Here is a 144,179-nt window from a genome sequence, read left to right as displayed (position 1 = left end):
ATAATGCAGGAAATAGGAGACTGTTGGGTATTGGATGAATCTTCACGTCTCTCATATTGAAGCCAATGGAGGGGGGGGGGGGGGGATACTCTAGAAGGCAAGGATGCAGGCCTTGGCTGAATTAAGGAGATGTTTTAGGATTTATTTCCAAAAAATGTTGATGGATATAGTGTTAAAAATGGGTAAAAGAAAATAAGATGTGTCTACAGGGATAGGTCGCTGAAATCTTCCTGAAAACTGAGAGTTTCGGGCGGTCCCAGAAGATGTGGATTAGAGTTGTCCTGTCCTCTTGAAATCTTTAACATGGATCTGGCAGGGAGGACGTGAACTTGTGAATCTGGGATGGGGTTCTGTGCCACTTCATGATAACACTATCATTTTTGTATTCTGGTACAGATTACAGTTACAGTTTATAAAAAAACAATTTTTCAATTTACTGAGTTTTACAAAATAGAAGACCTAAAGAAGCAATCCAGGTCACAAAACAAACAATAGACAAACAAACTGCACTCCACCCCCTCTTGCACCACTATCAGTATTGTCTGATAATTGTAAAAAGTGTCTGTAGGGGATGTTATGTGTGTTATCATAAGCCAGCTTGAGCCCATATTAGATAGGGGGTGCAATAGATGTCTACTTCCTTACGTTTCAGAAGATGGGGGTCTGTCATCCTGGGGGGGGGTATGGGTTCTCCATGATGGTGGAGAGCAGAGGAGACAGGTATGGTGCAAGATTATAGTTCATGAAAGCTCCCTAACTAGTGTGCAGAGTGGGGTAGATAAGAGGATGTGAGCTCTGGTCCATCGGGATAGAATATATGTCCCATAGTAAACTGTTCAGTGGGACACTTGACTGAACTTGCTTAGGGTGTACCCAGGTTTTGTTTTGGCCGAGCCTATTCCAGTTGATCAACTGCACAAGGTGACACGCTGTGTGATAAAGAGCAAGGCCTGGCACACTCATGCACATCACTGGATCGCAGGTGAGTATTGGGGGGGGGGGGGGAGGGGGCGCTGCACACAAAGTTTTTTTACCTTCATTCATAGAATGTATGAAGGTAAAAAAGCCTTTACAACCATTTTATCATATTGCCACCCAAATCAACGTAACAAAAGTGTTGCTATAAAGATTCAGTAAATGCGGTCAAGTGATTTTTCTGAGACACATGGAGTGGAGGCAGATTCTGTCAGGTGCACAAAATTCAGCATTTTCAGAATATTGTCTCCATGGTCCTGTGTCAACCTGAATCCTACCTGATCTAATTGATTATATTAGGTATATGAGGAAGTAATTGGTTGGCCTAAATTTTTGGAAACAATTTGAGATCTACGTTCAAGAGAGATATGGGATGGTAACTAGAGCACAGGGACAGCTTTTTACTTTATTTATCTAACATAGTGATGTGGGTTTGTAGGGAATCTTGGGAATTTAGTCCCTGTTGTCAAAGAATTATAGGCTGCTAAGAAGTAGGAGCCTGTGGTAAAAAGGTTTGCAATACAATAGCACAAAGCCATCAGAGCCAGAAGATTTTCCTGTATTGGTGGACTTGATTGCTTTTGTTAATTCTTACATTAAAATTTGGTCTTCTAATATCTTAGTGATGTGAGGATTAAGTGTGGGTAACTTGGATAACTCCATGGGGTTCACTTAATTTTTTCTTCAATGACGTTAATAGGTGTGTTCAGAATTGTTTGTGTGTTATCAGCTTAAGCACATTGTATTTGTGTATTGTGAGTTAGATGAGGAAAACCAGTTAATTCCAGGGGATTCACATACTTTTCCTTGCCACTGTATTTGGGTATACCTAAATGGCCATTGTTTTTTAACCGCATGCCGACCGCCGCAAGTACATATACTGCGGTGGTCAGCCCCGTGCAGGCAAAGTGACGTAAAAGAAGCAGGTGTGAGCATCCCTTATTGCAGCCGTTCTTAGGGGCTGGTCTATGGCCCCTCCCTTCCTTTTTATACTAGTACAATTTAGGCTGCGGTGGCTCCCTACTCATTAATAGAGACCATAAGACAATACTAATGGGTCTCCTGACGGTCTGTGCATAGCCAATTTGCTAGTCACATAAGTCTCTGACATAGGTGCTTCTCTTTTTGTTTGCCCAAAGTGACGTATGGGTACATCACTCGCCTGCGAGCCAATAGGGGGCGAGTGCGCCCTGCCGGAGGCGCGCTCCCGCCCCCGCTCGCTCACTGTGATCCCCGCACATGTGACCGGCGGCCCCGATGTCCACCGGTCATTTGTGATCGTCCGTTACAGAGGGAGAAAGGCAGGCAGCTAATGTAAACAAAGCCGCCTGTCACTCTCCCTTGTGTAAGTGCAGAGATCATACGGTCCTGCTATGCAGGATCGTATATCTCTGTAGTTACACAAACAGCCACATCCCATAACAGTTAGAAGCACGCCCCTAGGGACACACTTAATCCTTCTCCAATAAAGTTAACCCCTTCCCTGCCAGTGTCATTTTTACAGTAACAGTGCATATGTATAGCACTGAATACTGTAGTAATGTCACTGGTACCCCCAAAAGTGTCAAAAATGTCAGTCAAGGGTCCGATCTGTCCGCAGCAATGTCGCAGTCCCGCAAAAAAAAAATTGCAGATCGCCGCCATTACTCGTTAAAAAAAAAAAAAAACAATAAAAATGACAAAAATCTTTCCCTTAGTAAACGTAATACATTTTTGCGCAAACCAATCAAAATACGCTTATTGCAATTTTTTTACCAAACATATGTAGCAGAAAAAAAATTGGCCTAAATTATTTTTACATTTTTTTTTTGGGGAATTTCATATAAAAAAAATGTGAAAAATATTGTTATTTTTGCAAAATTGACGCTCTTTTTTTGTTTATAGCGCATGATCAAAAAATTGCACAGGTGATCAAATACCACCAAAAGAAAGTTCTGTTTGTGGGGAAAAAAAGGACGTCAATTTCATTTGGGTACAGCGTCGCACGACCGCGCAGTGCCGAATCGCAATATACCCCCTGGTCAGGAAGGGGGTAAAATCTCCTGGGGCTTAAGTGGTTAATAGGTATCTGGTAGGCACTTGATAGGTTAATATTTAAGTGGATTAGGTGGTTATCCATTTACTGGTTATCCATTTACAGTATTTAAGTAAACATTTTAAACTGATGTAACTCATATTCTTAAAAAGCAGGCCTAGACTCGTGTAAATACAATATCTAAATGAATGCAAAGAATTCTCCTTAGCAAATATGCGTGTATAAATGTTCAGAGATTAAGAGACTGTAGTCATGGATAAGGAATTAGAGAGATACATGGGATACTATGTCTGCTACCTCTGTTCTGCAACCAGTGCTTTGTCCTATTAATACAAAGCAGAGGATGCTTGGCAAGCTACAGTGCTGGAAATTTCCACTGTTACCAGTCCTGGAAATTTCCACCAGCATCTTCCATCCAGCTTCTCATTAGCAATTCTGACAGCTTCCATAACAACAGTATCACAGCTGTCAAGAATCTAACTCAATCTTCCCTGAGAGATAGAAATGGTACTTTTAAATCTAAATGCATTTATTTGTTAAGCATCATGCTGGAGTCTAAAGACAAGATTATTTCCATAAATAGGCATGTATTACTAACCTGTTTTAACTAAACTGTTTTTTTTTTTTTTTATGTAATTATTCTAAATACATTTAAAAGATGAATTTATTAAAATATCATTGAAACATGCAAAAAGCTCAGAGGCATTGAAACTTTAGGCCTTGGGGAATAACATAAAAAACTAGATCTTTCATAGCAGGGATAGTTTCCTGAGAGCTAAAGATAGTGCACCACAGTGTCACAGCAATGGTGGTCATGGTGAAGGATGGGCTTTTTATTTAAAAGACAGTATCATTTGTGGCACATCTTTTTTTCAGATATCTACAAAGCTGTAACAAATATTCCCAAAAAGCATCAGTCACTATCCCACCTCTATATAGACCTTCTCACAGCCTGCTTTCAATGTACCTAAGGGCTCTTTCACACGGGCGATCCGATTGTCAGTTTTTTAGGCGGATCTGATCGGATCCTCCATGCAGCTCTATGGGGCAGCGGGTGTCAGCAGAGACACCTCCGCTGACACCCGCTGCCATCCGCATCCGATCCTGTGCTTGAAATCTGGACGGATGGAAACCCTATTTTTCCATCCGTTCAGTAATCGGAGCGGATCAGATCTGATGAGAGCGGACAAGCGGTCCGCTCTCCTCCGATCCCCCATAGAGGGCAGCGGGGGCTGAGACACCTCCCTCTCCGCTCTGCAAGCGGAGACGGAGCTGTCATCCGCCCGGCTCATAGAGGATCGCGGATCGATCCCTGCTGAGCAACACGGATCCGCCTACGGAGCAGACCGTGTGAAAGAGCCCTAATATACACATTCTTTTAGCTACAGGTATTGCTACTTTGATTCATCTTTTGTGTATGTATCATATTTAGAGTGACAAAGGAGACAGTCCGCCTCTGAAATGTTTTACAATTTCTGTAATTTACCTTATTTTGTAAGACTGTGGTTCATTAAATAAGGTTTAAGTCTTTTTTTTTGGGTAATAATGTTTGTTAGCTGTCTTTTTACTCCAGCTGGTCTGTGCTATGGTAATTGACTCATATCAGTGCTTTTCTCTGCATTTTGAGAACAGCCCAACACTGGTGGACGACGAAACATGAAGAAGACCCAGTGCATTATGAGATCAGCCTGGAAAAAAAAATGGTATTTAAAAAAAAAAATCAGACTGGAAAAAGGCATTGTCCATCAAGTCCAACCAAAACAAAAGTCCTAAGCCACTTGTTGATCAAGAGAAAGGAGAAAGTACTTATAAGACATGATCTAATTTTCTTCAACAGGTGAGAAAAACATGATTTTTGCACTCACCATAAAATCCTTTTCTTGTAGTTCTTTAAGGCTGGCCATACATGGGTCGAATTTCTAAAGAACATCTAGAGAGTGACATTTTTGCACATTCTTCCTTGAAAAAAGCTCAAGCTCTGTCAGATTGTATGGAGAGAGTTTGTGAACAGTAATTTTCAAGTTTTGCCACAGATTCTCAATTGGATTTAGGTCTGGACCTTGACCGCGCCATTCTTACACATGAATATGCTTTGATCTAAACGATTCCATTGTGGCTCTGGCTGTATGTTTAGGGTTGTTGTCCTACTGGAAGTTGAACCTCCACCCCCAGTCTCAAGTCTTTTGCAGACTCTAACAGGTTATCTTCTAAAATTGCCCCGTATTTGGCTTCATCCATCTTCCTATCAACTCTGACCAGCTTACCTGTCCCTGCTGAAGAAAAGCCTCCCCAAAACATGATGCTGCCACCACCATGTTTCACGGTGGGGATGGTGTGTTCAGGGTTATGTGCAGTGTTCGTTTTCTGCCACACATAACATTTTGCTTTTAGGCAAAAAAGTTCAATTTTGGTCTCATCTGACCAGAGCATCTTCTTCCACATGTTTGCTGTGTTCCCTACATGGCTTCTCGCAAACTTCAAATGGGACTTCTTATGGCTTTCGTTCAACAATGGCTTTCTTCTTGCCACTCTGCCATGGCCAGATTTGTGGAGTGCACGACTAACAGTTGTCCTGTGGAAAGATTTTGCCACCTGAGCTGTGGATCTCTGCAGCTCCTCCAGAGTTACCATGGGTCTTTTGGCTGCTTCTCTTATTAATGCTCTTCTTGCCCGGCCTGTCAGTTTAGGTGGACGGCCATGTCTTAGTAGGTTTGCAGTTGTGCCATACTCTTTCCATTTTCAGATGATGGATTGAACAGTGCTCCATGAGATGTTCAAAGCCGAACTTCTCCACAACTTTCTTCCTGACCTATCTGATGTATTCCCTGGCCTTCGTGATTCTGTTTGTTCACTAAGGATCTCTAATAAACCTCTGAGGGCTTGACAGAACAGCTGTATTTATACTGAGATTAAATTACACACCGGTGGACTCTATTTACTAATTAGGTGACTTCTGAAGGTAATTGGTTCCACTAGATTTTAGCTAGGGGTATCAGAGTAAAGGGGGCTGAATACAAATGCATGCCACACTTTTCAGATATTTATGTAGCACTACTCCCATGGGAGCTGCTTAAAGCGGATTCCCTTGGGTTACCCATGACAACGACTTGTAAATTCTTAGTACTCTAGATTCTTGGCTCAGTCAGTAAACAGTCCAGGGGATTTTGTTTTTGTTTTTATTTTATGATGGGATGGGAGAAGGGATGAGTGGGATACTCCAACTTAACAAACTATGCACATTCTTGAGGACCTCTATCTATGTTGAATGTGGCAAGGCCGCTGCTTCACCCTGCCACTGAAGAATTTGAAAGGCGAACTACTTGGTAAATTACTCTTCAGGGTTCTACTTGGCACCCCCTTTCTCACTGACTGTGTGCGCTGACCTTCTGTCCACTGACCTCACTGGAGTGGTCCCCTTCCTGGGCAGACCCCTTGGCAAGCCCCCTGGTACTCACTGACACTGTTTTTTCCAGGTAGCTTTGCCTTCAGCTCTACTGTCAGTTTCTCCAGGACCTTTCTGTCTCCGCTCCACACCTGGCTCAGCTCCACACCTGGCTCACCAGGCCAACTGCCTGTGACCACTTTCCTCAGCATACAGAAGGAGAGAAAGCCGTCACCCTCCTCCTGGGACTCTGCTTCCCGCCAAAGACATCCTGCCTCATGTGCTCTCGGCTTTTAAGGTCAATCCCAGGATGCACTGTGGTGGTGCCCTCCCACTGGGACTCCCCCAAAAGCCTGTGCATCATTGGCCAGGTTTCCTCCACTGTCCAATTAGATGCAGTGGGGACACTCCCTCAGACCAAAGGAATGCACACTGAGCACAGAGAGCAGGCCTACCTGAAAGATCAGGCTCCCCTGATAAGCAGACAGAGCAAAACAAATGCTTTACATAGCACCTGTCTACGAGGGTGCTACATTTATTTATAAAAAGCATTTATCATTTTCCTTCCACTTCACAACTATGTGCCACTTTGTGTTGGTCTATCACATAAAATCCCAATAAAATACATTTATGTTTTTGGTTGACAAAATGTGGAAAGTTTCAAGGGGTATAAATACTTTTTCAAGGCACTCTAGTTAGTCTGTTATTATTATACAGGATTTATATAGCGCTAACAGTTTGCGCAGCGCTTTACAATGTGAGCGAAGACAATACAGTTACAATACAGTTCAATACAGGAGGAACTAGAGGGCCCTGCTCGTTAGAGCTTACAATCTAGAAGGGAGGGTCAAGTGAAACAAAAGGCAATAACTGTGGTGGATGGGATGATGGAGAAAATGGAAGTGTAGTTGTTAGGTGTGGGTAGGATAGGCTTCTCTGAAAAGGAGGGTTTTCAGGGATCGTCTAAAAGCTAATAGAGTAGAAGATAATCAGACAGATTGGGGTAAGGATTTCCGTAGGATTGGAGAGGCTCTGGAAAAGTGCTGGAAGCGGGCATGGGAGGAGGTGACGAGGTAGCCAGAGAGCAGGAGGTTTTGAGAGGAATGAAGAGAGCGTTTAGGTTGATATTTTGAGACTAGGCTAGTGATGTAGCTGGGGGCTAAACTGTGGATGACTTTGTAAGTTGTTGTTAGTATTTTGAATTTAATTTGTTGGGTGAGTGGAAGCCAGTGGAGGGCTTGACAGAGAGGAGTAGCGGACACTGAGAGATTGGTAAGGTGGATGAGTCTGGCAGCAGCGTTCATGATGGATTGAAGGGGGGATAGCCTGTGTAGAGGTAAGCCAATGAGAAGGGAATTTCAGTATTGAGATGACCAGGGAGTGAACTAGGGTTTTTTTAGTGTCATTGGTTAGAAAGGGGCATATTTTGGAGATGTTTGGATGTGGGGCTTGAAGGAGAGTTCAGAGTCCAAGACAACACCTAGAACCTTGGCATGCAGGGATGGGCTAATAGTTGTGCCATCAATATTGACAGAGAGATCGGGGGAAGGGGCACGTGGTGGAGGAAAAATTATAAGTTTGGTTTTGGATAGATTGAGTTTGAGGAAGTGGTGTGACATTCAGACTGATATATCTCATAGTAAATTAGTGATACGTGAGGAGACTGAGGGAGAGAGCTGCTAATCTATCTAGTTCAACCAATAGAAGTACACATATGGTCACTGTGTTCTGAGGCCACTGTTGAGGCAGTGATTTTTGTCATCAATTCCTTCAAAGCTGAAGAAAACACTGCGGCCAAAGAAAAAGAGGAAGCAACATCTGAGGGTGCTAGGAAAGACTTTGAATAGCACGAGGCAGGGAACAGCTATCCAAGCTATCTGTGTCAGGTCCTCTGGGAGAAACACTGCAGAGGCACCTGGGATACTCACAACACCCTATGGATGCAGCAGAGGTTATATGGATGGAGGTGAGTGTGTCACTGATGTAAATGGGTGTACGTTTGTTTACATCCAGTCATTAACATACGTATGTAACGCTTACCCCCTGAGGAGCCACTTGGATTGATGGGTCCTCAGTTTAACCACAACTCCTTTGGCCCCTCCCACACAACACAAGTTTGAAAAGAGGGAGGGAACAGCAGCAGGCCCCTGATGATGTCACAGTCTCCAAACTTTTTAACAAGGAGAGAAGTTTTACATGAAAATTAATTATATCATAGTGATCAGAAAGGTAAGGGGGGTATGGGGAATGTGTTGTGTTTTTTTTTTTTTAAATCAGATTACACTTCATCTTAGTCAAGAAGGTTATTATTAAGGGCCAGTGGAAGTTTTACCTTGCTTGTAACTGTGATGCAGGGTCAAGTAAAACATCAGGTACATGGTGTGGAATGGTAACACTTCTAAGATACAATACATGTAGCATGGAAGTTTATTATCCAGGCCTTTAGGGTGCAATGCATTTTGTGAACATTTAGACAAAGGTTCTAGGGATGCAGATAAAAGATATTTTCAGCTCCATACACACTATATCAGAAGAAAAATTCTGTACAAGGCACGATAGTTTGATTTTCGTATAGTGCGTACACAACTTTTGACATCCGATTCCGACTTTGCAAACAAAAATTCTGAGAGGGCAAACTCCAAATTTTTTTTGCTCGTAAGTGAACAGAAGGAACAATTTTCGTTTCATGTGTACTGTTTTCGTACGAGAAATTTTAGATACGAAAGACGGCGCATGATCAGAAACAGCAAATAACAAAAAAAAAGCCTTTGTCATATGAGAAATTTTTGTACATTATTTCTATCCTTGGTCCCTACTTGCTGTCAAACATCAAGGAAAAGCGGCCTATCGTTTGCAAAATTTATTTTTAGTGTGTACCCCACTTTAGACTGTGAGGGCTGCTAGAGCAAGGAAATCATATGTGTTCTACAAAGGCTGTCTTGTGAGATAGCTGTAAAGCATTTTAAACACAGATAACTCCTCAGTAAAACCAATACATTGCATGTGAGTTTTTTTTTAAAACTCCTGATGTTTACAGGAGATACACTATATTAACAAAAGTATTGGGACATCTGCCTTTACACGCACATAAAATTTAATGTCATCCCAGTCTTAGTCTGTAGGGTTCAACATTGAGTTGGCTCACCCTGTGCAACTATAATAGCATTAATTCTTCTGGGAAGGCTGTCCACAAGGTTTAGGAGTGTGTCTATGGGAAAGTTTGACCATTCTTCCAGAAGCACAATTGTGAGGTCAGGCACTGATGTTGGATGAGAAGACCTGGCTCGCAATCTCCGCTTTAATTCATTGCAAAGGTGTACTATCTGGTTTAGGCAGGCCAGTCAAGTTCCTCCACCCCAAACTCGCTCATCCATGTCTTTATGGGCTTTCCTTGCTTTGTGCATTGGCGCACAGTCAGGTTGGAACAGGATAGGGGCCATCCCCAAACTGTTCCCACAAAGTTGGGAGCATGAAATTGTCCAAAATGTCTTGGTATGCTCATCCTTTATAAATTCCCTTCACTGGAACTAAGGGGCCAAACTCAACACATGAAAAAACCCCACACCATAATCCCCCTCCAACAAATGATTTGGACCAGTGCACAAAGAAAGGTTCATAAAGTCCTGACCTCAACACCTTTTGGATGAATTCGAGCGGAGACTGCAATCCAGGCGTTTTCAAACAACATCAGTGCCTGACCTCACAAATGTGCTTCTGGAAGAATAGTCAAACAATCTCATAGACACACTCCTAAACCTTGTGGACAGTCTTTCCAGAAGAGTTGAAGTTGTTATAGCTGCAAAATATGGGCCAACTCAATATTGAACCCTACGGACTAAGAGTGGGATGCCATTAAAGTTCATGTGTGTGTAAAGGCAGTCATCTCAATACTTTTGGTTATATAGTGTATATCACCCAGAATTCTCCCATGCCAATGTCATGACAAGTTAGTAAAAGAACCAACTGGCCTACTCCTACTTCAGCAGCACATTCTGGAACCAAAGAACTTATTAACAAAAGACAAGATAATGGTAAAATATGTACCACATTCTCATCATGGACTTTCAGCACATGCTAGGTTCCAAGGTGTCTTGGTTCCAAATCCAAGCACAAAGGCCATGCTGAAGCTCTGGTTTGTGAAGTAGCCAGCCAATGCCTCTGCAGCATATTCACTATTTGTTTGTGTAGTACCCTCCTAGGTAGGTTGTCGGATGGTATGTAAATGTTGTTTTTTGGCCTCTCTGTAATCATTGGAGCAGCTATTGATTTCTCTGGACTCATCTAGATCTCACAGGCTGCAGATTTGATTGCTTACCCCTGCAATCTGGTGGCTACCAGAGCATAGAGGGCTGGGAGAGTCAAATAAGCAGCTTGAATACTTATTGTGTGGCAGTCAATCCCTGTGGAGGTGTGCCTAGCAGGTGGCTGGGGGAACATAAATATTTAGGGGTCTAGAACAGCCATGTTCTTGTCCTGCCAGAGATGTTCCCTGGCTCTGAGGGGGCTGCTGCCCCTTTGAGTCAGTTTTTCTTGAGTCTGCAGATGTTCATCGAGGTCCCAGCTACAGAATAGCTGAAGTTTCTATTACGAATTACTCCTGCAGTTAAGGAATTGATATGGAGGGCCAATGGAAGAGTGAAATGAAAGGTAAGACCCCAAAGGTAATGAGGTCTACTAAAGCGCTTGCTAGGATTGAACCAGGGTTGGACAATGGCTTGTCGGTATCCAAGGTTAGGAAATGGTAGGCGTATGAATAAAGTGCTGAGTGCTACTGTGTGAAAAATCAGAAAATGTGGAATCCAATAAATAAATATATAGTGTAAATGGATGACACAGTAGAATCAATGCGGTGAGAGGACGGTAATGATATATACATATAAATAGATAAGAAAATCACAATAAATATGAATATATTAACATATAAATGTGCCTTTAGTGCAAAATTGTGCAAATTAAAGTCCAAGTAAAAAGTTCATATGTGACTTGGGTGAAAATACAAATAAATCTTGAGTGCCAATAAAGGAAAGTGCAGGTGCTCTGTGCTGAATCCTCCAATGATTCAATGCTGGTACTTGTGTTGTCACAAGTACCTGCACACGTCACGGGTGCCTGAGTGGAATGCAAGCTGGTACTCACCGCTCTCCACTCACAGGCACCATTTTTTGGCTGACGATTCTCCCGTTTTTTATGTACTGTGAACTTGCTTATTACATTAAAGATTATTTTAAACGGTACTGCACTATCTGGAGCTTTTTTGCCTTTTTACCCTGATCGGACCCTGAGGATCCAGGCCATCCAGGAGAGGGATTCCGGATTGCCACGGTACTACAAAGCCCAGCAGTGACCTCTCTGGCCCAGGTGGCCATAAAGGTTTATATACGTCTTAATACCGTACGGTATCTAAGACCCACTACTTCTGGTGAGTGCATCCCCCTATTATTCCTCACGGTGACACCACAAGTACCAGCATTGGATCATTGGAGGATTCAGCACAGAGCACCTGCACTTTCCTTTATTGGCACTCAAGATTTATTTGTACTTTCACCCAAGTCACATATGAACTTTTTACTTGGACTTTAATTTGCACAATTCTGCACTAAAGGCACATTTATATCTTAATATATTCATATTTATTGTGATTTTCTTATCTATTTATATGTATATATCATTACCTTCCTCTCACCCATAGCATTGATTCTACTGTGTCATCCATTTATACTATATATTTATTCATTTATTTATTGGATTCCACGTTTTCTGATTTTTCACACAGTAGCACTCATCACTTTATTCATACGCCTACAATTTCCTAACCTTGGATACTGACAAGCCATTGTCCATCCCTGGTTCAATCCTAGCAAGCGCTTTAGTAGACCTCATTACCTTTGGGGTCTTACCTTTCATTTATCTCTTGTCTTATAGCAGCTGCTTTTAACCTCCCCCTTTTGTATATTAATATCCAAATATTCTTTATATTTTATAATTTTATTATCCATTTATTAGAATATTCATAGGCGCGAGGGATATACATACCAATATAATTTTGGAGTATATCTAACCTTCCCAATAGAAGAGTGCTTGATGGGAGCTGGGAGCTTTGCAACCGCCATGGGAAATTTTGAGTACTGATACAAGTTCAAGAATTCAGTGACTGTGTGCATTTCTACTTTGGGGTCCAGCAGTAGCTCTTTCCCTGAGACTGCTCCTACAGCCAGTTTTGGCTTTCCCTGGGTTACTGGTTTAAAGACTGCTCAAAGAAGTTGCAACTACTGAGTGTGTCCTCCTGTTACAAGTCAGCATTTCTGAGGTATCCCATACTACCCCAACCCCTCCTGTTACAAGTTGTACAAGCAAAAAATCATAAAAAGACATCCCTTAGACTGGAGCCAGAGTGAATGGACTGTTGCCTGTGTAAATGGTGGCCTCTGCACTGTTTTAGTAAAGAACCAGTTATTCCAGCAGCCCCTTTCGGGGGTAGTGCTACATTTCGAAAGCAAAACAAGTAACAATTCATAACAAAAATTCCTAACCATGCTGAATCATGTTGGAACATTATCATAGAGCCTACTAAATTAGGACTATGGGCTTAAGCTCAATTGAGTTATATATACTGTCCACAGTGAAATCATTTAGGGCACATTCACACTTTTGTTGTGTGTTGCATTTTTCAGAAAGTAAGCCCATTCAAATTAATAGCCTGTCAATGCAATACAGAGTTCGATATTTTACTGGAGAGACTTGAAGGTGCTACTCGTATTGATGCCCTTGATCTTCCTGGCTGGATGGACCCCTGGCGATAAAAATTTCTAGAGGTTCATAAATTTTCATGTCATAGTTATTGTATGTTGTCTAGAACTGATGTGTCTAGTCTCTCCAGAGGTTCTTCCACATGTACACACCTACCTAGGACAATTATGGGTCTTTCTCCACTCTTATTAGCTCAAACCCATTAAACATAGCAATTATAGATTATAATGCCTGAGCCCATTGTGGGTTGCAAATCAACCGGTGACAAACCAATGTATTACTGAAATTCAGGCAGGATAATGCAGAAGTTTCCACTGTTCCCTGCAAATGGGATACACTTAAAGCTACCATGTGTGGGACTTTTGCTCATGCCATTTAAAGCTTTGTGGAAGCCAAACTAACTGCTACAGAATCTAAACACTAAAGCCCCATACACACACGCAGATCGTCGTCATACAAATGTTCGTCTTTTCTCCCCGGGATGTCGGTGTCTGTTGAAAAGTGCAAAGACAGCACAAGGACAGCACAAGAATTTTGTCCGCAGACTTCAGCTGACTGCAGAAGTGATGTCATGTAATGGTTAACTTTCCCTGTGTTTTTTATTTTCTGAGCATGCCCAGTCTTGCAAATCTGCGGTCTGTCGGCTGATTTCTGTACTGACAGGCAAACAATTGTCCGTTCTGGTGTCTGCAGACAAAAATTTTCATGTTTGCAAGAAAGACTCTTGTCCGCAGATTGTGTGCAGACATCTGTCGGAGGCACCATACTAACACGCATACAATCGGCAGATCTTTCGTCCGCCGACGTTTGTATGACGACGATCTGCGTGTGTGTACGGGCCTTTACTGAGGCACAATATTCTTCTCTCCCCCCGCCATACTTATAAGGTGTGGAAAGATAGTGCTTGGAAAAAAGATTTTAAGTGGTTCTAAAAACTTTTTTTTTATCCTAGTGCTTTCCCTGCATTAAGGTAAAAAATGTTTTACCACTTGTGCCCCACCAAAACACTTATCTGAGTCCTCCCTCTCAATCCAGCTCTGTGTCCAGTTTCAGTTCTTCTCTCCTCTATTCCTAGTCTCACAGGACTGTAAGGAGGGAGCTGGACTCCAGAAAAGATGTTAAGGGGCCACTCATAGAGCAGGTAAGTATAATCCTCTTTTTTTATTTTAACTAAAAAAGGGGATTTATAATCACTTCAATTCTTCTAAAACACACTCAGAAGAAAAAACTTAGACCTACCGGTAACTCATTTTCTCAGAGTCTTCCAGGACAGCTCACGAGACATAGTGCTCCTCCTATCAGGACAGGAAACACGTTAACCTCACCAGATAAAAGGCGGTCCTCTACGCTGCCCCTTCAGTATTCTCGAGAAACGTAGGATGTTCCTGCAAAACATATGCACAATACACATAATACAAGACTTAACCGGGTTGGAATCTGGCTGTCCTAGAAGACTCTCAGAAAAGGAGTTACTGGTAGGCCTAACTCAGCTTTTCTCAAGTCATCTTCCAGGGCAGCCCATGACACAATGAGCCAGAACTTATCAAGACCACTGCCTGGAGGACCTTTCGATCAAGCACCTGCCCCTGGGAAGAGAGGAGGTCCAGGCGATAACGTTTAACAAATGTCCAAAAATTGGACCAGGTAGCCACTTTACTTATTTGTTCAAGTAAGGCTCCAGCCCTTTTCAGCCCAGGACGCGGACAAGGCTGTTGTTGAATGCGCATTGACAAATGGCGGGTAAACCTTTATAACGCTATAGGATTCAGCAATTGCCTGTTTTATCTACCTGGCATGGTGGCCTTAGAGGCTCCGTTACCTTTGTGGGCCCCAGAAAGTACAAATAAGGCATTTGATTTCCTAAAGCATTTGGTAACCTCTAGGTTGACGAGAATAATGTTTCTAAAGTTTTTCTCTTTCCCATTATTAGGTGAATTGCAAAAAGTAGCACAATATCCTGGGATCTATAACAGAAGTGGCTACCTTTGGTAAAAGTCCAGGGTCTGTTTTTAACACCAATCTGTCATCAAAAATCAAGCAGAGTTGAAGGCAGAGCAACCCAGGGCAAAACAGTGTCTGTGAGTACCGGGAAGCTTTCCAGGTATCTGCCCAGGAAGGGGACCACTCCAGGGAGAGTCAGTGGACAGGAGCTAACACACACAGCAAGTAAGAAAGGGGGTGCCAAGCTAGGACCCTGAAGAGAAACTAAATCAGGATCATATTCTTTATCTTCACTTCAGTGGCGAGGTGAAGCAGAGGCCTTGCCGCATACACTACAGCTAGTTGTCCTCAAGTTGTGCATAGCTCATAGGAGTATCCCACTCATCCCTTCTCCCATCCAAGTTCTAAATAAAATACAAAAACAACATCCCCGGGACTGTTCATTGTCTGAGCCACGGATTTAAAGTGATAAGTTCCATAGACTGTTGCTTCAGGTAATCCAGGGGAATCCAGAAAGTAAAATTCTCAGCAGCTCTCTAGGGGACAGTGCTACCCACGAATAGCCGCAGCCTGAAATTTTAATGTACTAAGGGATAGACCCTTGTCAGCACTCTCTTGAAAAAATTCCAGAATAGATGGAAAATTGGGTGAAAATCTCTTCCTTTCAGCCAACTAAGAGTTTGGCCTTGCACCTTGGAGTATTTAGCTCTTGTAACTGGTTTCCGGCAAGTAACCAGGGTTTTGACAACTTTGTTTTAGAATCCCTGGGAGCTTAAAATCTTCTCTTCAGATATCAAGCCGTTAAGTTCAATGATTCCACCTGAGGGTGCGACACCACACCCTGAGACAACAATTCCTGTCTCATAGGGAAAACGACTGGAGGCTCTGTGGCTAGGGCCTGCAGGAGTGAAAGCCATGGCCTCTTTGACCAAAAGGGGGGCTATTAAGATCAGATTTGTTCTTTCTGAAAGAAACTTGCATAGTACTTCTGGGATTAGCCTGATAGGAGGGAAGGCGTAGCAGTGGCTGAATGCCCAAAGATTCCCAAGAGCATCGATCCCCAGAGACTGATCAAGATTCAGGGAAAAGAATCCTTCCGTCTTGTGGTTTATTTGGGTTGCAAAAAGATCCACCTCTGGTGATTTCCACCTGCTGCCAATTTCTGCAAAAATCTCTGTGTTGACAGACCAATTGTCCCGACATACCTGGTGGCAGCTGAGGTAATCTGTCAATCCATTCTGAGCCCCTTTTAGGTGTACTGCTGAGATGGAGGGATTCACCTCAGCCCGTGACAATATTTTCTGGGCTATGAGTTGAAGAGTCCGACTTCTAGTATCCCCTTTCTTGTTGAGGTACACTACAGTTGCAATGTTGTCTAATCGAATCTGCAGATGGTGACCACTGACCTCTGCATTAAAAGCTTCTAATGCCCTCTGTACAGCCATAAGCTCCCTCTGATTTGATGAAGCCCTTGCTTCCACAGGGGACTACCTTCCTGGCATTATCTCATTGTGTAGATGGGCTCCCCATACATAGGAGCTTGCATCCATCGTGATTCTCTGAGATACTGGAATAAACCATTCCAGGCCCCTGGTCATGTGAAGCGGTCACCTCTACCACCACAGGGTTCTCTTTATCCTGGAGGGTATCTGTACCCTCACATCCAAAGAACCTGTGGATTCGTCCCAGTTCCTTAGCAGGAACAACCGAAGTGGACGTTGGTGAAACCTCGCCCATGGTACGTCTGGAAAGCAAGAGGTCATAAGGCCTACTGCCCTTGAGATATCTCTGAGCAAAACCCACTGGTTGTTTTGCAAGGATGCAATCATATGAGTCACTTTTGAAATCTTTTCCTCTGGAAGGAAAATCTTTTGATCCACCGGGGAAATCTCATACCCAAGATGTGTCACTCTCTGGGCAGGAATCAGAGAAGGCTTCTCCTTGTTGATTAGCCAGCCTAGCTACTGGAGAAACTCTTGAACAGTCTAGAGATCCTTCTCAAGTTTCTGATGTGATTTTGCCACAACTAGGAGGTCATCCAGGTAGGGGATGATCGTAATTAATTTTAATTCTAATGGGGCCAATGCTTTCCCTAGAAACTTCATAAAGATTTGTGGGGCCGATAACAACCCGAGGGGCAGTGCCCGGAACTGAAAATGATAGATCTCCCATCCCATTTTTACTGCTAGTTCCAAAAATTTTTGGTATGCTGGATGAATATGAATGTGCAAGTAAGGCATCCTTTAAGTTCAGCATTGCCATAAAGTAGTTTGGGTAAAGCAGATTCCTGACCGAAAAAGCTGACTCCATGCGAAAATGCTGGTATCTGATCGAAGGATTTAGAGAGCGAAGGTTCAAAATTAGACAATACTTCTCCGAGAGCTTTCACAAACATATGGGCGTAAAAGCCCTTGCCCTGATCTGTCTGGGGAACCGGGATAAGGACATCCTGATCTACCAAGTCTCAAATCTGGAGGCACAAGGCAGTCGCTTTTACTCGATTGCGAGGCAGGTTGGTTACTAACAACCTCTCTGGTGGCTGGGAATCGTATTCCAGCCTGTGCCCATTGGTCACCATATCCAAAATGAACTGGATTGAGGTGACTGCTGCCCTGTCCAATGTTTATTGGGCTTGCCCTCCTTTTCTCATGGACCTTACTGTCTGCCCCCCTGACATCGAAAACATTTTCGGGCAGTGTTTATTTTCATTTTCTGGAAACAATTTCTCGTGCGGTCCAGCGCTTTTTGTAAGCCAGGACCAAATAGATGGTCGTCTGACAGGGGGAGACCACACAGGCGCAATTTAGAAGAGGAGTAATCTGACCAGGTCTTGTGCCAGAGGCTCCTTCTGGCCGAACTGATCAAGGCAGAGGTCCTAGCTGCCATCCTAACTGACATGGTGGAGGAATCGGACAAAAAAACCTACTGCCTGAAACAGGAGTGAGATCTCTTGCAGTTCCCGCAGGGAGGGGAGTCTGGATTTGTGATAACCATAGCTCAAGGTTTCTGCTTACACATGTAGATGCTAAGGCTGATTTCAGACTGACAATCGATGAATCCCAGGTCCTGCGTAAAAGGATATCACCTCTCTTATCCATGGGATACCTAAGCCTGCCCAGGTCATCAAACGCCAGGTCTGTATTCTTGGAAATTTTTAAAGGAGACGTGTCCAACTTGGGGTATTTGTTCCAAGGTTGTGCCGCATCTTCATCAAAAGGAGCGTGTAGGGAAGTGGAGGAGGAATGGCCACAGTGGGGATGAGAGGAGCATGTAGGGTAGTGGAGGATGGCCACAGTGGGGAAGAGAGGAGCATGTAGGGAAGTGGAGGAGGATGGTCAAAGTGGGGAAGAGAGGCGCATGTAGGGAAGTAGAGGGAGATGGCCACAGTGGGAGGAGAGGAACATGTATAGAATTGAGGAGGAATGGCCAAAGCGGGGAGAAGAGGAGCATGTATAGAAGTGAGGGGGAGGGCTGGCCACACTGAGGAAAAAAAGGTGGACACTATGGAAGTGAAGGAGGATGGTCACAGTGGGGAGGAGAGGTACATGTATAGAAGTGAGGAGGAATGGCCACAGAGGGGAGGAGAGGAGCATGTATGGAATTAAGGAGGGAGGTCACAGAGGAGAGGACCAGGTATGTAAATGGTAGAGGATGGTCACAGTGAGGAAGAGAGCAGCATGTAGGGAAGTGGAGGAGGATGGCCACAGTGGGTAAGAGAGGAGCATGTAGGCTCTCAGTCCCCACTCTAACTCATCCCAAAGGTGTTCTATCGGGTTGAGGTCAGGACTCCGTGCAAGCCAGTCAAGTTCCTCCACTCCAAACTCGCTCATCCATGTGTTTATGGACCTTGCTTTGTGTACTGGTGCGTAATAATCTTGGAACAGGAAGGAGCCAACCCCAAACTGTTCCCAAAAAGTAGGTGTCAGCGTCACCTGGGTAACCAAGTGACAGGGAGTGCACCACGGAGGTTGTGAACTCAACGGCTGACTGCTGAGGGTCGCAGCCACAGTCCTGGACAGGAAGCTACAACATAAGATTCCCCAGGGCACCGAGTCTAAGAGCCAGAAGGGTTTTTACCAGAGTCTCAGATGGTGAGGATGGACTTGGCTGCAACTGACTCCGGGTCCCGGTCCCCAGGGTCTCCCAGTTTACGCTCACGGCTGGCTCTGATGGATGGAGAGGAAGCAGCAGTACATGGACACAAGGGATAGACAGGAGAACAAGCCAAAGGTCGAGGCAACAAGCAGACGGGAATGGTCAGAAGGACAAGCCAAAGGTTGGGGCAAGAGGCAGATAAGGATGGTTGGGTGAACAAGCTAAAGTTGGTACACAGAGAATAGGCATAGTGCACACGGCAAGAAACACTCAGGGAAGCCTTCACACAATTGTTGCTCAGGAAAAGATGGCTTGCAGTGCGTGGTTAATACAATGATTCCTGTTAAAGGCTGGGGTGAAGCCATGCTGAGAGAAGATTACTCAAACACACATGTGTGAGAGCACGGTCCCCAAAGCTGATACACAGACCAGAGAGGAAAACAGACAGTCAGGGCATGAAACATTACTGCAGATTCATGACAGTACCCCCACCCCCCCCCTCTTACAAGGTCTCCCCCCCTCCCTCACTTGGGCCCAGGCTTGGAGGGGAACCTCAAATAAAATCTCCTCAAATAACGAGGCGCAAAGACATCAGATTCAGGGATCCAAGACCTCTCCTCAGGACCAAAACCTTTCCAATGCACGAAGTACTGAAGAATGGCTTTACAGAGCTTTACAGAGCTGGGAATCCAGAATTTGTCTAACCTCGTACTACTGATTATCCTCAGAGACCATGGTAGGGAGAGGACAAGAGAACTTATTGAGGACTAAATGCTTTAGAAGGGAAACATGAAAGAAGTTTGATATCTTGAGGCTTTTGGGGATCTGAAGTTTAAAACAAACCGGATTTCGCTTAGAAATGATAGTGTATAGGCCAATGAATCTTAGGGCACATTTCAGAGAAGGAACCTGGACCTTGATGTTCCTGGTGGAAAGCCAGACTTGGTCTCCTGGCTGTAGAGAAGGTGGCTTAAACCTGCGACGGTCGGCAAAACCTTTGAATTTGTCGGCAGATGCCCAGAGGGAATCATGAACGTCGCCCCAAATAGAATTGAATGATTCTTGAACCATAGCCAAAGTTGGAATGTCCAGAGAACAGGTCATAGGAAGGGGGAACCGAGGGTGTCTTCCATAAACTGTTAGAAAGGGTGTCTTCTAAGAACTGATGTTACCATGATTATTGTGAGAGAAATCTGCCCACTGGAGTAGAGAATCATCATGATGAGCAGAGAATAAAAAGCAGAGAAAGACCTCTAACTCCTGATTAACCCTCTCAGTCTGTCCATTGGTTTGAGGGTAGTGAAAAGAGGAAAAATCCAAGATAATATTGAGGGATTTGCAAAAGGCTCTCCAAAAGCGAGATGTGAATTGAACACCCCTGTCAAAAAGAATATGGGTAGGAACCCCATGGAGGCGGAAGATTTTTCAAACAAAAATGGGAACCAGAGCAGGAGCAGAAGGGACACCAGGAAGAGGAACAAAATGAGCCATCTTGGAGAACTGATCGATTACCACCCAAATTATCATATTATTCTCAGACAGTGGAAGATCGGTGATAAAGTCCATGCCAATGTGAGACCAGGGCTCCTTCGGAATGGGCAAGGGCATGAGAAGACCAGCAAAAGCTTGCATGGAGGATTAATAGATTCACACCGAATCTTACGATTGAGCAGTTCTTTGCCATTAAACACAAAGACACTAATAACAAAGATTGTCAGGTACCTCTATGGAGCACCAATTTGGTCTTCAGGCCATCTTACATTACCTAGTGGTGGGCGAGAATCTTCATCATGAGCAAGCTTGCTTCATTTTTGATATTGTTGAATGTATACTCACTCACAATTACTTCTCCTTTTTGGGTCATTATTACAGGCAGGTGAAGGGCACCACTATGGGGGCCAGGTTTGCTCCGAGTTATGCCAATCTCTTCATAGGTTTTTTGGGAATCTCAGTTCATCTGAGCCAATAACCCATTTGGAGCAAACCTGTCCTATATGCTCGGTATATAGATGACATGATTATCTGGAAAGGGACTGATAAAGAATTAGAAGGGTTTCTGACGCATTGCTCTGCAAACCCGTACGGTATTATGTTCACGCACATGGTTGATGACATATGCCTCGTGTTTCTGGATTTGGAATTGTGGGTTGGGAATAAAGGGTGTATCATCTCTAGGACCTATTTTAAGCCATGTGCGGGGAACTCTTTTCTGTATGCACAGAGTCACCATCACCCTAGATGGATTAGAAATGTCCCTTTCTGTCAATTCTGTAGGTTGAAACAGACATGTACCCAGAGAGAGATTATGAAGAACAGAGCAAGTATCTTATAAACAAGTTTGGGGAAAAGGAGTATGAAGAGAGCCACCCTGAGCAAGCATTCCTCAAATATTGGTCTCTATATGGAGAGAGTTCCCCCACAAATACAACTAAACACACCCTGGTGGATAATTAGATAAGTAAAGTGAGATTCTGTACCAGATATAATAACAAAGCACCTCTGATCAAGAAGATTTTGAAGAAACGTTGGAATATACTTAGGCAGAGACTGCGAGCCGGGCCTTCTCATCCAACATCAGCGCCTGACCTCACAGATGCGCTTCTGGAAGAATGGTCAAACATTCCTAAAAACACACTTCTAAACCTTGTGGACAACCTTCCCAGAAGAGTTGAATCCCTCTGTCATCCCTATTGCTTACACTAGCTATAAAGTAACTTTCAGAACTCTTAAGATTTGACGGAGACTAACTTTTATTGGGTTGTAAGAAAAAAATTTCCCTCTGTGCTGATTATATGTAAAGTTATGGGAGGAGCATATATTGAAGTGGAGAAGCATGGTAGGAAAAGGGGAGCATGTCTTGAAGTGGAGAATAGCCACAGTGGGAAGAGTGCAGATCCTATGGAACAGGGCTCGACATACCCCAGGCACCAGGTCGCGTTGGCAACTAGAATTAGCGGCCTGGCGCCTGGGTTACACTGCGGCAGGTGTCTTGTTGCCAGACATCCTAAGTCTCCTGCTTCATTTCTTGGAGTCTCCCGCATGCGGGCTGCGGCTCCCTGACACCCGCAAGTGCCGCACTCGCATGCGGGAGACTCCCGCACCTCGCAGGAGATTTGGGATGTCTGGCGAAAGAACGGTGCTGATGCTTCCTGTATAATTATGGCTCTGTCCTGTGACAGGCGGAGTGATATCAAATGCACTCCGCCTGTGACAGGAGAGATACAGGAAGCATTGGCTCTGCATGCTTCCTACTGCCCCGCTCCGTGATCTCTGCCAGCAGTACCAGTCAGCAGTACCCGCAAGGAGTACCCCACAGCAGTACCCGCAAGGAGAACTCACAGCAGTACCAGCCATCAGTATCCACAGCAGTACCAGCCAGCAGTACCCACAGCAGTACCAGCCAGCAGCATGCATGGAAGTGAAGGAGGATGGTCACAGACGGGAGAAGAAAAGCAAGTATAGAACTAGAGGAGGATGGCAACAGAGAGGAGGAGAGAAGCATGTATGTAAGTGGAGGACAAAGGCCGCAGATTGCAGGAAATGTATGGAAGTGGAGGAGGATGGCCACAGTGAGGAGGAGAGGAGCATGTATAGAAGTGAAGGAAGATGGCCACAGTGAGGAGGAGAGGAGCATGTACGGATGAGGAGGAGGATGGCCACAGTGGGGAGGAGAGGAGCATGTATAGAAGTGGAGGAGGATGGTCACAGTCAGGACGAGAGGAGCAGGTATAGAAGTAGAGGACGATGGCCACAGTGGGGAGGGGAGGAGCATGTATGCAAATTGAGGAGGATGTATAGCATCAGAGGAGGGTGGCCACAGTGGGGAGAAGTAGAGCATGTGAAGAAGCAGAGGAGGGTGGCCACAGTGGGGAGGAGAGAAGCATGTAAAGAAGCAGAGGAGGGTGGCCACGGTGGGGAGGAGAGGAGCATGTATAGAAGCAGAAGAGGGTGGCAACAGTGCTGAGGAGAGGAGCATGTATAAAGGTGGAGGAGGGTGGGGAGAAGGTGACCATGTATAGAAGAGGAGGAGGGTGGCCACAGTGGGGAGGAAAGGAGCATGTATAGAAGCAGAGGAGGGTGGTCACAGTGGGGAGGAGAGGAGCATGTATAGAAGCAGAGGAGGGTGGCCACAGTGGGGAGGAGAGGAGCATGCATAGAGGCGGAGGGTGGGGAGAAGAGGACCATGAATAGAAGTGGAGGAGGGTGGACACAGTGGGGGAAAGGAGCATGTATAGAAGCAGAGGAGGGTGGCCACAGTGGGGAGGAGAGGAGCATGCATAGAGGCGGAGGGTGGGGAGAAGAAGACCATGTATAGAAGTGGAGGAGGGTGGACACAGTGGGGGAAAGGAGCATGTATAGAAGCAGAGGAGGGTGGTCACAGTGGGGAGGAGAGGAGCATGTATAGAAGCAGAAGAGGGTAGCCAAAGTGGGGAGGAGAGGAGCATGCATAGAGGCAGAGGGTGGGGAGAAGAGGACCATGTATAGAAGTGGAGGAGGGTGGACACAGTGGGGGAAAGGAGCATGTATAGAAGCAGAGGAGGGTGGCCACAGTGGGGAGGAGAAGAGCATGTATAAAGGTGGAGGAGGGTGGGGAGAAGAGGACCATGTATAGAAGTGGAGGAGGGTGGCCACAGTGGGGAGTAAAGGAGCATGTATAGAAGTAGAGGAGGGTGGCCACTGTAGGGAGGAGAGGAGCATGTAAAGAAGCAGAGGAGGGTGGGGGGAGAGGAGCATGTATTGAAGCGGGGGAGGGTGGGGAGGAGAGGAGCATGTATAAAAGTGGGGGGGGGGAGGAGAAGAGCATGTATAGAAGCAGGGGAGGGTGGGGAGGAGAGGAGCATGTATAGAAGTAGAGGAGGGTGGGGAGGAGAGGAGCATGTATAGAAGTAGAGGAGGGTGGGGAGGAGAGGAGCATGTATAGAATCGGAGGAGGGTGGGGAGGTGAGGAGCATGTATAGAATCGGAGGAGGGTGGGGAGGAGAGGAGTATGTATGGAAGTGGAGGAGGGTGGGGAGGAGAGGAGCATGTATAGAAGTGGAGGAGGGTGAGGAGGAGAGGAGCATGTATAGAATCGGAGGAGGGTGGGGAGGTGAGGAGCATGTATAGAAGAGGAGGAGGGTGGGGAGGAGAGGAGTATGTATAGAAGTGGAGGCGGGTGGGGAGGAGAGGAGCATGTATAGAAGTGGAGGAGGGTGGGGAGGAGAGGAGCATGTATAGAATCGGAGGAGGGTGGGGAGGAGAGGGGCATGTATAGAATCGGAGGAGGGTGGGGAGGAGAGGAGCATGTATAGAATCGGAGGAGGGTGGGGAGGAGAGGAGCATGTATAGAATCGGAGGAGGGTGGGGAGGAGAGGAGCATGTATAGAAGCGGAGGAGGGTGGGGAGGAGAGGAGCATGTATAGAAGCGGGGGAGGGTGGGGAGGAGAGGAGTATGTATAGAAGCGGAGGAGGGTGGGGAGGAGAGGATCATGTATAGAAGTGGAGGAGGGTGGGGAGGTGAGGAGCAAGTATAGAAGTGGGGGAGGGTGGTCACAGTGGGGAGGAGAGGAGCATGTATAGAATCAGAGGAAGGTGGGGAGGAGAGGAGCATGTATAGAAGTGGAGGGTGTGGAGGAGAGGAGCATGTATAGACTGATCGAATGAGGACCCAGCACCTGGGGACAGCTCACTTGCCCAGTCACTGCTGTCCCATCAGGCAGGATCTCTCTGAGCACAGGAAGCTGGGCGGAGCTGGCATTTATACCCCCTGGGCGTGTCCTGGAACTCAGGGGATGTTGGGAGCCCAGAGGATTGTGGGGAATCGAGTTAAAGGGACTTGCACCTACATCTGGATAAAGGGGCACACCACTACACTCCACCCCACTTGAACTTGCGATCCCAGGCGAGTTCACAGACCATACAAAGTCCTCTTGTGCAAAGCGTTCAGGTAGTTTCCCAAAGTTGTGCCTCTGAGAACATCTCAAGGGTTGAGGTTTAGGCTCTTCTCCAGGAGCAGGCAAAGGTGCATCCTCACTTTCAGGCTTCTCAGTAGACAGGGGGTCAGAGGGCTCCACAGCAGGAGTAGTAACCTGAGCTGGGCAATCATTGGGCTGTACGGCATCGTCTGTACCCGTGATCTCTCCTGAGAGACTTGGATTTAGCAGTGGGGGAACAGGGAGTAGCCAACGCTGATTCTCTGTTGGGGCTGCTACTGGTGGCTCTGAACTCTGTTCTTCTGGCTCTCTAGTTGAACTCCCAGGAATCTCCCTGTGGCTTCTAAAAGGTTTAAGGAACCTGCGGTGTAGCCGTCTCGGCCTGTCTTGAGTACTTTCCTTCTGGATGTCATAGACTGGCACTCCTGGAATGGGTTGCTGTAACACAACTCCAGGCACTTCCTCCCATGGAGTTGGTAGCTTACCCTGCTGATGTGTACCTTTGCGCCAGGTCAGGACCCTGTCTCCAGTTTTTGGGTCATAGACCTCCATCCCTGACTCCTCTTGTTCCACCCAGGTTTGATCCTTTACGAACTGTTGGACTTCTGACAGGCGTCGCCTCCACTCTTGAATCCAGGACGCTGGAGTATACTCCAGTTCTTCAGTGGGGACAACACCCCATAGATCTGTGGGTCCCCCAAGAGTAAGGCCGAACATCACATGGTAAGGAGAGCGACCTGTCGCTGAGTGCACAGTATGGTTATACTTCCAAACCACTTCAGCCAAGTAATGGGTCCATCTGGTTTGTTTCTCATGGGCCAGTCCTCTCAACAGTTGTATCAGGGTATGATTAAACCTCTCACATGCTCCGTTACCCTGTGGGTGGTATGGGGTCGTATGTGTCTTTTTGACACCTAAGGAGCGACACCATTCCTGGAAGAACTCACTTTCAAAGCAGGGCCCTTGGTCTGAATGTGTCTTCTGAGGGCAGCCATAAGGGAGACAGAAGTGCTTCCACACTGCTTGGGCTGCAGTCTTTGCAGTCTGGTAATGAGTTGGCACGGTTACTGCAAACTTAGTAAAGTGATCCAAAAGTGATCCACCATAACAAGGACATAGCGATGTCCATCTTCTGACATGTCAAGGGTGAGAAAATAAACTGTCAGTACTTCCAATGGGGCAGACGTGTTCCAAGTCATGGGAGGCACCTGGGCCTCAGCCCCTTTTGTCACGGAACATACCGCGCAGTGCTGAGATATCTGATTGATCAACTGGAACAGCCCCACACACATGGCTTGCCTTTTGAACCAGGCAAATGTCTTGTGGACACCCCAATGTCCTCTTTCCACATGAATTCTTTCTGCCACTTGTCTAGCTCTGGCCCGTGACAATACGACCTGCCAGGTTATCGAAGAGTCATGGTGGAACATTATTCAGCGATACAATATGCCATCTCTCAAGAGGAAACGTGACCATTCACCCAACAGTTTTTGTGTCTCTGGCAGCAGTCGCGATCTTTCTTTTTTACTGGGCCACCGCTGTAACTGCATCGCCTCTGTTACTGGGGCAATCACAGGATCATTCTTCTGTATTTCCGCCCAGTTGTACTCTTCCAATACATGGATGAGGTCCACCCGTGGTTGACTCTTAGGTCTAGCCCTCATTATGGGTGGAATTTCTTCTTCTTTAGCTTTTTCATCCACATCTTGCTGTGGTTGTACTGAGGGGTACCGTGATAGGGCATTGGCCACGTGTTTGTCCTTTAGTGCTGCCAAGGAAAGAAGCAGATTTCTAACTTCTTTAGGTGGTCCCAGGTGGGTAGGACATCGTTTCAACAGCTCGGGCTTCAGCCCCTGGATGATATTCATGCCCAATATCACCTGCGGCTGTCCTTTTCTGGATACACGTGTAACCACCACACCTTTTTGGCCAAGGTCCTGTCCCCACAGTTTTACCTTCATCCAGGTAATCCCAACCACTTCTATAGGAAGTTCGTTGGCAGCTGTCAGTGAGGACCATGGGGTATCCTGACTCATTTTCTTCTTTGGGAAGTATCGCTGGAACAAAGGTTCTGGTAGAATAGTGACTTGGGAGCCAGTGTCGAAGAGACACTCGATCTCTTGGCCATTGATGTACCCATGTACCACAGAGCAATCGACCCCCACGTCTTCCGTGTGTGACTGGGGAGTCGTTTTGCTGGACCGCCCCACTGCTTGACTCCTAGCGGCAGGGCGCTCTGGGTTTAATGGCCCCCTTGGTATTTGATCAGGACAGTCCCTCAAGCAATGTCCCTTTTGTTGACAGCCCCAACATGGGGAGGGTGACCTCTCCCTTCTTGGTCGCCGGCGGGGCGGTGATCGGTTTCTCCATGAAGGGATGTTCTCCCTTGGATTATCTCGCTCGCGCCTCAGCGTGGCAAGTTCTGTCTGGAGCTGGGCCATTCCTTCTGTCAGCCTGTGGATGGCCACCTCCCATGGAGCTATTTGTTCAGTTTGTGGTGGTTTACATGGTTTAATCCCTGTGCTGGCCATGAGAACATCCGCACTAGCACGTCTGGGCTCTGAATACAGGATAGCTGCTTCTAAATTTTTGTGGAATTTTAAGTTTGGGTTACTTCTGTCCTTTTCTTGTAGCTTTTCCCTGACTTTGTCAGACAGAAGCCCATCCAAAAACTGATTCTTCAGCCACCCGTCTGTATCACTCCAGCCAGCATGTCCTGCTCGCCTCCTCTCATTGCGTCGGATCTCGGCTGCTATATCCTTCAGTTCCAAAGTGTACTGCGGAATGGATTCACCCACTCTCTGCCTTCTACTGATAAATCGAGCCCTAAGATCCCCTAATGCAACCGGTTGGGTGTACACTGCTTCCAAGCGGCTGATTATCTTGTCTAGGGAATCCTGGTCCTCTGCTGGAAGGTGCAAAATTAACTTCCTTGCTTCCCCTTCAAGGGCATTAATGGCCAGATATGCCTGCTGTGTGGGTGGGACCCCATATGACCGGATCAAGCCCCGAAATCTCCTAATCCAGTCATCCAAGTCCTGATCTGGTCCTGTGTACTTAGGCAGTTGTTGTGGTAGCAATCCTGCCAGCAAAAGGGAAGCTATGGCAGACTGTTTGACACCTTCAGTGCTGCTTTCCTCACCACTGACTGACATGGCTGATCCTGTTCGTGACGCCAAGTGTTATTGTTAGCTCAATCTTGTCAGGAGGCAATTACAAGATGATATACAGCCCTTCAGTCCCAACTCCCCCTGTATAGTGAATTCTCCGTCTGCTGGCCAGGAGATGCGACGACACATAGCAACTTAAGCATAGCGTAGACAGATCTAGTTTATTTCAAGTTTTGCTCACACATTTAAAGGAAATTTGGGCAGCAAAACCCTGTTTAAACCAGTTACAATTCATTGGTCAACTTATCAATAGAACAGATCTCACAGAAACAATACATGAAAAGGCCCTTGTGTTCCCATACATCTCTGTCAAAATTGTGTTTTGTGGGAAAGCCGCTCCGTCTGTGTTCAGCTGTCTGATGTGTTAATGTAAGCAATTGTCAATTGTGTTCAAGTGTTGTCTGTCGTCTATATGCAAAATATCCAACTGCCAAGTGTCCAGGGTGTGTGAATGAGGTGTGTTGGTCTGACTCGTTAATCTGTAATTGCAAGGGACCACATTCCATTGGAAAGTGGGCATGAGCTGAAATGTATTATGAAATATAATATTTCAGTAAGGCACGTTGATACACTCTTTCAACCCAACCTTTGATTCATAAGGGTGGGGTCACCTAGAGTCTGTGAATAGCACTATGTGCCCTCCTGGGATATATATCCAACTATGAGTCCCATATGATAGTAACCATCCCTTAATGAGCTGGACATTCTTGACATACCTGAATTGTGTTATTGTGCATGTCATATTATTGGTAACTGACTTGCACAAACAGGTGACATTATGTTCTAAGGTGTATGTAGGCTGGCGGCTTGGTTGTGTGCACATAGGGATATAACTTCTTAGAATTCTATCACATCAAAAACAGACATGTTCAATGGGGAGAGCCATAGCTTGCAAGAACCTATGGCCTGAAAAATCTGAACTCCATATTATGGCAATAAAGTCACTACAAAGAGACCATGGCAGCACATACCACCTGTTGACTATAGCATGTGAATCTTCAACATCTCCTAAAGCCTTTGCCAGGAAAGGGCAAAAATAAACCCCCCGTTCAATGGGGGGAAAAATTCCCTTTCGACCCTCGTATCGTCAGAGCGGTCAGACTAAATCCCTGTCGGCTACAACGTTAAACAATGTCCTTTGTGTCCAATAGGCTTAATTTCAACTGTAAAGTGGAGACATGAATGTCTTGTGTCTCTCTCCTTTCCTGGGGTGAGGAAGGGCAAAATGAGGAGAGGTTCTCCGGGTGGTGAGCACATGTTGCAAGTAACCAGACAGTGGCTACTAGTGTTAAGCTTGCTACAAAGAGTACCACTGCTGCACAAATGGGAAGTCTTCCAGGAGTAGGGGTGTCCATTGGCATTGTACCAATGCGTCTGTCTGGATCCAACTGGAATTCGTCTGGTGCTCATCACAATCTCCGGTCCGCAGTCGTGGGGTCCAGAGGTGGGGCTTCCTTCAGTTGCGATGCGTGTATCCAAACCGGGGAGTCGTCTGTCAATACCGCTGTTCTGGTCACTACTTGAACTGTCGCAGGAGGTCCGTAGGGTGGGTCTAGCGATGTCAGCTTATGGGGGCCTTCACCAGGACTCTGTCTTCAGGCTTGAATGGGTGGGTTGGTGCACCTGTTGGCACAGGAAACAAGAGCGAAATATCACCATAATCACTGTTTAATTTTTCAATTAATTCTGCCACATATTCCTCTTGCATCTGCTGCAAATCTCTAGATATGAGAATTAATGGATTCATAGGGTTGGGAAGGGTCTCCCCATCAAAATTTCAAAGGGAGATAGCTTGGTTTGTGGGTCTGGAGTCATTCTGACTTCAGCAAGAATAGCAGATAAGTACAGAGACAAGAATACAAGTTTTACAAGAATGGCAGGAGTATGTTGCGGCACTGGGCTTCTGGTCTTACAGGCAGGCAGCAAAATAAATGCTAGTAAGAACCATTTGCAGTACTGGGGTTTAGGGCCTACAGGAAGGCAGGTAACCCTAAGACAGGAAGGATACCTAATTGCACTGTCTTGGGAGAACACAGCATGTCCACACATGCAACAATGGTGAGGGCCCTTGGAGGGGTTGAACTGCCTTGTATTCTCCGAAGGTGGAGATGGGTTAACTTGCAGTCCTCTTACTCACCCAAGCAGGCAGCTACCTAGAACTAAAGGCCAATAGACAACTGAGAATCCCTTGCATGGCTAAGATGCTGTGATCACTGAACAATAGGGAGTAAAATTCAAGCTGTCTTGTGTACATGGACACACAGAGACACACAAAACAGCTAGAAGTGAGTACCCATGCAACCATAAATTTATAAGGGATTGCAGTTTCCCAGTGACAACAAGCAGGAAATTGAAACCAAATAGCCTTGGAGACACAGGGTTTGACTTCAAGGACCATTTATATGCAAAGCCTAGGGCAATGAGTCACCTTAGAATGAAAAGAGATGGCTTGGCTGGCCATGCAACTAATTGAATTCACAACAGGAGGTTACCTTGTCTTAAAGTTTAAATCTTACAATACCAAAATAATCTTAAAAAACAATGTAGTAACACTGACATAACTTTGTTGTAATTCTTAGCACACTATAGGTGTAATAATAGAGCAACAATTTATCCAATTCTTCCATCTCACAATATAATAATAAACTCTATAAGACAAGAGATGCTTAATTATCTAAGACATAGAACCTCATTAATGCCAGAGCTCATATATGTGTCAAATTAGAACACATCAAATATCCGACACCCAATAAATAAGAACTTTCTAACACAGTCTAAAAACAGTCTAATCAATCAGAAAAAAAAACAATTTGTAAACAATACTCCCATTGGTGAGTTGTCGTTGAAGACTGTGATCGTCCTTCGTTCTGAAAGTCTCAAATCAGATTTATCTGAGAAATAAGCATCAAGAAAAATTTAGTAACAAAACATTTTACTTTTCCTCCTAAAAATAAACCAACGGTTAAAGGAATTTAGCATACAGTAAGCATATCAAACATTTTCCTTCCTAACAGTGCACTTCTCTAATACCAAAAATTGTTGACGTCAAATTAATTATTACCACGTGGATTTCTATTTTTTTTTTTGTTGTTATGGTATACCATAAATTTTAAGAAAAAATTATTATTGTTCACCATGGTTAAAAAATGAGCAGCTCGAAAATAAACATTAGTAATTTCCCATTTGGCTACAATACATTATACGTCACCATTTTTCACCCATTTGGAACATTCTTCAAAACTGTTTTTTTTTCTACAAAAGCAAAAACTGATAGTTAATATACATTTGCATATACAATTAACAGATTCTTAGATTCTTTTGTACTTTCCTCTTCAAGTTTACTCAGCTCAGTCAATTGGCATGACAATACAGCTGTTTACACTCCCTAGCTTTTGCAATCACTGACGGGAGAAGGGGGGGGGGGGGGGTTTGTGCTAAAAAAAAGGCACCAAATTTTTTTGTTTTAAAAAGTCAGTGATAAAGATAAAAAGTCAGTGACAAAAACCTCAATGATAAAGTTCAAAATTGCTCACGATTTTAAGGATAGAAATACAATTTTAGTCCTCAAGGTCACACTTTACACACCAAATATATTTTCTTGCTTCTAAAAGCTGCCATGACCAGCATAGCATGGATTTGTTACCATTTTGTTGTACTCGTGGCAAAATCACATCACTTTAAAACATAAGTAATCATTATGCAACCGGTATTCATTCGGTGTTATGAAATGCTTTGCTGATACAGCACTTTTAGGAACATTATTAAAACTAACACAACATAACGATCCATGGATCTTACACACCTCTAAAGTTGCCCATACACGATACAATTTTCATACAATTTTCCTAAACGTAAATTTCATTATTTTTTTTTTCTTGGGATTCTCCTTACCTTAAGAATTGCCCATTACCTTAAGCTCAGAATATAAAGTGAGATTAGCTGAGTTTGAAGGTTTTTATATATATATATATATATATATATATATATATATATATATATATATAGGGATGGTGAGGTCAGTATTTAGACTTTATTGGAAGACCTAGTTTCCAATTTATGTGGTTTCCTGCACCTTTATAATCAGATTTATATACACCCAATTTATGGTTTGCTGTTAACTATCCTTGGTGGGCAAGTTTATACCTTCAAGCTCAGCTTAATATCACATACAATCTCCACATACATCTATACAATGGCATGCAATCTTATATAAGGACTAAAAATACACTTAAATGTCTATACAGCAAATATACAAGGTTTAGAGGGAGAATTCACTATCACACACAGTACTGCTTTGTAACCGGGTTTCAGACCCTGAGGTATCAGACCCCCTCTTATCTTTGGGGCATCAGACCCCTATTTTCTTTAGGAATATCAGATTCCTGGGAGGCGCTGAAAATAGCGCTAACTGGGTACCGTTTATCTGCTCTGACAGTATAGGGTGGCAATAAATAAAAAATAGAATTACTCACCCAATACTGTGTTATGGCAGATCCCAACTTCTTGACACCAAACTGTTAGCTCAATCTTGTCAGGAGGCAATTACAAGATGATATACGGCCCTTCAGTCCCAACTCCCCCTGTATAGTGAATTCTCCGTCTGCTGGCCAGGAGATGCGATAGCAACTTAAGCATAGCGTAGACAGATCTACTTTATTTCAAGTTTTGCTTACACATTTAAAGCGGTAGTATCCCGCTTTTTGACACTTTTACCTACAGGTAAGCCTATAATAAGGCTTACCTGTAGGTACAAATAATATCTCCTAAACCGTCATGGTTTAGGAGATATTTACAGTGCATGCAGCCGCTCGCGCGAGCGGCGCATGCGCTCTGAAGGTCCGGGGGGACCTTCAATTATCTTGCCGGGAGCTTGCCGGAAAAATCACTCCCGGCCAATCACCGCGCCGGAGCCGCCGAACCCGGAAGAGACGGCGAGGGATCATGGCAGCGCCCGCAGCGATGTCTGGGGGTCCGTGTCGGGGCTTCGTTCTAAGGTAAGTTACACATAATGGGCTAGTATGCGATGCATACTAGCCCATTATGCCTTTGTCTTGCAGGTTTTTTTTTTTTTTGTTTCTAGGGTTTACAACCGCTTTAAAGGAAATTTGGGCGGCAAAACCCCATTTAAACCAGTTACAATTCATGGGTCAACTTAATAATAGAACATATCTCACAGAAACAATACATGAAAAGGCCCTTGTGTTCCCATACATCTCTGTCAAAATTGTGTTTTGTGGGAAAGCCGCTCCGTCTGTGTTCAGCTGTCTGATGTGTTAATTGTAAGCAATTGTCAATTGTGTTCAGGTGTTGTCTGTCGTCTATATGCAAAATGTTCAACTGCCAAGTGTCCAGGGTGTGTGAATGAGGTGTGTTGGTCTGACTCGTTAATATGTAATTGCAAGGGACCACATGCCATTGGAAAGTGGGCATGAGCTGAAATGTATTATGAAATATAATATTTCAGTAAGGCACGTTGATACACTCTTTCAGTTATGTAACGGTATCAGCCAAATGATCAGACCAGTGGTGATGTGCAATTTCTACTTTACTTAACAATGTGCAACGTAGATTACACAGGAGATCATGTGAACAGGGGTTTGCAGTACAAAACAGCAATATGAGGAAGGGAGAAACATTCATAAAACATGTGAAAACAATTCTATTGCAGTTCTAGTAATGGCCACTAGATGGCAGCAGAGTGTTCTGAGTTCAGTTTACTGATAGGATAAAGATCTGAAGATTCTCACGTGTTCCAAGAGATTGATCTTTCATTCAGCAGACTGTGAGCTGAGGGGATTTCCTGCTGGCACAGACTTCACACAGGCGCTGCTTATGCTGACTTTGGTCAGGAGGCTCTGGGGGCTGTAGATAGGATCAACCCACTGCTTGGACAGCTTCTCCACATGGACTGTAACAGAGTCCTCTCCAGTGACTGGGGCTTGGATAGATGCTGTGTGCTCTTGTGCTCACTGCTGGTGGCCCACACACCAGACTGATCGAATGAGGACCCAGCACCTGGGGACAGCTCACTTGCCCAGTCACTGCTGTCCCATCAGGCAGGATCTCTCTGAGCACAGGAAGCTGGGCGGAGCTGCCATTTATATCCCCTGGGCGTGTCCTGGAACTCAGGGGATGCTGGGAGCCCAGAGGATTGTGGGGAATCGAGTTAAAGGGACTTGCACCTACATCTGGATAAAGGGGCACACCATTACAGGAGCATGTATAGAAGCGGAGGAGGGTGGGGAGGAGAGGAACATGTATAGAATCGGAGGAGGGTGGGGAGGAGAGGAGCATGTATAGAAGCGGGGGAGGGTGGGGAGGAGAGGAGTTAGTATAGAAGCGGAGGAGGGTGGGGAGGAGAGGAGCATGTATAGAAGTGGAGGAGGGTGGGGAGGAGAGGAGTATGTATAGAAATAGAGGAGGGTGGGGAGGAGAGGAGCATGTATAGGAATAGAGGAGGGTGGGGAGGAGAGGAGCTGTATAGAAGCAGAGGAGGGTGGGGAGGAGAGGAGCATGTATTGAAGTGGAGGGGGGTGGGGAGAGGAGTATATATAGAAGCGGGGGAAGGTGGGGAGGAGAGGAGCATGTATAGAAGCGGGGGAGGGTGTGGAGGAGAGGAGCATGTATAGTAATAGAGGAGGGTGGGGAGGAGAGGTGCATGTATAGAAGTGGGGGAGGGCGGGGAGGAGAGGAGTATGTATAGAAGCGGGGGAGGGTGGGGAGGAGAGGGGCATGTATAGAAGCAGAAAAGGGTGGGGAGGAGAGGAGCATGTATAGAAGCGGAGGAGGGTGGGGAGGAGAGGAGCATGTATAGAAGCGGAGGAGGGTGGGGAGGAGAGGAGCATGTATTGAAGTGGAGGGGGGTGGGGATAGGAGTATATATAGAAGCGGGGGAAGGTGGGGAGGAGAGGAGCATGTATAGAAGCGGGGGAGGGTGGGGAGGAGAGGAGCATGTATAGAAGTAGAGGAGGGTGGGGAGGAGAGGAGCATGTATAGAAGTGGGGGAGGGCGGGGAGGAGAGGAGTATGTATAGAAGCGGGGGAGGATGGGGAGGAGAGGAGCATGTATAGAAGCGGAGGAGGGTGGGGAGGAGAGGAGCATATATAGAAGCGGAGGAGGGTGGGGAGGAGAGGAGCATGTATAGAAGCGGGGGAGGGTGGGGAGGAGAGGAGCATGTATAGAAGTGGGGGAGGGTGGGGAGGAGCATGTATAGAAGCGGGGGAGGGTGGTCACAGTGGGGAGGAGAGGAGCATGTATAGAAGCGGGGGAGGGTGGGGAGGAGAGGAGCATGTATAGAAGCGGGGGAGGGTGGGGAGGAGAGGAGCATGTATAGAAGTGGGGGAGGGTGGGGAAAAGAGGAGCATGTATAGAAATAGAGGAGGGCAGGGAGAAAGGGAGTATGTATAGAAGCGGCGGAGGGTGGGGGGAGGAGCATGTATAGAAATAGAGGAGGGTGGGGAGGAGAGGAGCTGTATAGAAGCAGAGGAGGGTGGGGAGGAGAGGAGCATGTATAGAAGCGGGGGAAGGTGGTCACAGTGGGGAGGAGAGGAGCATGTATAGAAGCGGGGGAGGGTGGGGAAGAGAGGAGCATGTATAGAAGCGGGGGATGGTGGGGAGGAGAGGAGCATGTATAGAAGGGGGGAGGGCGGGGAGAAGAGGAGCATGTATAGAAATAGAGGAGGGCGGGGAGGAGAGGAGTATGTATAGAAGCGGAGGAGGGTGGGGGGAGGAGCATGTATAGAAATAGAGGAGGGTGGGGAGGAGAGGAGCTGTATAGAAGCAGAGGAGGGTGGGGAGGAGAGGAGTATGTATAGAAGCAGAGGAGGGTGGGGAGGAGAGGAGTATGTATAGAAGCAGAAGAGAGTGGGGAGGAGAGGAGCATGTATAGAAGCGGAGGAGGGTGGGGAGGAGAGGAGTATGTATAGAAGCGGAGGAGGGTGGGGAGAGGAGTATGTATAGAAATGGAGGAAGGTGACCACATTGGGGACGGGAAGAAGATGTATGGAAGTGATGTATACTATAATGCTGTGGAACAGTGGCGTACCAATTGGGGGGGCGGGGGTGCGGACCGCCCCGGGTGCCACGCACGGGGGGGGTGTGTCGGGCCGGCACGCACCTCCCTGTGAAGGCAGCTGCATAACAGCTCCTTCAGTCAGTGGCGCGCTGCTCACAGGAGGCGGGAAGAAAGAAGGTAAGTGCTGTGTGCTCACTGTGCTGGATAGGAGAAGCGGCTGGGACAGCTGCATAAAGAGGAACTGATCTTTTCATATATCTCCTGCATCCGTTGAATGACTGATTCTCCTCCTCTCCCCCTCCTGCAGGCATTCAACAGATGCAGGAGATATATGGAAAGATCAATTCCTCTTTATGCAGCTGTCCCACCGCCCCTAATATACAAATTCCTTTGCTGGCCCCCCAGTGCTATCCAGCCCCCCCCACCCCAGTGCTCTTCAACCCCCCCTCTCCAGCCCCCCCCCAGTGCTCTTTAGCCCCCCTCATCCCAGTTCTCTTCAGCTCCCCACAGTGCTTTGCAGCTCCCCCAATGCTCCCTGGCTCCCCCAGTGCTGTCCACTCCCCTGTGCACCCTGCCCCCCCTCAGTGATCTCCAGTTCCCCCAATGCTCTCTAGCCCCCTGTGCACCCTGGCCCCCCCCCCTCAGTGATCTCCAGTTCCCCCAGTGCTCTCTACCCCCCCTGTGTACCCTGGCTCCCCCCTCAGTGATCTCCAGTTCCCCCCAGTGCTCTCCACCCCCCTGTGCACCCTGCCCCCTCTTTAGTGATCTCGTTCCCCCCCCAGGGCTCTCCCCCCCTGTGCACCCTGCCCCCCTTTAGTGATCTCCAGTTTCCCCCCAGTGCTCTCCAGCCCCCTGTGCACACTGCCCCCTCTTTAGTGATCTCCAGTACCCCCCCCAGTGCTCTCCACCCCCCTGTGCACCCTGCCCCCTCTTTAGTGATCTCCAGTTCCCCGCCCCCCAGTGCTCTCCACCCCCCTGTGCCCCCTGCCCCCCTTTAGTGATCTCCAGTTCCCCCCCAGTGCTCCCTGGCTCCCCCCCTCAATGATCTCAAGTTCCCCCCAGTGCTCTCCACCCTCCTGTGCACCCTGCCCCCCCATAAGTGATCTCCAGTCCCCCCCCAGTGCTCCCCCCTCAGTGATCTCCAGTCCCCCCCAGTGCTCTCCACCCCCTGTGCACCCTGGCTCCCCCCCTCAGTGATCTCCAGTTCTCCCCAGTGCTCTCCACCCCCCCTGTGCTCCCCCCTCAGTGATCTCCAGTTCCCTCCCCCAGTGCTCGCCACCCCCTGTGCATCCTGGCTCCCCCCTCAGTGATCTCCAGCCCCCCCCAGTTCTCTCCACCCCCTGTGCATCCTGGCACTCCCCCCTCAGTGATCTACAGTCCCCCCCCAGTGCTCTCCATCCCCCTGTGCACCATGGCTCCCCCCTCAGTGATCTCCAGTCCCCCCCAGTGCTCTCCACCCCCCTGTGCACCCTGCCCCCCCTCAGTGATCTCTCCAGTCCCCCCCCTCCCAATGCTCTCCACCCCCCTGTGCACCCTGGCTCCCCCCTCAGTGATGTCCAGTTCCCCCCCCCAGTGCTCTCCAGTCCCCCCCATGCTCTCCAGCACCCCCCCAGTGCTCTCCACCCCTCACACTTTCCAACCCCCCTGCAATGCTTTCCACCCCCCCTTAATTCTCTCCAGTGCTCTGCTTCCTCTGTGCTCTCCGGCCCCCCTAGTGCTCTTCTATCATGTCCTCAGTCTCTGACCACCTCTTGTATCATGTCTGCAGTCTCTGACCATCTCTTGTATCATGTCTGCAGTCTCTGACCATCTCTTGTATCATGTCTGCAGTCTGACCATCTCTGGTATCATGTCTGCATTCTGACACTGAAGTCAAGCCATCAGACAGTTCCAAATTAGTGGTCATGCTATCAGACAAGTTTTTTTTGTGTTGGAAATTGTAGACAGAAACATTATTTGACACAATACACAGCAGATTGTAACCTACAAAATAATTATTACACAAATGTGTCATACACACCCCCCTCTACCATATCTTACTATATGGGGGGATTTTACTGTGGAAATTTAAAGATACAGAGCCCCAAATATTACCCCTTAAGCTACAAATTGACATTTTTTCAAAAATGTTAAATGGGAGAAAAATAAAATCTCCCATTGGACCAATACGTTTACAATGCAGATGTGTCATACACACCCCCCTCTACCATATCTTACAATACGGTGGGATTTTACTGTGGAGATTTAAAGATACAGACACCCAAATATCAATCCATTGACTACAAACTGACATTTTCGCAATATTTCAAAATGGATCAGACATAAAATCTCCCATTGGACCAATACGTTTACAATGCAGATGTGTCATACACATCCCCCTCTACCATATCTTACAATACGGTGGGATTTTACTGTGGAAATTTAAAGATACAGAGCCCCAAATATTACCCCTGACATAAAAATGTCAATTTGTAGCCTAAGGGGTGATATTTGGGGCTCTGTATTTTTAAACTTCCACAGTAAAATCCCACCGTATTGTAAGATATGGTAGAGGGGGATGTGTATGACACATCTGCATTGTAAACGTATTGGTCCAATGGGAGATTTTATGTCTGATCCATTTTGAAGTATTGCGAAAATGTCAGTTTGTAGTCAATGGATTGATGTTTGGGTGTCTGTATCTTTAAATCTCCACAGTAAAATCCCCCCATATTGTAAGATATGGTAGAGGGGGGTGTGTATGACACATCTGCATTGTAAACTTATTGGTCCAATGGGAGATTTTATTTTTCTCCCATTTAACATTTTTGAAAAAATGTCAATTTGTAGCTTAAGGGGTAATATTTGGGGCTCTGTATCTTTAAATTTCCACAGTAAAATCCCCCCATATAGTAAGATATGGTAGAGGGGGGTGTGTATGACACATTTGTGTAATAATTATTTTGTAGGTTACAATCTGCTGTGTATTGTGTCAAATAATGTTTCTGTCTACAATTTCCAACACAATAAAAACTTGTCTGATAGCATGACCACTAATTTGGAACTGTCTGACGTCTTGACTGCAGTCATTCTGACCATCTCTGGTATCATGTCTGCAGTCTGACCATCTCTTGTATCCTGTCTGCAGTCTCTGACCATCTCTGGTATCATGTCTGCAGTCTGACCATCTCTTGTATCATGTCTGTAGTCTCTAACCATCTCTTGTATCATGTCTGTAGTCTCTGACCACCTCTTGTATCATGTCCGCAGTCTCTGACCATCTCTCTTGTATCATGTCTGTAGTCTCTGACCACCTCTTGTATCATGTCCGCAGTCTCTGACCATCTCTCTTGTATCATGTCTGCAGTCTCTGACCATCTCTCTTGTATCATGTCTGCAGTCTCTGACCATCTCTCTTGTATCATGTCTGCAGTCTCTAACCATCTCTTGTATCATGTCTGCAGTCTCTGACCATCTCTCTGGTATCATGTCTGCAGTCTCTGACCATCTCTCTGGTATCATGTCTGTAGTCTCTAACCATCTCTCTTGTATCATGTCTGTAGTCTCTAACCACCTCTTGTATCATGTCTGCAGTCTCTGACCATCTCTTGTATCATATCTGTAGTCTCTAACCATCTCTTGTATCATGTCTGCAGTCTCTAACCATCTCTTGTATCATGTCTGCAGTCTCTAACCATCTCTGGTATCATGTCTGTAGTCTCTGACAATCTCTTGTATCATGTCTGTAGTCTGACCATCTCTTGTATCATGTCTGCAGTCTCTAACCATCTCTTGTATCATGTCTGCAGTCTCTAACCATCTCTGGTATCATGTCTGTAGTCTCTGACAATCTCTTGTATCATGTCTGTAGTCTCTGACAATCTCTTGTATCATGTCTGTAGTCTGACCATCTCTTGTATCATGTCTGCGGTCTGACCATCTCTGGTATCATGTCTGTAGTCTCTAACCATCTCTTGTATCATGTCTGCAGGGAGGGGGAGGGGGCAGACTGCAAGGGGCACTGTGATGGGGGCTGTGAAATATGTGCAATATATACTCTTGAAAACATTACAAATTTTTGTGGGTGTTTTTACATTTTAAAGGGGGGGTGCCAGATATAGGATCCGCCCCGGGTGCCAAATGCTCTAGGTACGCCACTGCTGTGGAAAACAATGGAGTATACAGCAGACACGGACAGGGGGGCAGAATACCTATGGGGGTGGCCAGGGAAATGATTATACAAGTACAGACAATGAAACATGACATAAGTACAGGTACAGGACATGGTCCATAGAAGGCAATGTAACATTGGAACAACACACAGCACGTGTCTCCAATGAACCCGTTGTGTAGAGCTGGTGTGAGGCGATGAATGGGATTAGCGGCTATCTGGCTGCCAGGAAGTACCTTTGCCCCACATCCATCCTCTAGCCATCATCAGGTGACACGTTTCTCTGTCAGCGGATTGCACGTGTACTTCCCTAGCAGCTTTGTATAAGAGAGGGCGGGAAGGGGCGTGGCCAGAGAGTGGAGCGATAAGTTGGGCGGGGAATAGGAAGCTGTTATGAAGCTGTAACGGCGGAGATCTCCTTACAAGACAGAGCAGAGACTGTACCGGCATCTTCCTGTGCACATATCTCCTGTAAGGACTGGTAAGTGAGGAGCGCCTCTGTGTACAGGGTATGTATTGCAGCAAATAGTGGAAGCCTATACAGAAATGTATTCTTCTGGCTGGGAAACCCTGGGTGGGTGCTACGTCATCATTTCTTAGTATGACGTAGGAAGAGGGCTGTGAACCCCTAGAAGCCCATAGCTGAGTGCAGTCCATGCTAGTTTTTAGTTGCATTCTTTAGACAAGCTGTCCTCTCTTCTCAGGACAAGCAGTATTGTGTTGTTGCCATCAATGAATGGAGTTCTAGTGAGCACATGGTGTTCTGGTTACTGGCCATTCATTTCATATGTGATGTGTCAGAGCCCTTCCCCAGGCTTAGCCACCTCCTTCTGTCATCATGGATCTCTCTCTCTCTCTTCTCCCATTGGTCACTTCCACATACATGTCATCAGGTATCTCCTATACGCAGGGATATGCAAACTGTGGCCCTCCAGCTGTTGCAAAACTACAGGTCCCATCATGCCTCTGGGTTTCATGCTTGTGGCTGTCTGAATCTTGCTATGACTCATGGGACTTGTAGTTCTGCAACATCTGGAGGGCCACAGTTTGCATATCCTTGTCCTATAGACAGGCTCTAACAATCCACATTTATTATTACACCTCTGACTGTAACTCTGTTAGGAATATTGGTGACTGCCATAAATGGTTGATTTCTTTTCCCAATTTATTGATCATATGACACACAGAGACAAGTGGATTTTGCACTATAGTTGGAGGATAAATCATTGATTGCATCTCTGTTTTCAGCATGCAATCTAATAATTTGATCAATGGAAAAACAATCAAATTCACGACCGCAGCAGCTCACTTCTGTCAATTAATACAAAGCCGTTAATGATTTTTTCATCCTGGACAATTGACTCGGTTTGATAGAATCCGATTGAAGTCCGGTCTGCGGCAATCACAAGGGAAGTTACGGCTGTTTTGTTTTGAGTTGCATATCAATCAGATAGTAAAATGAAAGTAGTTGTAAAGTATTAAAAAAAAAAAAATAGCAAACATATAAGACCCCGTTCAGACTGCGGCGACACGACTTGCTGGGGCGACCTGTGAAGTGCACCGCGACCTCGGCGCGACTTGCACTGACTTCATATAATAGAAGTCAATGCAGTTCACCCCAAAGTAGTGCAGGACCCTTTTTCTAAGTCGGAGCGACTTGTGTCGCTCCTATTAGAACAGTCCTGTACTATTCAATGGCGGGCGACCGACCGCGACTTGTCAGGCGACCAAGTCGCGCTAGTGTGAATGGAGTCTTATACTTACTTGCTCTGTGCAGTTGATTTTGCACAGATCAGCCCAGATCCTCCACTTCTGGGGTCCCTTTTTGCTGCTCCTGGCCCCTCCCTCCTGTCGAGTGCCCCCACAGCAAGCAGATTGCTATGGGGGCACCCAAGCTGAGCTGCAGCTCCATGTGTCCACTCAGACGCAGAACTGCGGTTAGACCTCACCCCCTCTCTCTCCTGATTAACTAACTGAATTTGATTGACAGCCGCAGGAGCCAATGGCAGGAGAGTCCCAGATGGCAGAGGGACTCGTGGATATCTCTGGACAGAGATGGGGCTCAGGTAAGTATTAGGGGGTGCTGGGGAGGCTGCTTCAGACAGAAGGTTTTTTTTATCTTAAAGAGGTTGTAAACCAATTAAAAAAAATTTTTTTTTCAACCTGAAAGAGAAACACATAATGAGCTAGTATGCATCGCATACTAGCTCATTATGAAATACTTACCTTAGAACGAGCCCCCGCCATGCCGCCCGCTTACCTGTATGACGGGCGACATGTTCAGTCGCCTGTCTTCCGGGATCGCGGCATCCGGCCATCTGTTTGGCCGGAGCCGCGGTGACGTCACTCCCGCGCATGCGCGCGGGAGCCGACGGTCATGGCACGGGGATCTGAAGGAACGGCACCAGCGGCCGTTCCTTCAAAGCGCATGCGCCAGTGACATCACTGGCTGCATGTAAGGTAAATATCTCCTAAACGGTACATGTTTAGGAGATATTTACAGTACCTATAGGTAAGCCTCATCATAGGCTTACCTATAGGTAAAAGTGTCAGAGGAGGGTTTACTTCCTCTTTAATGCCTAGAATGCATTAAGATAAAAAACCTTTTGACTTTACAACTCCTTTAAAGCTTGTATGGCCACCATGATAATTTACTGAGGTTTAAGCGATCTTAAAGTGTGTTTAAACCCACGTTTTTAACTTTTCTCTATAGGTAAGCCTTTAATAAAGCTTACCTATAGGTACTGTAAATATCTCCTAAACTTGCACCGTTTAGGAGATATTTACATTGCATGCAGCCGATGACGTCATCTGCGCATGTGCTCTGAAGAAACAGCCACCCATGCCATGATCAGCGGCTCATGCGCAATAGTGACGTCACGCAGCTCCCGGCCAGTACCATAGCCAGAGTCCGCAGACCAGGAAGGAAGATGGGTGAAAATGGATGTGGCCTCCATCGGGGACGACGAGGGCTTCGTTTGGTGGTAAGTGTCACATAATATGCTAGTATGCCGTGCATACTAGCACATTATTTACTTTTCAGGGGGGGAAAAAAACAAAAATAACAAGCATGTTAAAACTGCCTGCTCTGTGCAATGGTTTTGCACAGAGCACCCCAGATCCTCTTATTCTCGGGTCCCTCGCTGGCATTCCTTGCCCCACCACCCTGCCCAGTGCCCCCATAGCAAACAGCTTGCTACAGGGGTACCCGAGCGGAGCTGCTGTTCTGTGACCATTCAGACATGGAGACATTGCTTGACCCTGCCCCCTCTCTGTCCTCATTGGCTCACATTGACAGCAGCAGGAACGAATGGCTCCCGCTGCTGTTTTAGCCAATGAGGAGGCTCTCGTGCTATATCGAGATAGAGCTCAGGTAAGTATTAAGGGGGATGCTGCACACAGAAGGTTTTTTTTTTTAATCCTAAAGCGAAGTTCTAGCCTTTCCTGTGTTTATTAAAAGAAAGTGTAGCTGCTGACTTTTAATAAACACACTCACCTGTCCCACGATCCAGTGATGTGACCGTCCGAAGCCTCACTTCTCTCCAACTCCTCTCGGCAGCACCGGCATCACTAGTGTGGGCACCCTGCTGTTGCAGCTTGCGGCTTCACAGCCTGGTACGCACTGAGCATGCGCAAGTTGCGCTGCACGTTCTGAATGGCCAGGCAATCTTCTGGGACCTCTGACATGTCTCTGAAGATTGCAGGGAGGGAGGGGGAGAGAACTTCTCTTCTCTTGAGCCGTTGAGCATAAGTGGGAGCGGGTACCTGTCAAAACTAGGTATCCGATCCCCCCCCCCCAAATAATGACATGCTAAATGTGGCATGTCAGGGGGTCAGGAAGTTCCGCTTCCACCACTTTAATGCATAGTATGAATGAAGATAAAAAAACTTTCTGCCTTTAGAACCACTTTAAGGCTGCTTTCACACTGATCAGTTTTTCTTCCGTTTTTGCGCTTAAAAATGCGTAAGAAATTTATTTATTTTTTGGATTTATATTTTCATATTTATATTACAAAACTATATATATGATGTATGGATGCTTTATTATGCATTGTATGTTTTGTACCGAAATACTTTCAATAAACGTTTTTAGACAAAAAAAAAAAAGAAAAACGCATGTCCATTAAATCCTATAAAACTCTTCATTTTTCTCTGCGTTTTTCAAAGTCCTGGAAGTTGCATTTTTTCCCTCAAATCTTCAACTGTCTCCGGAGCGTTTGCGGGATCTGCACCTGGCGGTGGTTCGGTGCCTCATCGGGACAGATTTCGGGGGTTCTATTCCAATCTGTTCACCGTGCCCAGGAAGGAGGGCAAGGTTCGTCCAATTCTGGACTTAAAGGCTCTGAACCGCTTTGTGCGGGTTCGCAAGTTCCGCATGGAATCCCTGCGGTCGGTGGTGGCTGCCCTGGTCCTGGGGGAATTCATGGCTTCCATCGACTTGAAGGATGCGTACCTTCACATCCCGATTTTCGGGGGTCACCAGAGGTACCTCCGATTCGCCATTGCGGAGGATCACTACCAATTTGTGGCGTTACCTTTTGGTCTCGCTTCGGCTCCACGGGTTTTCACCAAGGTGCTTGCACCGGTTCTGGCTTTGTTGAGAGCCCAGGGCATCTCTGTCCTGGGGTATCTGGACGATATTCTGGTTCGGTCTGCGACCAGCCAGGGTCTGGAGAAGGACCTGTCCATCACGATGCAAACTCTACAGGGGTTTGGTTGGACGATAAATTTTCCAAAGTCGACGCTGTGCCCGTCGGTTCGTCTTCCCTACCTGGGAATGATCCTGGACTCGGTCCAGGCGAAGGTCTTCCTACCGGACGACAAACTCAGGACTCTTCAGGAAGAAGTCAGGTCCCTCAGGGACGTTCCGTGCTCGTCACTCCGGACGTGCATGAGATGTCTGGGATTGATGGTCTCGGCTTTCGAGGCGATTCCCTTCGCCCAGTTTCACACGCGGGGTCTCCAAGCGGAGATCCTGTCCAGGTGGGACGGGCGACCGCAATCTCTGGATCTCCAGATTTCGTTGAGCCATCGCACCAGAAGGGATCTTCTGTGGTGGCTCCAGTCCCCGACGGTGTCAGGGGGCAAGTCTTTTCGTCCTCTTTCATGGACGGTGATCACCACGGATGCCAGCCTGTCGGGCTGGGGTGGTGTTCTGGGCGTTCTGTCCGCCCAGGGAACTTGGTCGGAGGAGGAATCCTCCCTTCCGATCAACATTCTGGAATTGCGTGCGATATATCTCTGCCTTCGACGTTGGACGGACAGGCTGCAGGGCTGTCCAGTTCGGGTGCAGACGGACAATGCCACGGCGGTGGCCTACATCAACCACCAAGGGGGCACCAGGAGTGCCCGAGCGGCTCGGGAAGTGGCCGACATTCTGTCTTGGGCCGAGACACACGTCCCGGCGATATCGGCGGTTCACATTCCGGGGGTGGAGAACTGGCAGGCGGATTATCTGAGCCGCCAGACCCTGGACCAGTGGGAATGGTCCCTCCACCCGGGTGTCTTCCAGATGTTGTGCGCGAAGTGGGGTCTTCCGGAGGTAGACCTGTTCGCGTCTCGTCTGATCAACAAGGTGAAAAGGTTCGTGGCAAGGACGCGCGATCCTCGGGCAGACGCGTCGGACGCGTTGGTAGCTCCGTGGCATCAGTACCGACTGATGTATGCGTTTCCACCGATTCAATTGCTGTCCAGGTTCCTTCGCAGGTTACACTCGGAACAAAACACAGTGATTTTTGTGGCACCGGACTGGCCTCGCCGGTCCTGGTACGCAGACCTCGTGAATCTGGCGGTCGACGCCCCGTGGCGTCTGCCTCTTCGAGAAGATCTCCTGTCTCAAGGGCCGATATTCCGTCCTGCTTTACAGTCGCTGGCTTTGACGGCCTGGCTGTTGAGACCGAGGTCCTGAAGGATAGGGGTCTCTCTCCTGAGGTCATTCACACTTTGATCAACGCGAGGAAATCTTCCTCGGGGAAGGTCTATTACCATACTTGGAAGGCCTATTTTGCCTGGTGTGAGTCCAGGGGGTTTTCACCTCGCACATACTCGGTATCTGGAGTGTTGTCCTTCCTTCAAACGGGTGTCGACCAGCGTTTGGCGCTGGCTAAGGTCAAGGGTCAGGTGTCTGCGCTGGCCGTTCTTTTTCAACGTCCTGTGGCTTCTAACTCCTTGGTTAGCACTTTTGTTCAAGGGGTGCGACATCTGGTCCCTCCTAGGAGGGAACCTCTGCCTCCTTGGGACTTGAATCTCGTTCTGTCCGTATTACAACATGCTCCTTTTGAACAGATCAGGGAGATTTAGTTGTCTATGTTGTCCAAGAAGGTCGCCTTTTTGGTGGTGATCACTTCAGCTCGCAGAGTGTCGGAGCTGGCGGCTTTGTCCTGCAAGTCTCCGTATCTGGTCATTCACTTGGATAAGGTGGTCTTGAGACCTAACCCTTCCTTTCTTCCGAAGAGAGTTTCGGAATTTCACCTCAATGAGGACATTGTCTTGCCTTCGCTTTGCGCGAAGCCTAAACATCCGAAGGAGGTGAGGTTGCACTCTTTGGATGTTGTTCGGGCGATTAGGGTTTACCTTAAGTCGACTGAGTCTTTTCGCAAGACGGATTCTTTGTTTGTCCTTCCGGAAGGTCCTCGGAAGGGCATGGCGGCGTCGGCTTCTACCATCGCCAAATGGATCAGCCAGACCATTGAGCAGGCATATGCTTTGAAGGGAAAAGTTCCTCCTATGCCTGTGACGGCGCACTCTACCAGATCTCTGAGTACGTCTTGGGCCTGTCGTCATGGGGCTTCTGTGGCCCAGGTGTGTAAGGCGGCGACTTGGTCGACCGTGCACACTTTCACGAAATTCTACAGAGTGGATGTTCAGGCATCGGCAGATGCTTCCTTTGGCCGCAAGGTTCTTAGTGCGGCAGTTCCTTAGGGTCCCTTGTTTTGGACCCTTGGCTGTTTGGGATATGTTTTTTCATCCCTAGGTTATTTGTTTTTCCTGGGTTGTTGCTCCTGTTGAGCAAATTTTTTTCATGTTGCCCAGCTGGTTTCCTTCCTTTGGTAAGGTTCCTTTCTCTGATGTGGAGACTGCGTTGCCTTTAGGCGCGGCTGCGTTTCCCACCCCTCATGTTTGCACTGCTTTGGGACGTCCCATTGTGACGAATATGAAGATGGCGGCGACTGTCGGAGGACGTAAGAGAAAACGGAATTTTTGTAAAATCTTACCTGTAAAATTCCTTTCTCTGAGTCCTCCGACAGTCGCCGCCCCCGCCCCTCTTTTGGGGTTTGGTTGTATACTCTACTGCTATTCCACTGAAACTGAGGTATGGATACAGGAAGTAGGAGGGTATTGACTGAGGGGACCACCCCCTGGGGGTGGGATATGTTAAAAGCTTTAATATTAACATATTCTGTTGCCTAGCTACTCCTACGGAGCAAAGTCTAATACCCCATTGTGACGAATATGAAGATGGCGGCGACTGTCGGAGGACTCAGAGAAAGGAATTTTACAAAAATTCAGTTTTTCACAGGTGAAAAGTACAACAGAAAGGGCTCTTTCACACGGGCGTTCCGTATGTCCGTATATCACCCCATCCGTTTGCAGATGATTTACGGACATAATGCATGTCTATGGGATTGCGGATGTCAGCGGATGACCATCCGCTGACATCCGATTTGTGTCCTTTTAGTTCTGTTCCATTTTTTGGAACGGAACAGAACCCTATTTTTCCTCCGTTAAAAACGGAAAAGAAGCAAAATCGGATGTCAGCGGTGTCATCCACTGACATCCGCAATGCCCATAGACATACATTATGTCCGTATATCATCCGCAAACGGATGGGATGATATGCGGACATACGGAGCGGATGACACAAGTGTCATCAGTGTCCTTGAAAAAAAAAAAAAAGTGCCTCAGCGGAGATAAAAAACTGAGTGGCCGTGTGAAAGAGCCCAAACACAGCAAAAACGCACTAAAAATGTGGCAAAAAGTCATGTTTTTATTTGCAGAGCAGCGAGAAAGTAGCCTTCTGTGCAGAATCTTGCTGGCAGAAAAAAAAGAAGAAAAAAATTGGAACATAAAGGCCTTGTGTGTACTCAGTTAGGCCCCTTTCACACCAGCAGAACAATCGGGTACAATGGTCTGTTTTTCAGGTGGACCCGATTGGACCACCCAGTGCTCTCACCGACATCTGATCATGTCCGCTAAAAACAGGTGGATGGGGATCAGATCGGATGCCAGTCGGATGGAAAGGGACAAACAGTCCATTTCCATCTGACAGCCCCATAGAGAACAGCAGGCTGTGTCCCTAGAAAAGGACCTGCCATACGTCTGCTCAGTGGGGAGATTCCCCACTGAGCAGGCAGATCCACTTAATGGATTCCACTCCATCTTAAAGTGGCCTTAGGCTACTTTTACACTGCTCCGTTGAAAAAGTGCAGTAAAAACGCATATACATTTCCAGTGGGTTTTGCAGCTGTGAAAAAAGAACATGACTTAAAAAAACGTACCAAAAATGTAACTGCGGGTGCATTTTTGCTGCAATTGTTGGTGCATCTTATTCCAACTTAAAGTGATACTAAAGTCTAATTTTTTTGGTGGTTAAAATTACAAACATGTTATACTTACCTGCTCTGTGCAGTGGTTTTTGCACAGAGCAGCCCAGATCCTTTTCTTCTCTGATCCTTCGCCAGCGCGTTAGACCCCTCCCTCCTGCCCCCACAGCAAGCAGCTTGCTATGGGGGCAGCCGAACCGAGACGCTGCTCTGTGTGCCCATTCAGATACAGAGCTGTGGCTAGAGGCTGCCCCCTCCTTATTGGCTCACTGACTTTGACAACAGTGTGAGCCAGTGGTGCCTCTTGCAGTGTCTGGGCCAATCGGGAGGGAGAGTCCTGGACAGCCAAGTCTCTCGTGCAACATTGCTGGATCGAGATGGGTTCAGGTAAGTAGAATTATGGAGAAGAACCCTCATAATGGGACTTTTAATGGCAACATATAGTATGACATAGAAAGTTGTGGTTTTGAGTCAACTGGTGAAATTATACAAAACTTTTATTGTTGTAAATAAAAAATATAAAGATATATATATATATTACTCAATATTAAAATGATTATTGCACAATTCCTGGATAATTTCTAGTACACTCAGATCTCCAATTGATAGCACAAAACAGGAAACTCAAGTGATAGACACCTAACATGTTTCGAAATGTAATTTTTTTTCTTTTCTTCTTCATAGTTGCATAAACCTATTTAGGAAATGAGGTTATCTGTGTAGAGGTAACTAGAAATGTATGTGAATATTTAAAAGTGCCGATAGGGCAAGTAAATTATTCTCCAGACGTCAGACAGGAGGGAAGAACAGAGGCCAGCGTCTGACCTGTGCTTGCTGTGACCTCCCTGACCCCAGTGAATCACATGTTATGTGTTATAACAATGTAAATGCCTATGAGGTGCAAGCAGTTTTTCAGCCTCACTGGTTTTATAGTGTATGTCCCTTTAAATAGAATGAAGGTTATGCCATCTTTTTTGTTTGATTCAAATATTTGAATGTAACAAATTTTGAAGTTCAGTTGAGTAGTCCAAAAATGTCCCGATAGATAGGAAGAGGAAGCAATCTTCTTAGGAGTAGAGCCTCCACTGTCTCAGGTCTAGGAAATAGTGTGTGGATTGTGGCAAGGTTGGATGGTAACGGAGTTAGATATTTTTTATATTTTTGTTACAACAATAAAGATTTTGTATCATTTTCTTTTAACTCTTTTTTTTTTTTGTTAATTTTATAACCAACAAACATACAAAAAAAGAAAAATAACTATCACATATCAAAATCTATACTCTATAATAGAAAAAAAAAAATAAATAAAAAGAAAGAAGAAAAAAAAAAAAACAGTTGACTGAAAATCACAGCTTTCTTCGTCGAACTATGTGTTGCTGTTAAAAGTCCCATTATGAGGGTTCTTCTCCATAATTCTACAGTTTAAGGGATGTTGGCAATTATCAGCTACTTTATTAATTTACAGGTAAGTATTATTGAGGCTGCTGCGCACAGAAGGTTTTTATTCTTAATGTATGGAATGCATAAAGATAAAAAAACTTCTGCCTTTAGAACAACGTTAACACTTTACCACCGGAGGATTTTCCTGCTTTACGTCCAGGCCACTTTTTGCAGCGTGGCACTGTGCGACTTTAACTGACAATTGCGCGGTCATGCAACGCCGTACCCAAACAAAATTTACGTCCTTTTTTTCCCCACAAACAGAGCTTTCTTTTGGTGGTATTTGATCACCTCTGCGCTTTTCATCTTTTGCAATATTAATAAGAAAAAGCGACAATTTTGAAAAATAACAATATTTTTCACATTGTTTTATATGAAATTCCCCCCCAAAAAAATTTAAAAATGAAAATTTTTTTAACATTTTAGGCCAATTTGTTTTCTGCTACATATGTTTGGTAAAAAAAATCACAATAAGCGTATTTTGATTGGTTTGCGCAAAAGTTATCGCAGCTACTAACTACGGGAAAGATTTGTCATTTTTATCGTTTTTTTTTTTTTTTTAACTAGTAATGGCGGCGATCTGCGATTTTTATTTTATTTTTATTTTTTTTGCGGGACTGCGATATTATGACGGACAGATCGGACCCCTAACTGACATTTTTGACACTTTTGGGGGTACCAGTGACATTACTACAGTAATCAGTGCTATAAATATGCACTGTTACTGTAATAATGACACTGGCAGGGAAGGGGTTAACTATATTGGTGATCAAGGGGTTAAATGTATGCCTGGTGCTTACTGACGTGTGTGGGGGGATGGGACTGTGTGACACAGGCACAGATCGCAGGTTCAGCTATGCTGAATCCTGTAATCTGTCCCTGCCTGTCACAGAGGAGATCCGCCCGCTTTGTTTACACAAGCGGGCGGATCACATCACTCGATCCCTGACGATCGGGGAAGAGTGGCGGTGATCACCGCCTCTCCTCCCCTGGCCCGACTCCCGCTTTGTCTGAATACAGCGGGAGCGAGCCTCCGGTGGCGCCCACAAGGGGAGGAGTCCAGCGACGTAGGTCTACGTCGCTGGACGATAACGAGCCACTTTGCCGCAGTACGCTCAATTTTTTTTTTTTCTTTTTCAATTTCCTTTAGATTTACCTTCAACTTTGTAGTGAAAGGGCCTGCCTGCATACAAATTAAAGGTGTTTAGGTTTGACCTCATATTATATGGTTTTGGTAAATCTAAAGGAAAGTTCTACAAGAAAATTGTATGGCTAGCCTTATAAACGTGATTGAGCAGCTGTCACTTCTATTACAAAGCCAGAAGCTGGATCTCTAAAATGTAAGCTATTCTGCTGTGCTGAATCCATGCAAGAATAAAGCCGGCCATAGACTGTTTAAATCTTGGCCGGTTCAGCAGGGACCTGCCAAGATTCAAACCATGTATAGGCAGACTGAATGTACCCAACTTCAATTGTTCAACTTGGGTACAAACAGCCTGTTTTACTTGTGATTATTGCTACCGGCTATTATAGCCGCTAGCAATAACCACTATGTTCTCCTGGCAAGGACGGCTTCCCTGGCCCACCCCACCAGGAGAACACAATGGCTCCATGGGTGGGTTTCCCCCATCAACACTGACTTACTTGATTCCCCCATCAACACATTTTTATTGTTCTGTGTATGGCCGGCTTTGAGCCCCGTACACACGAGTCAAAATCCGGCCGGGAATTTTCGTCCAACGACCGATCTGCCGATTTTCGACTTGTTAGTATGATGCTTCCGACAACTGACTCCGACTTTTCGGCCGAAAAAATCCTGGTGTGCAGGCTATAAAATTTTTGTCGACCATCAAAACACGTCCGATTTTCGTCTTATTAGTACAGATTTCGATGGGGAAAAATCTTAAGAGCAAGACTAGGCATGCTCAGAAATGAAAGAACACATACAAAGCAATCCAACAGATGACATCACTTCTGAAGTAGAATTCTGTCGTACGGGAAAATTCCCAGTCTAGGCACATTCCAACCAACAGACACCACTCTGGACAAAAGACAGACGACCGGTTGGCGGAAATTCGTTGCGTGTGTACGAGGCTTTAGTATAGCCGATTAGAGCAGGAAATCTAATGCATAGTAGTATGGGTCCTTTTGTCCAAATGTTTCTGAATGAAATGTTTGTGGTCCTCAAAGAGTGATTCCTCTCTTTGTTTGCTCTTATAGAGGACTACCTGTTAGGACCCCATGCACACTGGGCTCACTTCGTGTTCTGGGTGTATATGGCCACAAACATTACATAACACTCCGGTACAGCATTGAGCCCAGTCTAACTACTGTATTTTTCAGCCTCGAATAGACTTGCAGGCTGCTGGCCACAGGGCAGGATGGCGTGCCTGTGCCTTCAGCCTACATGGAAATGTCAGAATCCTAGACACGGGCTAATTTCCTAGTGTGCATGAGGCATAGAAACTAGAAAGTGCCCAGATGTGCCAAGGAGCCATAAGATAAACTAAGCACCATTTATTAAGGATAACAAGTGTGTTCAATAAAGACAAAGTAAAGTTTCTATGTCTAACTAATGGCTGCTTTACTCTAAGGGTCCTTTCACATGAAGGATCCGATCAGATCTGCCTGTCAGTTTTTTAGGCGGATCTGATCGGATCCTCCATGCATCCCTATGGGGCAGCGGATGTCAGCGGAGATATGTCCGCTGACACCCGCTGCCATCCATATCCGATCCTGTCCATGAAATCCGGACAGAGGGAACCCTATTCTCCATCCGTCCAGGGGATCGGATTGTATGAGAGCGGACATGCGTGCCGCTCTCACCCGATTTCCCATAGAGAGCAGCGGGGCTCTGACACCTCCCTCTCCGCACACAGTGTGGAGACGGAGCTGTCATCCCCCTGCTCAGCGGGGATTGGCGGATCGATCCCCGCTGAGCAGAGGACGGTCCGCAACGGAATGCGGACCGTGTGAAAGGAGCCAAACTCAGGGGTCTTCAAACTGTGACCTGCAGGCCACATTCTGCCTACTACATGTTTTTTTTCTGGCTTCTTAGCTAGGGCAAGTTGTTGATCCAGTGCAGTAATTAAGGTCAGCAGGGACTGCCTGTGGTTTCTGCTTTTCCTGCCAGCATCCTAGTGACCAATGACTTGCTTGTCCCAGTATTCACAGAAGGACAGAACTTTCCTTGTCTAAACCTGTTCCACCTTCTAGCTGCGCACCCATGCTGTAAACCATACAGTGGTATGGGGGACGCTAATGGGGATGCTAATGTGGTGGGGGGGAGGGGTCGATTCTTATGTAAGGGGGGCCTCTTATTAGGACCCTGATGCAAGTGGGACTGTGATGGGGACCTGATGTAACAGAGACTCTGATCGGGACCCTGGTCAATGGAAATTCACTTAGTGGGTGGTCCACTATACTTCAGTTAGAAAAATTAAAGGATCCAGGTGGAATATTGTTCATTGACCAGGGGCTTGAATTCTACTTGCTTTGGTTTCTTACATACACTGTATTATCAAAAGTATTGGGACACCGGCCTTTACACGCACATCCCAGTCTTAGTCCATAGGTTCATTATTGCATTGGCCCACCATCTGCATCTATAACAGCTTCAACTCTTCTGGGAAGGCTGTCTACAAGGTTTAGGAGTGTGTCTATGGGAATGTCTGACCATTCTTCCAGAAGCGCATTTGTGAGTTCAGGCACTGATGTTGGACGAGAAAGCCTGGCTCGCAGTCTGCACTCTGTTGTGGAAATTTTATTAGGACTAGTGTGGACATTTTTCAGGATGTGTTTTATTTAGATTGTCATTATAGCTCCTGTTGTCCGTTTGCTTACAATACGCTCATTAGAGTGTGTACGGGCAAACCAACAATTTTGTTGTCTCATAAATAAACGGAGCTCCCTGCCTTAGGCAGGACATTCTTGTGAGCATCCAATGTGTGATAGCAGCCTGTGTGTCTGTATTACTGGGTACTGCTGAGCGCGCTCCATTACCTTATTCTAAAGAGCTGAGAACTGTTCTTTTTAGCACAATGGGATTGATTGCGCATGCCGTATATCAATATCCAAAAGTGCACTTATTAGCGCAATGGAGTTATTTGTGCATCAAGCGTATATTGATTTCCAAGACCACTCTAATTCATCCCAAAGGTGTTCTATCTGGCTGAGGTCAGGACTCTGTGCAGGCCAGTCAAGTTCCTCCACCCCAAACTCGCTCATCCATGTCTTTATGAACCTTGCTTTGTGCACTGGTCCAAATCATTGGGTGGAAATTATGGTGTGGGGTTGTTTTTAGGTGGGAACTCTTAAGGCATCAGCATACTAAGACATTTTGGACAATTTTATGATCCCAAATTTGTGGAACAGTTTGGGGACGGCCCCTTCCTGTTCCAACGTGACTGCACACCAGTGCACAAAGCAAGGTCCATAAAGACATGGATGAGCGAGTTTAGAGTGGAGGAACTTGACTGGCCTGCACAGAGTCCTGACCTCAACCTGATAGAATACCTTTGCGATGAATTACATCGCAGACGGCGCCTTCTCTCCAAAATCAGTTCCTGACCTCACAAATGTGCTTCTGGAAGAATGATCAAACGTTCCCATGGACACACTCCTAAACCTTGTGGACAGCCTTCCCAGAAGAGTTGAAGCTGTTATAGCTGCAAATAGTGGGCCAACTCAATATTGAACCCTACGGACTGAGACTGGGATGTGCGTGTAAAGGCATTCGTCCCCATTACTTTTGGTAATATATTGTAGTTATATACATAGTCTGGTGAAAAAAAAGACATAAGTCAATTTAGTTCAACCAATAAGTTGAGCATGGTCAGGGATTGTAGAGCCTTGGGAGCTTTTGCAGTATTCACTCTCCATGTATCCTTAAGGCCCGTACACACGTACCGATCGTCGGCATACAAACGTCGGTGGACGAAGGATCTGCCGATTGTACGCATGTTAGTATGGTGCCTCCGACAGATGTCTGCGCACAATCCGCGGACAAAAGTCTTTCGTGCAAACATGAAAATATTTGTATGCCGACACCAGAACGGACGATTGTTCGCCTGTCAGTACACAATTCGGCCGACAGACCGCAGATTTGCAAGACTGGGCATGCTCAGAAAATAGAAAACACAGGGAAAGTTAACCATTACATGACATCACTTCTGCAGTCGGCGGACAAAATTCTTGTGCTGTCCTTGTGCTGTCTTTGCACTTTTCAGCAGACACCGACATCCCGGGGAGAAAAGAGGAACATTTGTAAGCCGACCATCGGTACGTGTGTACGGGGCTTTAGACTGCAGAAACGTTTAGGATTTTAGAGCAGTAAGTGGCTGATTCGTTTTTGCTTTGATTGCAGTGATTTTTTTTTTTTTTAATGAGAATCCTTTTTCAAATGGTTTTTGTTTTTCTCCATAGTTTAATTATGGCTGAGCAATTCAAGGTTGAGAGTCCCAATGTACGCTATTTAAAGGATATTATAGAAGCCGATTACAACTACAACACTACCAAAGTCTATCAAGAAAATGGTGTTACTAAGGTAATGTATTGATGATTGCAAAAGCAATTTTTTTAAGTTGTTATATTATACCAAATATTATATCTTATTTTTACATTTACCTTGTGGTTCTCTGGCTTGTTGAAAAACGCTCATCCAGCGATTTTATGTTTTGATAAGGTCACAGAACTCCCAGTGTTTTTGAATATATCCCCGATTGTAAAAGATGAATATGTAAGCTTGGCTTCCAATTTAGGGAAAACAGCTTGCTGTGAAGTCCTGCCCTCTATTGCTTTAGGTAACTTACAATTAAAATAAAAAGTATACACACCCCTGTTAATATGTCAGGTTTCTGTAATGTAAAAAATATGAGAAAAAGATAAATAATTTAAGAACTTTTTCTATGTGACCTATAAACTATACAACTTAATTGATAAACAAACAGAATACCCTTTTTTTTTTTTTTTTTTGGGGGGGGGGGGGATGAAAATAATGTGATTGCATAAGTGTGCACACCCTTTTATAACTGGGGATGAAGCTGTGTTCAGAATTAAGCATTCGCATTTAAACTCATGTTAAACAGGAGTCAGTGCACACCTGCCATCATTTAGAGTGCCTCTAATTAACCCCAATAAAGTTCAGCTGTACTAGTAGGTCTTTCCTGCCATTTTCTTAGTCACATCCTACAGCAAAAGCCATGGTCTGCAGAGATTGTCTAAAGCACACGTGTCAAACACAAGGCCTGCGGGCCAAACCCGGCCCTCGAGGCCGTTTCATGTGGCCCTCATACCTGCAGCTTCAGAAGAGCTTCAGCCCTCCTCTGATCCTCCTCCAGATCCTGTATTTTCTGCTTTCCAGCATTGCCTCCAGCTTCTTCCCAGCAGCAGCACAAGGCAATGGGGGTGCACTGTAATGTAAGGGAGGGGGGGGGCTCAACTTCTGATGGTGGGGAGGCTCTTGATGTCTTATGTAAGGGTAGGGAATGCTCTGGACATCTAGTCTTACAGATACAACCGGCCCTTTTCAGGGCAATCATAATGCTGATGCGGCCCACGATTAAATTGAGTTTGACACCCCTGGTCTAAAGCATTCAGTGGGTTTCTCATTGTTAAAAGGTATCAGTCAGGATAAAGGTACAAAAGAATTTCCAAGGCATTAGATTTACTGTGGAATACAGTGAAGACAGTCATCATCAAGTGGGGAAAATATGGCACAGCAGTGACATTACCAAAAACTGGACGTCTCTCCAAAATTGATGAAAAGACAAGAAGAAAACTGGTCAGGGAGGCTGCAAACAGGCCTACAGTAACATTAAAGAAGCTGCAGGAATATCTGGCAAGTACTGGCTGTGTGATACATGTGACCACAATTTCCTGTATTATTCATATGTCTGGGCTATGGGGTAGAGCAAGACGGAAGCCTTTTCTTGCGAAGAAAAACATCAAAGCCCGGCTAAATTTTGCAAGAACACATCTGAAGTCTCCCAAAAGCATGTGGTAAAATGTGTTCTGGTCTGATGAAACCAAGGTTGGACTTTCTGGCCATAATTCCAAAAAATATGTTTGGTGCAAAAGCACTGCACATCACCAAAAGAACACCATACCCATATTGAATTATTGTGGTGGCAGCATCATGCTTTGGGGCTGTTTTTCTTCAGCTGGAACAGGGGCCTTAGTCAAGGTAGAGGGAATTCTGAACAGTTCCAAATACCAGGCATATTGGCAGGTTAACTTCAGGCTTCTGCTAGAAAGCTGAACATGAAGAGGAACTTCATCCGAAGCATGGAACTTCATGCTGAAGCATGACAACAACCCAAAGCATACATCCAAATCAACAAAGGAATGGCTTCACCAGAAGAAGACTATAACATTTTGGAATGGCCCAGCCAGAGCCCAGACCTCAATCTGATTGAAAATCTGTGGGGTGATGTGAAGAGGGCTGTACACAGGAGATGCCCTCATAATCTGACATATTTGGAGTGTTTTTGCAAAGAAGAGTGCCAAGTCAAGATGTGCCATGCTGATTGACTCATACCCAAAAAGACTGAGTGCTGTAAAAAAAAAATCAAAAGGTGCTTCAACAAAGTATTAGTTTAATAGTGTGCACACTTTTGAAACCATATTATTTTAGATTTTTAAATGCTTTTAAGTGCAGAGGAGGGGTTTGGGGTCTTTTAGACCCCCAGATCCCTCCACAAGAGTACCTGTCAAGAAAAATAGTTTTTTTTAAATGTACAATACAAAAATATCGTCCGATACCGATATGCATTGGCTAAAATATCGGTATTGACAATGGAAAAAATGATATCAGTCTAATGCTAGCGTGTATGTGTATGTACCAAGCACAGTGGGATGGCATGTGCTGGCTATATAGTGATTTAGTGCCGGTTCACACTACTGCGATCAGACATCGCATATGATTCGGAGCGATGTCATGCGATGTCTGTGCGGTGCGAGTTCAGCCATACAGTTTGTATGGCTGAATTTGCACCGCAATCGCAGTGAACATGCACAGGACCCTTTTTTTGGTCTGCAGCGGAATCGAATCGCATGGTGGTTCACACCAGTGCGATCCGATTCCTGTGCAAACTGTCAGATTGCACTGAGGAACACACAGTATATTCGCAGTGTTCCCGCATCGCAATAGTGTGAACCGACACTTATTCAGTTCTTCTAAAGTATGTCCCCTCAGGGTGGATTGTTTGTGCAATGGTTGTTCAGGCTGTTGATTTGCCAGATTAGAAGTAGAAGAGTTGCAGCAGGTATGTTAGTAGGGTAGTGGCAGTGGCCTGGGTGTGAATCACAGTGTGCAGCAGGGGACAGAGGAATCCAGCTCAACTAGTGTTCAATGCTGAGGATTCTACCTGCAGCTGTTAAGGTGTTATTAAAGCCTCATTTTTATAAAAAATTAAAATAACAAATGTCTAAACAAAACCATTGCACAGAGCAGCCCCGATCCTCTTCTTCTGGGGTCCCCCACCAGCACTCCAGGCCCCTCCTCTTCAGTGGGTGCCCCCCTTGGAAAGCCGCTTTCCATGGGGGCAACTGCGTGCTCGCTCCTGAGTCCCACTTCTGCGTCCATTGACACAGACTGCAGGACTCGGCCCTGCCCCTCGCTCCCATGTCACAGCTTTTGATTGACAGCAGCGGAAGACAATGGCTCCCACTGCTATCAATCTGGCCAATAAGGAGAGAGACAGCAGCGGGAGCCTTTGCTCTCGCGCACCTTGCTGGATGGGATTGGGCTCAGGTAAGAAAAGGGGGGGGGGGGTTGTCTTAGGGGGAGCTGCAGCACAAAAGGTTTTCCACCTTAATGCAAAGAATACATTAAGGTGAAAAACCTTAAACTTTAGAACCACTTTAATGGCTAGTGTTTTTTCCCCCGACTTTTCTAGTTTTTAGTGTTTTGGTTACTGGGGAAAAAAAAAAAAAGATCTGCTGAACCGGCCAACTTTCAATATGTGTATTTGTGTATACCCAGCTTTAGCCTTTATGTTGGGAATGATAACTAGACAGAGGGTCTGAGTATTTAGCAAAATAAACCTGAGAGGGCTGACACCACTCAGTTCATAAAAATGCTGTGGGTGACATTCGTATATCCTGTCGTCTTCTCCGCATCCATTAAACATTTTCAATCATCAATTCCACTCCAGAATCCCTGACAAAGGTACACTGTGCAATATAGCGACTAGCTAAGTGAACTGTTGCAGGACTTATTTGTTGGCACATCAGCTTTTTTTTCATGTTCTTGTTGAAAATGTAAAGGGATAAAACGATAAGAAAATATGGATGTATTGCAGAGATGTATTACATATGTATTTTTTTTTTTCCCCCTTTCGCTCAGTGATGGACACAGTGCTCCATATTCAGAACCATAGGGTTATATCGCCCCTCCCTTACAAGAGTAGGACACTAGGCAACTTGGCTATGCCTATGGGCAGTCCTAGCTGGTATAAATCCCCCTCTCTGCTATTGGCCTTCTCCTGTGACCATTTCCAGATGGATCAGGCAGATGTTCGCCTGCTGGTTTTCCAGCATGCCTGTCTGACAGAAGCTGACCGAATGGCTGGCTTCTGTCCGACAGACTGACATACACACGTTTTTGAACCGGCCGTTGTCTCCCGACATTCATCTAGTCCAATCTTATCTAAACCGAAGCAACTGTGCATGAGCATGCTTCCATTCCTGTTATCGTCTTGTAAAGATGTATTTTTACTTACCCAATCCATAAAAAACTGTAACTTAAAGTAGTTTCAAATAATTTCATTATAGCGTTCTTTAACCACTTAAGCCCCGGAAGATTTTACCCCCTTCCTGACCAGGGGTTTTTTTGCGATATTTTTTTTTTTTTTACTGCGTAACTTTAACGGACAATTGCGCGGTCGTGCGACGCTGTACCTAAACGAATTTGACGTCCTTTTTTTTCCCCACAAACAGAGCTTTCTTTTGGTGGTATTTGATCACCTGTGCGATTTTCTGATCATGCGCTATAAACAAAAAAAGCGTCAATTTTGCAAAAATAACAATATTTTTCAAATTTTTTTTATATGAAATTCCCCCCCAAAAAAATGTAAAAATAAATTTTTTAACATTTTCGGCCAATTTGTTTTATGCTACATATGTTTGGTAAAAAAAAATCGCAAAAAGCGTATTTTGATTGGTTTGCGCAAAAGTTATCGCGTTTACTAACAAAGGGAAAGATTTTTGTCATTTTTGGTGGGTTTTTTTTTAACGCGTAATGGCGGCGATCTGCGATTTTTTTTTTTTTTTTTTTTTTTTTTTTTTTTGCGGCGGACAGATCGGACCCTTGACTGACATTTTTGACACTTTTGGGGTTACCAGTGACATTACTGCAGTAATCAGTGCTATACAGTGGGTACGGAAAGTATTCAGACCCCCTTAAATTTTTCACTCTTTGTTATATTGCAGCCATTTGCTAAAATCATTTAAGTTCATTCTTCTTCCTCATGAATGTACACATAGCACCCCATACTGACAGAAAAACACAGAATTGTTGACATTGTTGCAGATTTATTAAAAAAGAAAAACTGAAATATCACATGGTCCTAAGTATTCAGACCCTTTGCTCAGTATTTAGTAGAAGCCCCCTTTTGATCTAATACAGCCAGGAGTCTTTTTGGGAAAGATGCAACAAGTCTTTCACACCTGGATTTGGGGATCCTCTGCCATTCCTCCTTGCAGATCCTCTCCAGTTCTGTCAGGTTGGATGGTAAACGTTGGTGGACAGCCATTTTTAGGTCTCTCCAGAGATGCTCAATTGGGTTTAAGTCAGGGCTCTGGCTGGGCCATTCAAGAACAGTCACGGAGTTGTTGTGAAGCCACTCCTTCGTTATTTTAGCTGTGTGCTTAGGGTCATTGTCTTGTTGGAAGGTAAACCAGTCTGAGATCCAGAGCACTCTGGAAAAGGTTTTTGTCCAGGATATCCCTGTACTTGGCCGCATTCATCTTTCCCTCGATTGCAACCAGTCGTCCTGTCCCTGCAGCTGAAAAACACCCCCACAGCATGATGCTGCCACCACCATGCTTCACTGTTGGGACTGTATTGGACAGGTGATGAGCAGTGCCTGGTTTTCTCCACACATACCGCTTAGAATTAAGGCCAAAAAGTTCTATTTTGGTCTCATCAGACCAGAGAATCTTATTTCTCACCATCTTGGAGTCCTTCAGGTGTTTTTTAGCAAACTCCATGCGGGCTTTCATGTGTCTTACACTGAGGAGAGGCTTCCGTCGGGCCACTCTGTCATAAAGCCCCGACTGGTGGAGGGCTGCAGTGATGGTTGACTTTCTACAACTTTCTCCCATCTCCTGACTGCATCTTTGGAGCTCAGCCACAGTGATCTTTGGGTTCTTCTTTATCTCTCTCACCAAGGCTCTTCTCCCCCGATAGCTCAGTTTGGCCGGACGGCCAGCTCTAGGAAGGGTTCTGGTCGTCCCAAACGTCTTCCATTTGAGGATTATGGAGGCTACTGTGCTCTTAGGAACCTTAAGTGCAGCAGAAATCTTTTTGTAACCTTGGCCAGATCTGTGCCTTGCCATAATTCTGTCTCTGAGCTCTTCAGGCAGTTCCTTTTGACCTCATGATTCTCATTTGCTCTGACATGCATTGTGATCTGGAAGGTCTTATATAGACAGGTGTGTGGCTTTCCTAATCAAGTCCAATCAGTATAAACACAGCTGGACTCAAATGAAGGTGTAGAACCATCTCAAGGATGATCAGAAGAAATGGAAAGCACCTGAGTTAAATATATGAGTGTCACAGCAAAGGGTCTGAATACTTAGGACCATGTGATATTTCAGTTTTTCTTTTTTAATAAATCTGCAACAATGTCAACAATTCTGTGTTTTTCTGTCAATATGGGGAGCTGTGTGTACATTCATGAGGAAGAAGAATGAACTTAAATGATTTTAGCAAATGGCTGCAATATAACAAAGAGTGAAAAATTTAAGGGGGTCTGAATACTTTCCGTACCCACTGTACATATGCACTGTTACTGCAGTGTTAATTTTGGCAGCAAATTTCAATTTAGTTTTAGTCTTAGTCTTAGGACTAAAATGGCATTTTAGTTTTAGTCCCATTTTAGTCTTCTGCAAGTGTTTTAGTTTTAGTCGTCTTTAGTCGACTAAAACTCCAGTACATTTTAGTCGACTAAAACGTCTTACATTTTAGTCGACTAAAACGTCCTACATTTTAGTCAACTAAAACTAATTTTAGTCATCTATAATCGAATATGTGTAGTTCAATTGTAATTTGTAATGCATTATTTAAAGTGGAGTTCCACCCGTTTTTCCAACATTATAAAAATTGCTTTTATTCCCCAAATGATCACAGCATTGGCTAAATGTAATTGTTTTCCTATCTACTTAAAGGAAATAATGTTTTATAAATGACATTCTTCATAAACTAACCTTGATTTTTCCTCAGCAGGGGGCTCCCATCTTAATTGTGGGCGTGTGAAGCCCACATGTTACTACTTCCTACAATAGGTGCTGCTGGTTACCCAGCATGCACCTCCAAAGGAAGGTCCCACCCTGTTGTTATGGCAACACAGCTACTGCTGTGCTGGTCTCTGGTGAGAATTGAAATCACATGAATGTCTAATACATTGTTACCGTGGCAAACTTTGTTTATGTTAAACATACCTGTATCATATATATTATTACTATTATACAGGATTTATATAGCGCCAACAGTTTGCGCAGCGCTTTACAATGTGAGGGAAGACAATACAGTTACAGTACAATTCAATACAGGAGGAATCAGAGGGCCCTGCTCGTTAAAGCTTACAATCTAGAAGATATATATATATATATATATATATATATATATATATATATATATATAAGAGATCTATCTATATATATATATATATATATATATATATATATATATATATATATATTTTTATATATCCATTTATTTTTTACAGTATTGCTAATTTTCACTTGCAGCTGACGAAACAGATTTTCACTTCGCCCCGGTTCACACTTCTGCGAGTGCCGGGTTTGCATGTAATGTCGGAGCGCACTGCTCCGACATTACATGCGATCAGCTGTGCGGTGCGAGTTTAGCCATACAGTTTGTATGGCTAAATTCGCATCGCACCCGGAGCAAAGACACACAGGAGGCATTTTTGCAGCCGCATCAGGATCGGATCGCACAGCGGTTCACTTGTGCGATCCGCTCCTGTGCGAACTGCACGATCGCACTGCGATATGCGATCAAACTGGGGGTGTCGTTAAGATTACATTGACACCCCCAGCGTATCGCATATGGCAGTGTGAACTGCCGGGGGTGCGTGTGCGATGCGGGAACAGGCTGCGAATTCGCAGCCTTCCCGCACTCGCATAAATGTGAACCGAGCCTTCACCTTTAATTCCACCGTGAATTTTAAATGTACCTTGGCGCCGCGTGAGGGGGGGCGCACATAATCCTCTATCTCCCTCAAGCATTGCCGGGACAAGGCCATCCAGCGCCCAGGGCGAAGACACCAAACTGCACCCCCCCATAAAATTTCCCCTCCAAGCGCAAATTCTCCCCTTAAAATCTTCCCCTCCCCCAAATGTCCCCTCCTAGCACAAGTCCTCCTCCCCTCCTAGCAGAAATACCCATCAATCATCCCTACTAGCACAAATCCCCCCTCCTAGGACAAATCCTCTTCCCCCCCCATCCCAAACCCCCCGAATATCCCGTCTAGCACATCCCACCATATTCCCCCGCCTAGCACAAATCCTCCCCCCAATTTTCCCCTCTAGCACAAATACCCCCAATCATCCCTACAAGCATAAATTCCCCCCATCCCCATTTCTAACAGCGCCATAATTCCCAATCCTAGCACAAATCCCCCCATCACCTCTTCTAGCAAAACCCCCCCCCCCAAATCCCCTTCCTAGCACAAATCCTCCCCCCCCCGTCCGTCCCCCCAGCACAAATCCTCTTCCCCTTATTCCTACAGCACAAATCCCCCCTCCTAGACAGAACCTCCCCCCCCCCACAATCTCCACAGCACAAATCCCCCCTCCTGGTACAAATCCTCTTCCCTCCATCCCCACAGCAAAAATCCCCCCTCCTGGCACAAATCCCTCCTCCTGGCACGAATCCTCCCCCCCCCCAGCACAAATCACCCCTCCTAGCACCCCCCTCCCCAATTTCCCTGCTAGAAAAAATGTTATCCTGTCACCTCTCAAATTTCCCATCCCAGCACAAATACCCCCCCCCCCCCTATATTGATCCAACCTAGAAGTAATCATCTTCTCCCCACCCCTCCTAGTACAAATACTCTCATTCCCCTCTCTCCCCCCCTCCCTGGTGTCCCCAGTGCAGTTCTCCCTTCCCTCGGCTTGGCTGCAGCTTTCCTCCAGCAGGCAGACCTCAGATACAGCGCGGCACATTTATTTGTGATTCTCCTCTTCTGAGGCTCCTTCCTTCTCATCTTCATATGTCAGAACGGAGGAGGAGCCTAGGGGAAGCCGATTTCTAAAGCTTTGCACGGACAGCTGGCGGGAGAGATGCTGCTGCAGAAAGGGGAGAAGATTGCGGCTCAGGGATGCCACTGGATGTCAGATCGGGACTTTACAGTATTTGTTACCCCCCTCTCCTTAAAGCAAACAGTGTGTGTAGGGGGTGTAGGGGACACGTAATCAAACTCTGTATTGTCCCGATCTGACAACCAGTGGCATCCCTGAGCCGCGATCTTCTTCCCCTTCAGCACAGCAGCCGCATCTCTTCCGCCAGCTGTCCGTGCCAAAGGTTTAGCAATCAGCATCTCCTAGGCTCCTCTCCACTCTGACATATCAAGATGAGGAGGAGCCGAAAGAGGAGAAATCCCGATCTGACAGTCCCGATCTGATGAGCGCTACAGTAACAGGAGTGTGAAGCTGGGGAGGAAAGAGAGAGAGCACATCCCGCTCTCTTCTGTCAGCTAATAGTTGCAGAAACACTCCTGGTAGCGCCCCCTCCACCTCCCAAGCTACAGATGCCCAGGGCAGCCGACCTCCCGCCCACGAGAGAGAGATAGATAAAGAGACAGAGTCAATTATTATGTTTAAAATTTTATTAAATTTTTTTTATTTACAAAAAATAAAAATATTTTATTTACATATACTGTATATGATCAAAAAATACAATAAAATAAGCATACAAGAATACATCTAAAGAGAGAAAGAGAGAACGAGAGAGAGAGCGCGGGGGAGAGAACGAGAGAGAGAGCGCGGGGGAGAGAGCGAGACAGAGGGGGAGAGAGAGAGAGAGCGCGAGACAGAGGGAGAGAGAGAGCGAGACAGAGGGGGAGAGAGAGAGAGAGAGAGACAGAGGGGAGAGAGAGAGAGAGAGAGAGACAGAGGGGAGAGAGAGAGAGAGAGAGAGAGAGAGAGACAGAGGGGAGAGAGAGAGAGAGAGACAGAGAGAGAGAGAGAGCGCGAGACAGAGGGGGAGAGAGAGAGAGAGAGAGAGCGAGACAGAGGGGGAGAGAGAGAGAGAGAGAGCGCGAGACAGAGGGGGAGAGAGAGAGAGAGAGAGAGCGAGACAGAGGGGGAGAGAGAGAGAGCGAGACAGAGGGGGAGAGAGAGAGAGAGCGCGAGACAGAGGGGGAGAGAGAGAGAGAGCGCGAGACAGAGGGGGAGAGAGAGAGAGAGAGCGCGAGACAGAGGGGGAGAGAGAGAGAGAGAGCGCGAGACAGAGGGGGAGAGAGAGAGAGAGAGCGCGAGACAGAGGGGGAGAGAGAGAGAGAGAGCGCGAGACAGAGGGGGGGAGAGAGAGCGCGAGACAGGGGGGGAGAGAGAGAGAGCGCGAGACAGGGGGGGAGAGAGAGAGAGCGCGAGACAGAGGGGGAGAGAGAGAGCGCGAGACAGAGGGGGAGAGAGAGAGAGAGAGAGCGCGAGACAGAGGGGGAGAGAGAGAGAGAGAGCGCGAGACAGAGGGGGAGAGAGAGAGCGCGAGACAGAGGGGGAGAGAGAGAGAGAGAGAGAGCGCGAGACAGAGGGGGAGAGAGAGAGAGCGAGACAGAGGGGGGGAGAGAGAGCGCGAGACAGGGGGGGAGAGAGAGAGAGAGAGAGCGCGAGACAGAGGAGGAGAGAGAGAGAGAGAGCGCGAGACAGAGGGGGAGAGAGAGAGAGAGAGCGCGAGACAGAGGGGGGGAGAGAGAGCGCGAGACAGGGGGGGAGAGAGAGAGAGCGCGAGACAGGGGGGGAGAGAGAGAGAGCGCGAGACAGAGGGGGAGAGAGAGAGCGCGAGACAGAGGGGGAGAGAGAGAGAGAGAGCGCGAGACAGAGGGGGAGAGAGAGAGAGAGCGCGAGACAGAGGGGGAGAGAGAGAGCGCGAGACAGAGGGGGAGAGAGAGAGAGAGAGCGCGAGACAGAGGGGGAGAGAGAGAGAGAGAGAGCGAGACAGAGGGGGGGAGAGAGAGCGCGAGACAGGGGGGGAGAGAGAGAGAGCGCGAGACAGGGGGGGAGAGAGAGAGAGCGCGAGACAGAGGGGGAGAGAGAGAGCGCGAGACAGAGGGGGAGAGAGAGAGCGCGAGACAGAGGGGGAGAGAGAGAGCGCGAGACAGAGGGGGAGAGAGAGAGAGCGCGAGACAGAGGGGGAGAGAGAGAGAGAGCGAGACAGAGGGGGGGGAGAGAGAGCGAGACAGAGGGGGGGGAGAGAGAGCGAGACAGAGGGGGAGAGAGAGAGAGAGCGAGACAGAGGGGGAGAAAGAGAGAGAGCGAGACAGAGGGGGAGAGAGAGAGCGCGAGACAGAGGGGGAGAGAGAGAGAGCGAGACAGAGGGGGAGAGAGAGAGAGAGCGAGACAGAGGGGGAGAGAGAGAGCGAGACAGAGGGGGAGAGAGAGAGCGCGAGACAGAGGGGGGGAGAGAGAGAGAGAGAGCGAGACAGAGGGGGAGAGAGAGAGCGCGAGACAGAGGGGGAGAGAGAGAGAGAGAGCGAGACAGAGGGGGAGAGAGAGAGCGCGAGACAGAGGGGGGGAGAGAGAGAGAGAGAGCGAGACAGAGGGGGAGAGAGAGAGCGCGAGACAGAGGGGGAGAGAGAGAGAGAGAGCGAGACAGAGGGGGAGAGAGAGAGAGCGAGACAGAGGGGGAGAGAGAGAGAGCGAGACAGAGGGGGAGAGAGAGAGAGCGAGACAGAGGGGGAGAGAGAGAGAGAGCGAGACAGAGGGGGAGAGAGAGAGAGAGCGAGACAGAGGGGGAGAGAGAGAGAGAGCGAGACAGAGGGGGAGAGAGAGAGAGCGAGACAGAGGGGGAGAGAGAGAGCGCGAGACAGAGGGGGAGAGAGAGAGAGAGAGCGAGACAGAGGGGGAGAGAGAGAGAGAGAGAGCGAGACAGAGGGGGAGAGAGAGAGAGAGAGAGCGAGACAGAGGGGGAGAGAGAGAGAGCGAGACGGAGGGGGAGAGAGAGAGAGCGAGACAGAGGGGGAGAGAGAGAGAGAGAGCAAGACAGAGGGGGAGAAAGAGAGAGAGAGAGCGAGACAGAGGGGGGGAGAGAGAGAGAGAGCGAGACAGAGGGGGAGAGAGAGAGAGAGAGAGCGAGACAGAGGGGGAGAGAGAGAGCGCGAGACAGAGGGGGAGAGAGAGAGAGAGAGCAAGACAGAGGGGGAGAGAGAGAGAGAGAGCGAGACAGAGGGGGAGAGAGAGAGAGAGAGCGAGACAGAGGGGGAGAGAGAGAGAGAGAGAGCGAGACAGAGGGGGAGAGAGAGAGAGCAAGACAGAGGGGGAGAGAGAGAGAGAGAGCGAGACAGAGGGGGAGAGAGAGAGAGCGAGACAGAGGGGGAGAGAGAGAGAGAGAGAGCGAGACAGAGGGGGAGAGAGAGAGCGAGACAGAGGGGGAGAGAGAGAGCGAGACAGAGGGGGAGAGAGAGAGAGAGCGAGACAGAGGGGGAGAGAGAGAGAGCGAGACAGAGGGGGAGAGAGAGAGAGCGAGACAGAGGGGGAGAGAGAGAGAGCGAGACAGAGGGGGAGAGAGAGAGAGCGAGACAGAGGGGGAGAGAGAGAGCACGAGACAGAGGGGGAGAGAGAGAGAGAGCGAGACAGAGGGGGAGAGAGAGAGAGAGAGAGCGAGACAGAGGGGAGAGAGAGAGCGAGACAGAGGGGGAGAGAGAGAGAGCGAGACAGAGGGGGGGAGAGAGAGAGAGAGAGCAAGACAGAGGGGGAGAGAGAGAGAGCGAGACAGAGGGGGAGAGAGAGAGAGCGAGAGAGAGCGAGACAGAGGGGGAGAGAGAGAGAGAGAGAGAGAGAGCGAGACAGAGGGGGAGAGAGAGAGAGAGAGAGCGAGACAGAGGGGGAGAGAGAGAGAGAGAGAGAGAGCGAGACAGAGGGGGAGAGAGAGAGAGCAAGACAGAGGGGGAGAGAGAGAGAGAGCGAGACAGAGGGGGAGAGAGAGAGAGAGCGAGACAGAGGGGGAGAGAGAGAGAGAGCAAGACAGAGGGGGAGAGAGAGAGAGAGCAAGACAGAGGGGGAGAGAGAGAGAGCGAGACAGAGGGGGGGAGAGAGAGAGAGAGAGAGCGAGACAGAGGGGGAGAGAGAGAGCAAGACAGAGGGGGAGAGAGAGAGAGAGAGAGAGCGCGAGACAGAGGGGGAGAGAGAGAGAGAGACAGAGGGGGAGAGAGAGAGAGAGAGACAGAGGGGGGGAGAGAGAGAGAGCGAGACAGAGAGAGAGAGAGAGACACACACACACACAGAGGGGGAGAGAGAGAGACAGAGAGAGATAGAGACACACAGAGGGGGAGATAGACAGAGAGAGAGACAGACAGAGAGAGAGATAGAGAGACACACACACACAGAGGGGGAGAGACAGACAGAGAGAGGTAGACAGAGAGAGATAGACAGAGAGAGAGAGATAGAGAGACACACACACACAGAGGGGGAGAGGTAGACAGAGAGAGATAGACAGAGAGAGATAGACAGAGAGAGAGAGATAGAGAGACACACACACACAGAGGGGGAGAGAGAGAGACAAACAGACAGACAGAAAGACACAGGACCTCACCTTGCACACACTAATCGTGCCTGCCTGCCCCCTCCTCCTCCTCTCACAAAGCACACAGACAAGCACAACACCCATAACAGCACTAAGATAATTCTTAGATTGTCTGATGTCCTCATGGATAGAAGTGCATCATTCCTTTTCTAAACATGCAGTACACTGTAGACTCTTCTACAGCCGTTGCTTCTTCTGTGTTATGGTAACACAATATTCGTCTTCCCTTCTCCAACATGGTGCTTACCTCCGCCTACCAAACGCCATTTCCGGTTTTGAAAAAATGCAATGATTCTTTCCCACGGCTCCTGGGAATGATGACACCCATCTCCCAGGAGCCCCTGCGGCGCCGGAAATGACATAGTTCGCCGCGGCGCCGAAGGAGGCAGAAAATTGCTTACCCCTAGCAACAGGGCAAGTGGAGCAAGAAAAAAAAAAAAAGTCACCAATACTGTGATCATTTGGGGAATAAAAGCAATTTTTGTATTGTTGAAAAAACGGGTGGAACTCCACTTTAAGCATTTCTCTACAATTTCCAAACTCATTATATACTACTGCTGGTTCTGGAGTGAAAAATCGAATATGTTATTATTTATGGTATTAAGCTTTGAGCATGCACCAGTGTTACTTTTGGCAGCAAATTTAGATTTAGTTTTAGTTATAGTCTTTTGACTAAAATGCCATTTTAGTTTTAGTTGTATTTTAGTCTTAAGACTAAAATGCTATTTTAGTTTTAGTCGTATTTTAGTCATCTGAATTGTTTTAGTTTTAGTCGTATTTTAGTCGACTAAAATTGTGTTAATTTAGTCGACAAAAACGTTTTAGTCGACGAAATTAACACTGTGTTACTGCAAAAATTACACTGGCAGGGAAGGGGTTAACTGTATTGGAGAGGGAGGGGTTAAGTGTGTCCTAGGGGCGTGATTCTAACTGTAAAGGGACATGGCTATTGGTGTAAAAACAGAGATCAACGGTCCTACATAGTAGAACCGTCTGATCTTCATTTTTACACCAGGGAGAGTGACAGACGGCTTGTTTACATTAGCCTCCTGACTTTCTCCCTTCACCGGAGCGTTCGTGAGTGACCGCCGGTCACACGCACTGACCTGTCAGTGAACGAGCCGGGGCGGGCGCCCGCCCGCAATTGGCTCACAAGTCAGTGACAGGCGAGTGACGTACCCCTACGTCACTCTGCCTGGCCGGGGCTGACCACCGCAGTATATAGTCGTGCGGCGGTCGGCAACCGGTTAAGAATGATGGCCCTATAATTATTGCTCTCACTTGCAGTGATGGCTGTTTACATATACATGCAGTACCTACTGTGCATGTGCGCTTGCGTTTATTTTTGTTTTTCTAATTTATGTTTTTTTTGTTTTTTTTTTTTTGTTTACATGGTTTTTATGTTTTTTTTTTGTTTAATTTTTCATTTAAAGTGGTTTTAGCCCCGGTTCACACTTATGCGATGCGGGAAGGCTGCGAATTCGCAGCCTGTTCCCGCATCGCAAACGCACCCCTGGCAGCTCACACTGCCATATGCGATACGCTGGGGGTGTCAATGTAATCTTAACGACACCCCCAGTTTGATCGCACAAGTGTGAACCGCTGTGCGATCCGATCCTGATGCGGCTGCAAAAAAGGGTCCTGTGCGTCTTTGCTGCGGGTGCGGTGCAAATTTAATAAAGCATTTACATAAACGGTACATCACTATATCGGTACTTCTTTCCTTTACCATCATCGCATACACCCAAGAGGAGATCCTACTACCCGGCAAATAAAGGGGGTGTCCCCTCCCCCCTCCATAGGAGCCTAAAGACTACGCTGCAATAAGGCCCAATACCCCTGTAGGGGTACATACTTCTGGTGAGTGCGGGAGTGATAAGAGGGGTGCACTTGTGTGTTTCTGCCCATCACTCACCCCACTTCCTAACAAGCACCGTAAGCACCTTAATTTCACTCGGAAAATTACTGGCAAACAACTATTTCCATTGGTTTATATTCACGGACTCACTTATATAGTTAACAGATTGTGGGACTGTTTTTTCACTGCACGAGCACTTTTCCAGGATTGCTTGTATCTATATTTATATTTATATGTACAACTGTGAATGTATTATGTTTACATATTTGTAGTTTATGTTACATTAAGCACGGCTTTATATTTATTCTGATTTTAAAACTAACAGACACTTTACCTATGCACATTGCACCATATCACTTTAAAGACAACTCCACCAATTTATTTATTTAAATTAACACCTTTACCTATTTGCAGCGGTGCAAATTTAGCCATACAAAGTGTATGGCTAAACTCGCACCGCACAGCCGATCGCATGTAATGAAGGAGCAGTGCGCTCCGACATTACATGCGATCGCCGCAGCCGCATCAGTGTGAACGGCTCTTAAAAGTTTGGCTTATTTAAAAAAAAAAAAAGCAGCCCGATCCTCTTGTTCTTGGGTCCCCTACTGGTGCTTGTGGCTCCTCCCCCATTGACCAGTGCCCCGAATAACAAGCCACTTGCTATGGGGGCACTTGTGCTTGCTCTCTCCCAAGCCCTGGTCTATGCGCCATTTAGACACATAGAGCTGCAGCTCGGCCCCACCCCCCTGCTCTCTGCTCATTGGCTTACTGGCTGCGATTGAGCCAGTAAGGTGAGGGAGTCCGGGGACAGCCGAGGCACATCACTGGATCGAGAGGGGGCTCAGGTGAGTATTAGAGGGGCTGTGGGGGAGCAGCACACAGGATTTTTTACCTTCATGCATGAATGCATGAAGTTAAAAAAACATCAGCCTTTACAACCCCTTTAACTTGATATAACTTAATTTATTGCTATTACAAGGGGGCTAACAAACCCTGTGTGATAGTTTAGCACAGGTGACAGGTACACTTTATGGAGACATCAGGGGGCTAAAGGGTTGTGGGTGGAACCTCTGATCCCTCACCTACGCTGCAGGACTGGTTATGTTGCTATGTATGTGATGGTATCAGAGTGCAACTGATGGATGGAAATAGAGAAGCAGCTTTGAGTGCCAGTTCACACTGGTTCGATGCGGGAACCCTGCGAATCCAGGATCCATCGTAGTTCTATAAATAGAATATTCTTCTGCAAAAGTTGTGTAACATGAAAAGTAAGTTGTGTAACACATGAAAGGTCAGCTGGTTCAGCAAAGAAGCTATTTAAATGTGTGCATTTGCACATTGTGTGCGTGCAACTTATAACATCCAATAAAAAGGTATAACACCAACATTTCAGAAAAAAAAATCAAAACATTTCAAAAACAGAATCCCTAAGTTGGATGGTGACCGTTTTGTGTATTGCAGTCTTCAAGTCATTCCACAGATTTTCAGTGGGGTTTAAGTCTGGGCTCTGACTAGGCCATGCAAGGACATACACCTTTTTCTCCTTCAACCACTGTGTGGTCATTTTTGCTGTGTGCTTTGGGTCATTGTCATGTTGGAAGGTAAACCTTCTTCCTATTGACCACGTTCTGGCAGGGGGCAGCAGATTTTCACCAAGAATTTGTTGGTATTTTGCCCCATTCATTTTTTTTCTTCTATCCTGACAAGTGCTTCAATCCCTGCTGCAGAGAAACCCCTGCATAACAGGATTTTACCCCCTCCATGGTTCACTGTAGGAATGGTGTTATTTGGATGGTGAGCTGTATTGGATTTCTGCCAGACATATCATTTGGTCTTCAGGCCAAATAATTACATGTTACTCTCATCTGACCATAACACCTTTGTCCATGTGGCCTTAGAATCTTCAAGGTGCGTTTTTTTGCTAAAGCTCAATCGTGCATGTGGCCTTTTTTTTTTTCTTTCTTTCTTTCTTTCTTTTTTTTTTTTTTTTTGCAACCCTCTTTATATAAGCCACATGTGTGGAGAATTTGTGATATTGTTTTCACAGTTGCTGTAGGCCTCTTGGAAGCCTCTCTTACCAGTTTCCTCTTGGCTCTTTAATCCAGTTTGGAGCGACGTGCTGATCCAGGGAGGGTCTGTGTTGTACCAAATACCTTCCACTTCTTAATAATATACTTCACTGTGCTTCTAGGCATTGATAAAACCTTTGAAATTTGTTTGTGTCCATCTCCTGACTTGTACTTGTCCACAAATTGATCCCCGTGACCGTGCCTTGCCATCCTTAGTTGATTGTTTGGTTTAGTTGCACTACCTGGGACTGAAATGCTCCAGGAAAGTTATTTTCATGCTGAGCTAATCAAACTGACCACAGCTGATCATGGTTAAAAGTCGAATGGCAGCAGGCTAGTCCATTTTGCTGAAATTTCATTGCAGCAACTCAAACTGTTACTCCGTAGTTTGTATGTCCCCCATGTGCTTGTATGCATGTCTGACAAGGTTGGGGCATGCTCCTAATGGGACGACGGATGGTGTCCTGGGGTATTTCCTCTCAGATCTGAACCAAGGCATCACTGAGCTCCTGAACAGACTGAGGTGCAACCTGGTGGCATCGAATGGACTGAAACCTGATGTCCCAGAGGTGTCCTATTGGATTTAGGTCAGGCGAGCATGGTATCAATTCCTTCATCCACCAAGAACTGGCTGCATACTCTCGCCACATAAGGCCGGGCATTGTTGTGCACCAGGAGAAGCCCAGGACCCACTGCACCAGTGTAGGGACTGACAATGGGTCCAAGGATTTCATCCCGATACCTAATGGCAGTTAGGGTGCCATTGTCTAGCCTGTAGAGGTCTGTGTACCTCCATGGATATGTCTCCCCAGACCTTCACTAACCGACCACCCAAACTGGTCATGCTAAACAATGTTACAGGTAGCATAACATTCTCCATGACTTCTCCAGACCCTTAATGTCTGTCACATGTGCTCAGGGTAAACCTACTCTCATCTGTGAAAAGCACAGGGCACCAGTGGCAGACTTACCAATTCTGGTGTTCAATGGCAAATGCCAATCGAGCTCTAAGGTGCTGGTCAGTGAGCACAGGGCCCACTAGAGGATGTTGGGCCCTCAGACCACCCTCATCAAATTTGTTTCTGATTGATCAGAGACATTCACACCAGTGGCCTGTTGGAGGTCATTTTGTAGGGCTCTGGCAGTGCTCATCCTGTTCCTCCTTGCACAAAGAAGAAAATGCTGGTCCTGCTGATGGCTAAAAGGACCTTCTACGGCCCTGTCCAGCTCTCCTAGAGTAACTGCCTGTCTCCTAGAATCTCCTCCATGTTCTTGAGGGAATGGCACATATTGATATGCCATCCTGGAAGGGTTGGACTGCCTGTGCAACCTCCTAGAAGGTCCAGGTGATACTTACCCTAGGCAAATGCAAAACTAGTGGAAAACAATCAGAAAAGATAAGTAGGTAAAACAAATCTCAGTGACCTCCACCTGTAAAACCATTCCTGTTTTGGAGGTCATCTCATTGTTGCCCATCTAGTGCACCTGTTGATTTCATTAACACCAAAGCAGCTGAAACTGATTCACAACCCCCTTTGCTATTTAACTGACCAGATCAATAGCCCAGGAGTTTAAGTGACTTGATGCTATACGCTGATTGAAAAGTGTTCCTTTAATTTTTTTGAGCTGTGTGTGTGTGGGGCTTTTTTGGTGGGTATCGCTTCTGCGCGCAGGGTGTCGGAACTGCCGGCGTTATCTTGTCCACCTTATTTGGTGATTCACAATGATAAGGTGGTGCTGTCTGTCATTCCTTCCTAAGGTGGTCTCTGACTTTGATTTGAATGAAGACATTGTGTTGCCTTCTCTGTGTCCCAGACCTAAACATCTAAAGGAAATTGCCTTGCATGCCTTGGATGTGGTCCGGGCAATTAGGGTGTACCTCGCAGCTACGGAGTCTTTCAGAAAGTCAGACTCTATTTGTGCTCACGGATGAACCTTGCAAAGGGTTGTCCGCTTCCTCTGCGACAATTTCCAGATAGATCAGACAGACGGGAGTTCAGGCCTATTCTATCAGGGGTCAGGTTCCTCCTTTCCCTGTCAAGGCACACTCTACTAGGGCGTTTAGTGCCTCCTGGGCCTTCCGTCTTCAAGTGTCAGTGACTTCCGTCACCTAGTCGTTGGTGCCCATTTTTACAAAGTTTTTATAAAGTGGATGTGTTGGCATCTGTGGATGCTTCCTTTGGTCGCAAGGTTTTGCAGGCTGCTGTTTAAGAGGACCTGATCCTCTTTGAGGTTGTATTTTATTTTGTTTTCTCCAGGTGGTCTCCCGTTGTTTTTGGTTGAGCCCCTGTCGCCTGGTTGGTTAATGTTTAGCCTTGGGAATTTTTTTTACTGTTTCCCACCCCTCATGAATGACACTGCTTTGGGACATCCCAATGGTCAAGAATGACAGGAGCTGTGTCCGTCAATGAACATCAGAGAAATGGATTTTACGGGAAGTAAAAAAAAAAAAAAAAAAAAAAAAAATATATATATATATATATATATATATATATAATTTTTTAATATTGTCTGTATTTCAAGTTGTATTTTGCAGAATATCTTAAAGCATTATTAAACCCAAAACCAAAAATCATGTCTCATGAGCTGCATGTGAAACAAGCATGTCCTTCAGAGTTGTATCTAGTATAGGCTGGTTTGTGGTGGAGAAAGTGTTAATAGGATCCACTAGCTCCCTTGTGTCATCCAATGTATCATGCCCTTTGCTCACCACTGTAGCTGGAGAATCGGCATCCAACGTGGTTTGGACTTGGCAGGGCTTTGGGACAGCGGCATGGAGGGGCCTGGTTAGCGCTGCTGGGATCCAGTTTGTGAGCTGGGGCTCTGTGAGGCAGGAGCCGAGCTGCTGGAGTAGAGCTGGGGAAATTGGCCGCTGACAGCATCTTGGACATCTTACCCACTCCACTGGAGGAAATGAATGCAAGAGTTTCTTAGACTGTGATTCATCTTTTCATTTGTGAACTATCGTGGGAGGTCAGGCGGCCCTGCAGGAAAATTGGGAGGTGTCTGTTCATCTCAGGGTCACCTCTATGCTTGTGGGTTCCCAGCGCTGGAGCAGAGCTGTAGTCTCAGGTGGCCATACAGCAGTACAACAGCATGATCACCACGCCCCCCCAGTTTTGTGTTTTTTTTTTGGGGGGGGGGGGGTTTCAACTTTTTTTTTTTTTTCGTGGTGATCTGGCCAGTAACACAGGCTTTCCAATCAGGTCCGCTTGTCAGTTTTTCAGGCGGATCTGATCTGATGCTCCATGCACCTCTGTGGAGCAGTGGATGTCAGCGGTGACCTCTCCGTTGACACCCGCTGCTATCTGATCTGATCCTGTCTGTGAAATCCAGACAGATGGAAACCCTATTTTCCATCCGTCTGGAGGATGGGATAGGATCAGAAAGAAACGGACAGGCGGTACGTTTTCATCCAATCTCCCATAGAGGAGAGCGGGGCTCTGACATGTCTGCCTCTGCAAAATTGACGGGGACGGAGCTGTCATCTGCTTGCTCAGTGGGGATCTGCGGATCGATCCCCGCTGAGCAAAACGGAGTCCCCTAATTAGTAAAAAGAGTCGTCCTGTGTGTAATTTAATCTCAGTATAAATGCAGCTGTTCTGTGAAGCCCTCATAGGCTTGTTAGAGAACCTTAGTGAACAAACAGCATCATGGTGGCCAAGGAACACACCAGACAGGTCAGGGATAAAGTTGTGGAGACGTTTAAAGCAGAGTTAGGTTATACAAATTTAATGAAACAAACAAATAAGCAGGCATCCCATAATGTAACCTGTTGAATATATTGTGTATCTACTCGCATGTAAAGCAATTGCATGTAAAAAAAACAAAACAAGCACTGCCGCCACCCCCCTGGCGGGCGTGATACCTACAACACAGGTTCTGCCCTGATGTGTTTCCTCCAAAAGGACGGTTTCAAGGGGTTGGCAGGATGTGCTGACTCTTCCCTTCTATACAACTTTAGCCTGTGAGTGCCTCTTATCAAATCGCACCACCTATCAATGCCTAAATGCATCAAGTTCTTTCAAAACTTATTAAAAGCACAATTGCATTTAAAAACACTAAAAACTTAAAATACATTTATTTCATCATAAAAAAAAAAAAAAAAGATAAATCGATCTATAATAAGTAAATGCAGAGTGAATAGCACCGACTCCATCTAGTGGTCAGATTTCATAATAACGTCTTAGTAAAAAACTCTTTCATAAATCTCAGTTAAAAGCAACCTAAAATTAGCAATAAATAAAACTGATTAAATCCCATTCCATTTCTAGGCCATAAGAGACATATGTTTTTTAAATAAAAAGATGATCAATTTTGTCTGCAGACGAGAGAAACCCCTCCCACCACCTTGTTAAATTGCTTATTCTTCAATCCCCACTATTTTTAAACTGGAGGGATCTTTTTCATGATTTATAGCTCAATGCTTTAACTGTGATTGAAAATGAATGCAGCCATCACATCTAAGAAGGTGCCATATAAGAAATGTTTGCTTTTGGGGTTAATACTGGTTTATCATACATTATATCTGAAGTTCTGCTCCCTGATGTTAACTATAAATTGTAAGGACCAGTTCACACAGGAATGCCATGTTTCTGTGCCTTCCAGTTTTGCAGCGCATTTGTTTTTTTTTTAATACACTGCACCATACCACATGGTACTACAATACCATGCGCTTTGGTGCCCGCAAAAGTGCTGTTTGCCAGATGTGTTTGGGGTGTCATTAACCATTCATTTGAACCCACATGTTCTAGCATGGGCAGCGTGTTCACCTGTGATGCAGAAAACACTCACAGAATGAGCTTTTGTGCACTTTGTTTTGGTGTAAACCAGTCAGAAGGAAGAGATTTGGGGGGGGGGAGGGGGCACTAAAACTGGTGCACACAAAATCTGGTGTAGCTGTTTATAATAACCAATCAGCTTCTAACTTCAGCTTGTTCAATTAGGCTTTGACAATAAGGCCCCTTTCACAGACCTGTCCGTATTTTTTGGCGGATCTGAACGGTCCCCCCATGCATCCCTATGGGGCATCGGGTGTCAGTGGAGACATGTCCGCTGACATCCGATCCGTCAAATCTGGACAGATGGAAACCCTATTTTCCATCCGTCCAGCGGATCGGATGAGAACGGACAGACGGTCCGTTCCCATCCGATTTCCCCCATAGAGATGCATGGGGAACTGACAGCTGTGTCTCCGCACACAGCGCGGAGACACAGCTGTCATCCTCCTGCTCAGCGGGGGATCTGTGGATCGATCCCCCGTTGAGAAAAGCGGAGTCCGTCCAACGGACTCAGTGTGTGGAAAGAGCCCTAAGGCCTCATGCACAAAGGGCATTTTTACAGCTGCTTTTAGGAGCATCAGACGTTTCATTTTGCAGCTTAAAAACGCCCCTCCATGTTATTCTATGGCCTCATTCACATATAGGCTTTTAGGAGCTGTAAGTGGCATAGGCGTTTTTAAGCTGTAATAAAACCCCAGGGCCAGTGCGTTCTGGAGCAGCAGCGTTAAGCTTTAAAAACACCTGACTCTGCTAAAGGCTGCTTAACGCCGCATACAGTGTTAGGCCACTTCAGACATTTTTAAGCTGTAGTAGTTGGATTTGAGGTTAGAAAATAGAAGAGGGAAGAGAGAGGCTGCTAAAAGCGAACACTGCTAAATGTGGCTAAAACGTGCATTAACGCCAATACAAAACGCTTCTAAAAGTTTTTACAGCTGCTTTTTCCTGGCGTCAGAGCTGCAAAGCTCATTTTTTCAAACGCCCTGTGTGCATGAGGCCTAAAACCTAGAAGGTGATTGGTTACTATGCACAACTGCACCAGATTCTATGTGCACCAGCGTAAATCTCCCCCATTGTGCAGACTAGTGAGGAATAGAAGGGGCCTGTCATCTTTCATCTGCTACCACAGGGCTCGACAAACCCCAGACACCAGTTCCCCATGGCAGCTAGAAATCGCATCATGGCACCTGGGCTTTTGTCAGTGACAAGTGCTTCAGCCGCAGTTGCAGGGCAGGCATCATGAGCATGAGAAATGCGATTAGCAGCGGGGATGGAGACGACCCAGATGGAACAGGAAGAGAGCGCTGCGTGGCAGCTCTGACATGGCGGGAGAAACTAATGGCCAGCAGAGTGCAGTAAATCTAGGGGATTCCTGGTGGCCAGTCATCTACACTGCTGCGCAGACCCAGGGAGGCAGCGGCCCGGCTCAGGGACATTGGGGCTCCAGACTCAGTGTTTTCCCAGCAGTGAGCAACCTGCTCCAGTAACGTGGCGGGGGTCGGCCACAGAAGGGGGCGGAGGGAAGGGGAGCAGGCACTGGAGGCGGAGCAGTCATCCATGCCATCTGGAGCCAGGGACCGAGGGAGGGGGAGAGCTCATTGTCACAACCGCCATCCCTCCTCTGCTACAGAGAGGACAGAAGTACCTGAGCTCTGATATCTTAGAAGGATTAAGAGATCAATGCAACTGCTGATGTGAAGGAAGGGGGAAAGGGTGTTCTCTCCCAGGTAAGATCTAATGGGGCTAGAGGAGTGCAAATACCTGATTCATACGATTTGTGGGGTAAGGAGATGACTGACAGGTGTTGGCACCTTTTCTGTCTGATGTTTAGTGCCAAGGGGAGCAACTCCACCTACGCCTTTCCCTGTCCATACCTGCACATCTGAAATCTCTTCTCCGCTCCTTCTGAGCTTTATACACAGCACATGAAATCTGGGGCACCAGTTATATACCCAATATATACCTGAAAATAAATAAAATTGCGGACAGCCAATCAGAGGCTCATGCCTAGTACACACAAGCAGGTTTTTTTCATTCAACCCAGCGGGCTGAACGGAAAAAAACAAAAAATCAGAAGCTTGCAAGGAGCTCGCTGTACTAACTATCCAATGTTAGTGCAGCAATCTCCCTGCAGAGCTTTTGTGTTCTGACAGGGAGACTGCCACCCCACTCCAGGTGTAACACACTGGTTCTGTTAAAACCCCTTCTCGTATTTAGCCAGAAGGCTGAGAGCCAATGGCTGAGTGCTAATCGGATGCCAATTAGCAGACCATTTTAAGTAATGCCCTATTCGGCCAGCTTCTGGCTAAATGCGAGAAGGGGTTTTGTCATTGAAAATAAACATTTGTTAGGTTAAAAAAAAAAAAAAACTGGCTCCAAACTTGTTTAGCTGGCTCCTAGATTTTAAAGCAAATTTGTCAAGCCCTGTGCTACCAATATGCCTAAAGTCAGAAAAAAGCAAAACACATGTTCTTACCTAACATTTTTATTTTCTACAGGTTAAACCATGTTCCACCAAGTTTACTTTCAGGACTGAAAGGAAGGTACCAAAATTAGGTGTCATGCTGGTTGGCTGGGGTGGAAATAATGGAACAACCGTTACAGCAGCAGTGTTAGCCAATCAAATGGGTCTTTCATGGATGACCAAATCGGGAAAGAAGGTAAATAACCATACAACGAATAAATATCGTTAACTGTATTTTGTCTTTTATTTTAAGTAGACTCTCACTTAATTATTGTGTAATTTACTTTTATTGTAATGAGACATAATTTCAAATCTTTAATACTGCATTGCGTATATCAGGTATCAGCATCTTTAAAAAACTAAAATGTTAGTTTAATTAATTTTGAGTAGATTTGGCCTCTAAAGTAACATGTGCAGCTGATAGCTTTGCTCTGTTACTCCAAGCTGGCAATCTAATAGTGGTAAATGGGCACAGAGGGCGCACCACAGTGCAGTATCATTACCCTATAACCGGGTGCTGCCATTGCCACATACAGGGTGTCTGGACTTATGAAAATAGCAACCTCTAGAGGGTCAGGCACCTCAGAAGGGCTTCTGGCAGCAAAGTATGCACTGATAGTATATGTTGTCAGATATCTCCTGCACATGTTGCCTCAAGATTTCTTACAAGCTGCTTGTAAAAAAGGTGCATTGGGAAGATGCCTTGGAGTGCTCATGGGCCCTTTTAGACCTGTGCAATGTGGAACCCACTTGATGTGTGGCAATGCACATTACAGGCATTGTGGTAGCATTTATTTTGAATGGCACTCCAGTACACTATGGCAATTCACGTGTTACAATGCGCTGCAGCACATCATAGTGCCCTGTGGTGCATTGTTTTATAAATTTAGTGGCATGTCCAATTATTGTCCAAGAATGTAAATGGGTCCTTATACTTAACTGGAAACTGGTCAACCCTGCGCATGTTGAAACTTTTAAATACATAATGGTGCCAAAAAATGGAACCCAATGTTGGAGGATAACTAAACCTAAGAACAAGGATTTAATATATTGCTGCTTACTAATTCTTTGATATTGTTGTATTCATTTTCTTTTTCCAGCTAAAAACATGTTCAGAAAGTGCAGAAAATACCCATTAAGCTTGCCAGAAATGCAGGGCCATTGCCAATTCTGTGGGTTGAAATGAAGGCAAAAACAATGTTCTTCTAAAAACTACTAACCCTCCCCCCCATCCTTTCCCTGTGTATTGGGGATGAACAAAGGAAGACATGTTTGAAATCCAACCATGCTCCCCCCAATGGAGGAGTGGACGTAGCCTCCCTAGGACAGGAATTGTGTTATTCACAGAAAATAAAGGGGGGGGGGGATAAATGCCTGTGGAAAGAAAACCAATGCAGCAATCTAATGGCTAGTAGGCTGCAATACAGAAAGTGTTTGGGCTTAAATATTATTTAATATACCTTTTTACACTATTAAGCACTCTCACAAGTTATGAGACCATGTCAGCTATGCTACAAAAATGTATTGGACCTCACCTGTCCTGATTCCCTAATAAATCACCTAAAGTGTCAAGCTCAAACAAAGAAGAAAAGGTAAATATAGGGAAGAATGTACACTTACATAAATGTAGTAATTTGAGACAGACTAGGATTCTTACATAAGCCCATTTGTGACAGGTTGACTGTGCTGAGTAATCTAGGGCCAACCATGACTGTCCTTTCTGCCATCTTTACATTTTGCTCCAGATAAGTTTCAGCAGAGATAAGATTATCTTGTTTTACACAGGGTTACTGAGTTTGTAGCAGTCTAATAAACCTTCTTATAGATAATGTAAACTTATTGAATATGGCTTTTTATGTTCCAGGTTGCAAACTATTATGGGTCCTTGTTTCAGTCATCAACCGTTTGTCTGGGTAGTGGACCTGATGGCGAAATCTATATACCTTTTCGTGATCTCCTTCCCATGGTCCATCCTAATGATATTGTCTTTGATGGTGAGCTTTGATTTTGAATGCATGTGTGGTTAAAGTGAAAATGGAAAGTAGCATAATTAATTTTTAACTAACCGCTACTGTGACTTACTACTTCCACACTTACTGTAAGCAGATAACACCATTCCCTAATTGTTTTTTCTCCCTTGCTGGCCTGCAGGGCCTACTAATTCAGTTTAAAAAAAAAAAAAAAAAAGGCCTTGAGAGCATGTTTTTACAGATATACTCTTTATGAGAGCCACAGCAACATTAGCACATCAGTACCAAGGTGATTCTGCATTTCTGCAAGTTCTTACACTGATATGAGATTTTAAACACTGAACATGCAGAAATTACTAATCTAAAAATACATTTATTTTTGGCTGGCTTCATAGATTTTATTTTTTTTCGTCAAGTCCTGGAATGCTACATTTTGGGGGAACAAGGTGTATGTCACAGGCTTCTATCACAACCAGATATATTTGGAGTTTAATAGAGAAGTATTGGAAATCCGAGCAGTGGGGAGGTGCCTAGCACAGTGTGGGATTTGGGTTTTAAATTTTATGATGGCTTTGCTTTAATGTCAATGCAACACTCAAAGCAAACCTGTGTCCAGATTGTGCACACAAAAGTATTTACATCCTTTGAGCAAGAATAAGAAGCACTTTTAAACAAACCACCTATTCATCTCTGTAGCTGTGACATTGCGGTGGAATTAATCCTCAAACTTCACAACTGAGGCACCCTGTTCAACCCCCCCTTTTTATTTTATTTTTACTTTCTAGGAAAACAGAAACTTGGCTGCCTGTTAGCGCCGGTTCACATTGCAGCGACGCTACTTCGCACCGCGACCTCCGAGGTCGCGGTGTGAGCAGCGCGCCGCGACCTCGGAGCGGCCGCCACGGACTTCATAACATTGAAGTCTATGGCGGTCGCCTCCGGGTCGCCCCAAAGAAGCTCCGGACCCTTTTTCTAGGTCGGAGCGACTTGTGTCGCTCCTATTAGAACGGGTCCGCAGCTTCCCTATGGGAGGCGACCTGCGGCGACCTGTGAGGCGACCAGGTCGCCTCACAGGTCGCCCTAGTGTGAACCGGCACTTAGCAGTATAATGTAAACAAACACAAAGTACTTGTAAGCTTAACCACTTGCCCACTGCCTAACGCCGATCTACGTCGGCAGTCAGCCCCTCACAGGCAAAGGGCTACGTCACTAGCTTGTGAGGGTCTAGGGAGCGAGCGTGCGCCCCCGGAGGCGCGCTCCCGCGTGGTCACGGACCCCCCCGCGCTTGTGACCAACGGACCCGATGTCCGCCGGTCACTCGGCGATCGGCGGGGGAGAGGGAGAAAGGCAGGCAGCTTGTGTAAACGAGCCACCTGTCATTCTCCTCGGTGTAAAGACACTGATCACACGGATCTACTATGTAGATCCGTTGATCAGTGTCCTTACAGCTGAAGCCACAGCCAATCACAGTAGAAAGCACACCCCTAGGGACACACACAGCCCCTCCCTCCCAAATAAAGTTAACCCCTTCACTACCAGTGCATTTTTACAGTAACAGTGCATATGTATAGCACTGATTACTGAAATGTCACTGGTACCCCCAAAAGTGTCAAAAAAAATCGCAGATCGCCGCCATTACGCGTTAAAAAAAAAAAACAACAAAAATGACAAAAATCTTTCCCTTTGTTAGTAAACGCGATAACTTTTGCGCAAACCAATCAAAATACGCTTTTTGCGATTTTTTTTTTTTTTTTTTTTTTTTTTTTTTTTTTTTTTTTTTTTTTTTTTACCAAACATAGGTAGCATAAAACAAATTGGACGAAAATGTTAAAAAATTTTGATTTTTACATTTTCTTTTGGGGGGTATTTCATATAAAAAAAAAAAAGTGAAAAATATTGTTATTTTTGCAAAATTGACGCTCTTTTTTTGTTTATAGCGCGTGATCAAAAAATCGCACAGGTGATCAAATACCACCAAAAGAAAGCTCTGTTTGTGGGAAAAAAAGGACGCCAAATTTGTTTAGGTACAGCGTCGCACGACCGTGCAATTGTCCGTTAAAGTCACGCAGTGCCGAAACGCAAAATACCCCCTGGTCGGAATGGGGGTAAAATCTTCCAGGGCTTAAGTGGTTAAAGCCCAAACTTACCAAAACAAGACTTGAGTCTTTGCTGAAATTTTTTAGAAAGAATTGTTTCCCATTACACGAGCTAGAGAAACCAGGCATCTTTTGTTTTTAAAATGGTTTTACTGCTTGTTAAAAATCTTAAACCAAAAACAAAAAATGTAATATATTGCAGGCAGCTTACCAGTCTTTAGATGTGGCTGCATTTGTTTTATGTTTTTAAACTTTGTATTAACCTTGTTTTCTGGTGAATAACACACCCTCTGCCTCGGAGTAGTTATGTTCAACTCCTCCACTGTATCTATGGAAGTGCCATAGTTACCACCCAGGCTAGCCTTCAAACATACAGTATCTGCCTTGTTTCACTCCTGTTACATGTGGGATGGAGAGACTGTAGTAATTTCCAGAAATAAGGGATTCAGCTCACGGGGTGTGACAAAAATGCTGCATTTCTGGCAGCATCAACAGGTATTGTCTGTACTTGCTGATATTGGCATGAAAATAAAAGAAACGGCAATTATAAAACAGTTCTTGGATTTAGTTATCCTTTTGGAATATGTAAATTCTTTAATGTCCATAGTCTAGGCACAGGTTTATATACATTTACAGACGAGGTAATTTTTTACAGAGCTACATTAATCTGTGCTGTTAAACGGTACCTCACAAAAGTGAGTACACCCCTCACATTTTTGTAAATATTTTATTCTGTCTTTTCATGTATTTTATTCTGTCTTTTCATGTGACAACACTGAAGAAATGACACTTTGCTACAATGTAAAGTAGCAAGTGTACAGCTTGTATATCAGTGTAAATTTGCTGTCCCCTCAAAATAACTCAACACACAGCCATTAATGTCTAAACAGCTGGCAACAAAAGTGAGTACACCCCTAAGTAAAAATGTCCAAATTGGGCCCAATTAGCCATTTCCCCTCCCAGTGTCATGTGAATCGTTAGTGTTACAAGGTCTCGGGTGTGAATGGGGAGCAGGTGTGTTAAATTTGCTTGTCTCGCTCTCACTCTCTCATACTGGTCACTGGAAGGTCAACATGGCACCTCATGGCAAAGGATTTGAAAAAAGAAATGTTGCTCTACATAAAGATGGCCTAGACTATAAGAAGATCGCCAAGACCCTGAAACTGAGCTGCAGCACGGTGGCCAAGACCATACAGTGGTTTAACAGGACAGGTTCCACTCAGAACAGGCCTCGCCATGGTCGACCAAAGAAGTTGAGTACACGTGCTCAGCGTCCAATCCAGAGGTTGTCTTTGGGAAATAGACGTATTAGTGCTGCCAGCAATGCTGCAGAAGTTGAAGGAGTGGGTGGTCAACCGCCTGTCAGTGCTCAGACCATACGTCGCACACTGCATCAAATTGGTCTGCATGGCTGTCATCCCAGAAGGAAGCCTCTTCTAAAGATGATGCACAAGAAAGCCCGCAAACAGTTTGCTGAATACATGCAGACTAAGGACATGGATTACTAGAACCATGTCCTGTGGTCTGATGAGACCAATATAAACTTATTTGGTTCAGATGGTGTCAAGCGTGTGTGGCGGCAACCGGGTGAGGAGTACAAAGACAAGTGTGTCTTGCCTACAGTCGAGCATGGTGTTGGGAGTGTCAGGTCTGGGGCTGCATGAGTGCTGCTGGCACTGGGGAGCTACAGTTCATTGAGGGAACCATGATTGCCAACATGTACTGTGACATACTGAAGCAAAGCATGATCCCCTCCCTTCAGGCACTAGACGGCAGGGCAGTATTCCAACATAACAACCCCAAACACACCACCTAGACAACCACTGCCTTGCTAAACAAGCTGATGGTAAAGGTGATGGACTGACCAAGCATGTCCCTAGACCTAAACCCTATTGAGTATCTGTGGGGCATCCTAAAACCGAAGGTTGAGGAGCTCAAAGTCTCTAACACCCACCAGCTCTGTGGTGTCATCATGGAGGAGTGGAAGAGGACTCCACTGGCAACCTGTGAATCTCTGGTGAACTCAATGCCCAAGAGGGTTAAGGCAGTGCTGGAAAATAATGGTGGCCACACAAAAATATTAACACTTTGGGCCCAATTTGGACATTTTACCTTTATACATTATTGCTGTATGTTGAGTTATTTTGAGGGGACAGCAAATTTACACTGTTATACAAGCTGTACACTCAATACTTTATATTATAGCAAAGTTTCATTTCTTCAGTGTCGTCACCTGAAAAGATATAATAAAATATTTAGAAAAATGTGAGGGGTGTACTCACTTTTGTGAGATACTGTGTGTGTGTGTGTGTGTAAAATATATATATATATATATATATATATATAGATAGATAGATAGATAGATATATAGATATATAGATATATAGATATATAGATATATAGATATATAGATATATAGATAGATATATATATATATATATATATATATATATATATATATATATATATATATATATATATATATATATATATATATATATAATATGTAAGACTTTGCTTCCAGCTGATTATTTTACCTCACTGATAAGGTGTTTGACATGACAGGCTGGCAGTGTGCCATTGAAAAACACCTGCCTGCAGATAACCAAATACCATGTACCTCTTTACCTTGGCATTAAAGGTTATCATTGGCTCTGTGTGGGGTGTTTTTTTTTTTTTTTTTTTTTGCTGCTTCTATTGACTTTAATGATCCTAAGACAGGAAGGGCAGAGAAAGCACATTCTGAGTCTCTGGTTCAGAAAATCCATTAAATTGCATATTGGCAATCCTTAAAAACTGAAGCTTCATTTTTAATACACTTTGTATTAACATCTGTACCCTTAGAGCAGGGATCCTCAAACTACGACCCTGCAGCTGTTGCAGACCTACACATCCCATGAGGCTTTGTAAAACTCTGACATTCACAGACATTACTAGGCATGATGGGAATTGTCTTTCCTGAACAACTGGAGGGCCATAGTTTGAAGACCCTGGCCTTAGACTATGCATAAATATGAATATACCTCAGAATTCTTTTAGTCATCAAAGCATATGATTTAGGCTAAATAGGGGTGAGGGGTGTGCCGGCATTCATAGAACTTTGACCATTTTTGAACATGATTTCTTTAGTATGTATGGCAAAGTAGCGGACCTACTTACCGGTTGTCCACCCTAGCTTGCACATACCTTCTCTTTACTTCCTCACTGCTCCATTCAGCCAATGGAAATGAAGAGAAATACTAGGTACTTTGGGTGATGGGGCACACACCTGGCTCCCCTTTCTGCTGTGTGACCTCACTGGTGTTAAGATGGTTGCTTAGCCACTCAGCATTGTCACAGAAAGAAATGTGTGTAAGTGTTGTAAGTTGTACCTTTTTGGATCTTATACAGGACTTCTCCTTATTCTTCAATCTCACACTGGGCTTCCTCTCTTAGTTCCTAAAGGCCAAATGTATGTAGAACTGGGAAGAGAGGTAGTAAAGCGAACTTGTTGCTGAATGTGCAAAGCAACAGGTTCACTTCATAAGAATCCAAGCCAAACATTGTGAAATTCTGTAATTGGTTGCAATGATAGTAAACCAAGTGCTGTCCGGCATAATGTGTGGCAGCAGATGCTACAAAGTGCTGGTATATACCGCTGATCTATCAAGTCTCCCTGTGTGCAATTTACAGGAGTATTAAGTCCAGGAGCATTGTATGCATATCATCATTCTTGCTATAAAGCATATCTAAACCCCAGAACAGCACTGTAATATATTACCGCGTATCAGCCTCAGATGTGATGGCTGCCTATGCTTTTATCTGGCTATTTCCTATATATTCACCTGATGATCCCACCATTACCGTACACTCTATTCTAGGGTGACACTGCTCACTCACTATGGAGGAGCCGAGTTGTGACTTCCAGGACAGGGCTACAGAACACCCCCTTTTCTCCATAACATTGTTAGAAAGGTGTTCTGTAATCCACAGAGAGAAATGAAAAATGCTGACGGCCAACAGAGGCAGAGCACACAATGTTTTCAGCTCACTAAATTTTTGGCAGCATCAACAGGTATTGTTTTTTTTTGCACTTACCAGACAAATAATGTAATGTTTTTAATGGTGTATTTAACAGGGGAGCAAATAAGAGAAGTTCATCATTGGGGTTTACATATAATTTAAAGTATATCTAAACCCTTACCTTGTACATCAACCCATTCAGTCTAAAATAGAAATGGAAGGCAAAACAGTTGTGTGTGTGTATGTATGAAATAGATAGAGTGAATTCTGCCTATGACCCCAAGAACACCATCCCTACCATCAAACATGGAGTTGGAAACATTATGCTTTGGGGGTGTTTTTCTGCTAAGAGGATAGGACAACTTCACCGCATCAAAGGGACGATGGATGGGTCCATGTACTGTCAAATCTTGGATAAGAACCTCCTTCCCTCAGCCAGGGCATTGAAAATGGACGTGGATGGGTATTCCAGTATGACAATGGCCCAAAACACATGGCCAAGGCAACAAAGGAGTGGCCCAAGAAAAACATTAAAGTCCTGGAGGGGTCTAGCCAGTCTCCAGACCTTAATCTTATAGAAAATATGTGGAGGTAGCTGAATGTTCGAGTTACCAAACATCAGCCTTGAAACCTTAATGACTTGGAGAGGATCTGCAAAGAGTGGGACAAAATCCCTCCTGAGATGTGTGCAAACCTGGTGGCCAACTACAAGAAACGTCTGACCTGTGTGATTGCCAACAATGGTTTTGCCACCAAGTACTAAGTCATGTTTTGCGAAGGAATCAAATACTTATTTCACTCATTAAAATGCAAATCCATGTATAACTTTTTTCAAATGCGTTATTCTGGATATTTCTGTTGTTGTTCTGTCTCTCACTGTTAAAATGAACCTACAATTAAAATTATAGACTTATCATTTCTTTGTAAGTGGGGCAAACATACAAAATCAGCAGAGGATCAAATACATCTATCTATCTATCTATCTATCTATCTATCTATCTATCTATCTATCTATCTATCTATCTATCTATCTATCTATCTATCTATCTATCTATCTATCTATCTATCTATCTATCTATCTATCTATCTATCTATCTATCTATCTATCTATCATGAATACCGTTTGTTTTTCCCTATTCTCAGCTGCATATTGGGCTTGGGGGGGGGGGGGGGGTGTAAAAACATCAGTACGCTTTTCTCCGCACTGAATGGCTGTGCAGGGGGGAGTGTCAGCACAAGTCTGTTCATTGGAGGACTGGCAGGCTGTGCTCCCAGCACAACCAGAAAACTGACTTCGCTGGGGTGGACATGCTTCTCCTAGCTTGGTCGGTTTAAAATAGAAAAGCGAGGGGACTGGCAGGATCGTCAGTAGTTTCCCACAAAGGAAGAAATGCAAAGAGAACAGGATATTTTTTTAAACACCAATACATTGATACAACTGGCGCATATCAGGAATACGGAATGTTTGTGCAACATATCAGGGTGCACTCTTTACCCCTACCATACCTAATTTAGCACCTTGTTTAGAAGTGCTTGCATTTATAGAGGGTATTGAGGGTATAGAAGGTATTTATTAGAGGGTAGTGCTGTGATTTTGAGTTGAGTAAAATTGATGTCATTTTGTTAGGTTGGGACATCTCATCGCTGAATCTGGCTGATGCTATGAGGCGAGCAGAAGTTCTAGATTGGCAGCTGCAAGAGCAACTTAGGCCCTTCATGGAAAAGATGAAGCCCAGACCTTCAGTCTACATACCCGAATTCATTGCAGCCAATCAAGAGGACAGGGCTGACCATATACTCCATGGCACTAAAGCAGAACAGGTAGTTCATGCGCACATGATTGTTGTACTAAGGAAAACGTGATCCCATAACTTGCTGTTTATGTAAAACTTTGAATCGTCCTGTTTTTAATGAAAATTGTAAATGTTTTCAGTGTAAGCTTGACAAAAAATGGCTAAGAAATAATGGTTATTTTGATTTAACAAATTTTTGCGAAGGTTGCACCAAAACCATGCAATTTCATTCATTGCCTTTTTGTGCCTAGTCTTGTGCTTGTTAATAGAATATAAAGCATAAGATGTGATTATTTTTTTGCCTCCTTTATGTAGGTTCAGAAAATTCGTGAGGATATTCAAGATTTCAAAAGAATAAGCGGTGTAGACAAGGTTATTGTGCTGTGGACTGCAAACACTGAACGCTTCTGTGATGTGATCCCAGGGATTAACGACACTGCTGATAATTTATTACAAGCTATTGAGGTACGTGCAGCTATATGGGCCTAGCCTTAAAATTTCCCACTTCAGTAAAAGGTGTCTGCACTTCAGTACTGTGTCAGAATTAATAATTAATAATAATTAATAATATCTCGCTGTGCCTCCATTATGTCAGCATGTTGATACTGCTCTGACTATAACAGTATCTATTTATGGTTAATAATAAGCAAAGATCTGTGTGAAAGGAGAATCTCAACTTATTCCATAAATCTATATGTAGCGAATTCTTTTTATTGAATAATTTCTTTTTAAAAGCATATACCAATCTTAGTGAAAACAGTCTACAGTATGGAATATATAAAAGTTTTATTCACGAGACATGTAATCACAATAAATGATCAAACTTGAGATGACACCAAAAAAAATATAACTTCACAAAAATACAAACTTCAAACAATAAATGCAATGTGATGTGTAGCTCAATAATGAAAGTGAAACTGAAACAAAGTTAAAGTGAAACGAAGGCAAGATTACCATTTCCCCAGATGTAGTAAAAACCATATTTAAGTATACTATACAATCAGACCACAATTGTCTGCGCAGTGCAAAACCTGATAATCACCTCCACTGCAGATGAAGTGAGAATAAGCCATGCAAAACGGAAGACTTAAAATCGCAAATAATGCGCTTAATCTGATATTAATAAAAATGTATAAAAAGCAAAAATCATCTCTTTAGAGAAAAATCTATATATGGTTTATACGGCTGGGATTGTACTCTCGTTACCCTTTTTAATATACAATGTAAAACATTTAAGGAAGTACATAAACAATATTGAATAATAATTAAATAATTAGCAAGGCATAATTACCATATTTAAAATGGCCGCTAGCTTAGAATAGTAGTTACCAGGTTCCTTTAAGATGGCTGCATTTCCAAGATGGTGGCCAATTAGGGAGGAGCTTCGTTTGGCATCCCTCAAAGGTTCAGATACATGGCAGATTGAAATGGAGTCGTCTGTGTAGATGAGTCTATGCATGATTGTGGTAGTGTGTATGTTGTAAGTGTGATGTATATTGGGCAAAATGTGATGTGTCATGTGTCTCTCTCATCTAGGCTTTTATATGGTATAGAACAAAGAACTATTAAAATTACCATAAGTTAAACCCAGAGGAGTGACATTATCCCCATTGGCTAGAACATCTTAACCATTAACTGGTGATGTAATAGGGTGACACCTCTTGGTTGACCAGTATATTAAAATTAAATAAGATTTCTTCATTTAAGACTATTATAAAACAACATAAAATGTATCCATGCTTTCATCTATGACATGTCCATTCAATCCACCAGGTATCTGAATAAGGAATTAATCTTGATAACACCACTCTAATATTTAATATATCTTATTTAAAATATATTGGATTTTACTTTTTAACCCAAAGACTTCAATTACCGTAGTAGCATTCAGTGACCAGAGATGGCACTCTTGCATTGCTCTTTAGGTTCAGCATATAGCAATATAACAGCATTATTTGTCTTCAAATAAACTTCAAACCTTTATATTGACCCAGAGCTTACACCCCAGACTTTCTAGAGTCTAGCAAGGTCAGAAAAGTTTATGATGCTTTCTACGACTTACAATTTACAAATGTTTACTGAAGCCTCTCTTGACATATAGAGATGAGTCATCAAGATCAGTAAAGTTAGCTTTTAGCAAAATATGAAACAATTATAATATATAACGCTTTCCTACATATTTATGTATGCTAGTTATATATACATTTCATATTTCAGTGTTAATATTATGTTACATATATGATTATAACATATCTGTAAATTTTAGTTTTACATAGGTCTAAGCATAGAAAATACTTAACTAAGGATTTTAGTAAATGCTAACTAATTTTATGATCCCACACAAACAGGATTACCTTGGAATAGCGTCAGCTAGTCTTTGTCTAAAGAAAGTCAACAGACTATTGTCAGCTGGACTATATCTTAAAGTTTAAACAGACTATTTATTACTTTAGCTTAGGTCCACACAACCTGTTTGGTAAACCTGTTTAAGAAAATTTCCTGAACAGGCAATTTTCTGTTAAAGGATATTTTAACCATTTAGTAACCTGACAAAAATGGATGCTACTGCTTCATTTCTATGTAGATCAAAATATGACATTTCATTTCTATTTGTTAAATTTAACGTCCCCAAATAACCCTGACAACTGTTTAGGCTAGGCCAAGTTACTTTATTGTGTTGCTTTTTGAGTTATGTGTAGCTGTTTGTGCTATCTGTATTTATATTCAGGCCTCTTTCCCATGGGCTTAGAAATTTGGCAAAAAGCATTTTAGCTGCATTTTTAATGCTCCCATACCACTTTCCAAAGATTTAGGTAATTTAAACAATTGTAGATTACACCTGCATGTTAGTGTCACTTTGCTTTGCGTCAAATTTAACCACCCTCACACCTGTTCACCCCTTAAGTACCAGAGCAATTTTTACATTTATTATATAGACCTGTTCAGCAATTAACTTTATTATTACTTAACTGCTTTACGACCGTCCGCCACAGTTCTACTGGGGCAGGCAGCCGCTACTGGGCAAACCAATGTAGCTATACGTCCTTCGCGAGCAGGAGGCAAGGGCATGCTTCCGCCCCTGCTCGCCAGCGGGCAGGCGGCTCCGATTGCCGCCTGACACCCGCGATCATTCCCCGCTGAGAGAGAACAATGGTCAGCTGTTGTAAACACAGCTGACCGTTCTTCTCTCTGGAATGATCATAGAGCCCATGTGATCCTTCTATATAGGATCTCATGTCTCTATGGTCATTTCAGAAGCCACGCCCCCCCACAGTTAGAATCTCACTCCCCTAGGCTCACATTTTAACCCCTTGATCACCCACAGGGTTAACCCCCTCCCTGCCAATGGCATTTTTACAGTAACAGTGCATATGTTTAGCTCTGATTACTGTAGTAATGTCACCGGTACCCCCAAAAGTGTCAAAAATGTCAGTGAGGGGTCCGATCTGTCCGCCGCAATGTCGCAGTCCTGCAAAAAATCGCAGATCGCCGCTATTACTATTAAAAAAAACAAAACCATAAAAATGACATCTTTCCTGTAGTTAGTAGACTCAATAACTTTTGCGCAAACCAATCAAAATACGCTTATTGTGATGTAGCAGAAAATGAATTGGCCTAAAATGTTAAAAAATTTAGATTTTTTTTTTTTTTTTTTTTTGGGAATGTTATATAGCAGGAATGTGAAAAATATAGTTTTTTTTTTTTCCCCAAAATTGTCGCTCTTTTTTTGTTTATAGTGCAAAAAATAAAAATTGCACAGGTGATCAAATACCACCAAAAGAAAGTTCTATTTGTGGGGAAAAAAAGGACATCAATTTTATTTAGGTACAGTGTCGCACGGCCGAGCAATTGTCCATTAAAGTAACGCAGTGCCGAATCGCAAAATATGGCCTGGTCATTAAGGGGGCAAATCCTTCTGGTCTTAAAGTGGTTAAGATAAAAACATAATACATATATTGTTGTTTTAGGTACAAACAAGGCTTTTTTTTTTTTTTTTTCATAAATATTGTCTTGCAACAATTATTTAGCTTTCGTTCATCGACAGCTATAAATTATAACTAGTGGGTTCTATTGCCTCCTCCAGGAGTAGGGCTAGGCAGAAGGAAAAACACCTGGCTACGCCCATGGGCAGTCCTCAGCTGGTATATAAACATCCCTCTCCGCTTTAGTTAATCCGTTTTAATCTGTCTAGTCAGGAGTAAGGACCTAGGCTCCTGGCTGGGATCTCTAGTCCTAGCAATTTTCTCCTTCCTTATACTTTTTTGTTTTCTCTTGGGGATCTGCAATCAACTGCTGGGCTAGGCGATGGGCTGGATAATCTAGATCCAGCGGTCCACCCAGCCCAGTCAGCGAGCGCGTGCAGACCGCAGCTATGCGCTAGGTCGGCCGCGACATAGCCTCACGGACAGAGGCCGGCCTGCAAGTTAAACGTCTCGCAGAGTCGCATACGACCGGACTTGGGTCTGAGTCGCAGCGGTCCCTTGGCCGCCAGCTCCCCTACTTCGGTGGCGATGAGTTCTGTCTTCAGCATTACCCGCACCATGGAAGGGTGAGTATAGTCCCCCCCCCCCTCCCCTTTTGGTGGTTTTCTTTGGGGTGGACGCGGGTAACCTCCAGGGACGGTCTGACCTTCCTTCCTCCCATCCTTAAATCCCTCACTGAGCTGGGCTTCCCCCACTCCCATTCCTCCCTGTCTGGACCTAGAGTCTGGTGGGGGTCTCAGGGCAGAGAATGCAGCAGAGACCCCTGGGGTCTCCCCCACTATCCCCACCCTGTAAATGTCCTGGGATAGTGTGTCCTGCCCTGGTAGTCTGGAGGGGTCCCAGTGCAGAAACCCCTAGGTTGCAAAAAAGTTTATGGTGCAAAGCACCAGTTCCCTGCGCTCAGAGAGGTGTAGTTACTAGTCCACCTTATTAAGGTCTTTCCACTGTTTCTGGAGCTGTGGACTCGACAACCCAGGATAAATGCTGCGGCCTTGCTGCCCTTTACATGACCAGGGAAGTCTGGAAATACTGTAAACAACAAACAAACACAGGGGTGCACGGGCCTAGTGCATTATCCTTTGGTTGGTTTATTTAAAAATAAAAAGATTAAAAATACTCACAAACGAGTTCTTGGTTAAAAGCATATCACATAAGGAACGCAGTCCTCAGTAGTTGGATCCGAGGGTAAGTTGTCCCTTGAATTTGTAATGGCTAACGCGTTTCGAGGCTTAGTCTCTTCCTCGGAGCCTCAAGGAAGAGGCTAAGCCTCGAAACGCGTTAGCCATTACAAATTCAAGGGACAACTTACCCTCGGATCCAACTACTGAGGACTGCGTTCCTTATGTGATATGCTTTTAACCAAGAACTCGTTTGAGTATTTTTAATCTTTTTATTTTAAAATAAACCAACCAAAGGATAATGCACTAGGCCCGTGCGCCCCTGTGTTTGTTTGTTGTTTAGAGACCCTTAGGTACATGCCCTGCTGTTTGCAGTGTAGGTATAGTGCAGGGGGTCCCTGTGCAGAGACCGGTGCAGAGTGCACAGCAAAGTCTCCCCTAAACATGTGTCCTACCTTCAGGGGGGGTCTCCTTGCAGAGGGTGCAGCGTTGCAGAGGGTGCAGGAAAGATCCTGGCAGCATGCTTTAGTGTTTGTAGCTGATGGTGGCCATTTTCCCTTAGTCTGGCCTTGTCCTCCTTAGTTTCCTCTTCCTGTGCCTGGGACATATGAACAGGGTTTGCGTCCATGATGATGCTGGGTTCGAATTCTCAGCGCTCCCCTGGTCGGTAGGGTGAGTCTTTGGGGACCCGGTTATCTCTCTCTCTGCTGATAGGTGTCCTTTTATTCATGCCAAAAGATCATTTTTGCACTGTAGGTCTTCTTTTCCTTATGGAGCCTCAGTGTCACATCTCTACCACTGACCCTCTCAGGGAGGTAGCATGTGCCTCATGGAGGTAGCATGTGCCTCGGAACCCCAGATTCCCATGGTTGCACTGACGGGGGTCCTACACTCCTTCGTGTCCCGGGTGGAAGTGGTGTGTGGGCAGGCCCAGCAGGAAGCATCCCCCGCTTTCCCCTGCTCAATCTGTCTTCTCTGATTCTGAGCCGAATGCCGCCGTGGACACGGCCCGTCCAGGGGACTTAATATCACACCCCCTTATCCATCCGATGGTGAGGATGATTCCTCCATGGTCCCAGCAGCGAATGAAAAGCAGCTGGTAGATGCACTTATTACTGCTTTCTGTGAGACTTTAAAGATGGAGGATGCGGCTGATGTAGCCACGGACTTGACTTTATCGTTTGGTACGCACAAGTCGCAACGTACTCCAAAGGTGTTTTCTTATGTTTTTCCAGTAAAGAATGGGAAAAACCAATATTGCCCTTTGTGGTCACCAAACGTTCTGCTGTACGTTACCCTTTTGAGGAGTCACTTTTTAAAAAGTGGGCTAGTCCACTAGTGGTGGACCCTCCCTGTTTCCAGGTTGAATAAAGCAACCATGATCCCAGTAGAGGAATCCTCATCCTTTAAGGACCCGCCTGGCAAAAAAGCGTAGGCTGTGGCACGCAGCATGTTTCATATGGCTGGTTTGGCATTGAGGCCAGTCTTTGCCTAAGCCCTGGTGTCTGAGACCCTAACTGAATGGGCCGGGCTATTGCGCCAGGGCTTGGGGGGTGAGCAGGTTCCCCCTGCTTATGTTGATTTAGTGGACCAGTTGGTCCATGGGCTGCAATTTATTCGTGATGCAGCTTTTGGATACAGCTCCTGTGCTGTCCAAACTTTCTGTTTCAGTGGTGGTGATTAGGCCCGTGATGTGGCTTAAGAATTGGTCCGCAGACCAAGCATCTAAGAAAGCTCTCATTGATTTGCCCTTTTAAGGCGATCGCTTGTTTGGGGCTACCCTGGATGACATAATTTAGGGTATCAGGGGAGGGAAGGGTACCTTCCTGCCACAGTCAGGGAAAGGAAAGGAGCCTCGCTGCAGACAGGGGGTCCTCGATCTCATCCCATAGAAAATTATTTTGTGCTTCTGTTCTGCCTAGAGCTAGCTTCCCCGGACCAGCAGACAAGAATCCTTCAGCATGAAGGTCTGACCTCACCCGTTATTGGGATGGAGGGACATCTTCGCTGGTTTCCAGCCCCGTGGACTTTTTTGGTGAGCATCAAGGAGATCTGTGAAATGTTTATTTTGGGGGTAACCAGAAAGGGGGACTAAGCTTGTCCTTTTTCATGTTTTTTAGGTCCTGAGTCTCCTTGTGCGGATTTAATTCCTGCAAAGGTTCAGGTGATGTCTGAACTACCTAAGGTCCCCCCTATCCCTGTCCAGGGAATCGATTTACCTAGGTCTGATTCTATTTCTGACCAGGGTGGTCCTTTCTCTGTGCAAACTTCAGGGACCACATGCCGTGATTCACTGGCTGCTGTCGCACAGATAGCTCTCTCTCCCATTTTTGCATACAGGTTCTGAGTCTAGTGGTATCCACCTTCAAGACAGTTCTGTTTGCACAGTCTTACATGCAGGTTCGGCTCCACAGGAGGAAACCAAAGTTTGTGACAAGGTTATGGGGTCCTCTGACAGATGCCGCAGGCATCCAAGGGCCACAGTAAGCCAGTATAATCCTCATCTAAGGCTACGTCTGCAATTCCTGCAAGGAATCAAGAGCGAGGATCTTCCAATCATCCTGGTGGCTGTATACATCCCTTGGGGGCTTCCTCTCAGAGAAGACCGGTTGTCCCAAGGGCTAATCCACCATCCTGCTTTACAGTCGGTGGTTTTAATGACTTAGCTATTGAAAGCCAGGTACTGCGGGATAGAGGTATGTCTGGATCAGTGATCTCTACTATGGTGAAGGAGAGGAAGTCGTCTTCCAGCAAGATATACCATTGTACGTGGAAAGCGTACATTTCTTGGTGTGAATCAATTGGCGCTGATACTTGATCCTTTTCTGTGGCTCTGATCTTAACCTTTCTTCCACAGGGCATTGATCAGAAGTTGGCCTTCAGTACCATCAAGAGCTAGGTGTCTGCCTTGGCAATCTTCTTTCAGCGACTCCTAGCCATGCACTCTTTAGTTCGTACCTTCATTCGAGGGGTTCGACATGTGGCTCCACCTGTACATTCTATTTTTCTACCATGGAATTTAAATTTAGTACATTCAGTTCTCCAGAAACCTCCATTTGCGAATATTCGGGAGATTCCCTTGCCTACGTTATCCCAGAAGGTGACATTTTTGGTGGCTACCTTCGGCCCTCAGGGTATTGGAATTGGCGGCATTATCCTGTCGCAGTCCCTATTTAGTGGTCCATAGGGATAAAGTGGTTCTTCATCCCTGTCCATTATTCCTGCTCAAAGTTGTCTCTGACTTCCATTTGAATGAAGACATTATGTTGTCTTTCTTGCGTCCCAAACCGGCTCATCCCAAGGAATTTGCCTTGAATACATTGGATGTGGTTCATGTGATTCGGGTTTATCTGGCAGCTACTGAGTCTTTTCGGAGCTCAGACTCGCTTTTTGTGGTTACGGGCTGACCAAGAAAAGGGCTGGCCGCTTCTTCGGCTGCCATCTCCAGATGGATCAGAGAGACGGTGACTCAGGCCTATTTCATTAAAGGTTAGGTTCCACCTTTCCCTGTCACGGCGCATTCTACTCAGGCGCTGAGTGTTTCTTGTGCCTTCCGTCATCAGGCTTCAATCTCACAATTTTGCAAGGCGGACACTTGGTCGTCCGTGCATACCTTGACGAAATTCTATAAGGTAGATGCTTTGGCATCTGCAGATGCTTTTTTTGCAGGCTGCTTTTTAGGAGGGGCTTTTCCCTCTTGAGGGGTGTTTAAAAATAAATAGTGTTAGTATTCCTTAATTTGTCCTGTTTAAAATGACACTAAGGGCTCTTTCACACGGCCGCTCCGTGTGAAAGCTCCTCTGCGGTCCTTTTTTTTTTTTTCACGGAGCGGATGACATTTGTGTCATCCGCTCCGTATGTCCGCATATCATCCCATCCGTTTGCGGATGATATGCGGACATAATGTAAGTCTATGGGGATTGCGGATGTCAGCGGATGACACCGCTGACATCCGATTTTCCTTCCTTTCCGTTTTTTGAACGGAACAAAAATAGGGTTCTGTTCCGTTCCAAAAAACAGAACAGAACTGACAGGAAGAAAATTGGATGTCAGCGGATGGTATTCCGCTGACATCCGCAATGCCATAGACTTACATTATGTCCGCAAATCATCCGCAAAAAATAGGATGATTTGCGGACATACGGAGCGCCCGTGTGAAAGGGCCCTAAAATTATGATTCTGGTACAAAACATTCCAAAGTTATTTACAAATAAAATACAATGTTTGTTAATATTTTAACAAAAATTAAAAAAATAAATAAATAAAAGCAAACACAAACAAAAGTTTAAATTATTATTAATAAAATAGAATAGAAACAAACAAAGAAAATATCAGAAGTAAAATTATAATTGAACGGAAAATGATAATGAGTTCATTAGGGGCTGAGTAGAGTAAAGGTTAATAAGCGGTTAAATAGAGGAACATTTAAAATAAAAAAGGGGACTGCAACTATTACAGTGCCTTGCAAAAGTATTCGGCCCCCTTGAACTTTGCGACCTTTTGCCACATTTCAGGCTTCAAACATAAAGATATAAAACTGTAATTTTTTTGTGAAGAATCAACAAGTGGGACACAATCATGAAGTGGAACGAAATTTATTGGATATTTCAAACTTTGTTAACAAATAAAAAACTGAAAAATTGGGCTTGCAAATTATTCAGCCCCTTTACTTTCAGTGCAGCAAACTCTCTCCAGAAGTTCAGTGAGGATCTCTGAATGATCCAATGTTGACCTAAATGACTAATGATGATAAATAGAATCCACCTGTGTGTAATCAAGTCTCCGTATAAATGCGCCTACACTGTGATAGTCTCAGAGTCTGTTTAAAGCGCAGAGAGCATAATGAAGAACAAGAAACACACCAGGCAGGTCCGAGATACTGTTGTGGAGAAGTTTAAAGCCGGATTTGAATACAAAAAGATTTCCCAAGCTTTAAACATCCCAAGGAGCACTGTGCAAGCGATAGTATTGAAATGGAAGGAGTATCAGAGCACTGCAAATCTACGAAGACCTGGCCGCCCCTCTAAACTTTCAGCTCATACAAGGAGAAGACTGATCAGAGATGCAGCCAAGAGGCCCATGATCACTCTGGATGAACTGCAGAGATCTACAGCTGAGGTGGGAGACTCTGTCCATAGAACAACAATCAGTCTTATACTGCACAAATCTGGCCTTTATGGAATATTGGCAAGAAGAAAGCCATTTCTTAAAGATATCCATAAAAAGTGTTGTTTTAAAGTTTGCCACAAGCCACCTGGGAGACACACCAAACATGTGGAAGAAGGTGCTCTGATCAGATGAAACCAAAATCAAACTGTTTGGCAACAATGCAAAACGTTATGTTTGGCGTAAAAGCAACACAGCTCATCGCCCTGAACACACCATCCCCACTGTCAAACATGGTGGTGGCAGCATCATGGTTTGGGCCTGCCTTTCTTCAGCAGGGACAGGGAAGATGGTTAAAATTGATGGGAAGATGGATGGAGCCAAATACAGGACCATTCTGGAAGAAAACCTGATGGAGTCTGCAAAAGACCTGAGACTGGGATGGAGATTTGTCTTCCAACAAGACAATGATCCAAAACATAAAGCAAAATCTGCAATGGAATGGTTCACAAACATATCCAGGTGTTAGAATGGCCAAGTCAAAGTCCAGACCTGAATCCAATCAAGATTCTGTGGAAAGAACTGAAAACTGCTGTTCACAAATGCTCTCCATCCAACCTCACTGAGCTCGAGCTGTTTTGCAAGGAGGAATGGGCAAAAATGTCAATCTTTCGATGTGCAAAACTGATAGAGACATACCCCAAGTGACTTACAGATGTAATCGCAGCAAAAGGTGGTGCTACAAAGTATTAACTTAAGGGGCTGAATAATTTTGCACGCCCAATTTTTCAGTTTTTTTATTTGTTAAAGTTTGAAATATCCAATAAATTTCGATCCACTTCATGATTGTGTCCCACTTGTTGTTGGTTCTTCATAACAAATTACAGTTTTATATCTTTATGTTTTGAAGCCTGAAATGTGGCAAAAGGTTGAAAAGTTCAAGGGGGCCGAATACTTTTGCAAAGCACTGTACTTGTCAGGTTGCTTTAACTGAATTCATTTGCAGGTTAAATTTCATCCCTTTTGATCTGTAGATGAACAGAAAGGATAAAAAAAATGTGAAATGTTTATTTGTATCGTTCTGTTCTGCTGAGCAATGTTGTTAAACATTGCCAGACTGCTTTTTTTTTTTTTTTCTTGATGGCTCCAATTATTGCTGGGACCTTCTCTGTGTACTCAACACTGCAGCTGTGATAAATCAGAGCCTACTTTGCATTGTACTGGGACATTCTACACATTTTTTTTGGGGCTTGTTTAAAATGCCCAAAGTCTGCAACTGGTTAAAGCTAATGTCCTTTTTAATGTCACTCCAAATAATTTGTTCGGACAAAGCTGGTCCAAACACACAAAACAAAAGCGTTTTACTCTTCCATGTAATAAAAAAAAAAAGAAGCTAAAAAACTAGAAGTGGTATTTAGGCAGTACTTATTAACATGACGTTATGCATGTAAAACACATCTTGGACGCAGGTAAACGCTGTAGGTAACCAATGTTTGTCGCATCTCTATACCCATATGAAAGAGGCTTTACTCTGACCATGAAAGGGATATACATCTCACCACAAACAGATGTTTATTCTTAAATCTGTCAGACAAGCTTATCTTTGAAGGTGCACATCATTAAATTCTGACTTTTTTAAACTGCATGGGCTAAAGAAAAAGAAGTTGAAAGCTGTGCAACAGACAATTTCTGCATGATGGGAAATGTGTGATCAAAGCCGCACACTACTGGCTCATGGTAGATGGATTCACAGTTACCATAGCAATGTTTTACCTTTAAATACTTTTCAGATGCACATTTTTGTTTTCTGTGTACTCCAATATTGGTCTCTGGTTCCTAAAGAGTGAGGTCGTATCATGCTGGAAGATTTCTTTGATATGCCCCAAAAAGTAACAAACATAACATGTTCACTGTCCTCAATTTGAGGGAAAGAAATTAGCATGTGACAGACTTAAAAGGTCATTTTTAAACAGTTTTTGTACATTTTATTGGGGGAAATTGCCAAATAATTCACTATTTAGCCTGCAGAACATGTTATACCCTCTTTTGTGTTCAGTTGTTTAACGCTTATTCAAGCTTTATTATTTTTCGTCTATTTAAAGCAGAGTTCCGCCTCCCCCTCCACCCCCTCCAAAAATTAAAAGTCAGCAGTTACACATACTGTAGCTGCTGACTTTTAGAACGCTTACCTGTCCTGGAGTCCAGCGATGTCGGCACCGCAGCCGATGTTTCCATCGGCTTTCGGGTGCTGCCACTGCTATTGCCGGTAAGGGAACCCGGCAGTGAAGCCTTGCGGCTTTACGGGCGGGTCCCTACTGCCCATGCGTGAAGCATGCTGCACATTCGGATTGGCCTGGCGGCAGGGGAAGGAGGAGGGGCCAAATTTCAGAGGGATGGCGCTGCAGCGCAGTCTACCAGAAGTGGGGAAGGGTACCCGTCAAAAAGGGTACCCGTTCCCCCCTCCCCCCTGAAAGGTGCCAAATGTGGTACCGGAGAGGGGGAGGAAGCAAAAGAGCGGAAGTTCCACTTTTGGGTGGAACTCCACTTTAAAGTTGAAGTCTGAAAATACCAGCTTGCATAGGACTAAACATTGAAACGGGGGGGGGGGGGGGGGGGCGTCTCCAGTGCAGTGTGTCTGTTTGCTTGGTATAGACCTATGGCAGGTTCAAAGCCTAGGCAAATAGGGTGTTGTAGAGGGTGACACTCAACATTTTTTACAAAGCAGATGAAAGTTAGAAGAGAACAAAATATCTAAATGCACAGTATGTTTATTCATACATAAATCTATCTTTCATGTCTGCAGGGCACACGGTGGTTTGCTGGGGGGGAACTCAGGCGGGGCAAGGGTGCCAGGTGGACCCGAGAAGAGGAGAATCTGGGCTGATTTGTGCAAAACCTATTAAGCAGAGCACGGTAGTTTAACCACTTTACCTCTGCCTGCAGTAATATTACTGTGGCAAAGTGGCGCCGCCGGAGGCTCGCTCCTGCTGTATTCAGTCACAGCGGGAGTCGGGCCAGGGGAGGAGCAGCGGCGATAGCCGCTGCTCTTCCCCGATCGTCTGGGATCTAGTGTGGAGATCCGCCCGCTTTTGTAAACACAAGCGGGCGGATCTCCTAAGTGACAGGCAGGGTCAGATTGCAGGGTTCAGCATAGCTGAACCCTGGATCTGTCCTTGTGTCACATAGTCACCTCCCCCCACACACGTCAGTAAGCACCAGGCATACATTAACCCCTCCCTCTCCAATAAAATTAACCCCTTCCCTGCCAGTGTCATTTTTACAGTAACAGTGCATATATATAGCACTGATTACTGCAGTAATGTCACTGGTACCCCCAAAAGTGTCAAAAATGTCAGTCAAGGGTCCGATCTGTCCGCCGCAATGTCGCAGTCCCGCAAAGTAAATCGCAGATCGCCGCCATTACGCGTTAAAAAAAAAACACCAAAAATGACAGAAATCTTTCCCTTTGTTAGTAAACGCAATAACTTTGCGCAAACCAATCAAAATACGCTTATTGTGAATTTTTTTACCAAACATAGGTAGCAGACGTGTTAGGTTGACGCGTTTCACAACATTCCTAGTCGCTTACTCATAACCACACTGTGTGGTTATGAGTAAGCGACTAGGAATGTCGTGAAACGCGTCAACCTAACACGTCTGCTTGTACACTGTCTGTCTGCTTTTACTTTGAGGAATAAAGGAAACACTTTTTGATTTCAACAAAATACTAACCAGAGTGCGGTCTTACTTTTCAAACCTCTCATGTTTCTGGACGACGGATCCGACCTGCACCAGGTTTGAGACACACACCTGAGCGGCTTCACCTCTGTTTGGCATTTTTTATGCCCAAAAGCTCCTCACCTGAACGCATAGCTGCTGCTCCTAAATTCCTCTAAAAGCCTATGTGTGCCTATGTATTCAGTGGCATAGTCAAAAATTCCCAAAGCCCCAAAAACATCAATTTGGGAGCACCAGTGTGGATGAACCCATAATGGTAATTAAGGGTTGTTTACAGTGGACTCTGTGTGAGGGTTACCTACAAGTTATAATAGAAGAGTCTGTATATTGTATATGAGGAATTTCTTTTTAAGCTAATAAACCCTTTGGGTTGCTACAAGTGGTATACAGCATTTGCGTAGTATAGACTGGTTTGTGTAATATTTAAAGCTAAAAAGCAATTTGTCAGCTGTATTAGGTAACACACATCCGGAGTTGTCAGACTAGATATGATCTTTATGTAGTGAGTAATGAAAAAAGGAACATATGAGCAGTTTAGCCCATCCCACTCTCTTTTGTGGTTTGCAGTCACTGGGTTGGTTCACCAGGATGGCACCATACAGTCACTTATCTATTTGTTCTTTCTCTTACAGTGATTAGGCTTTATCAGCCATCTATCACAGGACTCTGAACTTCTCATCTTTAGTTTACTGACACATCATTTTAGCTTCATTACACAAGGATATTGAGTTAAAGGTGGCAGGGAATTTAAATAATAAAACAGAAAAGTATGATCTGCTGACATGTTCAGGCTTCATTCACACTCACGCGACTTGTCAGACGACTTGTCAGCCTGACAAGTCGCGGTCCATGCAGTGCTACAGGACCCGTTCTAATAGGAGCGACACAAGTCGCTCCGACTTAGAAAAAGGGTCCTGTACTACTTCGGGGCGACCTCGGAGCGACTTGCATAGACATTCATTATATGAAGTCCGTGCAAGTCGCGCCAAAGTCGCGGTGCACGGGACTTCACAGGTCGTCCCCGAAGTTGTGCAGAAGTCGTGCCGCTGCAGTGTGAATGCGGTCTTATTCATTCTATTTATCTATCTCAAAAGTTTAAGGCAGGTGTGAAAAAATGCTGTAGTATATTTATCAACAAAATGGAAAGTAAATGAATAGAAGAAAACAAATCAAATCAGTATTTGGTGTGATAAATTCTTTTAGGTACACTTTCACACCGTTTTTTTAAGGAACTCGGCAGGTTGGTTATTCCAAACCTCTTGGAGAACTAACCACAGATCTTTTGTGGATGTAGGCTGCTTCAAATCTTTCTGTCTCTTCATGTAATCCCAGACTCAGTTTTGTTGAGAGAAGGGCTCTGTGGGGGCCAAGCCATCACTTCCAGGATTCCTAGTTGCTCTTTACACTGAAGATAGCTGATAATGACATTGGTTGTATGTTTGGGGCCATTGTCCTGCTGCAGAATACATTTGGGGCCAACAACATGCCTCGCTGATGGTACGGTATGATGGATAAGTATCTTCCTGTATTTCTCAACTATCAGGACATAATTGATCCTGCCAAATCTCCAACTTGATTTGCAGGAATGCAGCCCTAAACTTGCAAGGAACCTCCACCATGCTTCACTGTTGCCTGCAGACACTCATTATTGTACCACTCTCCAGACCTTCAGGGAACAAACTGCCTCCTGCTACAGCAAAATATTTTACATTGTCATTAATCAGTCCAGAGCACCTTCTGCTATTTTTCTGCACCAGGTTCTAGTTAAGTTTAGCTGCATAGTTGAGTCGCTTAGCCTTGTTTCCATGCCAGAGTGTCAGAGGCTTTTTGGTCGCAATTCTTCCATGCAGACCACTTCTGGCCAGATTTCTCCAGACAGTAAATGGTTGTACATGGGTCCTACTGCTTTCTGCCAGTTCTGTGCTCATGGCACTGCTGGACATCTTCTTGAAGTAAGCATGATGTGCTTTTCATTTGGTGCATTACCATTCCTTGGCCAACCACTGCGTCTACGGTCCTCAGTGTTGTGCTTCTTCGGAAGAGCTTGAACAGCACATCTTGAACCCCAGTCTGCTCTGAAATCGTTGTCTGGGAGAGACATTTCTGATGCAGTATAACTACCTTGTGTTGCTGTGCTCAGTCTTGCCTTTGTGTATGACCTGTGACATGAAACTTTCGTCTACAACCTCACCTAGGTAGCAGAGTTTGGCTGTTACTCGGGTTTAAGCCCCCTACACAGCTGTTTCTGTTTCAGTTAATGTCTGTGTTTCAACCAACATATAAAATTGATGATCATTAGCGCCTGCTTGCTAAAATTGGTCAATCATACACCTGACTCTAATCCTACAAAATCCCTGACTGTGCAAATGACTGTGTACAAAGTGTAAGAATTGGTGTTTGCTCACTTTTGCAAGTTCATAAAATAAACAATTAAAATCTATATATTTTTAAAAGAATTCTTCTTTTACAGCATTTCTTTATACCTAAAAACTTTTGAACAGTACTATTATTATAAAATGTTGACAGTATATAAATACCTTTTATAAAAAATCTGAAGATTTGGAGGTAAATTTGCATTAGCCTGGACCAGAGGTGCACTTGGACTTGAACGTAACGGTAATCTCTTGACCTCAACCGGATTCTGTCATGCTAGATCAGTGTTACTCAATCTTTTTTCAGTCAAGGCACCCTTTAAAATCCTGCACAATCCTGAGGCACTCCATTCTAAAATGTAAGAAACTAAACTAATCGTTTTACATAATGCAGCAACATCCACACATGTAGTACACCCAACGTTGGAGGTAAGTTATTCTTCCACAGCAAATATACCTTTGCACACTGGCACGGACTACTATTCCAATGCTTCTGTTCTCCCTTTGCTTCTCTCCCTCACTCGGCTAACATAACCCCAGTGCTATCAGAGGGGCAGAGGAGAGGCAAACAAGGATACTGTGCAAGCGCTAGACGTCATCCTTGTGAACCGATGACATCATTGGTTGTTACCATGCCAGTGGCTAGAAGGTTGTAATGGTGCACTATGAAAACTGTGGCTTTGTGTAACTAAAAGGCAGGCAGATCAACCAACTGGCTTGTACGCAAATTTTGGAGTTATTTTTAGACTTTTTGCAAATCATCCCTGAGGAAACCTGAAGGGTATCTGGACATCCTGATTTAAAAAGGCTGTGCTAGATTCTCAAAGACCTAGAGGCTCTCTCTCAAACAGAATGTGTATATTTGCTACATGAGAAAATAAAGGGCCTCATGTCACAAGAATGCAGACCTTCATTGATGTTATGGGCAATTTGATATTAGGAGCTAAGGGTATGCAAATAACGAATATGATCATTTTATTAGTTTTATTTATTTATATGGTTTGTTTAATGATCCTGCTGTACTGTGATGCCCAATGGTTTAACTTGTATAATAGTAAAAATAAGACATGTGCATGGATTGACAAATTAGGTTATTTAAATGTCCTGCATCTTACAAATTCTGCCAGTAGTATGCAAATTTATAAGCACAGCTGTATACGTGCATGTGTATATAATTGTCTATATTGGTTTTAGTTTTCTTCCAATTATGTGTAAAGATAATTTTTTGTATATTTATCTACACAGCTGGGCCTTGAAGTGTCTCCATCCACAATGTTTGCAGTGGCCAGCATCTTGGAGGGCTGTGCTTACATTAATGGGTCCCCCCAGAATACCTTTGTTCCTGGAGCTTTAGAACTGGCAACAAGACATTCTGTGTTCATCGGCGGGGATGATTTTAAATCTGGACAGACCAAGATTAAGTCCGTCTTAGTGGATTTTCTTGTCAGTGCTGGCTTAAAGGTACCCCTGAATTACCAATTTTTCATTTTCTATTATATGTTTATTATAAAACATTTTATAAAAATGGAAACCATAAAATGTGTTTTCTCATTTTTAAAATAGGTTTACAGTAAACCCCCCTCCGTTGCGGGGGTTACGTTCTGGACCCAGCCGCGAAAAGTGAAAATCCGCAAAATAGAAATACCCTATTAAAATGCATTGTAGGCATGTTTTTTTTACTGTCACTGTACGTGTAAAAGCATTTTAAGGTCTTTAAACACACTTTAAAAACAATAGAAACTCATTTGAACACATAAAAGATACTGAGAGACATAGCAAGAGCTATGGAAAACACAAAAATATTTAATTTTTAATGATTTATATAGTAAAATAACATTACAAAAAAAAACGCAATATACCGGGACCGCAAAAACTGAACCGCGATGGAGCGGGGGTTTACTGTATACCAAGTAAAAAGTATTGAAAACGTCACAGTTTTTCTAGGTAAATATATTTCTAAGTGCCGGTTCACATTTCTGCGATGACAAAGATCGCATGTTATTCGGAGCGCACTGCTCCTAAAATTACATTAAATCTCTGTGCGGTGCAAATTCAGCCATACAGTTTGTATGGCTGAATTCGCACTGCAATCGCACTAAAACTCGCACAGGACCCTTTTTTTTTGGTCCGCAGCAGAATTGGATCGCATGGTGGTTCACACTAGTGTGATCCGATTCTGTGCAAACTCGCTGCGATATGTGATCTGATCTGGGGATTTCGTTAACTTTTAATTGACACCCCCAGCGTATCGCATATGGCAGTGTGAGCTGCCAAGGGTGCGGAAGGGGATGCGGGAACACGCTGTATATTCGCAGCGTTCTGGCATCGCAGAAATGTGAACTGGGACTAAAGGTGCTAATGGCATTACATTTTCACCACATGCAGGTAACAACCCATGCAATCGATACATACAAAGAAATCAAAACAAATAAGTTCAGAATTTAAGTTATGTCTAATAAAATGGAATGACACAGGGAAAAAGTGTTGAACACACTAACTGAAATTTCTTTTAATACTTTTTTCAAAATCCTTTGTTGCTAATGACCCCTTTTAGATGCCACCTGTATTGAGAAACTATTCGCATGCATCCTGCTCAGGTTGGATTTTAGCCCATTCTTCCACACAAACCATCTTCAAATCTTCAAGGTTTCGTGGGCCTCTTTTATGAACTCTGATCTTTAGTTCTTTCCATAGATTTTCTATTGGATTCAAGTCAGGTGATTGGCTGGGTTATTCTAGTGGCTTTATTTTCTTTCTTTGAAACCAATTGAGTTTCCTTGGCTTTGTGTTTTGGGATTATTGTATTGCTGAAATGTCATCATCCTGGTAGATGGCAGCAGATTTTTATCAAGAATGTCTTGGTACATTTTTCTATTCATCCTTCCTTCAATAACATGAAGTTCCCCAGTACCGTATGCTGAAAAACAGCCCCACACCATGATGTTTCCACCTCTAAACTTCACTGTTATGGTGTTATTGGGGTGATGTGCAGTGCCATTTGACCTCCAAACATGGTGTGTATTATAACATCCAAAGAGTTCAATTTTGGTCTCATCTGACCAGACTATATTCTCCCAGTATTTCACAGGCTTGTCTAAAGTTGTGCAGCAAACTTTAAACGAGCTTCCTCATGCTTTTTCTTCTGTAATGGAGTCTTGCGTGATTAGCGTGCATACGGACCATGGCGTTTGAGTGCATTACTGTAGTTATTGTTTTCTTTGAAACCATTGTACCTGCTAATTCCAGGTTTTTCTGAAGTGCTCCAAAAGGGGTCCTTGGCTCTTGGACAACTCTTCTCATTCTTTTCACTCCTCACTGTCAGAAATCTTGCGAGGAGCATCTGGTTGTGGCCGATTTATGGTGAAATGATGTTCTTTCCACTTATGGATTATGGCCCCAACAGTGCTTACTAGAACATTCAGAAGTTTAGAAATCCTTCTGTAACCAATGCCATCAGTATGTTATGCAACAATAAGGTTGTGAAAGTCTTGAGAGAGCTCTTTTCTTTTACTCATCATGAGATTTTCTTGTGTGACACCTTAGTAATCAGACACCCTTTTTATAGGCCATCAGTTGAGACTGAACCAGCTGATATTAATTTGCACTGACAAGGGGCAAGATTGCTTTTTAATTACTGATAGATTTTAGCTGGTGTCTTTGTTTTTCATGCCTTTTTGCACCTCCCTTTCTTTGCATGTTCAATACTTTTTCCCTGTCTCATTCCATTTTATTACACATAACTTTATTTCTGAACTTATTTGTTTTGGTTTCTTTGTCTATTTGAATTGCAAGGGTTGTTACTGATGTGGTGAAAATGTCATGCCAATAGCACCTTTAGGAATGTATTTACCTAGAAAAATGGTAACGTGTTCAATACTTATTTTACTCGCTTTATATGCAAGTAGGTAATTTGTAAAATAGTTGGGAAAAAAAATACTTATTAAGATGTAACTAATGTTTCTCAGTAATTGAATTTCTCCTTTTCATTCATTCCTAGACGGTTTCTATAGTGAGCTATAATCACCTAGGTAATAATGATGGGAAGAACCTCTCCGCTCCTCAGCAATTTCGCTCCAAGGAGATTTCCAAGAGCAATGTGGTGGATGACATGGTTCAGTCTAACCCTATTCTTTATGGACAGAATGAGAAACCTGACCACTGTGTGAGTAAAGTTGTAGAACTAATAGGAGTCTCTTTCATCATCTTGAAATATTATTTAAAGCAGACTATACACTGTCCCAGATAGTTTGAGGGACAAAAAGAGAAATGGATAGTGAAAGAAATTAACAGGGAAATGTATAGCCATTAAATAATTGTGCTCCTGCACTAATATTTTAAACATGGTGGTTGCCTGCCTCTATGTTGACCCTTATGCTTCAGTATTTTGTCACTGATTCAGAACAAGTTTGCGATCAACAAAGTTGAAACGTCCTTCTCTGCATACATGTTCTGTGTTAGTGACTTGACGTAAGAGGATCAGCAGGTCAGTCAAGCAACATCAGCAACAATTGCTGACTCGGTTTCTTAAAGTAGAGGTTTACTTTTACCCGCCTAATGACCGGAAGGATTTACACCCTTAATGACCAGGCCATTTTTTGCCATACGGCACTGCGTTATTTTAATTGGCAATTGCGTGGTCGTGTGACGCTGTACCCAAATAAAATTGATGTAATTTTTTCCCACAATTAGAGCTTTCTTTTGGTGGCATTTTGATCACCTCTTTGATTTTTTTTTTTGATTTTTTTTTTTTGCGCTATAAATAAAAATAGAGCGACAATTCTGAAAAAAAACAAACAATATTTCTCTTTTGTTTGTCGGACACAGCTCCTGATCTTCAAAACAATTGGGTTATACTGCCCCCTACAGGAGTAGGACACATCTGAATTGCTGATTCCCACAATGTTAAAGGCTTTGAAATCTGTCTTCTGCAAGATCTATATGAAAGTCATACTTAGTTTGGCCAAGACTATAGGATTTTTGTACATGGTGTCTCTCGTTCCTCTCCCTGTGTGGTCATCAGTGACTCAGTGGGATCTGAATTTGGTTCTCTTCATTAAAACAATACAGAACAGTGTGCTTGAAGCTTGAAGAAGTTTCACTGTTTTTTTTTTGTTGTCCTGGTTCACTCTGATATGTGTATTAATGTTTCTTGGGGTTTTTGGCATCAGGCTACTTTTTCCCAGATTTTCAAGAATGCCTACTGTTCTGCTTACTTGTTCTTCAAGTTTTACCAGTTCAATGTTCATGATGTTCAAGTCTCATCTAATGCCAGCTTTATGTTTAAGGTCTTTCAGGCAACCCTGAGCTTTATGTAGTCCCCAGTTCTATTCTTTTCTTGCGAGCATGTTGGTGTTTTGTTGCTCCTGTCTCCTGCTCAGTTAGACTGTGTCTGCATGTCCTAATGGTCTCTTAAATCATGTGTTACATAGTCACAGTTTGCTTGAAAAAAACATCCATCCAGTTTAACCAATAGAAGTGGAAAAAAATGATACAATCTTATATCCACAATCGTTTCAGATGAAGGAAAAAGGAAAAGCATAATCCAATTTGCTCCAGCAGGGTAAAATATTCCTTCCTGATCCCTCAAAGAGACAATCTGATATTCCCTGAATCAACTGTGTCTCTTGTTGAACTTTAAGAAATTGATTTTTATGGTAACTATATTAATTTGTGCCATAACTGTACATTTTCAGGTGGTTATTAAATACGTCCCATATGTGGGAGACAGCAAAAGAGCGATGGACGAGTACTCATCAGAAATAATGATGGGGGGAACTAACACCATTGTTATTCACAATACTTGTGAGGTAAGGCTGCAGGCATACCATTGTGTTGTATTTTATTTGCTTCATGATGAGAACACCTGAGAAAAGGCATTCACATTTGTGTCTTTAATGGTAGCTGTTTTGGGATATCTGATCAAGTTGTGAAAATCTCAATCTGCCTAGTGTCCCAAATTTTCTCTGTTGCCATACTAAATGTACTCAACCAAGCTAAACATCTAAATCAAGACCGTATATACTTTCCTCTCCTGTCACCCACACCACCATACACTGCTCTGTTTAATACAAATGTTCCCCCAGAATCTGCAGGGGGGCAAAGCATTCAGTAGTTGTAATCTTTGGGGTCCTCGTGCAGCTTCGGCTATTTTTTCCTGCTGACTTCCTTATGACAGCTGTCTCTTCTAGCGAAGTGGAGCCTGTGACGGGAAAGTGAAAGAGCAGCTGCAGACTGAGCATCTCAAAATCGACTCTATCTCCTTCTGTCCGTATACTTTATTGCAGCATTGACTCCTTCTGTGGCCCCTATTCTAGGCATAGTTCTACTGTAAGAGGATTTCAAAAGGCTGACCAATAAATAAAATTTTAGGTACAGTACTTACACCAGTCGCACATGAAAATACATTTAACAATGTTCATGAATACAGAATTGAATCAATTTTGTTTTTGTATTTTTTCTTTTTTAAATCTGCCTGATGTTGGCTAAATCATAAGCCAGTTATTGTCTTTATCACAGGGAAACATGTCAATGGCTGAAAAATATATATGTAGAAAGTTGACGTTTATAATTACTATTTTATATAGGTAAATGTCAATTCAAAAAGATGTCCATTTATAAAAGCTGCTCCATGCAATATCTTTAGTCTTTCTCACCCAGTTTTGATAATGGTGAAAATAATTTAGCAAAATGTATTGGGTAAATATATTGCATTTTTTTTGGCCAGAACTCCAGTGAGCAAAACAATGCTAAGCCTAGCCTCTGTCCACATTCAGTCACTGTTAAGCCAATTTTTATTGTTTTATATTTAAAATGTATAGTTCTCTCTTGCTCATTGACGGACACAGTTCCTGTCATTCTTGAACATTGGGTTATACTGTCCCCTACAGGAGTAGGACGCTAGGCAGAAAAAACTTCTGGCTACACCCATGGGCAGTTCCAGGGGGTATACTTCCTCTTTGTGCTATAGTCACTAAGTTTTGTTACAAGAAGTGTCAGGAGAATTTTAACTCCACAGAGGGGTGGGTGCTGTGTCCGTCAGTCACCCAGTTTTTTCTGCCTAGTCAGGAGTAAGGACCTAGTTCCTTGCTGGGAGCTTTGGTCCTGGCAACATTTTTTAGAAAGCACATTTTTTTTCCTCCTGGATTTTTCCTGTGCTACTATCAAATGCCAGACTGGGCAATGGGCTGGATAATCAAGATGCAGTGGTCACCCCAGTCTGGCCAGCAAGCGTGCGCAGGCCTCATCTCTGCGCTAGGTCAGCCGCGACATAGCCCCACTGGACAGGGGCTGGCCCTGCAAGTTAAACATCTCGCAAGGTCGCATATGATCCTGGCCACGACATGATTTGCAGCATTCCTCCTGGTCGACAGCCCCACTCCCCAATTTCGATGGAGAGTAGGATCTGTCTGGAGCGGTGTCCACCTGGTTCCTGGTATGGTGAGAACCTGTCCCCCCTCTACCCATGGTGGATTTTAGGGTGGACGTGGGTCCCCCCTTGGGAAGGTTGGACCCCTGGGTTCCCCTCCTTCCGGCAGGCACCCCCTTCCCTCGTCAAGTCCTTCATCCTGACCCCCCCCCCCTCACCTTGTCAAGTCCCTCATCTTGCCCCCCTCTCCCCCTCCACATACGCTGGGGATGTATTTTTTTGGCCACTTTCCTGGGGTGGGGGCAGGGAGCTACTGGTGATGGGGGCCAGGGGGGTGCACGCCGGCAACTGGACGATCGGGGGGTTGTACCTGGTGGGGGCTCCTGCCAGGGCCCCCCATCCTGCCTGGATCTGTCCTGAGGCCTGGTCTCCCCTTTCTGAGTCCCTGTATTCCTCATGGTGCCGCGCAGGGCCGCCATTTTGTTGTAGCCTGTGTGTTTCTATACACGGCAGGCCATGTTTGTGTAGTCCCGTGGCTATTTTCTTGGTTTGCCATTGCAAATAGTGGCGGCCATGACAGTGAAGCCCCGTGGGTGGCAATTTTTGCGGTGGGAGCCCCTCGTTATACCCTGGTGCTGACTCCTGGATCATTTCGCTTCCTGCTCGCAGGTGCCTGTGTCGGTGGGTGGTGAGTCTGGTGGAGTCCTCTCCCTCTCTGCTGATGATCGATTGGCGAAAGGATGGTGCTGCCAGCGCGGTGGGGGTTGTCTCTTAGCAATGTGTTACACCTTTTTGTGGGATTCCCCTGGTGACTTGTGGAGTCTTTGGCGCACGTTTCTCCACCTGATCCCTTCTCTGAGGCTGCGGGGCTCTTCGGGTCCCAACCATCCATCCATCCATGCACTGACAGCGTTCCTGGAGTCCCTTGTGTCCCGGGTGGAGGCGGCTTGTGGGTGAAGGGCTAGAAAAAACTACCCCCTGTCTTCCCCTGCCTCATCGGTTTCATTAGGATCCTGAATTTGATTTGGCTGTCATGGTTGTGGGTCACCGTGCTGGGTCTGTGACCACGCACCTGGAATCCTCTGATAGTGAGGATGATTCCTCCACGTCTGCGACCGCACACGAAAAGGCGCTGGTAAATGCCCTGATTTTATCTGTGCGTGAGACCCTGAAGATGGAGGACGCAGCTGACACTGAGACGGAGGTCCAGGGGTTGCAGCTTATCTGTGATGCATCCTTGGATGCGGCTCCCCTGATGGCTCGCCTCTCTGTTTTAGCGGTTGTCATTCAGCGTGTCTTTTGGCTCAAATGCTCGTCTGCGGACCAGACTTAAAAAAGCTTGGCTGATCTTGCCTTTCAAGGAGATCGTCTGTTTGGAGCTACGCTGAATGACATCATAAAAGGTCTCAGACTGGGAAAGAGTACCCTTCTTCCCCAGGCTACTAAGGGCAAGGAACCTTTTTATAGACGTGGACCTTCTTTCTTGGCTCATAGGAAGTTTTTTTGTCCCTCATGGTCGACTGACAAGGGCTCGTAGCCTTTGAGGGCCTCCTCTAGCGGATCCAAACGAACCTGGTCTGCCAAGCCAAGAACGAGCTTCTCCAGACCCACGGACAAGGCCCCTTCAGCATGAAGGTGCGCCCTCACCCATATCGGGGGTGGGGAGATGTTTTCGCTGGTTTTTGGACACGTGGACCTCCCTGGTGCAAGACAGGTGGGTCCACAAAGTCATTCGTTCCAGCTACAAGATCAAATTTTGCTCTTGTCCCCTGGCAAGGTTTTTTTCTTCCAACCTGCACCTGTCCACAGACCGGTTACAGGGTCTGTTTGGGGCAGTACAAGACCTGTACCTTCAAGAGGTGATTGTCCAGGTTCCGACTTTGGAACGTTTTCAGGGTTTTTACTCAAACCTGTTCACAGTCCCCAGGTAGCAAGGCAAAGTGTGTCCAATTCTGGACCTCAAGGGGCCAAACTGCTTTGTGAGGGTACAGAAGTTCAGAATGGAGTCAATTCAAACAGTGGAGGCATCCCTGTGTCGGGGGGATTTCCTCGCCTCTATCAATATCAAGGGTGCCTACCTTCACATTCCAATATGTGCCAGTCACCAGCGTTTTCTCTGCTGTGCTGTGGGAGAGGAGCATTATCAGTTTGTGGCGTTACCCTTTGGTCTCGCCTCCGCTCCTCGGGTCTCGCCTCCGCTCCTCGGGTCTTCACAAAAGTGTTGGCTCCGGTGCTAGCCTTGCTATGCCAACAGGGGGCCGAGGAACTGGGCTACTTGGACGATCTTTCTGTGAGTGGTCTCCCTCTGGAGAACTTGGAGAGAACTTGGAGATCACAATACGAACTCTGCGGGAGTTCAGCTGGATTCTGAATTTTCAGAAGTCTGCCCTGGTTTCGTCCACAAATCTGGACTATTTGGGCCTGACTCTGGACTCCGCCATAGCCAGAGTGCTCCTTCCTCTGGACAAACTCCATAAATTGCAGGCTACAATCGCCTCCTGCTGTCCCAACAGATGGTCACTACTCCGGACTTGCATGCGGGTGCTGGGCCTGATGGTATCTACCTTCGAGGTGGTTTAATTTGCACAGTTGCATACAAGGTCCCTGCAAAGGGAAATTCTGACCAAATGGGAGAAGACTCCGCAGTCTCTGGACAATCCGATCTGGCTGAGTCGGGGAACAAAGGAGTCCCTAATATGGTGGCTTCACTCTCTGGCGCTACGGCTGGGAGAATCCTTCCTCCCCTTGTATTGGACAGTGATCATCACGGATGCCAGCCGGTCTGGGTGTCCACGGCAAGAATTCTGAAGAGTCCAGACTGCCGATCAAGGCCCTGGAATCATTAGACAGATTGGCTTCAGGGATGCCCAGTGCGCATTCATTCGGGACAATGCTATGGCTGTGGCTATTTCAATCGCCAAGAGGGCACAGGAAGTGCCCTGGCAGCTCTGGAGGTAGCCGGCATTCTAACTCAACTGTGCACTCCACTGTGCACATTCCCGGGGTGGACAATTGGCAGGCAAATTACCTCAGTCGGCAGGCGTTGGACCAAGGGGAGTGGTCTCGTCATCCGGAGGGGTTTCATCAGCTGTGTTTCCGGTGGGGCACCCCTGAGGTGGATCTGTTGGCATCTCAACTCAACAGAAAGGTGCAGAGGGTTGTGGCTTGGTCAAGGGATCCTCTGGCAGATGCCACAGACAAGCTGATGGCCATGTGGGGGGTCAGAATTGTCTGATCTACGCCTTTCCTCCTCTCAAGCTTCTGCACAGACTTCTACGCAGGATTGAGGCATAAGGGATTCCAGTCATCCTAGTGGCTCCGGACTGGCCTCGCGGGGCCTAGTGCGGCTGGTCGCCGATGTTCTTTAGAAGCTCCCTCTTAGGGAGGATTTGCTGTCCCAAGGACCGATCTTCGATCCTGCTTTACAGTCACTGGCATTGACAGCTTGGCTTTTGAACACCAGGTACTAAAGTATAGAGTATTGTCTGTCGGTGATTCCTACGTTGTTAAAAGCTAGGAAATCTATTTCTAGGAAGATCCACCATCCTACATGGAAGACGTAAATTGCGTGGTGTGGGTCTCTTGGGGTTCATTATAGCTCCTTCTTGGTGGCTAGGATCTTCGCCTTCCTTCAACGGGGGTTGAACAAAATTTGGCCTTGAGTACCATTAAGGGCCAGGTTTCGGCCTTGGTGGTCTTTTTCTTTTTTACCTTTGGCCACACACTCCTTGGTGCGTACTTTTCTTCAGGGTGTCCCACATTTGGTTCCTCCAGTGCGGGCTCCGTTGCAGCCTTGGGATCTTAATGTGGTGCTTTCAGCTCTACAGAAGCCTCCCTTTTAAAATATTCGGGAGATTCCCCTGCTTACGTTGTCCCTGAAGGTTGCCTTTTTGGTGGCTATCACTTCTGCACACAGGGTGTCAGAACTGGCGGCGTTGTCCTGTCGTTCACCTTTTATTTGGTGATTTACAAGGTTAAGGTGATGCTTCGCCCCTGTCCGTCATTCCTTCCTAAGGTGGTCTCTGACTTTCATTTGAATGAAGACATTGTGTTGCCTTCTCTGTGTCCCAGGCCTAAATTTGCGAAGGAATTCGCCTTGAATGCCTTGGATGTGGTTTGGGCAATTAGGGTGAACCTGGCAGCTACAGAGTCTTTCTTTCAGGAAGTCAGACTCTCTATTTATGCTCATGGATGGACCTCACAAAGGTTTGTCCGCTTCCTCTGTGACCATTTCCAGATGGATCAGACAGACGGTGGTTCAGGCCTACTCCATCAGGGGTCAGGTTCCTCCTTTCCCTGTCAAGGCGCAATCTACTAGGGCGTTTAGTGCCTCCTGGGCCTTCATCAAGTGTCAGTGACACAGGTATGCAAGGCAGCCACCTGGTCTTTGGTGCCCACTTTTACAAAGTATTATAAAGTGTATGTGTTGGTATCTGCGGATGCTTACTTTGGCTTCAAGGTTTTGCAGGCTGCTATTTAAGAGGACCTGATGCTCTTTGAGGGTGTATTGTTTGTTTTTGTTTTTTTTTCCTTCATTTTTTTTTTTTTCAGGTGGGCTCCAGTTGATTTTGGTTGAGCCCCTTTCGCCTGATTGGCTACTGTTTTGCCTTGGGAATTTTTTGCTGTTTTCCCCACCCCTAATGTTTGACACTGCTTTGGGATTTCCCAATGGTCAAGAATGACAGAAGCTGTGTCCGTCAATGAAGGAAAGAGAAAATGGGATTTATGACTTACCGTAAAATCCATTTCTCTGATGTTCATTGACTGACACAGCACGCAATCCTCTGTGGAGTTATAATTCTCCTGAGACTGCTTGTAACAAAATTTAGTGACTATAGCAGAGAGAGGGAGTACACCCCCTGGGACTGCCCATGGGTGTAGCCAGAAGTTTTTTTCTGCCTAGTATCCTAGTCCTGTAGGGGGCAGTATAACTCAATGGTCAAGAATGACAGGAGCTGTGTCCGTCAATGAACATCAGAGAAATTTATTTTGCAATAAGTCAAAATCCCATTTCATGTGACTGTAAAGTTGTGATAATGCAAATGCCTCAATCCTCTTCTGGTATTTTGTAGATGTGCTTGGCTTTTCTTGGTTATCAAGACTGGCACCTGCCATAGGACCACAAGCTGCTGCTAGAATAAAGTTTTCATTCATGGTTGGTGGTTGTTACTGGGCAGGTTTGAAATATCACTCTGCCTCTAGTAACAGCTACAAGCAGGATTTGTATAGTCATAATGTTTCCCCTGACACTGTGTAATGCTGGCCGTTGTGCTTGAATTCTCATGACTGGCATCACCAGTGAAAAATGATTGCTTCATAGGCACAAATATATACTCTGCTACCCTCCTCCTCAGTTTCTTATTTTATTTGTTTTCTTTTTAGCACAGTAAATTTCCATGTCAATCTTGCAGTGGGGATTGGGAAAGGTTATCATTTAAAAGTCAATATTGCTGAACTTTGTAAAAATTGACATAATATAATTTACATTTTTAGGTTGAGCAAGGGTCAGCAGTTCATCAAGGTACTATAGCATATTAAGATACTTTAAAGAGAAAAAGGGGTTAAAAAAGAAAAACTGCAGGTATAAATGCAGGCACTTCAACATTTGGCCAGTTCCCAGGCCATTGTTATTGGCACAAATATTTTGTTGCACTCAAGCACTTTAGAGAAGCCTGGGTTACTGGGTCACTATAAAAAAATTGCCTTTATGGCTATCACGGTGCATTAGAAATGAATCTTAAAAAAGAGAAGCAACAATAAAATAAAGAACCAATACATTATATATCCATCAAAACTGTTTGCTTTAATGCTTGTGCCATATAGCACAGCTGTGCAAAAGGTGACAAGTGCAAATATATAAGAATATATAAAAAATCAAGTCCATAATAATGAAAACAATAGGGCAGGTCTAATTTCAAACAAATATGTGCTGTGCAGCCCACAAAACTCGCCTCCACCATCATGAGCCATAAGCTGCTTCCCAGATAGTGTGACCCCCTTCGTTTTAGGAGGTCAAGACTTGTTTCATCAATTTATTTGGAAAATGTTAATAAACCCCACTGATATGCTCTTCCGCTTCTCAAAAGGATTCGACAGCAACCATGTTAATCGGTGGCCATAATCAAAAAAAAGGAGCTCCACTTAGCATAATACAGTAACAGCTGATGGACCTTATTTGTCGTAAAGTAATACTCCCAAAACAAAAGGATAAAACAAATATTGAAATGAGAAGCAGCCACATTGCTCAGCGTATGTGCACGGTGACTTCAGATCGCAAGCTCCATCAAACGCATTTCGTCAAAGTATTTTAATAAAATAAAGAAACCCTCAATACATCACATCATGTAATGACATGGAATCTGTAAAAAACAAGAGAATTATAATCAGTCAACCAGCATTTTAATTACATTGTGTGAATCCCCGCTAAAAAGTTTGATGGCTGTATTTGTTTGCATTATGATACACAGGAATGTTGTGGCTGATTTAGATTTAAAATGTTTTGTGCTTCTTAGTGAAATATTATTTTTTTCTTTCTCAGGACTCTCTGCTTGCTAGTCCACTTATCCTAGATTTGGTGATTCTAACTGAGCTCTGCCAGAGAATAACTTTCTGCACTGAGCAAGACCAAGACTTCCAGACGTTCCACAGTGTCCTGTCAATTCTCAGCTTCCTCTGTAAAGCTCCACTTGTGCCAGAAGGAACACCAGTAGTAAATGCCCTCTTCAGACAGAGATGCTGCATTGAGAACATTCTTAGGTATCACTTGTTTGTCTAGTAGATGTGCATCAGCCATGAAATAATTAGAATTCATAGAATATATTCGCAGTATTAATTTTCCATGGTTTTAAAACAAGTGATGATTAGAGCTGGGTAAAGTCTCATTTAACAAACTTATTTAATGTGAACTTTTATATAGCTTGTATTAATGCATGTATTATGTCTTTTTTTTTTTTGCAGGGCTTGCTTGGGCCTGTACCCACAAAATAATATGTTGCTGGAATACAAGATGCAGAGAAGTTTTCTGAGTCTCAAAAGAACAAGCAAAGTTTTAAATCCTTGTCCAATTTCCAGTAAGAAGGGAACGGTCCAGGCGAATGGCTTCCATCAAAGCATTACTAAAGGGCACTGTAATGGACTGAAACAAACGGTCATCAGCAGTGACACTGAGATAGAAAATTAATGTGTCCTCAACTATAACTTATGCATTTTTTAAAATCAAGTCAATGTAGATGTTTGAAGTTCACACTACAACTCTTGCACTGAGATCTATTACTTGACCCTCTTATTTGAGTGTTATGACGGTTCATTAACCTAGTACTGTAGTTCTTTTACTGCTGCCCTGTTATACATTTGTTGTAGTTTGAAAGGATTTAATAGAACTGATAACTGTTCTTGTAGAATTCCCCCTTACAAAATATAACATTACAGTACTTGAAGGTTAGTTTTCCTGTTTAAGTATGTGTCTTAATAACTTCATAGAATGCAGTATTTTAAAAAGGGCTATAACCAGTATAATCCAGCCAGCAGCTGTGTCTTTTGGAAAAGTAGAAATAAGCACATAATGAATTTACTGGCACAATGGTTGTGTCTAGGTCTCCTACTACTGCCAGCTCGCATAAACTAGGGCTGCACTTTACCAATATTCCCCCCCAGTCTTCAAATAAACTGAGTTACTAAAATATCTCAGTTCTTGCATGGTCATGGCTTTGAAAGCAATGAGATGGCGAGGACACGTTGAGTACTGTTCTCTAGTTCACCATCACTAGTTTCTCTTTTGATCTGCACTTGTAACCAGTTAGATATTTGAAGGATTACAATGTTCCTCCTGTACCTTTTTTTTAAACCTAGTTGTGCTCTCATGATTTGTACTGTGGAGATCTTTTGTTCTCTGTTCACAACCTAAGGATTGACTTACATGGTGGTATGATGGGTAAATGCCTTACATTAAACCATATTTTGATCTCAAACCTGATGCAATTTGTTTACGAATTGGTTGATGTTTTGTGTCAGTATATCTGCAATTAAGACAGCCTTCCTTTTCTCCTTCTAAACTAAGATGTTCGCAATCATGGTCTTGCACAGTGCGAAAAAAAAAAAGCAATTATTTGATGGTTGGCAGTGCTCATTCTCGTTTCAACATTTAGCTGTGTATGGCAATCCATCCCTACATACTCACTCATTGTTATTTTTCAAAGGAATACTTTCAATTTTTAAAGATACGCCAGTACTTTAAGTACACTTTTCATGTGAGAATTGTGCAAGTTGCTATTGTTGACCTTTCCCTTTGAGAATGTTGGTTGTCATGCTTGTACTTTTTGTAGTATTTTTTTTATATATAATTGCACAACTGTGTAGTATGAGATCTACTTAAACAATCAAGTTTAATCCATTCATTTTATATGGCTGTAGGTATCAAATCATATGTTGGACAATCCTTTTTAAAACATGACTTGTTATATCCCTCAATGTTCTACTGTAATGAGTAGTTGACATGACAGTGAATTAGATCAGCTGTACTTGGCCATGCACACTGAAATTTTTAAATGCTCTTTTAGATGTAAAGAAGTAAAGTAGCTATACTTGCCATATTCCTTACTAAATGGTCCCCTGAAAATGCCCCTCTTAACTGCCCAACTGGTACAGTTTTTGCTTTTGAATTAATTTTTTTTGTTATAAAAATGTGTAAAAAAAAAAAATCTTTCTTCATAAAATTAGTCCAAAATGTATTCTGCTACATTTCTTTGGTAAAAATAATTTAAAATCAGTATACTTAAGTATAAAGAGTACACCGCTCACATTTTTGTAAATATTTTATTATATCTTTTCATGTGACAACACTGAAGAAATGACACTTTGCTACAATATAAAGTAGTAAGTGTACAGCTTGTATACCCGGGTAAATTTGTTGTCCCCTCAAAATAACTCAACACACAGCCATCATTGTCTAAACAGCTGGCAACAAATTGGGCTCAAATAGACATTTTCCCTCCCTGGTGTCATGTGACTCATTAGTGTTACAATGTCTCAGGTGTGAATGGGGAGCAGGGGTGTTAATTTTGGTGGTATTGCTCTCGCTCTCTCATTCTGGTTACTGGAACTTCAACATGGCACCTTTTGGCAAAGAACTCTCTGAAGATCTGAAAAAAAAAGAATTGTTGCTCTACATAAAGATGGCCTAGGCTATAAGATTGCCAAGACCCTGAAACTGAGTTACACCCTGGTGGACAAGACCATACAGCCATAAGTATACAGGACAGGTTCCACTCAGAAGAGGCCTCGCCATGGTCAACCAAAAAAGTTGAGTGCACGTGCTTGGCGTCATATCCAGAGGTTGTCTTTGGAAAATCGACATATGAGTGCTGCCAGCATTGTTGAAGGGGTGGGGGGGTCAGCCTGTTAGTACTCAGACAATATGCCGCACACTGCATCAAACAGGTCTGCATGGCTGTCGTCCCAGAAGAAAGCCTCTTCTAAAGATGATGCACAAGAAAGCCAACAAACAGTTTGCTGAAGACAAGCAGACTAAGGACATGGATTACTGGAACCATGTCCTGTGGTCTGATGAGGCCAAGATAAACTTATTTGGTTCAGATGGTGTCAAGCATGTGTGGTGGCAACCAGGTGAGGAGTACAAAGACAAGTGTGTCTTGCCTACAGTCAAGCATAGTGGTGGGAGTGTCATGGTCTGGGGCTGCATGAGTGCTGCCGACACTGGGGAGCTACAGTTCATTGAGGGAAAAATGAATGCCAACATGTACTGTGACATCAAAAAAAAAGGGGGGGGGGGGGATAACTGCGCTAACTCCACTAAAATAAGCAGCAACTTAAATTGCGACAAACAATTAAACACGATACATATTAATAAGTTGCTCTAAATTGAATAATATTGTAACGAAAAAATATTAATCAAATGTGAAATATAGTGATGGTATAACCATACACTAAATGGTGTGAAACCACAGATGCAGTGTCCAAATATAATGTCCAAATGTTCATGGAATTGATCTGGAATCTGCACAAATCCAAAGATGAAATTATATAGCCACTAGGTGTGCAATCTCCTTACCGAATGCAGGTAAAAGATTCGCCCAAATATCAAAGAGGCAATTCCAATCCAGCGGCCTCAAAATGACTCCTTAGACTTGTATGATGTCTCAGTGATTATATGTCAAGTGGCAGACAATGATAGCACCGCTTAAGTACACTGTCGATGGGACTCGCGCCCCCTGTGACCTCCCAGGGCAGATCCAGCCGCCATCTTAGATAAGGTAAAAGCTAGCGATAATGCCCTTACTCATTGTTTGAGCAATGTCACTGCAAAACCGGCTTACTAAAAAACCAAATACATATAGATAGACTAATGTATCATATCAAAGTTGGAAATCGGCAAATCCGGATATAGAAAAAAAATCTCGAAAGCCAAAATAAATGGTTAATCCAACAAGCTCAACTATAGCGCCACCTACTGGTACTATTAAATACCTGCTAGATGTCAAACTATGGAGATCTGTCAGGTAAATTGGTCCTTGGTCACATGAGGCATAGTCCCTTTTCATATAACACTAAAATTACACATGTGCCAATAAATATCTTATGTATACACAATGAATAAATAAGTAACCTAAAAACATCACAGCATTAAAGGTTAAAATATAGTTAAATTGTGAATTAATTAAAATCAAATTACAGTACCAATTTGTATTGTAATACAGTATTATCCCTATATAGGAGAAGAGGAAAAGAAAAAAGGGAAAGGGAGGTTAAGGGAAAACAAGGAGGAGACCAAATAATCCAAACGCATATGAACCCCCACCCATCCAGACGGTAATGAACCCCCACCCATAGGGAATTTTATTGGTTCACATTCCCTTAGGCTGTATCAATAAATGCATTGACATCAATGTCAACGTTAAGTCCATAAGGGGTGTATGTTCTAACTCTATGGATCCAAGACATCTCCATTCTAGAAATGCTTCGTACCAAAGGCTCAACCCTCCAGTGAGGGGAAAATGTATCTATCCCCAAAAACATCATATTCCTAGGATCCTTTTTGTGTGTAGTCAGAAAGTGCTTTGATACTGAGTGTTTTTCAAAGCCTTTCCGTATGTTCGCAATATGTTCGTTCAGGCGAACATTCAGAGGGCGTTTAGTCCTCCCAATGTATTGTAACCCGCACGGACACTGGAGCAAATAAACAACTCCAGTGCTCGTGCAGGAAATAAAGGGACTAATTTTAAAAGTCTTGCCATTACTTGTTGAAATAAATTCCTTGGTGTTTCTTTGTCTAATACAATTCAAACGGCACACTTGGCATCTATTGCACCTAAAATAACCTTTTAGTTGTTCCAAAAAAGTAGGTGATCTTGTGGGGGACTCAATTACATTTGGAGCAACCAAGTCATGTAGATTTGGGGTTCCCTTAAAAATAATCCGAGGTCTCTCTGCCGTGACTTTTTTCAAAACAGGGTCATTGTGTAAAATGTGCCATGACGCTGGATTATCTTCTTAAATCCCATATGTTGATTAGAGAAAGTGGTGATAAAGGAGGGACAGATGGTGTTGTCAACACCTACCTCACGATTCCGGGGTATCAACAAACTAGACCTGTCCATCCCTCTCACCAACTCCAAAGACTCACTGAGAGAGTCTGGGCCTGTATCAAAAAGTCACTGTGATCTGAGCAATTACGCCGTAAGCACATATATTGCCCCTTAGGAACAGCCTTCAACCAGGAATCATGATGGCAACTGTCAACTGGTATATAGAAGTTCCTATCAGTGGCTTTGAAGTGCATCATAGTGACAAACTTGTTGTTTTTAATGGTAATAGACAAATCCAGAAAAGTGATCTTGGTTTGGCTCATTTCGTAATTTAGATGGATGCCCCTAGTGTTAACATTAAGGGATTCCAGGGATTCCAGAAAGGAGATCAAATCCAATTCACCGCCATCCCAAAGGAGGAGGATGTCATCTATATATCTGGCCCACAACACCAGCTGGGGTCTGTTGTGGCCATAGATGACATCCTCCTCCCACTCAGCCATGAATAATTTGGCCAGGGATGGGGCATATTTAGCGCCCATTGCGACACCCGTATCCTGTCTATAAAAAAATCCTCCAAACCAAAAATAATTATGTTTGGTCCCAAACTCTAATAATTCCACGATAAATTAAATTTGCATAGAGGGTAGGTCCGAATCTCTGTTCAGGAACATATTAACTGCACCCAAGCCCAACTCATGGGGAATAATCGTGTATAACGAAGACACGTCTGCCGTCACCATCCACATGTCACTAGTGGGGGTAAAGTTGGATAGTAAGTTGATCACTTGTCGAGTATCCCGAACGTAGGATGGCATCCTTTGAACAAGGGGCTGCAAATAAAAATCAATATACTTCCCCACCCGGGACGTCACAGAGTCTATGCCACTGACTATGGGACGCCCCGGGGGGAAGTCAAGCTCTTATGAATTTTGGGCAGATAGTATATAATGGGAGTACGTGGACACTTTGGTATAAGAAAGGACTTCTCTTTTTTATTCAAAATATTGTGTTGATATCCCTTATTGATAATGGTCTCCAATTCGCGTTTATATTGACATTTGGGGTCCTTCGGGAGAACAGAATAGGTAGAGCTGTCACCAAGAATGCGATGCATCTGTTGCAGATAGTCGCACCTGTCAAGGATGACAATGGCCCCACCCTTATCCGCAGGCCTAATTATTAATTCCTTGTTGTTGCAAAGGGAGTCCAAACCTTCCTGTAAATCCCTATTAAGCTTACATTTATGAACCTTCATAGATTCAATGTCTCTGAGAACGACGTCCCTAAAGATTTTAATAGAAGGGGCCAGGGAACCAGGGGGGTTAAATAAAGAGGCATTTGAAAGCCCAGAGTGTTGATAGTTAGAGGACACAATGCGGTTTTCTTTGACAGGGTTACTTGCAATGTATCGCTTAATGTTCACTTTCCTGATGAATTTGTGAACATCCATATACGTTTCGAATTTATTTAGGGTTCTGGGGGGGGGGGGCAAATTTAAGACCCTTATCTAAAACCCGTTTCTCAGACTCAGTCAGGGTCACTTTAATTAAATTAAAGATACCAACTCCTGCTACATTCTTACTTTTTTTTTAGTTGGATCCTTCTCCCTCCTCTAGTGCCTCGTTTTGTTCTGCCAGCCTCTTGGTGCCTTGATTTACCCTGGGAAAACCCCAACCTGGGTATCCCTGGCCTAGTTGTTGAGTGCTCAAGGAAGAAAGAGCCCCTGTATCAATAACTCTCCGTTGCTGTAACGGTTGAGGATTGATAGGCTCCTCATCATCAGGGCATTCGTTATCTCTCAAGGGAAAAAAATTTTTTATGTTGGTATATTGTACTGTTGACCAACTTGACATTGCTCACTAGTATATGGGCCTTCGTCAAAAGCAACACATTCATCCGAGCCATAACTGGGATTGATCCATGGCTGGTTCTGTCTGTATTGTGGTGGCCCCTGCCTCCATTGAGGAGTCTGGTCATATCTGGATACCATTTGTTGACCAGAGGGATGGGGTCTCCATTGAGTGCCAAAATTGCAATATGGACCCTGTTTATAGTCATTAGGGCCCCACCATTGTGGTTCCATCCATGGGGCATCACGTGATCCTGTGTCATTACCATTCCAATGATTGGACTGGTTATAGGCAAAATATGGTCCATTAGGCCTATTCTGGGGTCTTCCTTTGGTAGGATTTTGTCCTCTAAACGGTGACTTATGAGATGTGCGTCATTTGGTTTTTGGAGTTTTTGATATAATGGGACCCTTGTGTGAAGTATTATTACCAAGGGCCTGGGAGGAGGCCGATGTGCCAGGATGAGTAGCATCCATTGGCGCATCGGTCTCCTCATTGGTTACAGAAAGCAGTTTCTTTTGCCACTCAAATACACTGCTATTCTGATAATCAAGAAGGTCCCTATTATATTTTTTTTCTCTTTTTGTTTTTTTGCTCTTTCTCCTCTTTCTCAAGAGTTTTAAGAAGGCTCATAGAAGCGGTCTTATAATCCTCGCTATCCATGAATGGAGAGAGTTTATCTTTGATGGACTTAAGCTCCTCATCCAGTCTGGATATTTTAGCTTTTTTCCTCCCCATCAAGAATTTGAGAAAGGAAAGGCCTGCCTCATTAAAATATATATGCCATTCCTCCAATTCCACTTCCCCCGTTTTGGGGCACACCTCCCAACAGAGGCTTCTAGGGACCATACTGTGCTTCAGGTACGTCTCAGGAAAAGCAATGTCCCACTGAGTGTGAATCTCAGAGACCATCAGATTCTTGAGACGTAAAACAAGGCCTCCCACGTCATCATCCTTGGTAGAAAAAACCTCAAAAACTCCCTCGGTGTTAACCACTTTGGCAGCACGATATGCAAAAATGTCTATAATGGACATATTGGTTGAGTAAGCAGCAATTATAAGTAGTCAAAGTAGGTATCAAAAAAAGGAGGGGGATAACTGCGCTAACTCCTCTAAAATAAGCAGCAACTTAAATTGCGACAAACAACTAAACACGATACATATAAATAAGTTGCGCTAAATTGAATAATATTATAACGAAAAAATATTAATCAAATGTGAAATATAGTGATGGTATAACCATACACTAAATGGTGTGAAACCACAGATGCAGTGTCCAAATATAATGTCCAAATGTTCATGGAATTGATCTGGAATCTGCACAAATCCAAAGATGAAATTATATAGCCACTAGGTGTGCAATCTCCTTACCAAATGCAGGTAAAAGATTCGCCCAAATATCAGAGGCAATTCCAATCCAGCGGCCTCAAAGTGATTCCTCAGACTTGTATGATGTCTCAGTGATTATATGTCAAGTGCCAGACAATGATAGCAAATGAGCCAGTACCAATCTCATGGTGGTGTCTTCAAAATATACCAGGATGACAACCAGATAGTAGGTTTATGTGAAAAAAGCAAAGCGCTCCATAGTGTAAAAACCAACAATTTAATGATAAAAATATAGAGAACAACTTACAAACAAGGAAATTGGAAAGCATGGGTTTGAATGAGCCGCCGGCCGGTCGGCTCTTCCGCCCGTCCTCAGACTCGATATCGTGACGTCAGCACGCCGCGACCGACGTACGTTTCGTCAGATATGACGTTCTCAAGGTACGGGCGGCATGAGGGTGAGCCTTTGGTACGAAGCATTTCTAGAATGGAGATGTCTTGGATCCATAGAGTTAGAACATACACCCCTTATGGACTTAACGTTGACATTGATGTCAATGCATTTATTGATACAGCCTAAGGGAATGTGAACCAATAAAATTCCCTATGGGTGGGGGTTCATTACCGTCTGGATGGGTGGGGGTTCATATGCGTTTGGATTATTTGGTCTCCTCCTTGTTTTCCCTTACCCTCCCTTTCCCTTTTTTTCTTTTCCTCTTCTCCTATATAGGGATAATACTGTATTACAATACAAATTGGTACTGTAATTTGATTTTAATTAATTCACAATTTAACTATATTTTAACCTTTAATGCTGTGATGTTTTTAGGTTACTTATTTATTCATTGTGTATACATAAGATATTTATTGGCACATGTGTAATTTTAGTGTTATATGAAAAGGGACTATGCCTCATGTGACCAAGGACCAATTTACCTGACAGATCTCCATAGTTTGACATCTAGCAGGTATTTAATAGTACCAGTAGGTGGCGCTATAGTTGAGCTTGTTGGATTAACCATTTATTTTGGCTTTCGAGATTTTTTTTCTATATCCGGATTTGCCGATTTCCAACTTTGATATGATACATTAGTCTATCTATATGTATTTGGTTTCTTAGTAAGCCGGTTTTGCAGTGACATTGCTCAAACAATGAGTAAGGGCATTATCGCTAGCTTTTACCTGATCTAAGATGGCGGCTGGATCTGCCCTGGGAGGTCACATGGGGCGCGAGTCCCATCGACAGTGTACTTAAGCGGTGTCGTCAGCACGCAACCCGTACCTTGAGCATGTCATATCTAACGAAACGTACGTCGGTCGCAGCGTGCTGACGTCACCATATCGAGTCTGAGGACGGGCGGAAGAGCCGACCGGCCGGCGGCTCATTCAAACCCACGCTTTCCAATTTCCTTATTTGTAAGTTGCTCTCTATATTTTTATCATTAAATTGTTGGTTTTACACTATAGAGCACTTTGCTTTTTTCACATAAACCTACTATCGGATCACTTTGGAGTATCTGGTTCAATCATCCTGGTATATCTTGAAGACACCCCCATGAGATTGGTACTGGCTCATTTGCTATCTGAGACATCATACAAGTCTGAGGAGTCACTTTGAGGCCCTGTGGTTGGACAGACTGGGTGAACTTGAAACCGGAAAGGCACAGTCCAGTGGTATACAAGTTGTATAGGCAGACCGGTGGAATGGAGGTTAACTTGTGCAGCAAATGTATAGCATGACAAGAGTTCTCTGTGTAGTCCGTATGTTTAAGCACAACACCTCCTTGAGTTGGTCGATCAATTAGATCCTCCTAGGACTGTACTCAGTGTCTGGGATCCGGGTGTTCGGCATTGGTCTGCGGAGCTGCGGCGTCCTTGCCTCGCCTGGAAGCCTCAGGCCACCTCCTCCGCCTCTACTGAGCATGTGCTGTGGGGGCCGAGCAGCAAGCCGCCACTCCAGCGTGACTTCCTTGTTGATTCATCTCACAAGCAGGTAGGCTTACTAATGCCAGTATCCCTGGTTGGTGCAGTGAAGATGACGTGTTTCACCAGCCAATGGATGCTGGTTTCATCAGATCAGTTCTCCGAGATCTGATGAAACCAGCATCCATTGGCTGTTATTTTTATTCCTGTTATTTTTCATACACAGACCCTTCCATTTGGGAGACCTTTAGAAGAGTCTGTGCCATTTTCAAAGAAAAAAAAGCCAAAAATGAAATGTAATTTGCTGGATATTTTAAACTGTACCATTTTTTTTTCTTTGTAAAAATTACTTACTGAAGCACATCCTGCAGCAGGCATGGATAAAAGCATAGATGCCTCCCTAAAATGCATACTTGACCCTTTAAGTCTGATACAGATTTTAAGGGGGCAACTCTCACAAAAACATTTTAGGTCCCCGTAAAAATCCATACCAGACTCAGGAAAGGGGTAGGGGCAGCAATGTGCAACCAGACTTTCTGAACCATACCGGGCCACATGTTCTCAACATGGAGGGGTTGCTTTTGCCCCCTGGCAAACCACCTTGTCTCTATGTTGAAGAGGACAAGGGCCTCTTCCTCACAACCCTGCCCAGTAGTTGTGAGGGGCTGCAGTCAATGGTCTTTTCAGAATCTAGAATGACAATTTAAAAGAAGGGGCCCCTCCCAGATACCATCCCTTATGTGAATAAGTGAGGGGTATAAAGTACCTATACTTATTCACAAAAAATGTAACAGACCCGCGGTACGCAACTGATCCCAACAGTACTACTCGCCAAACGACAGTTCCCTGAGCTATATAAGGGAAGGCTACAAAAAAATTAATCAGATGGTGCTGCACTGCTAATAAATCTTCAATAAGCTATTATAAACAAAATCTTTGTGTGTGTCTGTATTCCCAACACAAAAGTGCATTATAATTTCACGTGTAACAAAAACTGTGGAGTTCATAATATTGGTAAATTATCATGTGTTAATGATGTCACAAATTTATAACATATGTTTCGTCTGTGATGTGCACCCCACACTAATAGATTATATCTTTCTGTGCTTCAACCAATCTTACTTTGTGTCACCATTGTGCTCTCAGAACCCTCACCTCAAATTGCTTGTAAGCATATATCTTTCCTTGGTTTCTCCAATTGCTTGTCCTCCTGCCCACTAGGGACTCACTACAGGGGGTACAGAAAGGAATCTTTCCCCTTAAAAATCACATTTTTGTTGCTATGCAGTCTGAAATAAAGACAGACACAGTGTTTGTTTTATCCAGCTGCAGTTACTTAGTGCAACTTATAACATCCAAGTGAAAGATGCAGTAAAACACCAACATGTCAGGAAAAAAAATTCAAAATGACAACTGACCATATCTGGACAGTAATGTCATTGCCATCATAGCTTCTTTACTACGTGGTTGAGGTTGCCCAGCCATGTAAGCAGTGTGCCATTATAGCTTCTTTACTACGTGGTTGAGGTTGCCCAGCCATGTAAGCAGTCTGCCATTATAGCTTCTTTACTACGTGGTTGAGGTTGCCCAGCCATGTAAGCAGTGTGCCATCATAGCTTCTTTACTACGTGGTTGAGGTTGCCCAGCCATGTAAGCAGTGTGCCAGAGACAGTGGCAGTTGCTAGGGACACAGAAGGTACCAGTGCTTCTCTAGGAACCACTAACATTGGGAATATATAGGAATAGAAATACTGCTTCTGTATTGTTAATTCACCTTGCATTCAAATCGCTCATCACTGTTTTTCTGATCATTTGGATGATACAGTTACATAACAATAGTATTGTTTCAGTTGATAAATGTTATGAGCTTCTTACAATTTTTGCATTTTTGTGCTTTGATTTTGATAGAAGTAGTCTACGAATGACAGACCTCCATGCATTTTCAATGAGTTTCAACTATGTGAACCACCTTTGCTAATTTACTGCCTCCTAATCTAGGAGGCTGAACTTTTGTGGGGTTTAGTATATACCCTGTTAAGTGTCTGTGTCAAAATATGATTTACAACCTTTGCCAATGCAGTTTGCGATCAATATTTTCTTAAAGTGGTTCTAAAGGCGAGATGCATTCTATGCATTAACCACTTTACCCCCGGAGGATTTGGCTGCTTAATGACCAGGCCCTATTTTGCGATTCGGCACTGCGTTACTTTAAGGGACAATTGTGTGGTCGTGCGACGCTGTACCCAAACAAATCAACGTCCTTTTTTCCCCCCACAAATAGAGCTTTCTTTTGGTGCTATTTGATCACCTGTGCGATTTTTTTTTCTTTTTTCTTTTTTGCGCTATATACAAAAAAAGCGACAATTTTGAAAAAATTACAATATTTTTCACATTCTTTTATATGAAATTCTCAAAAAAAATGTAAAAATCAAAATTTTTTAACATTTTAGGCCAATTTTGTTTTCCGCTACATATTTTATATTTTTAGTAAAACAAAATCACAATAAGCGTATTTTGATTGGTTTGTGCAAAAGTTATTGTGTTTACTAACTACGGGAAAGATTTATGTCATTTTTATTGTTTTTTTTTTTTACTAGTAATGGTGGCGATCTGGGATTTTTTTTTGCGGGACTGCGACATTGCGGCGGACAGATCGCACCCCAAACTGACATTTTTTAAACTTTTGGGGGTACCAGTGACATTTCTACAGTAATCAGTGCTAAAAATATGCACTGTTACTGTAAAAATTACACTGGCAGGGAAGGGGTTAACATTACTGGTGATCAGTGGATTAAATGTGTCCCTAGGGGCGTGATTCTAACTGTCAGGGGGCGTGGCTTGTGAAGTAATCCCAGAGACATGCAATCCTATATAGCAGGATCACATAGCCTCTGTGATCACTTCAGGGAGAATGACAGACAGCTGTGTTTACATCAGCCGTCTGTCCTTCTCTCTCAGCTGCGGGAGATCGCGAGTGGCCGGTCACACGCACAGCAGCCATCGGAGCCGCCGGTCACACGCACTGGCTCCCCAGCTAACGAGCACTCGCCCCCTAGAGTCTCCTGAGCGAGCGACGTAGTATAACGTTGCTTTGCCCAGGAGCGGCTGCCTGCCGCAGTAAATCTGAGGCGGGCGGAGCTAAAGTAGTTAAAGAGGTTGTAAACCTTGTTAAAAAACAAAACAAAACTAAGACAAAGGCATAATGGCCTAGTATGCATCAAAGCTGTCCCAGCGGCATCCACCCTGCTGAGATGGCTGATATCTTCCCCCGTGTTTCTTCCGGGTTCGTGGGCTCTAGCACTGTGAGTGGCCGGAGCCGCAATGACGTCACTCCTGCGCATGCGCGCCAGGGGTGCCATTTGCGGTACAGGCTCTGAAGGTCCCGGCATGGTAAGTCGGACCTTCAGAGCGCATGCACCGATCGGCTGTATGCACTCTAAATATCTCCTAAATTGTGCAAGTTAAGGAGATATTCACAGTACCTACAGGTAAGCCTTATCATAGGCTTACCTGTAGTTCCAATTAAGAAAAAAAAGAAGACTTTACTTCCTCTTTAAGGTAATAAACATTCTGCAAGTCTTTCAAGCCCCTCCTCATATTTACCTGAGCTTGATCTCGATCCAGTGATGTGCACTAGAATGTAAGCTCTCTCTCCTTCTTGGCTCAGAAGGGCCTTCTTCTGCTGTCAATTATAACCAGTGAGGAGGAATCAGGCTGGAGCGGAGCCACACTCTGTGTCTTATGGACACAAAGAGCTGGCTCGGTAGAGAGCATGCACAAGTGCCCCCATAGCAAGCAGCCTGCTATGGGGGGCATTTTTATCAGGGAAAGGGGACAGGAGCACCAATGGGGGACCCCCAGAATAGCAGGATTGTTGCACCAAAACTATTACACAGAGCAGGTACGACATAGTTTTTTTGTTTTTTAATAACAAGCAAGCCTTTAGAATCACTTTAAGAACTATTACCCTGGGCACATTGAACTTTTTTTTTTTAGCATTTTTAGTAAAAGACCTATTTGAACATCGTCTTGTAGGTATCTGTGGAACTTTGTTAGTTCCTTTATAATTGTACTGGAAACCCTTTAACTTGACTTCCCTGACTTTAAAGACCCGCCAGCTGCCATTCTCCTGTTCAGTACTTTTACTGGCCTATAAGGCATTTCCATTGGCCAAAGGAATGGAAGAAGTTGGAGCTGTCAACTGAGGTCAGGGGACTTATAGTCCCTTGAAACAAAGTGGAGTAAGCTTCAAAGAAACACACAGGGCAATCTGGCTAACTAAGAGTAGTAGCACTCGCCCTATAATGCCTGATTTTAAGCAGGGCTTTTAAAAGTTAAAAATGGCTGACAAAGGTTCATTTTAATACTGATAAAAAAGCTGCTGTTATTGCCTAAACCCTGGATTAAAGAGTTAACACTGAGCACATGGTACTTCTGGACTTCATGGTGTCCTGCACTATGAGGGAGGGAGAAGAATGCTTAATATGGCAGAAAAATTCGGCCAAGGAATTATCAACAGATTCGGGATGAGGAAGTAGGTTAAGCCAGAAGAAACTCACCCTCCAAGGAGTGCGTAGGGTCACCATGTGCTTGGTGATCTTCACCAGTAGGGGGAATGATCAAAAATCCCTCTAGCCTGGTAAGAAGCATTAACAATATACAGTAGAATAGAATTGGTACGCAATACCAGGCCAATCCTGGATAGCAAGCAATATGAACTGGAGCAGCATGAAAATTGCTTAGAGTTAAGATGTTGCAATCTCCAGATATCTTGGAACTCCAGTTCACTGACCTGGTCTATGAAGGGAGTCTTAATTTGGGTACCTGCCAGAAGACGGTCTATAGACAGGTTTCACACAGTATTAAAATATCCCACTGGCAAGAGGGGAACCCCAGGATGCTCAGACAAAAAGGAGGCTAAACTCCGTAGCACCTCACCACCGGTGGTGGTGGTGGTGGTGGGGGGTAACATAAAAATCAGGTTTAAGACATTCTTTAGAATTCAGAGTACAAAACACAATATAAATCTGTCCGTGGCATCTATCAGTTTAAAGTAAAGTTTACTTTACCCTAGATAAGGATGCTAATATCCCTGGCACAGGCAGAGAATACTGTGGGGTGTATGATCTGCTCTTTAAAATATCTACAGTGTTTTTAGTCAAGTGGGTTTCCTGTAGGCAAACCAAAGAAGAAGCAAGGCTTGATAGGGTAGCAAAGATGTCTACCTTCTTAGTGTTGAACTTTATTCCCCTAATGTTCCATGACAAGAGGACCAGGTTATCACTCATAACCAGTGCGGGCTGATGAATGGGTAGCAAAGGTATCCAGGACTGGTGGTTGGTCCTGTCTAGTGAATAACAAGCAAGATGCATGTATTCAGCAGATGTAGTCACAAAACAGGAGAATGAGTGGGATTGAGGGTAAAAGCCAAACACAGGGTTTCCCCTGAAATGTTCTGGCATTGTGAAAACAGAGTCAGATGTAGCCTGAGACCTATGTTCAGTAGATGAGACTAAAAGTTCTTGAGACAGAGGAGCGGAAAAAGTTCCATGATGGTTGGGCATCCAATGAGCAGAACTCTGCTCAAAAAAAAGAACAAGCGTCCATGGTACAATAAAAAAAAAAAAAAAGGTAAAACAGGAAAAAATGCTGGGGGGCGCACAAGGCAGTTATACGGGGTGTTTTGATAAAACACGGCTCTCGTATAAAGAAACAGAGGGAATTAAAATTAGCCAACCTGCTTGCGGATCTACAGATCCTCGAAAAACAACAACTCAAAAGGTCATTGGACCCCATTGTGGGACTTGAGCTGAACCATCTTCGGAACCAAATTGCAGACCTACTACGTTTTAAGGCGAAAGCCGCCTTACAATCCTGTAAAAAACTCATACGAATCAGGCGACAAATGCGGGAAACTTCTTGCGAAATTCCTTAGAGATGTCCGCTCTGCAACGTACATCCCATGCATATTAGAAGCCCCAGGCCGCAAATCTTTCCTACCGAAAGATATTGCCCCATCCTTCCGGGACTACTACTCGTCCCTTTACAACCTTCCCCCTACACCTCATTCCACCTCGTCTATAGACACCTACCTATCGTCAACACGACTCCCATGTCTCAAATCACTGAACCAATAAGCCCTAGAAACCCCCTTCACTACGGAGGAGTTGCAGAAAGCAATTGCCTCCACTAAAGTGGGGAAAGCTCTGGGACGGGATGGCCTTACTATCAAATATTACAAATTTCTCTACTCCCTACTGACCCCTCACATGCTCAAGCTGTTTAACAACCTGGGTTTGACGGCCTCATTCGCCCCTGTCACCCTCGCAGCTCACATCTCGGTTATCCCAAAAGAAGGCAAGGATCCCTCTGCCTATAGTAGTTACAGGCCGATCTCATTGCTTAATGTAGACCTGAAACTTTTTACTAAATTGTTGGCTTCCACACTCTAGTCGTTACTCCCTCAACTAGTCCACCTAGACCAAGTGGGTTTTATCACCTCTAGAGAAGCGAGAGACAATACAACCAAGGTCATTAATCTAGTTCATATAGCTAAGTGTACACAAACTCCTTGCATATTCCTCAGCACGAATGCCGAAAAGGCCTTTGATAGGGTCAGCTGGGATTTTATGTTTGCAGTATTACGCTCCATGGGCTTCGGGGAACTAATGCTACACTGCGTCCTGAGCGTTTACTCTTCTCCGCGCGCCTCAGTGAAAGCCTATGGAGTCTTTTCTGAACCATTTGATATATCCATTGGCACGCGCCAGGTATGCCCACTCTCACCCCTACTTTTCGCGTTGTCCCTGGAGCCCTTCCTGAATGCCATATGATCCAACCTAGACATTTCTGGCATTAAAGTGGAGGAATCCACTCATAAGATATCAGCCTATGCAGACGACCTGCTGTTTTTCTTAACGTCCCCCCATAATTCTTTCCAAATCTTATTGCTGAATTTGATCGATATAGAGCAGTCTCCAAGCTGAAAAATAATTTCTCAAAATCTGAGGCCATGGGTATATCCCTCTCTCCTTCCATACACTCGTCCCTTCAACCTAACTTTAACTTTAAATGAACGTCAACGGCATTGAAGTACTTGGGAACACTTCTCCCCACGAACCCAGCAGATATTTTTAAATTTAATTTCCCCCGTCTCCTTAGCAGAGTTTGCGCCCTTCTAGACTGATGGCAGACTCATTTACATTCCTGGTTTGGTCGATGCAACGTCCTTAAGATGAGTATTTCACCAAAATTTCTCTATCTGTTCCAGGCTCTACCTGTATCTATCCCGTTGATCCTCTTCAGGCAAACCCATGCACTCTTCACCAAGTACATTTGGGCTGGCAAATGCCCTAGACTAAACAGGCGCCTTCTGACTAGTGATCGACCGATATCAGTTTTTCGTTGCCGATACCGATATTTTGGCGATTGCATATCGGTATTGGCCGATATTTTTGCACATTTAAAATTTTGCAAAATAAACACAAGTTTCGACACAAATCTGTTACTGAACATGTTAATCTTTATTTATTTATTTTCAGCAATGAATAAGCACAAGGTGTGAAACGCGTCTGCTGTCCAGTTTGTCTTGTGTTCCTGTCTGATGTTGTACCTTTGATTTGAAGAATAAAACTCAAGTTTCCAAGTTCCTGGGTCTGGAAGTGCCACTCTCTTTTCTACTTACATAATCTTTATTTATTAACATTTTTAACATTAAGGGCTCATTCTTCACACCCTAACTGCATGGAAACTGATAGGAAAAGTGCACTTGCAGGGACATCAGTTTCACATCATCTGATTGTGCATTAATGCATAATAAACTGCTGCAGTAGTGCACTAACTCACTGCAATAATTTTAAATCACTACTGCAGTGCAGTCAGTGCAAAACTGCTAGAAAGAAAGCTAGACAACAGCTAGACAGGAATGGATTGAAGTCAGTGGACTACCGCTGCAGCAGGGCACTGACTGCAACTACTGCAGTCAGTGCAAAACTGCTAGAAGAAAAGCTAGGCAACAGCTAGACAGTGGATTGGACTGGAGTCAGTGGACTATGGCTGCAGTAGGGTACTCACTGCAACTACTGCAGTCAGTGTAAAACTGCTAGAAAAAAAGCTAGGCAACAGCTAGACAGTGGATTGGACTGGAGCCAGTGGACTACTGCTGCAGTAGGGCACTGACTGCAACAACTGTGGTCAGTGAAAAACTTCTAGAAGAAAAGCTAGGCAACAGCTAGACAGTGGATTGGACTGGAGTCAGTGGACTACCGCTGCAGTAGGGCACTCACTGCAACTACTGCAGTCAGTGCAAAACTGCTAGAAAAAAAGCTAGGCAACAGCTAGACAGTGGATTGGATTGGAGTCAGTGGACTACCGCTGCAGTAGGGCACTCACTGCAACTACTGCAGTCAGTGTAAAACTGCTAGAAAAAAGCTAGGCAGCAGCTAGACAGTGGATTTGACTGGAGTCAGTGGACTACCGCTGCAGTAGGGCACTGACTGCAACTACTACAGTCAGTACAAAACTGCTAGAAAAAAGCTAGACAGTGGATTGGAGTGGATACTACTACTACACTTTTCAATACTCCCAGTTAATAGAACAATATTATACTGCAGAAAGCAGAACATTTCAGCATGTCTATGGTCACCTGTTAAACGGCTTCTGTTTTGTTCATATAATGCTGCCACTTCATAAACATACTCCGGAAGAGAGGAGGACAGAGGAGCAGAGAGAGAGAGGTATCTTCTAGCATGGGAAGCAAGTCTTTTGTAGCGTGCCTCATTTTCTTTCCACCAATGAAGAGGTTGACTTCTTCCGTAAATTACTGGTTCCTTCAAATAGACATGAAGTTTATCATCCAGGCTCATTATTGCAGACTCAGAAGAAATTGAATCCTCCGCATGAGGCCCCAATAAAACACTGAAAATGTACTGATCAATTCGACCATGATGAAGAAGATTCTCTTCTGTTTCTTGATGTATTTTTTGGCATTTTTCTGTTTTTGCAGGATGCTGCTCTTTCAGATTATAAAAATGGTGTTCTGGACTTGTCTTTTCAGCAAGAACCTCCTGCACCTCCTGTTGAATATATTCTGTCAGCCATTGTTTTGCCTTAGCCACTACATCATCAGAAGAGAAAGCATGGTTCTTGTATCAAGGATTCAAAAGACTTGCAAGCACAACATTTTTAATCTCTTCTTGCTTCTCAAAACATACATCAATCAAAGCTCTGTGGCTTGACAGACCAACATTTGAAAGTTGGAGGGTGTTGTGTGCCATGACACTGAGGTCTGACATATCAGCAAGCCTCATTCCTTTCCGCATTTCTGCTGCACTATCTCGAAGTAGCGCAAGCATCACTCTGTCTTTGTTGATTCCCCAGTTTTCAAGCATGCCTAGAAACATTTCTCTACTGTACTCAGTGTGGGATCCTTGCATCACTTTTGTATTCAGCACCAATTGCCTTTTTGTGCATCCGCTGTCAATGAAGTGGCATGTAAGAATCATTAGTGACTCTGACACTGTTTGTCTTGACCAGCAGTCAGTCGTGAATGAGAGTGAGTTACCAGCATTCTCTGGTTGCAGCATAGCCTTTACTTTGTCAATGACCTTTTGGTGAATCTTTCCCAGCATTTCGGTTCGATAATACTTCTCACTCTTCAGTGTGTAGCTTGGCTCAAGTATGGACATCAACCGCTTAAATCCTGAGTCAGACACCATTGTAAATGGCTGGTTATCAGTGACAATCATCTCTGTGATTACTCTGTCCAACAGTTGGGATCTTCCATCTGAATCTAGACAGTGACACCTGTTTTTTTTCAGAAACATATCTGTTATTGTTGCCTTGGATAGTGGAGGAGGTATTTCAAAATCACATTGATATTCATTTTGTTTTTTCTGTGCTGCATGATATAATTGATTATGATGAACTCTTAGATGGGCCCAAAGATTTGACGTATTTTTGTTTTTTGCAGTTACTGATCCCATGCTTATATTGTTTGTGCATGTGTTGCGTATTGCTGCTTTTCCTGGAGAAGGTTGAGACGAGAAATAGTCCCAGACCCCACTTTTACTTTTTCTCTCCTCATCTCCATTGCAATTTAAAAGAGACAAAAAAGTTAAAAAAATAGCTTGCTGGCACCCTGTTTTGGGTTGGTGGGTGACGCCTGGCAGTGTGGGTGGCTTGCTTGCTGGCACCCTGTTGTGGGTCAGTGGCTGACACCTGGCAGTGTGGGTGGCTTGCTTGCTGGCACCCTGTTGTGGGGTGGCTGGCTGCTGTCACCCTGTTATGGGTCAGTGGCTGACACCTGGCAGTGTGGGTGGCTTGCTGAGTTGCTGGCACCCTGTTGTGGGTTGGTGGCTGACACCTTGCAGTGTGGGTGGCTTGCTTGCTGGCACCCTGTTGTGGGGTGGCTGGCTGCTGTCATCCTGTTGTGGGTCAGTGGCTGACAACTGGCAGTGTGGGTGGCTTGCTGAGTTGCTGTCATCCTGTTGCGGGTCGGTGGCTGATGCCTGGCAGTTTGGGTGGCTGGCTGGCACCCTGTTGTGGGTCGGTGGCTGATGCCTGGCAGTGTGGCTGGCTTGGTGTCACCCTGTTGTGGGTGGCTGGCTTGCTGGAACACTGTGGTGGGTGGCTGGCTTGGTGTCACCCTGTTATGGGTGGCTGGCTTGTTGGGACACTGTGGTGGGTGGCTGGCTGGCTTAGTGTCACCCTGTTGTGGGTGGCTGGCTTGCTGGAACACTGTGTGGGTGGCTGGCTTGGTGTCACCCTGTTGTGGGTGGCTGGCTTGCTGGAACACTGTGGTGGGTGGCTGGCTGGCTTTGTGTAACCCTGTTGTGGGTGACTGGCTTGCTGGAACACTGTGGTGAGTGGCTGGCTTGGGGCCACCCTGTTGTGGGTGGCTACCTTGCTGGAACACTGTGGTGGGTGGCTTGCTTGGGGTCACCCTGTTGTGGGTTGCTGGCTTGCTGGAACACTGTGGTGGGTGGGTGGGTGGCTGGCTTGCTGGAACACTGTGGTGGGTGGCTGGCTTGCTGGAACACTGTGGTGGGTGGGTGGCTGGCTTGGGGTCACCCTGTTATATGGGTGAGTGGCTGGCTTGGTGTCACTCCCCCTGGCCTGTTGTGGGTGGCTGGCTTGCTGGAGCACTGTTGTGGGGTGGGGTGGGTGGCGTGCTGGCTGCTGGCACCCTGTTGTGTGGTGGGTGGCTGGATGCTGGCCTGACACCCTGTTCTGTTGTGGGTCGGATGGCTGGCGGCTGGCACCCTTCTGGTGGGTGGCTGAGGACAGGGCCTGTGGGTGGATGGCTGGCACCGTGACCGGACTGCAGCTGGCTGCACACGAGGCTGTCCGAGGCGTGGGAGGCGGTCTTAGAAGGTAGAACGTGTGCAGCATGCAGTGAAATTATGTCATGTATGCGCCGCGCAGGCGTTGGAGGCGGTCTTAAAAGGCAGAACAACATACGGAATGACGTCACGAACATATCAGCAATATCGGTAACTTCCGAGGCCGATTCCGATATATCAGGGAAAGTGCATATCGGCCCCCAATATATCGGTGTTGCCGATAATCAGTCAATCCCTACTTCTGACCCTCTGGAAAATCCAAGATGGGATAGCTATGCCGGATACCCACAAATACTACCAAGCGACACATATGAGGCGACTGATAGACTGGAGCAGAATAGCACTCTTAAATTGTCAATATCCATTGAGCAGAGTAGTAGCACTCTGCCATTGTGCAGGGCGCCATGGTGCTATACGTCCCTCCAGCCTACACTCAAATCCCATCCTACCATTGGCCCTACTCTTCGAATTTGCTCCCCCATCTGCCAAAATCCTAAATTCTCCCCTCCTCACTCCCCACTTTTTCCCATCTTGGGAAACCCAGATTTCACACCGGGCACGGAAGACAGCACGTTCCATGCACTTTTGACACAGGGAGTCTTCCAAGCCTCACATTTCACGTATTCCGGCTTGTGGCCCTCGATTCTTACCTTGCCTAACCTGCATGGGAAATTCTGATTGAAATACTGGCAGGCCCTACAGCTGAGACATTACCTTCAAACTTTAGGTGACCCATCCGCCTTCTGCCACCCACAGACTGTATTTGAAGAATACTGTTCAGTTGGTGACCCCTTCCCCTACACCCTATCCAAGATGTATGTCTTACTTATTGCGCTTCCCGAGGGCTTTTTCATCCCGGGATTAGCCAAATGGGAGAAAGTCTTAAATAAAACTTTGACGTTAGCACAACATCAAAATATCATACATCTTGCTCTTAAATCATGGATCTGCACCCGCACTCAGGAGATGAATTATGAGTTATTACAACATTGGTACTATACCTCCACAGCTCTCCGCACATTTTTCCCTGACACTTTAGATCGCTGTTGGAGATGCCAAGGGGAATGGGGTCCTTGCTCCATATTTTTTGGAGCTGCCCGAAGCTTACACAATATTGGAAGGCAGTGAGGCAACTCACACAAATATTTACGGACTTCCCAATACCGGATGACCCTGCCTTCTTGTTCACAAATGTCAGTCACGAAATACAAAAAAAATCGATCTTGTGCCACCTCCTTAATGCTGCCAAGGCCTGTATTAGTTTATGTCCGAAGAGCACCAATCCTCCCTCTGTGGCTATGTGGCTTAATAAAGTCAGATCGGTGGAGACCCTGGAAGACTTGGTTTTGACGGCTAAGGACAGGAGAGTATACCAAAACCTGGTCGCTCTGGAACCTATTTGTATTTTCTGATGAGGGAAAAGCTCTTTTAGACGGGTAGTTTATTAGCGAAGAGGGCCCTCCCTCCCCTACCCCCTTTCTACCAACCAATCATAACGTATGAAACTCTACTTAGTATCCAGCCAACGGGACTAATAACCTACTTAGTATCCAGCCAACGGGGCTAATATCCTACTTACCCCCCCTTTTTTTTTCTCTCCCTCTTCTTCTCTCTCTTCCCTTCCTCCCTTCCCTACAACACCTCACTAAAAATGACTTGTTAGATCAACAAACTTTTCATACTGGACTTGTGAAACCTTGAAAAAACCTCTATGCACCAGTTATCAGTCCAGTCTGTACCATGTTTGTCCTTGTTGATACCAACTACTGTGACAACAATGTCTATTCACAATTGTCTTTATGACTTTTGTTTTGTACAAATGTACTTGAATGTTGTATCTCTAAACATGCCATTTTGTTTATATGCATACATTTGAATGTTGTATCTTTAAATGCTGCATTTATAAATAAAGAATTTGGAAAAAAAAAACAGGAAAAAATGTGAGGAAAAACATGATGTGGAGAGAGACTGACAAGTTTACCCAGGAACCTTGGAGAAAAAAAATAGGCAGCATGTTCAGGATTCACAGTTCAGTGCTCGAAGATGCTGCTCATTTCTACCCAGCCAGAAAGTTGCAGCCTTGGGAT

At 44.8% G+C, this 144,179-nt stretch overlaps 1 protein-coding gene across 1 annotated transcript; it reads left to right on the top strand.

Annotated features, from left to right (window-relative positions):
* The first annotated feature begins 40,882 nt into the window (after positions 1-40,882).
* On the top strand, positions 40,883-121,671 carry ISYNA1 (inositol-3-phosphate synthase 1). The gene is made up of 11 exons (XM_082263789.1): positions 40,883-40,930; positions 55,829-55,949; positions 80,596-80,757; positions 82,426-82,555; positions 90,257-90,450; positions 90,738-90,887; positions 107,985-108,200; positions 110,737-110,901; positions 112,433-112,546; positions 120,644-120,861; positions 121,063-121,671. Exons 2-11 carry the CDS (start codon positions 55,836-55,838, stop codon positions 121,283-121,285), a joined length of 1,686 nt encoding a protein of 561 aa, XP_082119915.1. The 5' UTR covers positions 40,883-40,930; positions 55,829-55,835; the 3' UTR covers positions 121,286-121,671.
* The last annotated feature ends 22,508 nt before the right edge of the window (positions 121,672-144,179 follow it).

The sequence above is a fragment of the Pelophylax lessonae genome (assembly GCF_965119305.1).
Source record: "Pelophylax lessonae genome assembly, chromosome: 1".
Classification (NCBI taxonomy): Eukaryota; Metazoa; Chordata; class Amphibia; order Anura; family Ranidae; genus Pelophylax; species Pelophylax lessonae.
The sequence above is the reverse complement of the archived record's forward strand: the minus strand, read 5'-3'. Positions and strand labels throughout refer to the sequence as shown.

What these genes read in the sequence shown, in the direction of transcription:
- ISYNA1 (XM_082263789.1), top strand. Translation starts at nt 55,836, where the DNA reads ATGGCTGAGCAATTCAAGGTTGAGAGTCCCAATGTACGCTATTTAAAG. An exon ending in TGACCAAATCGGGAAAGAAG is followed by an intron (nt 80,758 to 82,425) that starts GTAAATAACCAT and finishes TTTATGTTCCAG; the next exon opens with GTTGCAAACTATTATGGGTC. An exon ending in TGCATTGAGAACATTCTTAG is followed by an intron (nt 120,862 to 121,062) that starts GTATCACTTGTT and finishes TTTTTTTTGCAG; the next exon opens with GGCTTGCTTGGGCCTGTACC.